At 32.6% G+C, this 144179-nt stretch overlaps 7 protein-coding genes and 1 pseudogene across 7 annotated transcripts; 5 read left to right on the forward strand and 3 right to left on the reverse strand.

Moving 5' to 3' along the window:
* The first annotated feature begins 4927 nt into the window (after positions 1-4927).
* On the forward strand, positions 4928-13494 carry LOC139527892 (metalloproteinase inhibitor 3-like). Its single transcript, XM_071323566.1, has 5 exons — positions 4928-5207; positions 7855-7964; positions 8807-8909; positions 12119-12258; positions 13250-13494. Exons 1-5 carry the CDS (start codon positions 5030-5032, stop codon positions 13379-13381), a joined length of 663 nt encoding a protein of 220 aa, XP_071179667.1. The 5' UTR covers positions 4928-5029; the 3' UTR covers positions 13382-13494.
* Positions 13495-18484: 4990 nt separating this feature from the next.
* Positions 18485-25168, forward strand: LOC139526133 (metalloproteinase inhibitor 2-like). Its single transcript, XM_071321276.1, has 5 exons — positions 18485-18619; positions 19768-19877; positions 20522-20624; positions 24194-24339; positions 24941-25168. Exons 1-5 carry the CDS (start codon positions 18541-18543, stop codon positions 25073-25075), a joined length of 573 nt encoding a protein of 190 aa, XP_071177377.1. The 5' UTR covers positions 18485-18540; the 3' UTR covers positions 25076-25168.
* A 10306-nt stretch (positions 25169-35474) lies between these two features.
* On the forward strand, positions 35475-47399 carry LOC139527895 (uncharacterized). The gene is made up of 5 exons (XM_071323570.1): positions 35475-35670; positions 37989-38098; positions 39098-39200; positions 39813-39952; positions 47203-47399. Exons 1-5 carry the CDS (start codon positions 35553-35555, stop codon positions 47326-47328), a joined length of 597 nt encoding a protein of 198 aa, XP_071179671.1. The 5' UTR covers positions 35475-35552; the 3' UTR covers positions 47329-47399.
* A 5059-nt stretch (positions 47400-52458) lies between these two features.
* LOC139527894 (metalloproteinase inhibitor 3-like) lies at positions 52459-66324 on the forward strand. The gene is made up of 6 exons (XM_071323569.1): positions 52459-52573; positions 57052-57184; positions 60385-60494; positions 61727-61829; positions 62974-63113; positions 66107-66324. Exons 2-6 carry the CDS (start codon positions 57067-57069, stop codon positions 66239-66241), a joined length of 606 nt encoding a protein of 201 aa, XP_071179670.1. The 5' UTR covers positions 52459-52573; positions 57052-57066; the 3' UTR covers positions 66242-66324.
* Positions 66325-73117: 6793 nt separating this feature from the next.
* On the forward strand, positions 73118-79213 carry LOC139527893 (metalloproteinase inhibitor 2-like; annotated as a pseudogene).
* A 1478-nt stretch (positions 79214-80691) lies between these two features.
* LOC139527896 (zinc finger MYM-type protein 2-like) lies at positions 80692-83017 on the reverse strand. The gene is made up of 2 exons (XM_071323571.1): positions 82212-83017; positions 80692-81192 (listed from the first exon to the last, which is right to left on the reverse strand). The coding sequence occupies exons 1-2, from the start codon at positions 82805-82807 to the stop codon at positions 80739-80741; spliced, it is 1050 nt and encodes a 349-aa protein (XP_071179672.1). The 5' UTR covers positions 82808-83017; the 3' UTR covers positions 80692-80738.
* A 28173-nt stretch (positions 83018-111190) lies between these two features.
* Positions 111191-114880, reverse strand: LOC139527897 (uncharacterized). Its single transcript, XM_071323572.1, has 4 exons — positions 114759-114880; positions 113088-113222; positions 111674-111911; positions 111191-111378 (listed from the first exon to the last, which is right to left on the reverse strand). Exons 2-4 carry the CDS (start codon positions 113175-113177, stop codon positions 111335-111337), a joined length of 372 nt encoding a protein of 123 aa, XP_071179673.1. The 5' UTR covers positions 113178-113222; positions 114759-114880; the 3' UTR covers positions 111191-111334.
* A 7802-nt stretch (positions 114881-122682) lies between these two features.
* On the reverse strand, positions 122683-124408 carry LOC139527898 (complement C1q tumor necrosis factor-related protein 6-like). The gene is made up of 3 exons (XM_071323573.1): positions 124307-124408; positions 124009-124062; positions 122683-123107 (listed from the first exon to the last, which is right to left on the reverse strand). Exons 1-3 carry the CDS (start codon positions 124392-124394, stop codon positions 122701-122703), a joined length of 549 nt encoding a protein of 182 aa, XP_071179674.1. The 5' UTR covers positions 124395-124408; the 3' UTR covers positions 122683-122700.
* Between the last annotated feature and the right edge of the window lie 19771 nt (positions 124409-144179).

Consider the following 144179-nt stretch of genomic DNA (forward strand, 5'->3'; position numbering starts at 1 on the left):
GTGAAGATGTTAATAATTATTACCACTTATCCTTATTTTGTTATGGTTGACCACTGACGTATCCGGATGCTCATGATTAGCTTTTGGTCATCTTCAAGTAAATTTTTGCTCATCCAATTATGGTAAGTTTTTGAATATAATATACCATTAATAAAGTGCATGCATCAAAACCGCCAAAGATGTGAAAACGTTGTCATGTTAAAAGCAACCCGACAAGATTCGGAATAACTAAAAAACTAAATGCAAATCTGTTTAAAGGGTTGAAATGTAAGTTGAAAAAAAGAAAAAAAGTGTTTATTCGTCAACGGTTAATTTTACTAATGTCTGTTTAAACTCGTGTCAATTCCTAAGCACTAAGAAATGGGATGATAATACTGTTTTAACCTCATGATTGCATGAATTGTTTATGAACAATTATCAGAACACTGAGGAAAGATCCTAAAGAGACATCCAAACTCACAAGTTGAAAGCGATCTGGACAATGACATGGATAAAGTTTAAAAAAAAAGAATCACTGAGCAGCACGAACCCTACATAAAACTCAGATGTAAAAATATGTTTTTTTAATAAAATTTGGTCTAAAATTCATCAATATTAAAAAAATAAGCACATTATAAGCGATAACAAAATATAATATTCTTTTCAGTCTTATATGGCAAAGTCATTAGACAAAATATAATGTTAGGCCCTCTTGGAGATACTGCACTAAATAGAGCCAGGAAGATATATACAATTAACTTAATATCTAAAATAAAGGTACCCTACGTACTATTTCTCAATAACAAAATGCATTGCTTTTAAATATAGGTATGATGACGTTATTCTTTTTCCGTGGACTGTTTTGAAAAAAAAACGGATTGAATTTCCGAACTGTAAGGTAAACATATTTTGTTAATGATTCATTTTCATCTATATCGATAGCTACATGTATGAAAGGTTAAAATAAATGTGTTCTCAATACAATTCAAATCGATGTGATAATGTTTATGTTTTACATGTAAGAAGAATTACAGCATACCGAGTATCCTCACGCAATTCTTTTTAAACCAGAATTTTCACAAGACGATTTAAAACATTTAGAACTGCAAATTCAACGTTCTAAAAGTCTTAACATATAACTAAGGAAGGCATCATTGTGAATTGCCATTTTTGGGGTGTTCTTTGTACTTTTCAAACAAATCATAGCTTGTGGCTCAAAATCTTCTAAAGCGTACGAAAAATATGTTAGACATCGAGAGTATCAAGAACAAGAATAATATTACAGGGATAAAGCACACCATTAAGAAATAAATGCAAGAGTCTGCATGCCTTGTACACTGAGACCATAATACTGACCATTAAGAAATTATTGCGATCACCGTTATTTCGATTTTGACATTTTAGATAAAAAGCGATTTAAATCATTGCGATATGTAGAAAAATCCTGAATATAACCCTGTCGCATTTTTCGCAATAATAAAACATCGCAATAATTTTTGACTTTACTAATCACAAACCCCACACTTGTGATCGATATTTGGAACAATAAGTAGTTCTCGCACCACCCGTAAAACACAATTTACAAGTGTTTTTGATAGCAATTTACGAAATATTTTGAAATGATTGTACAATGGTATTTTAAAACAGACACTATTACAATATAGGGATGATTGTACAATGGTATCTTAAAACAGACACTATTACAATATAGGGAGTGAGAGAACGTGTTGGTTCAGAGTTAGAAGTCGAGACTGCAAGGAATTCATCATAATTTGGAGTTAACATGCGAGTCGGAATTTCATATATTTGTATTGGTAAGCTTAGAGAGGATAACGTTTACATTAAAGCGTGTACTATTATTGGTCAATTATATACTTATAGTCACAGATATTTATATACCCTTCAGATTAAAGAAATAACCAAAATCTTGCTAACAAGCAATTGATCAACATTTCGGCATCTATATTGGAATACTCAAACTAATATAAGCATTCTGGAGCTGGTTAATAAATGAATTAACTGATTTGTTTAATAGTCTCTGTTTAATGGTACACAAAGGTGATAACAACGAATGACTTTAGCATTTCTGATGTATATTCGTCATACACAATTTAGAAACAAAAAAACAAACCATTATACCATCATTTAGGAGCCCTTTAAAGCTTGTTGTTCGGCGTGAGCCAATGTTCCGTGTTGAAGGCCGTACTTTGACATATAATGAATTACTTTTATACATTGCTATTCGGATTGAGAGTTGTCTCATTGGCCCCCACACCACATCTTCCAATATATACATATCATGATATAACGAATCATCAAAAAAAGTCTTGATTTCTTCGGCAAGGAAGGACATTTAACACTTCGTTGACGCTGTGGTAAAAAAAAACAGCTGATTATTGTCATATTTGACTTACTTAAAGGATACAAAGGAAAAGATGGAATCAGAAGGATAGGACTGTGTAATTATCGTACACAGCTCAGCAGTCTTTCTCCATACCAAACCTTTTACATGTTTACTTGTGGCACTTATTCGTATATATTCAACCGTGGAAGAGGATGTAACGTAAGCAAACGAAATGATTAGAATATGCATTTAACACGAAATATTTGATTCACATCAAACGACAATGTGGATATCTTAAATATCATCAGTAAAACAAAGATCAATGTTTTGATCAATACACATATTTTTTTAAGGAAAAAGCTTTGGAAAAAAACATGTTGAAATACTAACGATTTTCAGTATCAGCAGTGTTATATACATTTTAGTTCGATTATACAGTGTTTTTTCGTTAAATAAATTTATGTTTTATCAATTATAACTTTAGGAGACAATTCGTCTTAGGTTCATTCTCTGTAGAACTGATTTCGTTTTCATGTTTTCTTTTCGTGTGACATTTTTTAACAGCTCAAACTTTTTTTGTTAGTTAGAAACAGTCAAACCATAGCATACATTTTAGTTGAAATTGCATATTACCTCTTTACACAATTATTGTATTGAAGCTGGAAACAAACATGGCATATATTTGAATTTATATTTAATTAATCATTCAATTGTTTTGAAATATATATCATAGGAGACAGGATCCGAGTTCACACATAAATAAATAATTTTAAAGTACATTTTGACATGTTAACCACCAAATACCATCAAAATAGCTGTAATTAATTTAGGACAGTACATAAAAAAGAGCTAAATAGAATTACGAACTAAGTATGTGAATGTTTCACAAATGTTTCAACGCCACAAAAAAAAACCAAGACGTGAAAGATATCAAAATCTCGTTCGATCTCATAATTTGAAAATAAACTGACAGCGCCAGACAAACAATAGTTCACAAAACAGAAGTTACACATTTAAAGACTGAGCAACATGATTCTTTTGAAAAACCGGTGGTGATCTCAAATGATCCGGAAGGGTATGCAGATCCTGCTCGAGATATGGCATTCGTCGTTTCTTTTAACGTAAGTAAAAATTCTGATAAAAGTTATAATTGGATTAATAACGATTTCCTGTGGTTTCTTAACGCACATTATTTACCCACATTTCTAGATCATACTAAGACATCACGTTTTAGGTTTAACGTTTTTCTAAGAAAACAATCATTATACTCACTTTTGATTTCGCAATATATAAACAGGTTAGTTAGTTAATCGAGCAAAATTCATCGAAGTTTGTATAGATATATATATATATACAACATATGTATTTTTTCAACAATGTAAATATATTGTTTTTATCCTGAAATTTACATCCAACACTTAAAAGTTTCGTTGTCAAAATTGTAAATCATTGTCTCTAAGTTTTCACTGAAATCGACAGTTGTTAAACGCGGACCGCGGAGAGGACCCCAAAAATTATCTGGTTTGCAAAAAGAAAAATCCACATTACTGATAACTCCGTGCTCAACATGTAAGCGGAGTAACAGGAGACTTTATTCGTACATGTACAAATAAAGCAAAACAATTATTTGTATACCTGTTATTTGTACAATAGATGGATGGCTGATTGCAGGATAAAAGTATATATATTTATCATTAGCTTAATAAATCAAATTATAAATGGCTTCTTTGTAACATGTTATTGTTAACAAGATCGGTCAATCGTAAAAACATTTTGTTTTTTTTACACAGTCCATACAATATGTGACGAATGACAATTTAATAATTAAACAATATCAATATATGAATACTCACTAGTAAACACAACATTTTGTATCAGCAGCTTGTAAATAACATTTTGCTATTTTTTTCTAGTTCAAACAGACATGATTTAAATACTTAATCATTGTATAAAGCACAAGTCAAAAACGTTTTACCCAGGCCGGTTAAAATCACGTTTGCGTTTTCTGCATTTTCTGCCTTTGAATTAGACTATTCAATGGTGGCTCTGATTACGTTAAAATGTTTGTTATGTTTATGTTTTAATAAACAAGAACTTGTAACAGTCATTTACATGACATGACTTAAATATTTTAAAAATAATTCTTGGTTCATTTCTATTATATCATCATATTACATAAATCAATATCGAATTACTAAGCCAATGACCTTATACAGTTGTAATTCAAGCTTTTGTTAAACTATGGCAATATGTTTATTTAACAATAACATGACGAATTGAAAACATTATGTTCAGTAGGTATATGGAAATGTGAACGATTTTAAATGTTATATGTAATGTACGTATGTGTTTCCGCATTTATTATGTATATGTTATAAACAATCCTATTAATAATTCTCTTCAGTGAGCAAATCTGACACAATTGCAGACCATATTATCATATTATATTATACAGGTTCCATTAAAACATATTTAAGTATTACGAGGTCGGTGCAGGTTTTCTTTTTTTAAACGTGTGTGCCTTTTAATCACGTCTGCTTGTATTGTACAGCCGAACATCAAACTGAATCGTGCTATCAATTACTTTTTAGCAGCATCTTCTTAGAAATAAATACCATCTCTATTTGACTTTGTCATGTGTTCATTACCCCAACTATTATCCCCAGATTTTCATTGGTAAGATAACAAAAATATTGAAAGATATGTATGATATACGAATCAGCTTCTCTAATAAACTGTATATTGAAAGAGAAATTATCAGTAAGGATGGTTGAGAAAGTACTACAACTGGTAATTGCTCTAGTATGGATGACAAATAGTGTACACAGTTGCTGGTGTAATATTTTGCAGCACCCTCAAGATCAATTCTGCAAGTCTGACTATGGTAAGTTCTAGAACATGTACATCAAGGGCATTGAATAATAACTGTCTGTGTAACATTTGTCGCTCACAGCTCGTGCTATTGTTGACTTCCTAGTCAACCATAACGTAATGAATGTGATTGTTGGCATGATTTGAAGAGGAATACCGGCCTATTGTGCATATAGCAAATAATGACTTTACAGTGATTAGTGACGTCATCTAAATGATGTACAGTTAAATTTGCTGAATGTGACATTTGGTGTTACTTAAAAGTCTGATATATATTTGCTTAATATCAAAGTAGCATTTGTGATGTTATGCTTATTTGAAAGTTGCAAGCCAGGCTTTAAAAATATTGTGAAACTGCCTTTTCTAGAGGTGGCGTGATTTAGATGAGGATATACAAAAATCATTTTTTCTTTTAATTTACACACAAATTAAGACACTTACATCTTGTAACAGTACTATTACATTTGACTTCACTACACTTTACACAAGTATTCCCAATTTCAAACTAAAAGACAAACTGAAAGAGTTGGTATTTCTTTTTTTCATAACATGTGAACTCTTTTGCTATAGAAAGATGACTTTTATCAAAATTATATATTAAATACTTTTAAATAGAAGACATATACAGTGTACAATGAAATCCTTCATATCGGTATAACAACATATTGATTAAACTGTATATTGATCATAATAAGATTAAACCCCTCTCGTGATAGCCGCACATTAATATACAAAACGACATACATCATGTTCCTACTGGACTCGTATGGTTGAATACAATAGTAAATAGGTATATATTCAACTATCATTAAATTATCTGCTATTGAATTTGAAGCAATTCGCTTTTTCAGAATCTAAAGAACTATGAGTAATCTCATTATTTATATTAAACATTACATCATTGGTTGAATTTTCATTTTTTACAACGTTTTAAACCAATCACAATGTTTTGATATACGCTTTTAAAAGTATTTCCCAGAATGCATTAGATTCTGAAACGGCGAATTGTCATATTTTTTGTACATGTAAGAATAATCCTTCTATAGAAATAAGGATATCGTATAGTTATAATTATCCACTAGAGTCCAATGACCTGGATGTAAGCTATCATATTCCACCTTGCATTTTTCATATAAGGCCCTTACGTGACAGATTTGTAAACAAATTCAGAAGGAAAACAATGACCTTGATTTAGAACATATAAAACGAATCATAAAAACGACCCACACAGTCTTACACTTGTATTATTATTATTATACACATTCTTAACCGCGCAACATCAAATGAGAAATTATCCTAAGCGCTTTACGACGTATTATTAATTCACCGATACTGATAAATATAATAATGAAAAATGAAAGCAGATGATCAATATTGAATATTTGACAAATAATCCCTAATAACTTTAAAAAGAGATGAATAATAAATGGTTAAATGCATAATTTGATTTGAAATATTTAATATAAGATTATACCATATACATGGTCCTTATAAAAAAACCAAAGAAACTATTTAGACACACATAATTGATAGCAAATACAGATTTTTAGTTAAAAAGTACAGTTAGAAATTAAAAAAAAAGATTTATTTAAAAATGTTTTTTTTTAAATCACGAAAAAGCATGTCTAATGTCTGATTACAAACAGACGGCAAAATAATGTAATGGACATGAATGTTATGTTACTGTTTTATTCAAAATATCAACTGAAATCGATTATTACTTGCACATACCAAACGAGGTATTACATTATATCGAAATATGCAAGAAGATGGAAAACCGGTCTTTTAGGAGAATATACATGAATGTTCATTCGAAAGTCTCAGCGATTGCTGATGACCATTTTTCTACTCATTATTACAAGATTTCAAACTTGTACAAATCTGGATGCTATTTGTTTGTTTCTTTATCTGTGCCATACAAAATGTACGATGCCAATGGTATCGATATTAACTCACAAACTGAATAAAAGTCTGAAGAATTAATTGTAAATTAAGTTTTTGATGAGTCGATGACAAAATGTAACATCCTAATAACCCTTACAAAAATGTTTGTTATCCTTAAAATGTTTAAACCAATTAATTGCTTATTTTTAATTAACAATCTATGTACATTGGCAACTGTTAACCATCACAATTGACGTTAAGTAACTCAGGCCTTAGCCATCATATTGACTTCCGAAAGAAATCAATTAATGTTCGATAATTGCAATTGAATCTAAAGTGAAATAACACATTCCCCTAACATTTCATTGTAATGGGATATTATCTAAATATGAAGCGTACAACAATGAAATCATCTTCATCTTGGAAGTTTTCTTTCGTATTACGTCATGGTCTCCCCTTATGTGGCATGCTCATTAATGATTGATCGAGGAGTTTTAATTTATTGTCATTAGACGAAAACTAACAGTTACGTATTTGTTTTTGTTTTTCCATCTCTTTTTGCTTGAACCCTTTGATTCTTATGTAGTTGTGATACAAATGCATAATTCACAATGGAGGTTTAAAAATAATTTCAGTGACGTGGTTTGTCGAAATCTAAACCATTGAAAAAATGATAACGAAAAAATCTATTGCAAGTATTTGTAGATAAACACATCATGTAAAAGTTATGGTTTAACAAACGATGTCGTATTTTACAATATCGTACGTTATTTCAGTTTTCTATGGCAAAGTTATCAATGAGAACCTTGTAGAAGGTATGGGAAATGATGTTCACAATAATAAGGCGATTTGGGAATATACTTTTAAAGTAATTTTCACAATGAAGGTAAGTAATGTTATTTAAATGGTTTTAAAAATTCAAAATCTTTGTATTTGTATTTGCAATATGGAATTAAAAGACGTGGTATGATTTCCAATACGACAGCTCTTCGTAATGTAGAGGGAAAATTGAATTGAAGCAAAACAAAAACTTTATATTAAGGAATATAGAAGTTGATTCTGTAATTTCCTTAAATACATTTGAATATACCTGGTCTAAACACAAGACCACCCACTATCATATTTGTCAAAATATTAGTTATGTGGTTTGCTTGCGTTAGAACTCTGGACATCGTTATAAAAAAAAAATATTTACTTTTCAATTTCCATGGCTTTCAAATTTGAATTGATGTTACTGGTAAATAATCTATAACAATGATGATTCAATTACGAATTTAACTCGCAACACGAATGGTTGACATATGTTAAAAGAAAAAGATAATAATTAACAGTACAAAAACACAACATGGAGAACCAAGGACTGAGCAACATGAGTCTAATAAAAAAACTGGGATATCTGAGGTTCTTAAGATGGTAATCAAATCCTGCTTAATATATGGCATCAACCGTGTTGCACATGTTAGTACATAACTGTTGGGTAATATAATTCAGATTATGCATCATTACACACAATCAAACAACACAATGAATTTTACTTCTGACTGTAATTTACAATTTTACAAGTTAATGCATAAAATTTAGAATATGCTAAATGCTACACATGTTAATTCGAGTGAGATGTGAACCGTTGTGCTGAAAATGATATGTATGTTTTGTTTTCTTGTAAAGTTGTCTGTTCCTTGAAATTATTGAATTATGTTTATTTATATGTATACATTTACAATACAGGGGATGATTGGAGGAATTGGACAAGATGCCGTTATAGAGACAAAAGGAAATCAAGCCCTCTGTGGTGTACGCTTTACTGTCGGAAAGTCTTATATCTTAATGGGTAAATATACAGTATGGTATACTATGAATTACTATATAGACTTGAACATACTGTCCAACAACTGGGAATTTTACACTTATAATTGAAATACTTAAAACGAGACGATAAAAATAAAATACAAAGAAAACTGAGCAGTTAAAAGGTTTGAAAGTAAATATATATAAATACTATGAATAAAGGTTCATGTATATTATTGTGAAGTTTCATATTTTCAACTCGACTCCTCGACGTAGACGCAGTCATGGTCATCGTCATTATACATCACCTTCTTTGCATGATGTATCAATTAATGACTTGCTACCATTTATACAAAAGCCGTTAGGTATTCATCACATTCGCACGAAACTTTATTCATTACCCCTTTCAAAACTTCATTCTCTGTTCAATATATGTTTGAAATCCACTGTTACAATCCCTCATTCAAACCTATACAAAATTACAGCTATAATTTCGGATATTGCAAGTCACAGACTTTTCAAGCCAGTCCGCATTGGCAAAGATAAAAAAGAGAAAAGATCTTTCATTAATCTTTCCTTTGCCAACAAATGTATCGATGGCGTCAACTTAGGCAATATCCTTCATCATAAATTAGTTCAATCGAAAATACCTCCTTATTTCAAAGACCAGTCTGTACCAATCATTTCTTATACCTATACCAAACCTATTGCAACTAAAATTTTCCATGACAAACACGTTTTGCAGGATCTCGATATTGACGACTTCAAGTCTAAACCTCACGATTGCACTTGTGCTAGTTCCCAATCCACATATAATCCCGCTGGCCACGTTATTACCGGTGACCTCAACATTGTTAATAACACTTCTCTACGAAATGTGTTATCGAAAGGTCCGAAATATCGTGAGCCTAAATCCATCATTTGGAAATTCAACTTTAAAATTTTGATGGATTCAGTTGAGGATTATGCCAGGCAATGGGCTAAGCGCGAGAAGGAAGACATAGACACTCTCTCCGAATGGATTAAGGCAGTGAGGTCGTTGATACAAATCAGAATTAAGAAACTGAATGGGTCTATCAATGCCCATGCTTCGTCAATCTTTACAGACCCAAATGTTGCAAAACACCTATCCTACCTCCATGACAAATATGTTTTTGTCCCCGCAGATAAAGCCCCAAACAACATCGTTTTTGTATGTAAAACTCATTACATTATCTGCTTGATAAACTAATTAGGTATTGAAAATTCACTTGGAAACTCAACATATACCCTCACGACACTTACCAAAGAGAAAATCCTGGATAATCATAGGTCTGTTCTGTGTTCCTTTTGGAATTTCAACCAAAGATGAAGAACTGGATCTACCATCACTGTATTGGATACCTAAACTACATAAGTGTCCTTACAAACAACGGTATATTGCTGGGTCTTCCAGGTGCTCCACGAAACCTCTTTCTGAACTATTAACATCTATTTTATCAGAAATCAAAGACGGGCTTCAGAGTTATTGTGAAACTACCTATTCTAGAGGAGACGTGAATCAGAATTGGATACTTAAAAATTCCAAAGATCTTTTAGAGTGCATACAATCTAACTCTCTTTCCATTTGACTTTTCTACTCTGTACACTAGTATTCCATATTCCAAACTAAAAGACAAATTGAAAGAGTTGGTATTGCTTTGCTTCGTAAAAAAGAATGGCCAACGTAGATACAAGTATCTTGTCTTAGGGAGGGATAAATCCTACTTTGTAAAGGATCACTCTGATTCGAACAAAAACTTCTCTGAAACTGATATTATCAAGATGCTTGATTTCTTAATTGACAACATATTTGTTACGTTCGGAGAACGTGTTTTTCAACAGACTGTCGGCATTCCAATGAGAACAAACTGTGCCCCTACTTGCCGACTTGTTTCTTTATTATTATGAGGCTGACTTCATGCAGGAGATTCTTAGGAAGAAAGATAAGAAGTTAGCACTATCCTTTAACTCTACTTTTCGCTATATAGATGATGTTCTTTCACTAAACAATTCAAAATTTGGTGACTATGTGGAACGCATCTATCCAATCGAGCTAGAGACAAAGGATACTACAGATACAGTTAAGTCGGCCTCATATCTTGACTTACATCTAGAAATTGACAAGGAGGGTCGGTTGAAAACAAAACTTTACGACAAAAGAGATGATTTCAGCTTTCCAATTGTGCACTTTCCATTTCTAAGTAGCAACATTCCAGCAGCACCTGCATACGGGGTATATATCTCCCAATTGATACGATATTCCCGTGCTTGCATTTCCTATCATGATTTTCTTGATAGAAGGTTGCTGCTCACAAGGAAGCTATTAAACCAAGCGTTCCAAATGGTGAAGTTGAAATCACCCCTTCGTAAAATGTACGGACGCCATCACGAGTTGGTTGACCGTTATGGAATAACCGTATCACAAATGATATCGGATATGTTCCTTACGTCGTAACTACAATCCCCTTCCCTTTCCTGAATGTGACCTACCGAATTAGACTCTTTACTGGATTTGTTATCACATAAGCAACACGACGGGTGCCGCATGTGGTGCAGAATCTGCTTACCCTTCCGGAGCACCTGAGATCCCCCCTAGGTTTTTGGTGGGGTTCGTGTTGTTTATTCTTTAGTTTTCTATGTTGTGTCGTGTGTGCTGTTGTTTGTTTGTCTTTTTCATTTTTAGCCATGGCGTTGTCAGTTTGTTTTAGATTTATGAGTTTGACTGTCCCTTTGGTATCTTTCGTCCCTCTTTTTTCATACTAGTTTAACCTGATAGATGAGCTCGAATTCAAACTAGAACACTCACAAGCATTATTCCACAAAATTCAGTCATCAGTCACGTTGCTATGCTTAAACGATAGGGGTAATAATCATGAATAATAACGGCTAACATGGATCAACTCAAATTAAAAACATCTGGTATTGTGCATTTGCAATTGAAATTAAATACTTTTCAGGAAAACAATGTTCTAATAGCCACAAAATAAGTAATTATTAGAAATATGTTTGGTGTAATATAGATATACATAATGTCGTCAAAAGTACAACATTCGAAACAATATTCTAAAAAGTCCGTCCAAAAGATGACGTCCATCAGATGATAGAACGCCAATGTTACATGAAACTAAAGTACAATTACATGAAGTGTTGACCTTTACATGTACGTTTTGTTAACACAGTCAGTGGCATATTTTTATATTTATGAAATCAGTAAATAATTTCATCTTTTAGGAGCCAAGAAACCCGATGGAACGAAAACAATAGCATTGTGTGATTTTAGGACACAGCTCATCAATCTGACACCAGATCAAACGTTTTACCTGTTTACAAAAGGGATTTATTCATACAAAAAAAACTGTGGATTAGGATGCGTATGTATCGTAATATTAAGCTTCATGTTTTTACGTCCTGACGTGTGTTTTTGTCATTATTTGGAAACATCTATTATTGTATTTGAATTTCTTGTATTCATCTGTTGATGAATAGTACATATACAAATTAAATTCAACTTACAGGGAATTCACATCATAATTGACTGTAAAAAAAGTTAAAAAAAAAAAAATCCAGAAAATAAAGTCTATACTGTCGAGTAATAATAATTGATTTGGGGAATGATACAATTGAATGTGTATTATGAATATTTTTTTCGAAAGTTGCCATTGCTTGGATATATATATGCACATGTCTCTTTTTTTTTGTTTACTTTAACAAATCATTTGTAGAAGAATTCAAAATGTTTTATTCAGTAAAGACGACATTCGATCTTTGGTTTTAAAAATGGTTTTGTTAAACATTGATATTCAAAAACAAATTTTCTTGAACATATCAAAAATAAACGTACCTTTTATACATTTATATCTACAAATCAAAGATCACTGTTATTTAACAATTTACAACATTATTGTGATTATTCATTAATAATCTAAAACACAAATGACGTATGAAATACGCAAAAACTAAAAAGAATCTACAATTTAGTAGTTGTATTACGTAATTACGTACTTTATTAATATAATTATTAATACCATTAATTATTATAACATCTAAAAATTAAAATAAAAATAAAACTCATTGCCACATTTTTCAGTTTATAGAAAAAGGACGTATGTATCAAGGGATTTTCAAAACAAAAAAAAATGATTTTTTTTATCAAAATATATATATATACTCTCAGACACAAGAAATGGAAAGCCTGGAACACACATAATTTTCACAGTTGCTGCTTTAAACTTTCAGATTATAATTCAACGACAGAACTTACGATTTTACTCAACTTACAATTATATTGTATCTTAAATGAATAACGCTGGAGAGCAAAATAACAGTACGACTGTACACTAAAATCGCTTTCTTTCTTTACAGAAAAGTAGTCCAACATCAGTAGGTTGCAAATATCAGTCAGAAAATGATCCGGTGAACACCTGCCTTGCCAAGAAGGCACTGTGCCAAAAAGAAGGAACGCAGTGTAGCTGGGTTAATAATGGAACATGTTAACGTACTTTTGTCAACAACATACCGATCCCAATGCTGACTGAATGCACATGGAGAATTTTTAATTAAAATTCAGATCAACATGTTTGTTTATTAAAAGTGTTTGCCTTTTCAAACTGTAGTATTTTGCTAGTTTTGTATCATCACATATTTAAAAGAGATTGACAGATACTGAAGTAACATTCAAACTCTTTAATCGAAAATAAACTTGTCTCAGTACAGTTTGATGAGAAATATTTACATATCTAAATTTGAACATTAAAATTTTGTAGTTCAATCTACAAATAATGTTTTGTATTCGGTAAAATCTTTCGGCTTATATAAAAACAAGAATATATCGAACCATTCATCGTCATTGAAAAAAAAATGATATAAAAATACCAACAAACAAAAACAAACTCACACCGGACAGAAAAATAGATGCTAAAATTAATCGAAAAGTATATGCATATGGCCTTTTACATATGGTTGAATGGTTCGTTCTTTGTAATGTTTAACAAATCACGGAACGGAATATAATTTGTGTGTGCAGATCTGTCATGTATTTTGGTTCTTTCTACATTCAACATAGAAAATTTTTGTCTTTGACAAATTAGAATCTTCAATGATTCAATTATGAGACTTTAATATGTTTGGTTATAATGATATAAAAAAACAAAGCAAGCAAACAACAAACATTTACAAAGTTCTTCAGAATTAAAATCCGCAATAGAAAAACATTTATGTAAAAAAAAATCTATGCAATAAATGGATATAATCATCATTTAAAGATTGTCTGGTTGAAAAAAACCACTATAATATACAAAATGATGTCCTATGGACAATGATGGAAAACAATTATACCAAAATAAAACACGAACAGATTAAAAGCAACATACAATTCGTATCTTTTTAACCCTATATATGGTATATGATCGAGACATTTATATAATTATTTGTAAATTATCCAAAAAGAAATAAATCATTATCTACAGCATAACCTTTTTCATAACTGAATATTTTTTTCGCATGTTGTTTTACTTATGACATCCTTGACTTTGTTTTCTTTGAATCCAAATCTTTTGAGGACCACTGTAAACCAACTACGCGACTTACGCGAGTAGACAAAAAAAACGCGAAAATAAATCGTCGCAAATATGTAAATCTTTCCTAATGTAATATGAGAAAATCGCAAAATTAAATCGCCATGAAGTGGACTAGAAAGGGCTAATCGCGAAATAAGGTATCCCCGAAAATAAGCTGGTTTACAGTATTCTTCAGACCTTTAACAGAAAAGCAAGTCTCTATCATTTAAAAAAAATATACTTTTAACTTTGTCCGTGTTGAAAGCATTTGATGACTTTGAAAAAAATTCAATAAAATAAGAACGGAAATAGGGACTGTATAAAAGAGACAACAATCTTACCAAAGAGCCGAGGGAAAAAAAACATGGATTTATTATAAAATGTGTAAAGGCCTTAGTAGAACTCTTTTTGATTTAAGCTATATATATATCTGTATATTATAAAATTATATTGTTTTTTCATTACCTTTGTTTCATCGTCAATTCTAGTATGGCTGATTTCACTTGGTTCTCCTGTTTAAATGACATTTTCAAGGATCATATTTTTTTTCACAGTAAGTTTCATCCTAGGAAGTACATTTTATTGGACAATTACATCAAAAAGACATATAAACGTTTTCTTATTACATTTATAAGTAATTGGAACTAAAAAAATAATATAGGAACATAAGATGAATGATCTTCGTAAACATTGTCATTCATATTCATTTTTTAATTTGGAATTTGATACGACTGTTATACAAGTGAGAGATTAAATCCACCATTTCCTTTAGAAGAAAATGCCTGTTAGAAGTCAGGAATATTACGGTTGTTATTCATTCGTTTGAAGTGATTGAGTTTTGATTTTACCGTTTGATTAGGGACTTTCTGTTTTGATTTTTTCGACATTCAATATATTTGAGATTTTTCTTTTTCATTGAAAAAGTTGTTTTAAAATATGTGGCAAGGTAACTTTTCTTTTTCTTTTAGAAAATGTACACAGAGTTACCAGAATGCAAATTCGAGTCTGATAGAAGTGACAACTAAAATTGCTTTATTAAGCATGGATTGTGAACAAGAAATGGAAGGAAATGTGTTTGCTTCAATCGTGATAGATGTAAGCTAACTGCAAGTTGTTCATTCTCTTAGACCTAAACATCTTTTTCTTAAATAGCTGAAAACTTTTAAGTGCTTTTAAATAACATCACAAATCTGTTAAAAATGTGATATCAAAGTACTGTCTGTCTTTTGAATGTACGTTTGTTATGTTTGTGTATCGTGACAATCTGGAGTTTTTACAGATAACTGTCAATAGTTGATATATATTGCGATAGTATTGTTATATTTACTTCCGTTACATTGTACATTGTTCTAGTTTAAACATATTTTATTTGCAAAAGTAGCAAAAGGGATTGGACACAAGTTATAACAACATTAGAGACGTCCTCTCCCATTATAAATATAAACACAAAGTACATTAGATAATGACGAACAAAAAAACATAGTAGGAATGCATATAAAAAGTAAAATCACAAAAATACTGAACTTAGAGGAAGATCAATTGGGAAAGTCCATAATCACATGGCAAAATCAAATAACAAAACGCATCAAAAACGAATGGACAAGAACTGTCATATTCCTGACTTGGTACAGGCATTTTCAAATGTAGAAAATGGTGGATTAAACCTGGTTCTATAGCGCTAACCCTCTCACTTTTGTAATGACAGTCTCATCAATTTCCGATATTTTTACATTGATGCGTTAAATAAACAGACACAATAAATATAATAGTCAAAATATGGGTACACCAGTCATCATCGTTTAACAATTTTAAAAGGAACAATTTAACAGAACACAAAAACATCTACTATCTACGAACACATTTATTGAGTGTCTGACGTCAGAAAATTTTATACGTCACATAAATTTGTCGTTCAATGTGCGTACAAACAATTTTAAAATTTTCATGGGAATGTTAGCATACAGGGTTAAAAATCAAAAGTATGTAAGAATAAATTTAAGAAATAGACCGAGATTTAAACTAGTCCAAAAGTTATATATAGAATTTATAAGAATCCAAAAATAGTTAATACCACTACGCGATTGAATGATTTTGACGTTTGTGGTTCAACGTATATTGTAATTCATAATAGAAATATATCATAATGACATATAATAGAACAATATCATACTGACGGGATCTTTTAAAGTACAGAGTCACGTTATAAGAACAAAAGAAATACAAAAAGTCGCAAATACAAAACAAACCACAAAAAAATGAAAGCCAATACAAACACATTGACGAGATGTATAAGTACCGAGCCACGTGAAACGGATATCACATGAAACCATTTAACAGTAAAAGTAATATTAATAATAGAACAAATACAAATGAAAGAACTATAAAACACGTTGTTAAGATGATAAACAACATCAGTACGAAGAATCTATACATCAAGACCATCGTGTATTATTTGAGAAGTTGATACGGAATATTTATTAACAACCGATGAACTTTTTTAGAAAAAGAACGAGACGTTCTTTGACATACCCCTGTTTCATCAACTTTCTACTCAGACACTGATGACGTATTACAAAGTCTGAGTAGGAGCTGCAAGCTCTTGAATATCGAATAAGTTGGGAAATATATATCCCATATGCAGGTGAAGTTGGTATATTGCTACTAAGGTGGGGGAAATTTATGATTTCAAAATTAAAATCGTCTCGTTTGTCATAGATTCTGGTACTGAGATGACTGTGTAAGTCAAATTCGAGATATAAGTCTAAATATGAGGCGGAGGAAGCTGTGTCTGTTGTTTCTTTAATCTCTAGTTCTGGGGGATATATTAATGGAACCCAATCAGAAAAGTTCGGATTGTTTATGGAAAGAACATCATCAATATATCTGAAAGTGAAATTAAATAATCTGGCTTCTTTGATTCTCTTGTTTTTTACAAGTGTCTGGAGCTCTAACTTATGCAACTATTTTTAAAATGTTATCGTCAAAGAAGTAAAAATCCTTAATTAACGAATAATCAAGGCCGATTTAACACATCTGCGCAGCATTAATAGCTTTCGGTTTCGATTCATTATTTTTTCTTTATCTTCATGTTTCAATAAAAAAAACCACTAAGAACTCATTTGGTCAGTTACAAGACATGGTTTTAATCTGTTAGAATATAGTTTGTAAAATGTTTGTAATAACCATGAACTGTAAAACTAACAAACTATCTATAAATATGAATTCACTGCATAAATTCCCTGGTTATCCAGTGACTAATTCACAGGGATACTCGGCCAACTGCTGAAGGTCGAGTAATTTGTAACAACCGCAAAGAAAAGTGCAATAAAGATATTATTTTAGAAAAAAAAAAAAAAAGAATATATTCCTGCTACATTACAACTATATAAGCTATGAACAGAGCATGTATCTCAGCAGATCAGTATCATATTCAAAATGGAAATTAACATGGTAAAAATCAAATAGAAAATAGCAGTGAGCAACAATATATGAATTAATAAGGCTTCTGATAACTTTTCGAAAGCCTTTATAATCTTAGATCACGTTTATTGTTAAACTATGGCGATATGGTAATTCGACCACAACATGACGAATTACAAATCTTATGTTGTACGATTTTAAATGTTATTTACATGATATATGCAATGTACTTATTGTATTTCCGCATTTAATATTTATAAGTTATAAACAATTCTATTAATATTTATCTCCAGTGATCAAATCTTTTATAGTCATATTATAATATTATTTCTACATGTTCCATTACAAGATTAGGTTAGTTGTGGATTATTTTTGTAAAACGTATGTATCATTTATTCACAGATGTGAGTGCTGTATAGCCGAACTTTAAACTGAATCCTGCAATACGATTCATTTTTTATAAGCCTTTATTACGAAATAGAAAACATTTCTTAATCAGCTTTCGTTGTGTTCATTATCAATATATTATCCCCTGGTATTAATTGATAAAATAATTTCCAACAAAATATTGAACGACATGAGTCAGCTTCCTTTATATATGTTATATACAACAATTCAATAGAAAAATCCGTTATAACGGTTACAAAAGTACTACAACTGGTAATTTCCCTAGTATGGATGACAAGCAGTGTACAAACGAGTTGTTACTGTCCTGATACACAGCATCCTCAAGATCTATTTTGCTCATCAGATTATGGTAAGTTCTAAAATAAACGACCATGCGGGATATTTTTTGGTGTAAAATGTGTAACGATCAGAAATTTGTTTTATTTTAAATAAGGCTGAATCAGAGATAAGAAATGTTCATTAATGGATAACGAATGAAATGAGTTGTTTGAACTATAACACTTAAGTATAAACAAACTGTAATTTTCCCTAAAAATATCAACACAAGAACAGAAACATTTTATAAAATAACATGTTTGTTGAAAAAACTGGAATGACTAAAGCATGACAAAGTGATTATGTTTAAATGTCAAAGTTCGTAGTTTCAATATAAAGTCAAACTTTGGTGGCTGATTACACCTTACCTCTAAAGGTCAGCATGAGCACCGCTGTACGAGTTAGGCGTACAGGAATAATTAGGACAGAGGAGCATATAAATCGTGTCGTAATAGTGATTTATATAAGCTTGTTGAAAAGTATAAAAGACTCCTATCCGGAAATACAATTCATCCTCCGGCCTCACCCCCTATTGATTTTACTTACCCGTTATGGATCCGTAGGGGGTCAGTAGCGACCCATATAACTTATAATATCAGATTATGACCTTACTTATTTCATATCATATGTATAGTTAGCCCAAGATCCAACGCCTCGAGTGCTGATATTGACCGAGGGCCGATACTTTATCAAATGTAAACAATACAATGTTATGGTCGTTTTTACCATGTTTATTATTCTTGACAAAGAGACAAACATAATTTTAGATATTGATCATATTAGGTTATTCCCATGTAGAAGTTCGAAACGCGAAAGGTTTAGCGGACGAAATTTCCAATATGTAATTTATCTGATATGAAATCGTTCTATCCTTATCCTCGACAGAAGAGAAAAACGTCATAATAATATACTTCTATATTGACGATAAAAAACAACAAAATTGAAGAGTGACACCGAATTGCTATACAATAACGCTACGGAAATGCCGGTGATAATGAATGAAAGGAGTTGCGAACTGTTTATTATCAGCCTGCTAAGCACAATTTCGGAAAATATGAAATTCACGAAAATTTGGAATTCACAAACTCTTAATGTTGTTTTCATCCTGTAAAGATAAAAATATAAATCATAACATGTTTTACAAATGAATCGCATGGTTTACACTATTGTATGCTCTTTCAGTAATGTATGGCAAAGCTATCAAGGAGAAACTTATACCAGGTCTAGCAGATGAAATGTTTAATGATTCATGGACTCGGGAATATACGTTTAAAATCATTTTCAAAATGAAGGTACATAAAAGCATGTTAATTATTTTCAAAATTCAACTTCTAGAATCATGGATTTAATTTACTTACTAGTAGATGGTGAGTTGTTTAATTGGCACTCATACAACATTGTACAACATCTATTTTATTTTGTAATCTTCTAAGTTGGTAATACTGGCATACGATCCATAGTATTGATGGTATTCGCTGCACGCTCGTACAAATAATTATTGAACAGTATATGAAGCACATAGATGCATTTAAAACACTCAAATAGACGTCTTATTATAAACACGTCTGAGAGATAAAGGTTATGAAATGAAAGATCACTAAAAAGATGTGGACAAAAATTAACAAAATCGATTGGCTTCAAACATTACTTTTTGAATTTTTACACTAAACTAATAACAAACAAAAGTCTACTGTTAAGGAATATTTTAAGAAAGTTTTGATAATTTATGACTAAATTACATATATAACTATTATTAAGGGATAAACATCACCCGAACAGTTAATTAATTACTCTTTTAAATCGTTCAAATTAAACTTACCAATTTTTTAACTTACGTTAAACATGCACGTGCTCCCTTGTAACATTCATATATAGATGCATTCGCTGATTAAAAAAAAAACCCGCATATTTATATGTATATACATTTATAATACAGGGCGTGAGCCAAGGAATTGGACAAGATGTAGTCATAACGACACCAGAGAGTGTTGAGCTCTGCGGGGTACGCTTTACGATCGGACAGTCTTATATTTTAGTGGGTAAATATACTGTATGGCACAATATTAATAGCTATACACTTGTTCATATTGCCCTATAACATGTATAACGTGGCTCATGCAATATATAATACAACAAATAAAAAAGTGAAGCGATGTGAAGCAATACAAAGAATTCAAAAGAACTTTTACGGAATTATTACTCACGTCACCACAGATCTTATTATGCTCATCAGTTAGCTCGTATTATAAACGACCATAAAAATGACATACGGCTCTAAATATGTATGTCGTCCCTTTGTTGTTTTTTAATGATATTGGTTATAATTAGGCTAATATGATACATTCGGAGTTGAATATCTATGAAATTGTGCATTTTTGCAATTGAAACTCATACTTATATGGACAACAATATATATTCTTACCCATACTATGGGTATATATTACGTAACACTGTAGTTTTAATTACAATATTAAGCAATATACGAATACAACGCTTGAAAAATAAATACTAATGATAAGGAGTAATAGTACGGTGACCAAACCCAATATTTTTAAAATTTAATCGTCAAACATACTATATGGCTATATTATATATCATTGGATTCGGAAAAATGAGTACTTTTGGAATATCGATGTCGTCAAAAAGAAATGTGGTAACAATTTTGCATAAATTAAGGTCAAAGATCAACATACTGTTTTCTTTTTTTCTTTTTACATTTTCAAAATTGAAAGATATCAGCAGTATTTTGTATTAAATTTCAAATCAATTGACAATGAATTATCTCTAAAATGTAAAAAAAAAAAAAAGGATCTTATTACTTTTAATAATCGATTATTTCTGAAAATTGGCGTTTTTCAAACACTTGTTCTATGAGCCTATTATATTATACAAGATCAATAAAAAAATCCGTTGTAGTTACCTTGCCGGGTGACATTCAACCTCAGCAATAATGATAAATGTTGTATTCGATTTAAACTTCTATCCCGAACGTTTATTTTGCAAAAGCTCATGCATGTAATTCATTGCAACCAAAAACCACTTATTACCTCTCAAAAACAGTTACAATTAAAAAATCCAATCAAAATGATCCATAAAGCAGATTGTTTTCAGGAATATCTTCCGATTCGTCTGTCAAGGAATTTCTACATAATTCTGACCCTTTACAGGAGCAAAGCTCCGTACATGTAAGGTTTTAATTGTTGTGAACAAACACTTTTCACGTGGAGATTTTCCCTCACATGAACACACAAGATCCTGCAAGAATTCTGCTGAAATATGCCCTTCAAAATAAACGGTGTGTAAATAATTAATTAATTTTCGCCAACCTTATTCTAAAGATGACGGAACAGGGGGTTTTAGCAATGTGTGATGCGGTCAAAATTGCCGATTCAAAGAGAGGTAACCAGACTAAATATACAACTTTACTGGTTGCTAGCTTGACGCGAATTTTATTCATATCATGATGAAATGATTTAAAGATATTCTTCAGATCATGAATCTTCGAAACTAAATTCTTGCACAAACAAGGGCTTTATCTTTGTCAGTACTCCCAAAGCTCTGTAACTACAATAGTCGTGCGTGTCCTTCAAAGTCCTGTATACAATTTTCTCACTACCCCAAACAGAGACGAAATTGTGTCGCATCCGGTAAGAGTGTGTACAGTAGGAGTCAGTTTATAAATTTTTGGGGAAAAGCAAGCACATAGTTGGTGAAGGGGTAAAATTCTTCAACTATTCTTTACACGGCTAATGTTCCCCATCTGCACCTACAACTTGCATACATGTCTCATCTGTGTGTAGAAGTGAACACACAGAACAATCACATCCGTATCAGAGGTCCGTATGATTATTCTGTCGCTCTTTCCTGGTTCTTTTCTGTTAACTTCATGTCACTGTATAAGGCATTAGTTATTATACGAGTATTGGCCCTTGTTGAGTGCTTACCAAGTTACGACAGTTATTAACACTATTGTCTGAAATAACTTCGACAATTCCAGATTTACAACCGTTCCGGCTAAGTAAAGCTCAATATTAGGTGGCATTTTAGGGGATTTGTCATAGTTTTGAAGAAGAAAAACTACCAAAGAAATTAGGGAGAGGAATTCTTTTCCCTTCAATAATATGATACACTTTGGTGGAAGCTGAAATCTTTGTGCGGCTTTACTTTGGAGCAGACATGTACAACCTTATTGATTTTCATGTCGTAGCGGTAAAAGAATGTCTGCTACTGTGAACGCTAGAGAAAATTAGTGTGCCATATTTTTATAATAGTCAGCTGCAAGGTCACCAATTGTTTTACTTTTCTGTTATCATCAATACACTTAAGCAATGCCATACCACCTTTCAGACTGGTGTAAGTTGTGAGTGATGGGACAAAGGAAGGTAGAGAGAGTACACAAGAGACATAAGAATAGAATTGGATCACCAAATCAGGAATTTCATCAAACGACCCATACTCTTTAACATTCCATCATTAAGTCTTTCAACAGAACTTAAGAAGAAACGTTTACTCTGTACAGTAAAGGAAGTGATTCAGTACTTCTTCTCTGGAGACGATACACTTTTCAAAATTAAAACGCATGTGTTGCTTTTTTTAACTACTTGGACCTAATCGTAAGGGACTTTATAATTCAATCATTTTTCAGACAAGTACATGTCCAAATTCAGACTTGGTTCTTACTTTTTAAAATATATCAAAAAGAAAAAAAAACCATATCAAATAAACATACGAAAATAAGAAATCTTTTAAAAATACATAAAATGATACGATAACCAACACGAAATAGGACTATGAAGTAACAAAAAAGATCGAATCGAACAAATTTTGGCAACGAAAAATCGTTGTTATACGAAATATCATTTACAGATTAAAATAATAGTATCGGTCCGGTTCAATATTTTTGTACAAGTCAAATTTCTAGAAAAAAACTTGTAACCTGTATCTTCTATTGTAGTGTACATTTTGTTTCAATGCACAAGTTGAAATAATGCTTCTGAGATAAATTTTGAAATTGTTGTTTAATAAAGGTTTGACATATCATATAAATGTTGATTATTTTACATTTTGCGTAAAAATAAATGAAGAAAATGAATTGAAACGTACTCTATTAAATGCAAAATATTCGGTGTGTTCAATTTTTACAAAAAATCTTCAATAACAGATTTATTTTGCTTGACTTTGTTTGAAATTGTTAAAATAAGGTTTTACAACAATGTATATAATAACAAAAAGCATATCACGAATGTTCTTTTAGAATGTAGGCCAAAATTTTTTTGAAAGTAATTTTTTCTTTAAAGTAAGGGAACGAACTTCAAAGCCCATTTTACAAAAATTGCACCATACGAATTTTTGACGACAAGTCAAAATGTGAAGCGTAACCTTTGAACTACCAATACAGTACTGTGATTTATAGCCGTATAGTCCGAATGACGATTAAACTCCTTAAATAAGCGACTTTTCCTTACTTGGTCACCGTACTATAAGTCCCATCAATAGATCGAACTCTACAACAAGAATTAACATAGAATTACTTAAATGGTAAGTCAGTTTGTTGTTTTAAATCAAATTGCATTCTGTATATTAAGAAATAATTTTATTTTTCTTTAAGGAGCTAAAAACTCCAATGGAACAAAATGGATATACTTATGTGATTTTGATACTATAAGCCATCTCAGCTATCTGTCATCATATCAAACGTTTTACCTGTTTACGAGAGGTTCTTATTCGTACAGATATAACTGTAGAAGAGGATGTGTAAGTATCATACTATTAAGCTTAGTAGTTCATGTTTGTACTTATACGTCTTTTGTCATTTGTTTGTAAAATCTTTTATGGAACTGAGTTAAGCTGTAATTATTGTTTGTATCTTTTTATTCGCTCCATCATATCAAATGAAAATTGCATACACGAATGAAAATTCCTCATGCAGAAAAATCATCATCGTCTTTAATGACTTTAAAAAAAGGAGCAAAAACACGAATTCCAAAATATAAGTCTATACTGTCTAGGGCTAAATATAATGATATAATTGCATGTTTATTGTAAAAGAGATGTTACGATGGCTCGGATAAATATGTAAATGGCTTCACCTTTTTTTTATTTAGCAGAAGGATTTAAATTATTTATTTAGTGAAGACGATATTTTATCATTTTGTTTCATAAAATGATTTCCTACACATTGATGACCAAATACCAAATATCATGTACACACAACAAACAAGGATTCCTTTAATCGGTATGTTTAAGTATGTACTATATTTTATTTTTCTACAAAGTGAAAGGTTGTTATATTAACATTTCACACCAGTGTTGGGATTATTTTCAGTACGACAGTATATAATCTTTCTGTTTCCAGAAAATTGGTCCAGAATCAAAAGGTTGCAAATATAATTCTCAACATACTGATAACGTTTCCGACTGCCTTGTGAAGAAGGCGTTGTGCCAAAGAAAAGGAGGGCGGTGCCGCTGGGTTAATAATGACACATGTTAACGTATTTATGTCATCAACACGCAAGTTCTCAATAAAGTCAATGGCTGACTGAATGCACTTGAAATAAATAAATTAAATTAACCCTTTTTAACCGCTTGAATAGTTTGTTGAATCTACATCTGTATGTTATATCCTTGAATAATAATTTCAAATGTGAATATTAAATTTACTCCACATAACCAAAATAATTAATATTCATTTGATATTGAAAATACACCGGGTTTTTTTCTCTCACAAAACACAATATCTATTTCTGAAATGCAGTACGGACATGTTATGTATTCAGCAATCTAAATGTATTACACATGGTTCACATTTGAAAAAAATGTTTTAGATCTGATTTACTATCTTTCACAAAAGGACCTTATGTATTTTCAAATTTGGACCTCGATTATGCATTCTAAGAAACAGTACACACCAATGTTTTACAACATAATATGTCGCAAAAAAGATTTGTGTGAAACAAAACAAAAAAGATTTTGAATATCCATTTATTACAGACTTATTTTAAAAACCTACATAAATAAACTCATCATAGATACATTGTACCAGGACTAAATTTTGTATATACGCCAAACGCGCGTTTCGTCTACAAAAGACTCATCAATGACGCTCGAATCCAAAAAAAAGTTAAAAAGGTCAAATAAAATACGAAGTTGAAGAGCATTGAGGACCAAAGTTCCTAAAAGTTTTGCCAAATCCAGCTAAGGTAATCCATGCCTGAGGTAGAAAAGCCTTAGTATTTCAAAAATTCAAAATTTTGTAAACAGTTTATTTATAAACATAACCATATCAATGGTAATTCATTTCAGCACAAAAGTGCTGACTACTGGGCTGGTTATACCCTCCGGAAATAAATCTCCACCAGCAGTGGCATCGATTCATAGTTACGTTATTACTATAACAAAAACAAGGATACTTAGAGTGAAATTTCAAATTTCAAATTTCAACTAAAAGGTATTAACCTAAGAAACGGATAGACTATGTACATGTTGTATTTTATTGGAAAGTATGTCATAAATGTATGTATATCTTTATAATCAAAATTTGCATTTCACGTGTAATATTTTTATCATGCAGCATGTTGTTGTTCTAAATCTTCTAACTCAGAAACAATGTCAGTGATTGTCTTCAATCGATTATCCTCAATAAGAATGTATCATTAACGGCCATGACTGTTTTCGTGATACCCTGGTTTTTTCACATGATTCCTTTAAAAACCTGTGAGTTATGTTGTTGATTTAGTACAACCTTCTTCACACACATGCTAAATGATGAAATAATTGGGAATAAAATCTCCATTGACGCGTCGATGAAGAGTGCTTTCTTTCACGTCCGCATTTCATCAAGTATGGCATGCCAAATTAACATTTAAGATAATTTTTACGAATGGTGTAGATGGCAATATGTAACAGAACTGATATCGATTGTAGTTAATACGACATAGGGAGATACAGATGGACAGTTATAAATATTCAATTGTAGAAATGTAATGCACAGTCCGTCAAAGTTGTAGTTTAGTTAGGTATCTTTTCAATGTTTTTTTCTTTAATTTGAAATAACCACTTGTTCATGACATTTTTTTTACAAAACCCTGTCAGAAAAAAAAATTCCCAATAAAAATAATAATAAAGATAAAACAAAGCATCCGACAGTAGGATATATCTTGGGTATTATTTACTCATGTGGGATAGGGTGCATAATAATAAATATAAAAACAAGATGTAGTATGATTGCCAACTCCCTTTCGGAGACCAAAGGGTGTAGTAGTTTACGAATATAAGTCACAGTACAGCCTCCAACAACGAGCAAAACTCATATCAATGATTAAGCTATAAATTTATAAGGCCTAGATATAACAAATCACGGTAAAACAATTCAAACGAGAAATCTATAGGCTTTATTGATATACAAAACTATGGACGTAAAACAATGATATATATAGCAACAAACGAAAACCACTCAATTACAGGAACATGGAAATAGCCGATTGCATACAAGTATCAGATCCTTATTTGGTCCCTTTTGTGTGGTCTCTTAACTTTAAACTTTGGGTGAGATTGTGCAACAACCAATCAACAAAGATGTCTGCTTACTATGAATAAAAAAAAACTATGGATTATGTTTATGTTTCTATTTTTTTTTTCGGCAAAAAGCGCAGCTTCTTGTTTGAAATGCATTCTCTTAATTGCTGTCCGTTATATGTATGCATGCAGTGTTTGCAAGCAGAAAATTCATATCTCCTCTAAAATAACAATATTCTTTTAAACCTTTCAGAAGTTAGAAACACCTCTCCTATATTTTTATTCAACATGTTCAAATTTCAGCAGAAAAATACGAAAAAAACAACAAATAATTAATATCAAACACATCAGATCATATAATATCACTTCATCGTTTGTTTGTCTCACGCTGATTGATAACATTAAGAATGGAAAATACAAAAATGTCGAAGAGACAGCAACCTGACCAAAGAACATAAAACAGTTGAAGACCACCAATGCCGGGTCTTCAACGAAGCTAGAAAATCTAACACCTGGAGGCGGGATTCAGCTATCCCCTAAATAAAATTGTGTACTAGTCCACATGCTAGTCAGAAAGGTGAAGACTTCCTAGGATTCAAACTGTGGGAGTTATCCGGAATGATATGCATCTTTTATTTAAGCATATACTCCAATAAAGACAAGTTCAACTACATGTATCTCCCAAAAGAGGAAATATTAATAAAAATTAAAACCCTGACCACATGCATACCTTCCATATATGTACAATCAGACAGCCAAGTAAAAACTTTCTAGGATGTATGAGGAGTTGTGTGGAATAACTATATACCCATAATGGGACGGAAAGACAGACGGACGGAAAGATGAACGGAAAGGGGTAAAACAAAAGCCAATCCAATACAAAACAACAAGATTAACAAAGGTCAAGGGCTCCTGACTTGAGACAGGCGCAAAAATACGGTGGGGTTAAATAAGTTTTGAGAGATCCCCCCCCTCCCCCCCCCTATACCTATAGTCAATGTAGAATAAAGAACATCATAAATTACGCATAGTAAAACTCAGATTAAAAGAAGTCCGAGTCCGTTGTCAGATAAGGTAACAAATGAAACTAAGCAAAATGACAATGATACGCCAGGGGCACCCTCTCCGTGTACAAAATATACATGAAATATTTGTCACTGTACCTTGTCTGTTCTAGGAATTCTAAACCTGAGTTTCTTATCCACTACATGTCAAGAAATCCTCGCTCAAAACTCCGATGAAACTCCTATTGCACTCTTTAGTAGATAAGTATTTGATTACATTAAATAAAATAAATGTATGACCTACATGTACGTGTCGCTAAGAATACGATCATATAAAAATGGTCAATCTAAATTATCCGTGTAATTTTCTCTAATGGATGTCTGCATGTCCTTTATTGTTGATATTGACGCAATTTATACTTTATCATGTCTTACTCGGACTAACCGGAGAAGCATATAGTTGAGTGTTAAATAAATCAAACATAATATTATATTTTGTAATAATTACATTAGATGTATGTTTCATTATAAAACGTTATTCTGATTGGCTACACTGCAATCTCTCGTTATTCCTTAGTCAATTGCATTACACAATTAAATTTATCAATCATGATGACACGAGGTCCCATAATAAAGTGCACAAGTAAATTAAATTAAAACTTGATAAAAATCGTGTGTTCATGATCCTAGCTAAAAAATGTAATTATAAGTATTGAATGCTTCTTTTTGTAACTTCATAGGGTTGTAAATGCGTTGACCGTGCGCACGTTTTTCAATGAATTCTTAAGCGCTTCCAAGCTTCGTACAAAATGTACTTCGGTCAACGCTTTTACACCCCAATAAAGTTACAAAAAAAAGCATGATCGGAATTACTTCAATGACCGACACTAATAACTGAAATTCTCCCTCTTTCCAAACGGTGGTAAAGTGCTTCTTTTGAAATATCTCTAACACTCGGAAATGAGATTTTCCAGATTCTTGATAACAGGTGCTTGATGTTGTATATTACACGTCAGTTGAAAAATATGAGACACATCATTGACTCTGTCTTTTCTTACTAAATCACTAACATAAAACACTTCCAGTAGAAGATTTTCATGATAAATAATTGGAGTGGAGGTTCAAAAAGGGGGGTCTGGGGGTCTGAACCCCTTTTTATAGGACAACCAAAGCCTTTGAAAGGCGACATATGGTTGGAACAACCCTTTTAACCTGGGCACTGATGGAATCTCCCAAAGTGGCTAGACCCGCCCATGATTTGGGTCCTCGTCAAACTCATAAGTTTTGATACTAAATGAGAAAAAGTATATAATGTTTAAAAACTCCGTGTAAAGATAAAAAGCGCAAGGTCCAAGCTATCTGTGGGACGAATTTACCCATAAGAATTTACATTTACATAAACAGTGAGGTCAATGACGCTACTGAATGTGCTAATATTTGAACTTCGAAAAAAGGGAAATTAGCAAAGACTTGCTTCAAAAATTACATATGGCCTGTACATTAATGCTATGGGTACATCTATTATTTATCAAGCTGTTCTTCATAATATCTTATTGAATGATTCCGCACAATAATGTGGCCCGTCTTTACGTTTAGTCGTTGGAATCAACACTGTCACTGAGCGGTAAAATATTATTCAAACGAACAACCGCCGAAATGTGCAGTTTCGCTCTGTTATCAAATGACCATTGTATTAATGCGTCCGATCCTTTGTCCCATCTTGCCAATTTATGTTTCAACTCAACTCCTAGCAGATATATTGTGTTTCTTTCAAATATTAAAGCTCTTTCATGGTTAAAATCTCTTTCCAGGAGCTAAATATCTCTTAAACATCTCATATTTCGAGGATAAGCTCAGTTTTGCATTGGTACAGCAGCCATCTTGGATGCTTTAATCATATGATCAAAATTTAATGCACCTCAAAGAGATGGATTAAGTTTAACGAAAGTTTTAGCCATTTTAACGCAGCGTTGAACAACACACTAATCACATGATTAATTGTAATCGAATGATTAAGAAATTTTAACGACGCGTTGAACAACAGATCTCTAATGTTCAGAAGTTGTCATTTGTGGAAGTTTTTCAAAAATGTTTCGTTTCTTTTTTTTGTTTATAAAGATAAGACCTTTGGTTTTCCGTTTGAATAGGTTTATGGTGAAGTTTAAATCATCCCTTCGTAAATTTTACGGAAGCCATCGCGAGTTCACAGATGCTATCGGATATGTTCCTTTTATCGGTTATTTGTACATTTTTCCTTTGATGTGTACTCGCTGAAAATGTCAGTATCAGTGGACTGGCTGTGATATAAACATTATTGTGTTAGTACGCAAATGACATGCGCGAATGCAACGCGTAAGGATCTACTTTCACCTTTCATTCACAAAACTGCGCGTGATTTTTATCGCAAAAACGCACGAGTATTTTGGCGAATGAAACACTTGACATTGATTATAACTTTCACAAAGTTAATTTAGCCTTTTTTGTTGTGAAAATGTGAACAGAAAATCCATGAAAAAGCCGCAAACTTAAAAAAAAAATGCGTTATCTATAATTGATATATGAAGTACAACTAGCACATCGTCCATGGTGTTCCAATCCGAGTTTTTATTCATACAACCATGCAATACCAATACATGCCTGGTGCATTTCCAAGTAGTTTTCTTTTTCTGTTTCGTGAAAAGTATTTGTTTTACCTGTTCAGTCACTATAAAGTGTTACAATTCGCATTAAAACACATAAATAGTGACCAAAAAGGTACCGCTATCGCATGAGAGAAGCTAGAAAAAAATGAAATTTACGCATTTTCGACATTTTTGTGGGACTATCATATACAATTTTAAAAGATGCGGTTGCATTATCAAAAAGTAAAATCACAAAAATACTGAACTTAGAGGAAGATCAATTGGGAAAGTCCATAATCACATGGCAAAATCAAATAACAAAACGCATCAAAAACAAATGGACAAAAACTGTCATATTCCTGACTTGGTACATGCATTTTCAAATGTAGAAAATGGTGGATTAAACCTGGTTCTATAGCGCTAACCCTCTCACTTTAATGACAGTCTCATCAATTTCCGATGTTTTTACATTGATGCGTTAAATAAACAGACACAATAAATATAATAATCAAAATATAGGTACATCAGTCATCATCGTTTAACAATATTAAAAGGAACAATTTAACAGAACACAAAAACATCTACTATCTACGAACACATTTATTGAGTGTCTGACGTCAGAAAATTTTATACGTCACATAAATTTGTCGTTCAATGTGCGTACAAACAATTTTAAAATTTTCATGGGAATGTTAGCATACAGGGTTAAAAAATCAAAAGTATGTAAGAATAAATTTAAGAAATAGACCGAGATTTAAACTAGTCCAAAAGTTATATATAGAATTTATGAGAATCCAAAAATAGTTAATACCACTACGCGATTGAATGATTTTCACGTTTGTGGTTCAACGTATATTGTAATTCATAATAGAAATATATCATAATGACATATAATAGAACAATATCATACTGACGGGATCTTTTAAAGTACAGAGTCACGTTATAAGAACAAAAGAAATACAAAAAGTCGCAAATACAAAACAAACCACAAAAAAATGAAACCAATACAAACACATTGACGATGTATAAGTACCGAACCACGTGAAACGGATATCACATGAAACCATTCAACAGTAAAAGTAATATTAATAATAGAACAAAGACAAATGAAAGAACTATAAAACACGTTGTTAAGATGATAAACAACATCAGTACGAAGAATCTATACATCAAGACCATCGTGTATTATTTGAGAAGTTGATACGGAATATTTATCAACAAGGTCTTGATACCTTCCGATGAACTTTTTTAGAAAAAGAACGAGACGTTCTTTGACATACCCCTGTTTCAGCAACTTTCTACTCAGACACTGATGACGTATTACAAAGTCTGAGTAAGAGCTGCAAGCTCTTGAATATCGAATAAGTTGGGAAATATATATCCCATATGCAGGTGAAGTTGTTATATTGCTACTAAGGTGGGGGAAATTTATGATTTCAAAATTAAAATCGTCTTGTTTGTCATAGATTCTGGTACTGAGATGACTGTGTAAGTCAAATTCGAGATATAAGTCTAAAAATGAGACGGAGGAAGCCGTGTCTGTTGTTTCTTTAATCTCTAGTTCTGGGGGATATATTAATGGAACCCAATCAGAAAAGTTCGGATTGTTTATGGAAAGAACATCATCAATATACCTGAAAGTGAAATTAAATAATCTGGCTTCTTTGATTCTTTTGTTTTTTACAAGTGTCTGGAGGAACTCCGATTCATATGAAAATAAGAAGAGGTCGGCAAGAAGAGGCGCACAGTTTGTTCCCATAGGAATGCCGACAATTTAAAGACAAATATTCATAGAATAAATAACAAAAAAGTGAACTTATTCATATGCGGATCTAGGATAAATTTTTAAAAAGGGGGTAACCGGGGCACCATTAGGCATCTATTAAAATGTTTGAAATAATTATGAAGTAGACAAGAAATGAGCTTGTTCAGATAATTTACAAATTACAGTCAGTTTTAAGTAAAATATAATTATAACTTGACGCCGTTGAACTTAAAAATGATGATCGATGAAAAATCTGCTTATTCATATCGTATCATTCTAATGGTCTGACTTACTATGCTCGAGGGGGGATAGGGACTCCGGGATCGGGTGTCTTTAAGCTCGTGATTTCGGGATATCGGGATTTACTTTATTTAAATCACAGGAATTTGAAATCCTATCAATAAGGGGTTAAAAATATACCAAACTCGACTATCACAGTAGAGCTTCTCTCTTCTCTTTTGATTTTGATAGCCGACTTTGGTATATTTTTAACCCCTTATTGATAGGATTTCAAACTCCTGTGAATTAAATTCGGGACCTCGTGATTTCGTGTTTTTAAACCCGGGACTTCGGGATCAGGACCCCTCCTACCCCCCTCTCTTTCCATGTTGATACTTCGTGAAAAATAAAGAAACTTGACTTACCGGTAAGCTACCATTATATTTGCCATTGTAAGAGTCATGTCCAAAGCAGAATATTAATTAAACACATGCAATAATTCCTTTTTAATACTTTGTGCAAGAGAACGCAATGTTTACTGCACTGTGACAAAATTTCAAATGACGTAATACAGCCTGTGACGTCAAGTGTGATTCTCCGTGATTCGACGCGAAAAAGAAGTTCGTTTGTTATTTTCTCTATTATTGTAGTAACTTTTATTTTTTTTAAATTACCGATAAACAGAATAAAGGACTTTTTGTTTTTGATACTGACTTTATCACAGAAAATATCAGGCTCGCCCTTCGGGCTCACCTGATATTTTACTGTGATAAAGTCAGTATCAAAAAACTAAAAAGTACTTTATTCTATATATGTCGTTACTACAATACCATTCCCTTTTCGCAATTGTGACCTACCTGATTATACTTTTTACCTGATTTATAATTAACATAACAAACATATCGGGTGTCACATATGGAGCAGGGTCTGCTTACCCTTCCGGAGCATGTGAGATCACCCTCAGTTTTTGGTGGGGTTCGTGTTGCTTTGTCTTTATTTTTCAATGTTTTGTTTTCTGTACTATTATATTGTCTGTTTGTCAGTTTCTTTGCAATCTATCCTGTCCCTCTGGTATCTTATGACCCTCTTTAACACTAGTAATTATTGGGGCCCTTTATTGCTTGCTGTTTGGTGTGTTGAAGACTGTTCTTTGACCTGTAATAGTTTAATGTGATGAATTGTGACTTGGATGGAGAGTTGTCTCATTGGCACTGATACCACATATTTTTATATCTAGTTATCACATATTAACCATTTCTTTTTATAAAAGTGTTTTTTAAAAGATCAGGGGGGTAGCTGCCGTTAGGCACTTAAGGCAAGTGCCTGCACATAATTTTTTCAATATTTTTTTTTATTAAAAAAAAAGATAAACAACGTTATATTTGTAGATGAAAGCCGGTGAAGTTATCAAAACTCTTAATTATCGAATGTCATGTGTACACTAGTCTCTGGTCCTTAGTGAATGGAATATTAAATATTATCAGTTTTCCTGAACCCCCTACCAGGGCTCTGAGTGGCCCACAGACCCCCTGCCGATTGGTGCCTACAGTTGATAGTTTACCTAGCTACACCCCTGAAGATTGTCTTGTAAATATTATTCTGCATGGCTTCTTTTTAGAATTGTTAACAAGTTCAACAAAGGCGTGACAACACTATGTTTTTTTCAACATTACAGACAGTATTTCAAGATTGAAAATTGAATAATTCAACAATATCAATACTAAAATAATCACCAGTGCAAATAGTCTTTGAAAAAGCAGTGAATAGTATTTTACTACTGTTTTAACTCAAATCTTATACAAAAAATAAAACACACATTAACTCATATTGGAAAGATAAATACCTCAATAGCATAAAATGCAGGTGTTCAAGTGTAGGACTTAGAGTTTCATTTCTACAGTTAAATAGTTATCCACCGTTTCAGTTATTGCATATGTTTTCATATCTTAAACTAAAATAATCCATACATCTATAAAACAAATATCAGAGGAAACGAATAATGTCACTGCATTTGTTCATACTCGCTTGATACTCCTTCAATTAAAGTCAGTATCAAAAAGTATATAATTATTTGTATCATATAAAAAAAATTGTGAGATCTTCAAAACACAATGCAAGCCAGACAAACAATTTATAATGGAATGAAACATTGTGAACCATAGAATCATTGCAACATGTTCAAACCGAAAAACGAATGTTTTCGAACAATTAAGCTTATATCATAATCATATAACAAATGAGTAACTCTGTGTGACAAAAAAAGCACATATGTACAGATTTTCAAAACTAAAGCACTTAGTCATAGCCACAGTTTATGTATGTATTTGGCAATATATTAAGATGCCAAAATGACTAAATGCAAGCCTTATATATTAATAAACGTGTAGGGGTAAATGCTTTAAAATGTTATATATGCATTGTACTTTAGAGATATTTTTACATTTATCATTTATATATGATAAAAATCCTAATAGATCTTGTACTCCATTTAACAAATCTTCCACAATTATTGTAGATGATTGAATATTATTCTACATGATTTACAATATAATTGAGTGTTAAGAGGTCGGTTAAGGGTTATACATGTAAAACGTATGTGCTTTTTATTCACGTGTGCTCGTGTTGTACAGCCGAACATCAAACCGAATCGTGCAATACGATTAAATTTAAGTAGTATATGTTGAACATGTATACGATCTATTTTTTCAAGCTTCTTGATGTTCATTTCCCAAGATAGTATCCCCTGACTTTTGATATGTGACGGAAACAAATATTCAGAGATAAAGGAACCAGCTTCCCTTATGTGTGTTGTTTTTACTATCAGAAGAGAAAGAATCAGTAAGGATGGTAACGAAAGTGCTTCAACTGATAATTGTTCTAGTATGGATGACAATTAGTGTACACTGTTGTTCATGTCCTGGAATTAAGCACCCGCAAGATCAATTCTGCAAGGCTGGTCATGGTAAGTTCTATGCGAATCGTGAACATCAAAGGCCGTGATGGATATTTTTCATGTAACACGTGTGTCAAACAATCTCTTTGTAAGTTTAGTTTTAAGATGATTAAGATGAAAGATTTTTTATCAATGAATTAAAAATTAAGTGATTTGTTTGAACTATACAACGTCGTCTGTATAAAATTAAACTTTCATCAAAAGAAACACTACAACCGAAATCATTAAAGAATATGAATTTCCAAAAACTGGCCGCGACATGAAAACGTGATTATGTTTAAATGTCAATGGCTGATCTCAACTATTGATCACTCGTGTCTTTTTCAGTTTAGCATGTATACTGCTGCTCGAGAAAGTTAAACTGGAATAATTATGACGGTAGAACACGCGAGGCATGTCTTAGTCATGTAATCTTTAAGTAAAAAAATAACAATTGATTAAATGCAGCCAAAAAATTGGTTATCTAACTTAAATATGATACTTCTACCCGGAACATCGACATTGTTCGTACAATTACCATATTAACAGATTTGAACTGAAAGAATCATTTGGGGGATGAATTAAAAAGGGAAAGACGCGCACACAGTCTTCATCATGTGTCGTATATAATATAGAGAGAACTGTGCAGGAACGTATATTTGTCTTTTGATAGGATCTGTTCTGTGCGTAAAACAGTTATCTGCTTGAAAGTAAATTCATTTAAATGATATGGACTAAAATGTGGTAAATGTTGACGTTTTGTGTTATTTGAAAGTTCGATCAACTAATGGAGAAGAAGTTTGTGTAATGATATGTTTATTCTCTGTCATGTCTGTAGTGACAATGGTGTTGACATTTATTTTTTCTGGAGAGAATATTACGTATTTGTGGAACGTTAATGTGTGAAACAACATAAATATTTGAAACTTATGGTTGCATACATCTTTATGTGAATATGTGTATGTTTGGTTTTATATTCAAACATCTGTGGCTTTTGATTTGACACAATTGTAGTTTTTATTGATCATGTAAGCAGTGAATAAGTTGAAAATTACCGTATAGTAATAAAGAGATCAGGTATGATATCCAATGTGATAAATGCAAACCAGAGTCCAATGACCTGGATGTACGCAACTACATGCCAACTTGCGTTATAAACAACCTTGACGTGACTAAATGTAAACAAATTATTTATTATCATTTTTATACAATATTTTTAAAGTGCATTATTTAATGATAAATTTCTACGAGCTTTACAACGTAATCAAGAACATACTCAGCCCTCCTCCCCAATGCAAAGTAACTTATCCCTTCTAATTTTCATAGTAAATGAAATTCCTTTCTCTATAAAGTGCTTTACATAGATGACTTTTAATTGTAAATTTATTATAAAAGTGATCTGTAAACATTAGACCGTTGTTTTTAATGTTTAGCACTAGTCATTTTGGGGGCCCAATATAGCATGTATAGGTTGCTGTTCCGTGTTAGCCAAGGCTCCGTGCTAAACGTGCAAAGTACAAGTCGGCATGTACTTCGTGTAGTTGCGTACATGATGTTATTTGATCATGTTAATCTTTAATAGTTCATTTTTACAAATTGTGACTTGAATGCGGAGTTCTCTCATATCATATCTTCTTATACGTTCTTGTCAACCTCATCATTGAAGTGCTACAACCACTTGAGGCATTGGCATTCGGAAAAAAGCCTACTGATAAAAGATGAAAGAAAAAAGAATTATCAAATCATTTCAAATATTTAGATTGTTATCATCGTAAATGTTTATAACAAACAAACAAAATAATTTGGGCATTTTGATTATATGATTGCTTCCTCCAGGAGGTAACATACATGTAACAGTTTGATATATTGATCCGTTTCAGCGGTTCTCAAGTAGAATGTCAAAAAAGTGTAATGTTTACAGACTAAAGATGCCAAATATCACACATTCGATTTAAATTATTTCTATCATATTCCTCAACAGAGAACAAAAAGTATAATACATTTTCATATTGACGATAAAAAAAAATAACCAAACATATCTTTTCTGCTCTTTATATTTGGTTTGTACCCTATTTCACTGAAAATATACCATCGAAGTGTATTTTGTTCTCGTAATTACAAGAGAAAACGTTATGTAAGGCATGCGACAATATCTGGAAGCAGTTGATAAATGTTACATATCATGCAGCTTCATTGTAAGCACCAATTAAGAAAAATACCGAATTCATGTAAATTTACTTATAATATCATATTGTAAAATTATGAGTTATTTACCCTAAGCATATGACAACTTTATGTATTATGTAACAAAATCATCGCGTGTTTTACCATATCGTATGTTCTTTCAGTTTTCTATGGCAAAGTTAGCAATGAGGAACTTGTACCAGGTCAAAATAATGATGTTAACAACAATGACGCAATTTGGAAATATACATTTAAAATTATTTTTAAAATGAAGGTAAGTATCAGTCACTGTATATTAATGATTTTCAAAATCCAAACTCATTGTATTTGTACCTGAAATATGAAAATCAATTTGTAGTATGATTACCTAAGACAAAAACTCTCCACCACAGAACAAATAGCAGGGATGCTAAATTAAACTTTAGGTAAAATAGAAGTGCATTCTGTAATTATATTATATTTCTGATCGTATACAAGGACACTACTCAATATATGTTTTACCGAAAATCTTCATTCTAATTATTGATAAGAAAATTTACATTTGTTATTTTGTGTTTCGTTTGTATGTTTTTTATTTATTGTGTTTGAACTCTTATCATAATAAACAACGTAAATAACTATGAATTTGCTTTCAATTGCCTTGTCATGGTTATCAAATTTAATTTGGTGTTACTTTCATAAAATCGACTTGATCGATAGCATTAAAGGTATATGATGGAAACTTGTGCAATTTATGATATACAACAGTATAGACAATGACTGGTTGCATTTGAAAACATTGAAAAAGATAGTCTGTACTGTTAACACGTTTATATCCTTTTTTAATTTTCGGTTTTTGTGACGTTAATACATTCTTTTGACGTACAGATCATATTTTTGTAGTGTAAATGAGAGGTATTATTTCCTGTGATTTACATGTTGCAATGTTTTATTATATAATTTATTCATTTGTGTCTCTATTCTATAACTTTTGAATTATTGCACCAGTCAAATAAATACATATAGTCTTCCCAGAGGAGTATTCTAATGTGTATTATGTGTTCTAATCGAATGACAATTTTAGACTGGCGTATTTAATTATACGCCTGATACCGTTAGTAACTTTTTAACTATTATTACGGGATTATTATCACCCGAAAAGATAATACCTAACTCCTTGTAATCAATCAAATGAATCAATCATGTTTTGACTTAACACACGTGTTCCCTAGTAACTTTTAAACATAACATGTATGCATGCATTTCCTGATTTACATATACATTTATAATACAGGGAGTGAGCGAAGGAGTTGGGAAAAAAATTATTATAGAGACAGCAGGGAATAGTGCTCGTTGTGGAGTTCGTTTTACTGTTGGACAGTCGTATATCTTAATGGGTAAATATACTATATGGTACAATATCCATTGTATACACTTGTACATGCTGTCCTGTAACGTGGACTAATTCAACATATAATTACAATAACAAGATAGTTTAACGCGATATTGAACGTTTGGAGAATTAGAGTGAACACTTATAGAGTTATCACTCATAACATAACGGATCTAATTATGTTGTTCAGTTAGTTGTATAATTAGTGTTTTAAACGTCATAAACAACAAAAAAGGTTTTAAATCGGTCGGTAGTCTTGGTGCTTTTTCAAAATGATATTGGTAATTATCAGGCTAATATTAACCGTCATGAATTGAATATCTCTGGCCTAGTGCATATTTGACAAATGAAAAAGTGATACTGTTCTGGAAAACAATGTATTCATTCCCACAGTATGGGTATCTATTGAAAACAATGCTAGTGTAATTATAACATTATGTCGCAAGTTCACATTTGAACAATTATAAAAAGAATATATAAGTCTAAGGAAAAAGTTCCTTCAGTAGACCAGAAACAGGAGATTAAAGCAGAGTCACATGGAGGATAACTTTTCTTATCAAAAAGCATATTCATACATTTAGAATATCAGCAAATAACTTCTATTTTTTCCTTAAAGGTGAAAAAAAACCTGATGGAACGAAAACCATAGCTTCGTGTGATTTCATCAGTCAACTCAGCAATCTGTCACCATATCAATCATTTTACCTGTTTGCAAACGGTTCTTATTCATATAGACGTAATTGTAATCAAGGATGTGTAAGTGTCACAATATTAAGCTTACTAGTATATAAATATAAGAAGACATGGTATTAGTACCAAAAAGAGAACGACCCACCCTAGACACAATTTATAAAAAAGTAAACAAGTATATCATGTACAGGTCAAAGTATGGTCTTGTTCGTATTTATTTTCTGTTTTTGTCATTTTCACCCTGGGTTTTCTCATGACTTGGTTATAACATTTATAGTACTGAGCCTGGGAGTTCATGTATACAGTCCGAAAAAAGTTGAGCACCACTTATCTTTATTGCACCGATTTTTTTTCCAATTTCAAAAATCAACTATTCCTTGAATAAAAGAAAACATTAATGTAGCAATTTTGCTAACATATACTATAAACAAACCACAAATATAATTTTGGTTACTTATGAAGGTTTTATGTATTTATGTTTCACTGTGATTTTTTTTTTTTACAACAATTAATCACCCAATATCATTTAAATTTTCTACACATATTCTTTGGTATGTTCGGCAAATTTTATGTCATTATTTGAGTCAAAAGCATGTGTAACAAACTCTCTTCCGTTATAGTTCCATAACACGACGGCTCATACTCGGAACAAGCTTTCAAAACTTTAGTTCAGGATATATATCTTTCATTTATCAACAATTGCCACTTTTAAATCGACAAAATTGTGTGAAGGTGGATTTCTGCGATTGAGAGTCCTGCCAATGGCAGCCCAGACATGTTCGATAGGGTTTATGTATGGAGACATGGGGGCCAAAAGATAGAATAAATGAACATTTGCTCTTTGGACTCGGTTACAATCCTTGACTGTATGGTCTAGCGTTGTCGTCCATGTACAAGAGTTTTGACCATGTTGATGCAAGTGGGGGATTATCAAAATGAGGGTCTAAAATGTTTATAGGCACCAAATCTTTGTATGTCTGACGGTTTATGTTTCCCTGCAGAATATGCAAACACAGGTTACAACGGTATAGGAAGCAACCCGGCACTGTAACACCACCAGCACCGAAAGAAGTCATTAGGCAAATGTTATTTGGTCATAGACCGTTTAGTATCCCCGTGAAATTCGTATAATGACATCTACTGGTCGTAAGAGAAACCGGCTCTCCTTTGAAAAATTAGTATTTTGCCAGCTTCTCGTGTTCAAGCATCGATAGTTATTATCCCATTGAAACTTGACTGTCCAGTGCCTTACTGTTAGGGCAGGTCTCTTGACAACACGATAAGGTCTTCTATGAAGTCGATGGACCAATGTTCGATATTTTCTTAGTGTATGTTCAAGGTAATCCATAACACCAAACATAAATATTTTATTCGCAATAGTTAAAAAAATGCCGGTTATATTACGGTGGTGCTTAACTTTTGGCGGACTGTATATATACAAAAGTTCGTTTTTTTTTTCGTTTCTTATTATCTTACGTCATAAAGTCCGGCCGATGGGTGCAGAAATTGCTCACTTGATGAGGAAAGCATGAAACTTTGCATAGTAGTTTTTGGGTATATACCATTTGATTTCAGCTATGGACCCACTCTGAAAAATCCAATATGGCTGCCATTTTCAAGATGGCGGACAAACGGTATAAATATCAAGATTGTCCTAAAGATATTCTATATAATTCGGAAATTAAAGTAATGCTTCTTTAAAAATGGACTTCATGTTTTTGAATTTGTTCTCAATTAATTTTAAAATATAAAAAAAAAATATGGTTATTTCTATAACACATTCATTTGCAAATATGGCTGTAGATACTAAAACAAATAGTGAAATTCAAAATGTTAATCAATATGTTACATGTTATTGTAATTGTTCTTTAAACGCTTTCAGTTTTAATGGTTGGAATGAAATAGGTTGAAACGAGTCGATTGAACGTTAAGATAGGTCGGTTAAATGTGGTTGAATAGTAGGTAACTCATCTGAACTTTGAGGCAGTGCCGAGGGCACCTTGTCTCGTGTCCCTTCAATGCCAAGTCTTACGTCACTTATCGCGTTTTCATCTACAAGGTAAAATATTCTATGTAATCAATAGGTGTACCTTTCTTCAGGCGGATTAGACGATTGCCACCATTTCAAAGGGGTAACCATTTCCTTTCCAACTACGTGCGAAACAACTTTGCAATTATTCATCGATCATGGTCCTACAATGCACTCCTGGTCAACACTTTTATTAGTTTTAATGGTAATAGTCATTTTTGAGATTAGCGGAACTGTGATGGTTCATTTTTTTGCAAACTTGCTGAGTTGAAATCTCGTTTCCACTTTCAACAAATGCCGCATTTATCACTTTAGTGTTGATGGTAATTGTGGGAGTACTCAGGTTTATCACTGCACTCAGTGTGTCCAGAATATCTAGCCTAAGTATAACATCGTCTATTAATGGCTCTTTGCACACATCCCTTTGTATGTTTACTCTATTACTTCCCAATAACAAGCTGTTAACCCAAACCACGTAGCGTTACGTTCTCTAAATCTCCATTTTCTGCCGGTATTAATTTCTCATTCACTAATGTTATCGTTGCAGTAGTGTCCACATTCATGCTCACATTCTCGTCATGTATAGTACCTCGTACTGCTAAGCTCTTTCAAATGGTTCGTCTGATGGCAATATCGAACGAGGCCGTGGGCCTCTGTTCGATTTTGTAATGAGGTGATGTTTCATGGCCAATAGACTTTAGAATCGTGCGTTGGCCTACTGGCCCGATCCTTTGCTGTTTAAAGACTCCATTGTCGGGGTTGCACTCTGAATTGGTCCGTTTCCTGGTGAAGGTGACCGTTGTCTGAAGTAACCGGGATTTCTGCAGTTTGTCCGTGAAGATGCTAACCGTGGTCTTTATGGACTATATGATCTCTAGCTTAGTGTATGGGGGGGGGGGGGGGGTTGCGATCGATGGTCATTAAGCTAGGGTGTATTTCTATCTGGCGATCTGCCGCGATTGTATTGCTCAGAAGATCTTCCACGTGTTTATTGATCAGGTGATCTTCCATTGAACTGGTGATCTTCCATGATTATTTGATAAGAAGAACCGAGGTTATATATTAATCGGCCAATCCACGGTTATGCTGATTAGTTGAAAGCATAATATCAGCTAGTTTTGTGACAATTTGTGTCAGGTTATGCACCTCATTATCCAAATGACTGCTTATATTTCCTTTATCGGTCGGTGATACTGCGCCATCAGCAAAGTAGACTTGTCGATGGTCATAATTGGCACTTTTTGATCCATATATCGCCATCTGGTTTGCTATTGAGGTTTTCAATTGTTTGAACGCCTTGTTTAATGTTCCTGGGTTCCTGTCTATTACATGCCTTGCTTAATCTTTGTCTTTACATCTTCGACAGAATGCGTCAGTTCCAATCTGGTTTGATCGTCTTTCTTGTTGAAGCGATGCTACACACATTTTTTTCCTGTTTTCCCATTGTCAACTACCGTTTCCGTTTACAAAATTTTATTTTATCGAAAAACTAAGGATTTTCTGATCCCAGGAAAAGATTACCTTAGCCGTATTTGATACAACTTTTTGGAATTTTGGATTCTCAATGCTCTTCAACTTCGTACTTGTTTGGCTTGATACATATTTGGACATGAACATCACTGATGAATCTTATGTAGACGAAACACGCGTCTGGCGTACAAAATTACAATACTGGTACTACTAACTACTTCAACAAAGTTAATGCGGTTGATGGTTCACGCGAACTACAATAGGGAAAGACCCAAGTCATGGATTTTGTTGTGTATTTTTGGTAAACTTGCGTTGTACTGGCTAAGGTCAAATTTTGGCTTAGATGAAGTGTCCATTACAGGAAGTTTAACTTCTTTATTTCGATTGTTCACTAATTCATTTACAACCGCTGCCAGTTGTTGGAAGGTATCCTGCTGTTCAAATGCACTTTTACATTGAACTGTGTCTCTTTCTTCAGTTGTTGTCAGCTTGTCCATTTATCTCACCACAACATTGAATATCGTATTAGTCTGACCATCAATTCCGCCAGGCAATTATTATTAGCCTTGTGGTCTAACCTGTCTTCAGACTGCTAAAGTTGCTGAAATATTGCTCTCATCTGTTCGTTATTAATATTTATTGCTTCTTTCTGTTCAGCTTGAAACGCAATGAGACCAACACATATTTTATCAATTCGCACTTCGCTCTGTTTTATATTGCAGTAAATCTCAGCTGTTCTTTGAGCATTATATTTACTATCTACTAGAAATTCTTAGTATAAGTGTTTAATAGTCATTTCTGAGCTGTCTTCTGTTAAAGCGTCTTCAGCTGTGGGTTTCTCCATATCCCCAAGTGATTCAGTTTCTGCCATTTCAATGTTCTTGTCCTTGTTGTCCTCAATTCCTCTCATTTCACTGATATGTGTTTAAATGATTCTCAATTTAGTTTAATATCTCAAAATTGCAAAATATTGCGACCAAGAAATACGATAGGCACTGCATAATATCTTAAGGCAAATAAATTCCAAATCACAGCTTTAATGTGTGATCCAAGATAACACATAGTGCAACTTTTAATGAAAGCTACTACTGCAGCTTTTTATGAAAGCTACTACATTGTGCATGAAATAACAAGCAAGGCAAAATCAAAAAGGACAGAACTGGGACATATACTAAATGACACTATACATCAATAAAATGCTTATATTCAGGTCAATTCTCAATAATAAATATTTGCTTATCTTTCAAGGCGGCCATTTTGTATTTCAAAGATAGATCAAAACAAAATCTTGCTAAGAATACCAAGTCATTCAAATATGTTGATTTTTGTGCTTCCAGCATCAAATCCACTTTTGTTTGTGCAATACTGGAAAATATTTTAGAACGTACGGAAGCCATCTTGAAAAAAGCCGCCATATTGAATTTTGAGGATTGGTCCATAGCTAATATTGCTCAGTCCACAAAAATGTGCCATCATGCAAAAATTGGTGCTTTCCTCATTATTTGAGCAATTTTTTCACCGATCGGACGGACTAATATTTTAATATGTATTATTACTTATATGACTAAGATAACTTGCATGGATTTATTACCAAATTTTTAACGTTTCTAGTTAACTTATTTATAGCATTTTGTTCGTTGTGGACAAACTACCTGGAGATATTTTGCGTGCATCGAACATTAGCACACACATGAATATGTGTTAGAGACAGTGTATAAAATGATTATGTTGTATGTTTGCCAATGATACAACTCTCTACAAGAGGCAGAAAGACACTGACATCAACAACTATAGGTCACCATATGACCTTCAACAATGAGCAAAGCCCATACCATATTGTAAACTATAAAAGGCCCCGAAATGACAATGTAAAACAATTAAAACAAGAAAACTAACGGTACAATTCTTTTTTAAAATTCTTAATCATCACTGATGAATATTTCTTAAACGAAAACAAAATATCTTGACAAGAAAATCACTGACATCTCAAACTTCTGTAAAGTAATGATAAAACAGAAACACAAATTCCAACGACAAAATACTATACCGTTTAGTACGAGTCATAATAGCTGATTTATTGTTTGATATAATTGCATGTGCATTTTATAATTTTTCAAGATGTGGATAAATATGTTAATGCCGCATATGTTTGTTTCTTAAGCAGAAAAAAATCATTTACCGAAGACAATGTTTGGTTATTTTGTTTCATAAAATTTCCTGCTCTACTATGTATACACTGATGACCTAAAACAAAATATATTTTTAACATCGCAACAAAAACGTACATTAAAATGATACATCGTCTGCGTGTTTATTTTCAAACATTTTTGTTATCTACTAAACTACAGATTTTTATTTTTTACAATTCAAATCAGTGTTTTGAGGTTTTTCAAATCACGATATACATGATATAGTAATTTGCTTTGGCCAAACAAACCAACAATGATTAAAATCTTTCAAAAAAGGAAGTTGTTTTATAGTATTTGTTTGTTTTTTGAATCTTAAAGAGGCACTAGCTTTCAAATTCATGTTCACTGTGTTAACTCAAAACTCATATTTGTTTTATAACTATTTAAAACATTTATCCAAATTTTAAAAAAGCCTAAAAAAACAGTTTACGGGACATAGGCATGATAATATGTAGCTTCGTTTTGTGTGCATTTTTATTCTAGACGCCATCTAAATAATTGTCGAGTTGACCTCCCGAATACCATTGATGCCCAATAAGTGATATAAACATAAATATAGATATAAATAGATAGCGGACCTCGTGGAATTTGATTCTTCTATGTCCATCTAATTCATTGATATATTCAAAATCCTTTTAATCATGCTAATCGTCATTTTTACCTGTATCATAATGATTGTTTTAGGAACGAATTAGACAATCAAACGATTTACCTTTGTTTCTCTTTCAATGTTGACAATCTTTTCTTTTTTCAAATCGAACTCGCACACAATTCATAAGTTATCCATCTCTCTAAGGGGTGAACTGAAGTTCACATGAATACGGATCAAATGAGGTCGATTATTCACTTGCAAGTAAATAATTCATCATCAATGTTTCTAAGCTTATTATGACAAAATTGGAACTTAACAAACTCATAAATTGATCTTTATATCTGAACAAACGTTTCTAATCTTTGTCCAGTTACAATATAAATGGATACATAGTTCATTGTAATGGCATAAGGTAAGAAGCAATTGAATTGATAAATTGTACCAAGAATACAAGTTACTTTGTACGTTATTTATCATAATCTATATAAAAGGGGTGATGTGATTTTTCTATTGTTTCTAAGGCATTTTTCTTCGTGAAAAAGCCGATTATTATGAATATGAATATTTTATTGGTTTAAACGTATTTATCTAATAGAGAAAGAGAATTGCTTCAGTCTTATACACAGAGGTAAACATACATGTTTAATTGTTTTAAAAGTGTATAATTTAAAAAACAATCAAATTGGCAACATCACATGGATATTTAGTAATCTGTTGTTTTGCATTTTAATGACGGGAAATATTGACACGACACAGGTAATTAATTTACACATTGAAACACATTAAAATGGAACGTGGAATCATCCAGTTTTTTTCTACAAACCTATTATCTGTCTTTCGGAAAAGCAATTACTCCATAAAGGTATATACAGACTGAGAAACACTTCTTTTCAAAATTTGAATTATACTTGTGTATCGAAGAACATATTGTTCTGCGCAACTAGAATGTCCTTCGTATGTCTAATAGATATATCAAAAACATACTTCATCATATCTTACAGAACGTCAGCAAACTATATACGATTTCTGCTTTCAGAAAACTAGTACAAACTCAAATGATTGCAAATATGATCCTTTTGAAAGTAATGCATGTCTTAGAAAGAAAGCACTGTGCCGAAGACAAGGATGGCGGTGCCGCTGGGTTAATAATGGAACATGTTAACGGGCTTATGTCATCAACATGCTGCCTTCAATGGCTGACTGAAAGCACTTGGAATAATTAAAATGATTTAAATATTTTTGCAACCGATTTATATAGTTTGTTCTTATGTTGTAATGTTGCAGTTTTTTTCTTTCTCAGTTAAGGGAAAGATTCGTGCCGGCAAACTAGTTTACATCCGCCATATTTGTTCTGCACCCAGGTTAAGTCAAGTGCTGTGTAGGTAAGAAGGTAATTAAAAAGGCATAATAAAACACACAAAAAAATTCATATAAGGCAATTTGTGCGAGGTGGGAAAACAAACATAGGTGTTTCAAATAATTCAATATTTTATAAATTGTTGCATGGGTTAAGTTTATTGTTAAATAATCTTATTGCTTACATGCACATCGTCATTTGATTTTTACTCTTGTACTGATTGTGGAATCTAAATACTCTACATATTTGCTGGTTTTGTTGACGTGATATATAACTTGGTGCAAATGAAGGGGACATATTTCTTGTTATTACCTGATATCAATACTTGCAAAGCATGTTCTACGATAATACTGAAGTCAAATATGATAGGTTTACACAACTTTTGGATTGCGACGAGTTTGGCTAAAATGTGTGTGTTATCAACGTGACCAGCATAACGGGTACTTCATTAGGCCTTTTACTCTCACCATTCGTTTGTATAAGAACAGCATGTGGCGTGTGTCTCGATATAGTTTCACCAGAGGCGCATTTCTACAATAAAAACCATTATCTGCTATTCACTGTCAAATTACAACATGTATTTAGAAAATACAAGAACCTATAGAAAAAAAGCGATTACATCTCAGGGACAATTACATATCCTAAGTCGACAAGTCAGTCAATCGTTAAAACAGTGTAAGAAGCGACAAACTACAGTTTACATAACAATACGTACACAAAAGACTTAACGTTATATATTTTGAATGGCTAATAAACCTTTAAAAATAGTATGCGTGAAGTTAGTTTGATCCCACCTGACGGTATTTATATACTCAAAAAAGTTTGACAGGTCTATGTTGACGTTATATATGCCAATACATCTAATATATGTATATCTCGTAAATTTAATTAAGAAATATCGCAAATTCCTCAAAAAATTAAAAAATTACTTATAAGTTACACAAAATTGCTTAAGAAGCTTGTCTGTACTAAAAGAAAAAAATATACGTATGACCCATAAGGTAAAATAACGCCGAAAACTTATTACAAAAGGGATATCACATACTATTATTTACGTGAATTTGTTTATTCAATTCACATACGACCCACACAAACCTATTGATCCGTTAACATGTTTAAAACACTGTTTCTGAAAGGTTATATGAGAACTAATCAAAGTAACAAGACTCATGATTGTGTAAGGCATAACTCAAACGATCATCAGTGGCTCCGGCATATAAGACGCGAAACAGGCCATAAAGGATTCTAACTTCAGATAGGTTTTAAATGTAACACTGCGATGAATGCTGATTGATTTAAGGATTTAAGTATGCAAACGTTTCAGTTATTTGATAGATGAAATTGGCTTTTAACTCGGTTTTCGGTTATAGAAGATCTCTTAAATCTACACTTCGTGACTTTAGTCTATTGATGAGTGTTTGAAGTAGGTAATGCATTATAGTATTCTTATGTCGTTTTAAGCCTGGTTGGTTCACTTTGGTTTATGTGACATGTTTTTCTGCAATCAATTCAAGACAATTCAGAATACATGTATGTTGTATTTGGAAAAAGGTTTATAACAGCTACTGAACAGATCGTATTGACTGCAAGCAAATTGTCTGACGAGTGTTAACTTACTGAGGATCAGTCTTCGAATTTTGCACAAAAAAGACTACCAATTACGTTACTATTTATCATTCATTCTTTTAGTGCAGTTAGGTTAATATAATTCAGTAGTTTTCACTGGTCATTGTTTATTATATTATATATCTATTTGTTTATTGTTTTGAATATAAGCAGGCCAATGTCGTTCCTGACGTCTATTCGTGGCCTTTTCTAACTTATTATACGGTATTAGTTCTCCTCGTTTAACTGTTGAAGGCTTAACAGTTATTTCTAGTTGCTACATATTTTTGTATTGGTACCACATCTTCTTATTATTTACAACGCGGTTAAGGAAACTTAGATAAGTACAGTATAATAAATTTTATTTTTTGAATAGTAATTATTTCAAAACTTTTCAATTCAATTTTTAGTGCGAAATAAAAAAAAGACATAAGTAAAATTGAGAATGGAAATGGGAATGTGTCAAAGAGACAACAACCCGACCGTAGAACAGACAATAGCAGAAGATCACCAATAGGTCTTCAATGTAGCGAGAAATTCTAGCACCCGGAAGCGTCCTTCAACTGGCCCCTGAACAAATGCATATACTAGTTCAGTGATAATGAACGCCGTACTAAACTCCAAATTATACACTAGAAACTAAAATTAAAAATAATACAAGACCAGAGGCTCCTGACTTGGGACAGACGCACAAATGCGGCGGAGTTAACCATGTTTATGAAATCTCAACCCTCCCCTATACATCTTGCCAATGATGAAAAGTAAACGCATTACAATACGCGCATTAACATTCAGTTCAAGATAAGTCCTAGTCTGATTCAGAAGATGTCACTTAAGACAATAAACAAAATGTCAAAAATACATAAATAACAACAGACTTCTAGCAGTTAACTGACATACCTAGACTTCAATTCAACTGATTGAAAGATTATGTCTTCATCATATGAATATCAGGCACAATCCCTCTCGTTAAGGGTTCAGTATATTACCATCATAACATTTTATGAGAAGAACATAACCCGTGTCATACCAACAACTGTTTTTTTTAATACTTGTGTTTAGTTCCGATGCAAAGACCCTATAAGCAGATAAGTGAATCAATATTAAAGCCAAAATATGCAATCTTTAATGACTTGACAACAGTATCGTAACTTTATCCCTTCTTAATAAGTCTATTTAAAGATTTTGTTAGCTTCTCAGGTGAAAACTGACATTTATGTGCTTCATAAAGAATATTAACATAAAAGCTTGGATATGAAATACATGGGATATGATACCCTCGGAAATAACTCGTCAACCCGTTTAAGGATAATTCGGTTTTATAGATGAAGTGAATTTACTCAAATTTCTAGTTTACTTAGATACAAATTTGTGAATTTGTAAGTTAAATATAGTAGAGGTTGAACTGGTTGATCGCAAAAACAAAAACTGTTCAATCATCTATGTATGAATGCAAAAAATATTTTTACAAAGATTAACTTGCGAAAATAATTCTACATGGTTTCTTTTTTATAAAGTTGTTAACATGATCAACAAGCGTGACAACATATATTTTTACAACATCACATACAATATGTTACGTAAGAAAATTGAATAATTTAACAATATCAATAGCAAAATTATTACTTGTACAAATCGTCTTTGATATAAGCAGGTAAATAGTATTTATCATTGTTTTAACTCAAACCTTATACGAAAAACAAATCCCAACAAAACATTTACTCAACTTAAAAAGACAAATATCTCAATATCATATAATGCAGGTGTTCAAGTTACATGTAAGGCCTTTGAGTAAGCATCATTTTAAATGTTTGCTGTTATGTTTTTTTTACACCTTTGGTTTTCGTCAACATGTTTTAATAGAAATTGCAATGACATGACTTTAATGTGTAAGAACCTGTTTTAATTGACTGGCTGTGTATGATATTTATCGGCAATTTGTACATTTTCCCTTTGAAATAACTAATACAAACTCTTTAGATCTTGGACATGTTGGACAGAACCTATTACTATAATTATTACCGTTATGTATCAGTGCAGTACCGTCATGTTTCCATGTCCATGCGCGTTAATATATCAACAAATACGCGGGAATGCATTTATACATTAAGGTCAAGTAACAGTAAATGAACGCCGTCTAGCGGATTCCACGAAATATTGCGAAGTTTTGTATGAATTACGTCCCTTTGACCAGATTTTGCAATGTTAAAATTTCAACCGGCGACTTTTCAATGGGACAACGGTAAATCTGACGGAAAGTATGTATCTTCTAGGAGAATGAACTTGTTTGCTAAAATTGAAAAAATGCTACAGGATTTTAAAAATGAATATGAAAACAGTCATGAAGACGAGCTTCAAAACGAAAATCAGGTGTTTGAGTTTGGATATTTGCCGACCAGTTAAAACAAGTGTGAAAACTTGATCACTGTTGCTCACCACTATTTCTACATAATTGTGATGAGGGAAAACAGTGCGGTCTCGACAGTATATTGAACTCTGACACAAAATAGTACTTTTGATGTCATTGTTTACTTAAACTAACCAACAAATATGCAGAAATGAAACTTCTGGTGAAAGGGAAATATATTTAGACCATTTTGAGTAAAAATTCATTTGTCTATGAGTTTGCGTTAAAAATTCAGGATTAATGCGCTACATAGTACACTTAATTAAGATTTCCAGAAAACAGGGAGTTATTTTGGTAGTACCTGTGTTTTCAAGATCAGAAATTTCATATAAGACTTTAAACATTGGTTGAAAATTGGCATGTAGAAAGGTGATACATGTACAATTCAGGATATACCTGATTTCCTTGAAGGTGAACTTAAGGTAAAATATTTAGATAGCTGTGGAAATTGCAAGATTCGGTTGAACAGATAGAGATTTTTAATTGGTGGTCTGACACCTTTATTTTCGTTTTCCTCCCAAAATAACCCAAACTGAATAATCATAAGAAAAGATGACAAATGCGACTATACCTATACAGAACACAGAGGCATGATGATTAATTCATTGTAGAAGGAAAAGAAGCGACACACAAAATTAGGTGTTCTCGTTCATTTGTATAGATACTCTAACTTTTCTTTTACAGTACTTTGTATATCCCCATCCCTTTTTCACTTGAATTATTGTCAGCTTAATCGAATATCTGCATGTTTTCTGGCACGTTTGAAATAAATGCAATTCATCATATGTTTGAATGTAAATTTACACAATCATGTAATTATAAACATTTAGCATGTTTTAAAAACAGGAACAAATGTTTATAAGTGCAACACACGGTATTTTTGGACAAGAAATCAATGTTTCTTACACTTTTAAAATTCAAATGAAGTAAAACAAGAAATCAATCTGGTTGACGCAACAATGACAATCTGTTACACAGAATAATAGTGGTGCATTTCTTTCCAGTGGTCTCAATCAACACTGATTTACAGAAATCTTGGTAAGAATTTAGTCTTAGATGCCTGATTTATTATTAGTTGTTATTGGCTTTGAAGAAGCTGTCAGTAACTGCGTGTAGTGGCGGGTCCAGAGGGGGCATGAGGGCGTACGCCCAACTTTTTGCTTGGACTTTTTTTTTGTATTTTGTATTTTTTTTTTTGCCATTTCCCGTGTATTTAATTTTTATGAGACAGTTCTTTTCATATAAAGATTTTTTTTCGCCAGTATTTACTGATTATTTCAAAAGTAAAATTACAAAATACTGAACTCCGAGGAAAATTCAAAACGGAAAGTCCCTAATCAAATGGCAAAATCAAATGATAAAACACATCAAACGAATGGACAACAACTGTCATATTCCTGACTTGGTACAGGTATTTTCAAATGTAGAAAATGATAGATTGACCTTAATTTTATATGGCAATCACATCACAGTAGAGTGATTCGGTATGGTTGAGTTGACCAGTTCGTCGAAAAAACGTCACTCAGTCATTTGAAATTCAAACTACAGGAACACATTTGCAATTCTGAGCATGAAAAATCATGATACCTTCAAAGCGACAAAGGAGTGAGCAAGAATGTATTGACTTCTGTTTCACAATTCGACCATAAAGAAAGTTATACTCTAATATAATCTCAGGAAAAAAAATCCACCTTAATATTATTTACCTACGAAGTTCTGTTTAACCCCAAACGCCCGCGCCTATCTTAAAATAACATAGCTGAATAATTATCCCTAGTCAGTATAAGCTTGATTTTGAGGAGGCAGTCTGAGATCTGAGAGTCTGGCCGTATTTAGATTGAAAACAATAATCTTGTCCACTTTTTGGCTAATAAAAACGAATATTTCCAACAGAATAATACAGCATTAAATGAACATGATGAATAAAAAACGGGCCTATTTTTTGAGGGGACTGGGGTTTGCATGAACTGATATATTGAATACTTTTATCAAGATCAGACTGCAACCTGCCTGCTGGTGTGACCCTTATGTCTCCATTTGTCGACCGTCATTCATAAATTCGTTGTCATTTCAGACTCATTCGTAGCCTTTGGTTAATTTTCAATTGTGTTGGGTAAAACATATCAACCAAACATTTCTATAAAAATTGCTTGTTTGTCTTTTTTAACTCGTGTCGCTCGTATTGTTAAATTCATCGAATAGCGCGGCGTGTATCTTGTTTACAACAAGAAATCTGTGAGTTTATGCTAACTTAACATACAACAAGCGAAAATTTTCCATGAACAAAAAAAAATATTTACAAAGATGTCAGTTTGTCTGCGTGTTTTAATTGTTAACTTGCAGATGTATAAATAACCGCACGACACTCTTTCAATAATTTGTAGAATCGTTGATATAATGTTTGTTTATATATTGGATTTTAAGCAGTAGTATATGGACAGAACTCGATCTGTCGTGATATAGTACCAAAAAACGAGCTATTACATGTTCTGCTGCTAAAGTAACTGTTGTTTTCAAAAATTTGCCAAATCATATATCGGAACGTAGAGAAAATGCAAACAAATGATCTACACGATAGTCTAAGAGATTTACAAATTGGTTACCCAAAAAAAGGGACTAAATTCAACAATCTCCCATTAGAGCAAATATTAATAAAGATCACAACCCTGACCACATGCACACCTTCAATATATGTACAAACAGACAACAAAGTGAAAACGTTCTAGGATTCAAACTGTAGATGTTATGCGGATAAACTATAATAGGGGAAGTTTGTGGACAGAGGGACAGGGGTACCCCCCCAAACTTTCAGTTGCGGGGGCATAACAAATTATAGCTTTAATTACATATTTTATTGCGTCAACTTGTAGATTGTAGACAGTAAACCTGATGATTTCTATTTTTATGTTTTAACTATTTTTGCGTTCATATACTTACAATGTATTTTTGTTTGAATTAGTAATTGTTTTAGACATGTGTATTGATAATGAACAAACATGTATCATATTTTTTATAACGTATAATTTCTTTTTAAAATGTTCCATAAAAGAGGGTCTGATTGGGGTTAACGGAATACAGAATAATGGGCAAAAATTGCAGAATAAAAGGCAAAAAAAAAAAAAGAAAAAAGAAAAAGAGCATAATTGGGTGCCTAAATATAAAGAATAAAGAATATTGGAAATACAAAACAAAAATTAATGATAATTAAAAACCAATTGTTCAGAGAACAATTGAAGGTCTTTCCACCAGTAAATATCTATTTTGATATTAAAATATTAAAAATCAGTCTAAAATTTCAGTTCCTATGGCTTTCTGATGTTCAGATATGAATTTTAAGCAAAGGTCATAATCTAGAACGTCAAATTAACCTATGACCTTGACCTCAATTTCAAGGTCACTAACTGATCATCTCAAATCAAAAGACCCTAGGTCTCTAATATGTATGGTTAATAAGTTATATCACTTTACGCATAACTTTAGATATGATAGGGGCTAAAACTCCCATTTATTGTCTACGCACCCTTTCAACCAAAATTATTAAGTTACGACATGTCGCAACTAACAATTTAGTAAAAATAATTTGTCGATATCTTATAAGGTTAATGAAAATGAGTGTAAATAAGACAAATTCAAAAATTAGAATATGACCTTGACCTTTGACCTTGACCTAATTTTCATTTTTTTGGACCAAAGACCTCAAATCAAAAGATCCTAGGTCTCTATCACTTATGGTGTTCCAGTTTAAAATACATTTCAAAATTTCAAATACAAAAAGGGAAATAACTCTCATATGGAGCGTTCATATTGCTTCGGTCGAAATTGGACAAATCATGCGAAGGATAAAACGAGCAATTTTATAAAATAAATTTGTCGTAATCTTTTACGGTTGCGAAGGAGTTGTGATAACAAGGAAAACAGTGTTTGGGGAGATAACTCCTACAAAGAAAAGTATTCGGTTACGCAGGGTAAATTTCAAAAGCGCATAAACTGTTCGATATCATGTACCAAATATCTAAGCGACATATTGCGAAACAAATGTTTATCGCAAGAACAAAATTTGGCGGAAGAAAAAAAAATAATAATCAGAAGAAAAACAATAGGTCTTTCCACAGAAAAGTGGAAAGACCTAATTATCCAGATAAAAAGAATCTATCAATACGAAACACATAATAATCATGCATAATCAACACGAAGAACGTTGGAAATAATTAGCATGATAACTTGACGTTATGTAATAAAAATAACGACGTCACGAATTTTGATGGTTTTTTGGCCAAAATGTTGAGTTTGCGTCTCTCCTACAGGGAAAACGAAGTCGGTGACCATATTTTTTTTTAACATCATCTAATTCGTAAGACAACGAGGAAGAAAATGTTAATTTAAACAAAAGTTATATGGAGCGGTTTACGTGATTTATACCGGAAACCGAAAATTGTAGAAGAAAAATACAGATTTCCCCTATATATTCATTGTAATAAAAGTACCCTCTCGGACCATTTTAAAAATGAATTTTTCTCGAAAACGAAGTCGGTGACCTATACTTTTTTTTACATTTTCTGATGTATATTTTCAATATCTAATCGAGTTCTTAATTTTAAAAAAAATCTATGGACTAGTTCATTTACTGATCCTTGACCTTAAAACAGTAAATAAACTCATCATAGAAACCAGGACTTAATTTGGATATACACCAGACGATATCCAACGTTTTAGTTATTTGCATTTAGTATCATTTTCTAAAATTATCAATACAGCTACCCGATAAATAATGTCGTTTTATTTGTATCAACTCGCTTGATATCCATGCAATTAAATCAATATTGAAAAACAATATAATTATATGTACAAAATGTATCATATACTATATTTTTCGAGACCTTTAAAACAGACGCCAAACAAATAATTTCTAATAGAATGACATATTGTGAAATAAAGAATTAGTTCAATTAGGAAAATGAACATTGACGAACAAGTGATTTTAATATACATTTTAAAACTGAAGCACATATAGTCGTTGCTCTTGTACATATATGGCCATGTTTTAATAGAAAAACATCCCTGAAGGCAAAACTCTATGAAGTATTTATAAATATGTAGTGTGAAAGGGTTGGTATATATACATTGTTCGTTAAATTTATTTCCACATAAATATTAGTATATGATAATAATCCATATCAATCTTGTTCTACAGTGAGTAAATATTCCACAATTGTAGTTAATTTGATATTATTCTTATGTTAGATTACAATATAATTAAGTGTTGTTACGAGGTCGGTTAAGGTTTATTTCCGTAAAACAATTGTGCCATTTATTCGAGTTTGCTCATACTGTATAGCTGAACCTCGAATTGAAAGTACACTTTTTTTTTAGAAAGAAAATATTTCTATGTCAGGTTCTTCTGTGTACATTACCCAATCTATTTCCCTCTGTGTTTCAATGCAAAATACTTTACAAAACAAATATTAAAAGATGTAACAGTCAGCTTTCCATATATATATTATACATTATATCAATAGACAAAAACAGTTAGAATGGTTACCAAAGTGCTACCACTGATAATTTGTCTAGTATGGTTGGCAAGTGGTGTATACAGTTGTTCGTGTGCTGGTTTTCAACACCCGCAAAATCAATACTGCTCTTCTGATTATGGTAAGTTCTAGACTAAATGTGTACATCAAACGCCAAAGTCGATATGTTGTTGTTGGGCCTGTTTAAAAACAGAACTTGAATACTTTCCTGTCATTATAATAAGTTATCAAAGGTACCAGGATCATAATTTAGCACGCCAGACGCGCGTTTTGTCTACATCACACTCATCAGTGACGCTCATATCAAAATATTTATCAAGCCAAACAAGTAGGAAGGTGAAGAGCATTGAGGATCCAAAATTCGAAAAAGCTGTGCCAAATACAGCCAAGGTAATATGTTCCTGGGATAAGAAAATCCTTCGTTTTTCGTATGTAAAGCTTTTGTAAACAGGAAATTAATAAAAATGACCACATAATTGAGGCTAAAACACATGAATAAAAACCGAACTCATCAACATACAAGGCTTCCTCTGCCTTTTTTAGATTTAACCTCGAGTTTGACATGTGCGCGGTCATCTCAGTATCAGAATAACAAACATGACGATTTTAATTTTGAAATAATCAATATACCCCCACTTAAGTAGCAATACCATCAACTACTGTATACATTGCCCAACTAATTTGATATTCAAGAGCGTGCAGCTGCTACTCAGACGTTGTAAATCTTCAACAGTATCTGCAAAGAAAGTTGTTGAACCAGGGTTTTTTAAATCGCGTCTCGTCCCTTTTCTATAAAAAAGGTGATTAGAACATATCAAGACTTTGTTGATAAATACTTCTGATCAACTTCGCAAATAATACACGATGGTCTTAAAGAACAAATTATATGTACTGACGTTGTATTCAACCTTACTAATGTGTTAAAGTGTTCTTATATTTGTTTTTTTGTTTATTTTTAATATTCCGTTTACTGCTTTGTTTAATTTTTGATAATATCCATTTGACATGGCCTAAACATACCACCATTATGCTATAGTAATTTTTCTATTTCTTATCTTTCAATTTTGCTAAATAAATGTGTTTTGTCTATTTTCCTTTATAGGATTCTGAGTTGACATATTTGTTTGTTTTATAGTAATAGAGACCAGAACATAGTTTAGACTGCTGCACCCCTCTTTTTTTTTACTTGTTTACCTGTTATGTCTGTTTATTTTGTTTACACATAGTTGTCAATATCATTTTATGTTTCTATACTAGAAAAGTATGGATACTTACAACATTATGCAAATATGAACATACCAGGTTACAAGTATATAAAATAACTCACTAAAGTCAATAATCAACATTTAATATATGACAACTAATCAATTCCGACTAGATGAAACAAGAATTGTGATAATGTATGAAAATTTGATATTGAATATTTTTATGATAGATTATGCTAAAGGATAAACCAACAAAATGTTTGAATAAGGCATGGCGAATTGGAGCAAAGAAACCTGTACCATGAGACAGCTACAAATGTTACAAATATGAAAAATAAAAAACAAAAGAATTATTAAATCGAAAATGTGTATAAATAAATACATGAAGTTTCAGGTTCTTTCTGAAAAACCGTTTTAACATGAATGTTTTGCAGTTCAATTGACGAAAATTTCCACGGAACGATGGCAGATTTATTGTATCTGTTGTCGTGCGTTTTAGCTCGTACAGTTGGCGTCGTTAAAGGCAAATCATTTTTAGATATCAATGCCATGATCGGTTTGTAGTTTTTTTGTAAGAAGTGCCTTCTCAAAGAAAGCCTCGAACATATAAACACACAATTATGTATTGACTTCGATAAGTAACAGGCAGCCTATGAATACTTGATAATTTGAAATGTCTCAGCTGGCAGCAACCAATTTGTTCAACTTTGGATGATTATTGTGGTATTTGTCTGTGATGTAAGATTGCGATGTTATCTTCATCCACTATTTTGTTTTCCTCTTATGTAGAGATATGGCGATCTTTTACAATTGGTTTTTAAATAAGAAAATGACTGTACCAACTTAAGAATATGACAGCTGTTATCCATTCGTTTGATGTGTTTGAGCCTTAGATTTTGCCATTTGATTGGGGTCTTTTTATATTGAGATTTCCTCGGAGTTCAGTATGTTTGTGATTTTACTTTTTTGTTAACACGCAGCTCCAGTTGTAGAAATATATAGCAATTATGTTCAATTTATTATTTGGACGGAACCAATATTCTATGCCATCGATTCGTTTTTTAACTATCCAACGGTTATAATATCACAGAATAAATCTTGTGCGACGAGAAATACGCATGTATCGAAAACGTTAGAGGGAAACACTATCAAACAGTTGGAACAATATCTCTAATGCGCCTCGAAATGAGGAACTCAAAAGTCACGTGTAAAGAAAAAATCTCTGTGTAGTGATATTGGACATGTTTCTATTTTTTACAAATGACTGAACTTAACCATTTGTGGTGATTAGGAAAGTAGAGGAACATAGAATAAATGTGTAAAAACTATGGAGCTATTAAATGTGTTCAAAGAATTAAATTTTCAAAGTACTTATTGTGTTAAAAAGGGCATATTTTACCACAAGGAGCTGCATCACAAAAGGATGTTCGGGTATGCTAATTTACGGAAAAAGTAATCCCACTTCGTACCCCGAAAATTTAACTACATATGTGAAAATGTCACAGATTCGAAACGAGCTATCATACATATCCAAGTTTACGATATGGACTGAGCTACAGGAAAAACGTTACCATTACCGCCTATGTACAAAATATAAAGATTTTGACCCAGTTAAGTTAACTGTTTTGTTCATAAATGAACATAATGAAGAATATCTTGACACTTCAGTGGAAAAAAATTCATTGTGCTGTTTATAAACTGTTTTGTTCATAAATGAACATAATGAAGAATATCTTGACACTTCGGTATAAAAAACCATCAAAATCACACTATATATTTGACATAAGCCATATTGAGATAAAATGCTCAAAACCCATGAGTTGTTATTTAACAACATTCAATGATTATTATAGATTATATACACTTTGTGATTTCCGGAAATAATGAACTATAAACAGTCCTTTGTGTATCATCTCTATGTTTACTGTCTAATACATTGCATTATTTGTTTTACAAATGCTGTTTGGGATTTACATACGTCAGGAATATGACAGTTCGTTTGAAGTGTTTGAGCTGTTAGATGTTGTAATTTGATTAGATAACTTATGATTTGACAACTGACGTGTCCCTCGAAATTTTTGTTTTTTTTCATTTGCAATAACTTATGATTTTTCAGTATTTTATGGCAAAGTAACAAATGAACAGTTTATATCAGGCCCAGCAGATGATACTGCAAACAATTTTGCGACTTGGAAATATACGTTTAATATTATTTTCAATATGAAGGTAAGTATCAGTATAAAATGAATTTCAAAATTCAAACTGATTGAATTTTACATTTTAAACAAAACAATACAATACAGTAAAAAAGATGTGGTATGATTGCCAACAGGACCATGAGGACAAATTTCAGCCAGAGATCAAATGACATAGAAGATTTGTTTAAATAAAAAATGTATTACTGGTCTCAAATACAGGAACCACTCCAAATACATATTTTGACGAAAATAGTTATCACAACATAGGCTAGAGTTATAGGCAATTAACGTAGTTTGTTTTTGCTTGCCTTCGATGTTTGTTTATATATTTTTTTTGTGTTGCGTTAACACAGCTTGCAAATTTAAGTTGGTGCTACCTGTATATGTATCATCCATCGCATTGGTGGTATCTTACAAAAGGTGGTTAAATTTGGAATTTCAACAGTATAGACAACGAATGATTGCATTTGAAAACATTGAACAGAAAAGTATATATCATAAACACGTCTACCAGAAAAAAAACAATTATGATTATTGGATTGCACAAAAACGATTTGGAAGAAAATAGAGCAAAACAGTTAAATAAGCAAACAATAACACTTTTTTAATGTATTCACTAACTAATTGAAATAAAAAAAGCATTCCTCAAGGAATATTTAAAGGCAAGTTTTTTAAATGTTTTAATGTGATCGCGCAAAGAAATGTGGATCGAAATATAGCACAGAGACCAGTTATGCAATTTGCTATGTTAAAATGTATGACCTTGGAGCCTGTGTTTAAAGTCAAGTGCAAACGTAAAGCGTGCACATTGAACGATTATACGACGGAAAACTTATCTGTTACTTGTTTGTTTGGGAAAATCTCCAGGGAGGAATAGCGTTTACAAATAAACTTAAATCTAACGTATACCTTTAATTGTATTGCAATAATAACTAAGGATAGTTAAACAAGAAAGGAATATTTTTTTAAAAATTCAATTGAATGATTAAAAAAATATATTATTTGTGTTGCTTAAAGATGTTGCATCATTACAAACAACACAATGAAATTCAATTCTCACCACAAACGTACAGTTTATAATTGATAGTAACTAAATGCTTAACATTACAGTCATGTCATTATAGTGCAGTGTGAACCAATGTGCTTAAAATGAAATGGACTTTTTTTTTAATTTTTAAAACAGTCTGGCCTTTTAAATTCAAATATCGAAGAATTTATGATTTATTAATAGTTATATAATGCGACACGTTTACAATACAGGGAGTGACAGAAGGAGTTGGACAAGATGTTGTCATAGAGACAGCAGGGAATGGTGCTATCTGTGGAGTACGTTTAACAGTCGGAAAGTCTTTAATCTTAATGGGTAAGTTCACTGTAAGATGCAAAATGAACTTATATATTAAGCAGCAAATGAATAAAAATAATAGACAAGGAATATAATTGGGGAGTCTGATACTTGTTTATTCAAGATACTGATGAAAGAATGCAAACTAGGTGTTCCGACAAATGTGAGAATTTGAATTTTCCGATAGTTAAACCTTCAATTGTATAGCAGCATCATAACCTCTGTCCCTATATATTGTGTTTAAATTGTTAATGTATCCATCAATACATACGATAGTACATGCCACATGAATCTGCTGAAAAAGAGTTCTGACAACCGATTGAATTTGACACTTTTAAAGTTTAGGTCATCGGCATGAATTTATTACATGTTAGATCTTTTGATACAAGACTTTTTTCAATCTATACTTTTGCAAACTATGTTTTTCTCCAAACAAATGTATTAGTTTTTGTACGAAAACGAACGAAATATTACAGTAATTACCTCAATATCTGGATGCATTGTTAATAGGAAATAACAACCTTGTCGACGCATTTGGTCTCGTTCCGTTCAGGGTACATCCGATTTTTCTGAGCTTTTATTTTGCCTTGATAGATATTTTCCTAATTGATTGATGAAATTTAAATATTGGTAACAAACGGTTGCATACATAAATATTGGCACCATCGATCGTAATTACACATATGAGGACTCTGAGGTTAAGTCGACAAAACTCTGATAGGGTAACCATTCATGACACAAAAGATTTATTACAGTTAGTTTGGGTTTTTTTTGGGGGGGGGACGTTTAACGTCCCACGCAATAGCTTTAATCTATACATTCTGCTTAATCACTATTTTGGTTTTTTATGATATAAGAATTAAATGTAATAAGACTCATTAGTTGAACATCACTGGTTTTGTGTACATTTGCAAATGAATTATGGGTACATGTTTATATATGAAACACTTTTGGTAAAACTGCAATGTCCTATTTAATCATAAGTTCAACATTTAAAAAGAATTAAAACAAAAGATAAGAATGGGACGAAATATCTCATTAGACTGAACGCTATGCAATATAGAAAATTACTTGAATGGTTAGCCGTGTCTTTAAAAATATAAAAATGGCATATTTTCAATATTAAAAAAAATCAACAAACAATTACATATTTGTCTTTTAGGAACAAAACAGGCTGATGGAACTAAAAGGATAGGATTGTGTGATTTTGTAAGTCAACTCGACAATTTGACCCCGTATCAAACGTTTTACCTGTTTACCAGATGTTCTTATTCGTACCATAGAAACTGCAGAATGAGCTGCGTAAGTATCATAGAACCAGCTTACCTTCTTTAAACTAGGAATGTCAGTGGTTAAAAGCGACATCATGAAGACCATGTATAGCTAAATTAAATGTCCTAGCACACATGTAAAATTGAGAAAGGAAATGGGGAATGTGTCAAAGCGACAACAACCCGAACTTAGAGCAGACAACAGCCGAAGGCCACCCATGGGTCTTCAATGTAGCGAGAAACTCCCGCATCCGTAAGTGTCCTTCATCTAGCCCCTTTAAAAATATGTATACTAGTACAGTGAAAATGCACGTCATACTAAACTCCGAATTATACACAAGAAACTAAAATTATAAATCATACAAGACTAACAAAGGCCAGAGTCTTCTGACTTGGGACAGACGCAAAAGTGCGGCGGGGTTAAACATGTTTATGAGATCTCAACCCTCCCCCTATACCTCTAGCCACATTAATAACCCACATTAAAGTTCAGTTCAAGAGAAGTCCGAATCCGATGTCGGAAGATGTAACAAAAGAAAATAAATAAAATGACAATAATACATAAATAACAACAGACTACTAGCAATTAACTGACATACCAGCTCCAGACCTCAACAAAACTGATTGAAAGATTATGTCTTCATCATTTGAATATCAGGTACAATCCCTTACGTTAGGAGCTTAGTACCATAATATCATAAAATATATGAGAAGAACATAACCCGTGTCATGCCAACAACTGTTTTCAAATAAATGTGCTTAGTTCCGATGTAGAGACCCTATAAGTGAATCAATATTAAAGCCAAAATATGCAATCTTTAATGACCTGACAACAGTATCGTAACTATATCCCTTCTCAATAAGTCTGTTTAAAGGTTTTGTAAGCTTTTGAGGAGAAAACTGACATTTTTGTGCTTTGTAAAGATTTAGAGTTATATTTACGAATTATTTCCTTATACCGATGATAACATTTAGTCAATGTTTTGACTAGTTTGTGATATCGAAAACCCTGGTGTAATAATTTTTCAGTAATTCATAAATTTCTCTCGCTAAAATCTAATACGTTGTTACATACACGATCGAATCGTACACGTTGAGATATATAAACACCATAAGATGGTGACTACCTAACGTCACCTTCTAAAAATGGATAATTAACGATAGGAAATGAAAAATCATCTCTTTTATCATAGATTTTTGTATTAATCTTCCCGTTAATGAGATAGATATCAAGATCGAGGAAAGGGCAGTGGTCATTGTTAGTATTAGCTTTATTTAAAGTAAGTTCAACAGGATAAATTTCTTTAGTATACATACTGAAGTCGTCATTGTTGAGAGCCAATATATCATCCAAATATCTAAAAGTATTGTTAAACTTTTGTATCAAATGTTGTTTCGATGGGTCTTTGCTAATTTTAGTCATGAATTGTAACTAATAACAATACAAAAACAGGTCCTCAATAAGTGGTGCACAGTTAGTTCCCATTGGAATTTCAATAACTTGACGATATACGGAATGTCCAAAGCGAACAAAGATGTTATCAAGTAAAAATTCAAGCGCATATACAGTAATAAAGCATGTCCAAATGACATAGTTCTTTTGTTTATTGCTACTAAAAAATTATTAAAAGAGTTTGAACATTCTGACTTTTTTTTAATTTGGGATGAGATTTTTTTCTTACTAAGAATATGAGGCAAAGTGGTATATAGGGTAGAAAAATCAAAACTTTGAACAGATTCAAAATCATCAATATATGCTTGCAATTTATCAAGTACTTCCAACGCGTTTTTGACACTCCAAAAGTAATTAATTCCACTATTTTTAAAGGCTTTATTTGAACAATCTATTTTCAGTTTTTTTTATTGTACCAAGTGTACTAGTAAGTAGAATAGACAATAAAGTAATGGAACAATGGCTTGAAGATGAAATAAATCTATATTTGTTTTTTGTGTAGCTTCGGAAGCCAGTTCATAGTTGGGACTTTCATTGTATTTGGTTCTGCTTGTAAAGAAGTAGCTAAAAGTTTGTGTTTGTTACAGATGTCGTTTTCTAGAATGAAGTCAGTTGGAATGTTGGTGAATTCGTGATTTCCTTTTGTAGAACCTCAATATAAAATTTACGACAAACAATAATGATATTATTAGCTGCTTTATCAGCCGGGACAAAACAAATTCCTTGGCTAGTTTTTTTAGTTTATGTTTGATACGTGAAATAGGGTTTTTAAGATTTTTGAAAGCTTTTTCCCGTTTCACCTATTTTAAACAGTATTTACGGAGTGAGTCGTGAATGATATTCAGACAATCATTCCAATTGATAATTTACGTGGGACGATATTTATGTCTTTTACTGAGGAATGTAGTATGTTTCAACTACTTCCGTTTTAAAGCTCAATAACCTTTCGTAACTAGTGCATACAGAAACATTTTCATCGTATTAAATGACCCTAAAAAATGCATCGTACAATTTTGCTGACAGTAATTATTTTTGCACCTGAATTATTCAATAATTGCTAAAATCCATTTTAGTGTATTAAACATAGGAGGCAAGTATCAAGGGATTATGTATAACAACGCCCGACAGCTCATATTTAATGTGTAATAAAACTCATTGATTTATATAGCTTCATATTTAAACATAACAAACCTTTGTCCAGTTACAATATAAATGGACAATATAGAAATGCATGAATAAACAATGTTTACACCAACACATGGATTAAATATATTTAGTAATCTGTAGTTATGTATGTTAATGAGGGAAAAGAATATGCAGGTCATTATTGTATACCTTGAAACTCATTTCATTGAAACATGATATCGTACATGTTGTTTCATCAAAAGTTACAATAATTCTGGGATACACTCTCTTTTAACAATTGTTGTAAACACACATTGTATACGTAACTCGCAGAATATATTGTTTTGCACAACAAGCATATCCATCGTATCTCCAATAGGTAATATTATACTAAATTGGAGCATATCGTACACCACCACAGTTAACTATAAACTTTCTGTTTTCAGAAAATTGGTCCAAACTCAAGAGATTGCAAATATGACCCTTTCAATACAAATGATGGTACCATCTGCCTTGCCAAGAAGGCACTATGCCGAAGAGAAGGACAGCGCTGCCGCTGGGTTAATAATGAAACATGTTAACGACCTTATGTCATCAACATGCGAACCTCAATGGTTGACTGAAAGCACTTCAAATAATTAAATTGAGATAAGCCTATTTGCAACCGATTTATATTGTTTGTTCTTATGTTGCATTATTACACCTCTTTTCAAATTTAAGGAAGGACTTGGCCAACAAACAAGTTTACTCCCGCCACATTCTGTTTTACCTGTCCCCAGTCAGGCGTCTGTAATTTGGTAGTAATCGTTTGTGCTATTTAGGTATGAAGACGATTAAAAAGGCCTTATAAAACAAGAATTCTAAACAAAATGTGTCAGCAAAGGCAATCTAAGCGAGGTAAGAAGAAAACTTGGATGTTTCAAATATCCAACATATAATACAAAATTGTGTATTTACTTCCAATGAACCTATCAATAACTTTTCATGTGAAAACAATATAGTTGTGACTACTTGGCTGATGATACACCCAGGGACAAAATATCCACCATCTACATAATGGTTGTAAGAACATGTAGAACTTATTAAATATACCGGGATAGTTCTAGTAATTAAAAGTAACGCAACGTAATGAAATTCAATCAAATGAATTGAAAAGTTTACAAAATTCAAAGCTAAAGAGCATTGAATAACATAATTCCAAAATGATGTGCTACATAACTCAGGCTGTCAGTTTTCTTTTTCAAGTGACATGTCGTGAATTTAAAATCTTTATTTAAAGTATGGGTTAAGCTGGGGTCACACATTCACGATTTTTACTGCCGTCCTTGACAGGACCATTCCCGATTAAAATTTATCAAAAGTCTGATCAAGATCCTATGAATCGTGGATGTAAATTCAAACTTTAAAATTTAAAATCACGACAACAATCAGATATTGTTCCGGAAACGTCGATATTCAACCGTTTCCAAGCGAATTTATCCCGATAATCCCGTTCTAAATCCGCTTCTAATCCGATTTGTATCTTTCGCCAGGTAAAATTCGACCGAGTCTGTCACGACTGCGTCCCGATTCTACCGAATGTAATCCGACAGAGATCAGATAGTGACAAGATAGTGAACCGACGCTGACGGAAGTTATCCGTTCGAACAAATTTCTCCAGATCATTCCCGTTCCACAGGACACCGTCCCGAATACACAGAACATTGTTAGGAATTCGATCCAATACAGCAGAGTCTGTTACGATTGTAATACGAGTAGACAAAATCGGCTGAGTTTCCCCGAATGTTACGGGACGCACCTAAGTGTCGGGGTGCTTTGACGAACTATTCGGACCCTTCCCGACCAGTAGGAATCTGTTACGAACTAAAACGACTGCGTTCAGACAATAATAGGACATTCCAGATAATTTAGGATACTAATCCGACTTTTTTACTTTTCGTGTCGTATCGCTGTCTGATCTCAAACGGGAGTAATAATCGGCAATGTGTGAACCCCGCATTAAGCCAATCGTTGAAATATTTAATTGGGTACACTGTTGTCATCTGATTTCTACCTTTGCTCTGTTTGTGGAATCTGTTTATTTGACATTACTGGCTGGATTTGTTTACATGATATAACACTTGCATTGATGCAAATGAAGGAGCATCGTTCTTGCAACAACGTTATAGTGTGTTTTAGTTTGTAACCCGTATTTGTTTTCTCTCAATCGATTATGACTTTTTGAACAGCGATACACTACTGTTGCCTTTAATTAAATCATTACACGCAAAAAAAATTCTACAATAATACTGAGTTCAAATAAGGTAGATTACTCAATTGTGGAGTTTTGCTAAAAGAGGGACGAGAGATACCAGAGGGACAATCAAACTCATAAATCGAAAATAAACTGACAACGCCATTGCTAAAAATGAAAAAGACAAACAGACAAACAATATTACACATGACACAACATAGAAAACAAAAGAATAAGCAACACGAACCCCGCCAAAAACTAGGGGTGATCTCAGGTGCTCCGGAAGGGTAAGCAGATCATGCTTCACATATGGCATTCGTCGTGTTGCTTATGTGATAAAAATTCCGGTTATTAATCTGATTCGATAGGTCACATTCATGAAAGGGATTGGGATTGTAGTTACGACGTAAGGGACATATCCGATAACATTTGTGAAACGGTTATTCCATAACGGTCAACCAGCTCGTAATGGCGTCCGTAAAATTTACACCATTTGGAACTCTTGGTTTAATGACTTCCTTGTTAGCAGCAACCCTCAATCAAGAATGTCTTCGTGAATGGAACGTGACCAGCATTACAGGAGCGTTATAAATCATGTTATTCTCAACATTCACATGTACAATGTATATCAACAGAATATAGTGTTTGTCTCGTTACTTGTGACTATTTTGTCATGTTATATCAATAGTGTAGATACGACTTCACTAGATATAATATTCAAGGTAAAATTCCAACATGTGCAGTTTTTGAAAAAAAAAAGCGAGATATATTTGAGTGACAATCAAAATTCCTGATTCGAAAAGGAAATCGCGACAAACTAAAGTCGACACAACATTAACCGGAAAACAAAAGAATAAGCTATAAATTCAAATATAATAAGTAAATGTGATTTCCGTTTGGTCCCATCTGACGATGTTTATGTTTTATACGATGTTTGATATGCCTATGTCTGACTTATCTGATGACAATCAACATAATGAGTGTATCACCCGTCAATTTAAAGTAGGGAATACCGTAACTGATAATCACTTTAACACTTATTTAATCAAAACAGATTACTAGACACAAAAAAGGTAATTTTGTTTGCACTAGAAGAAGTTATTTTTACAAACGGGGTATGACATACTTGAAGTCACGGTAAGTTGTTTTATCAATTCAGATACGATCCAAGTAATCTTATTTGTCCTTTCAAACTCTCTGAAAGGCTATATAAGATCTCGTCAAAGTTGAAATGTTTGTAATTTTTCAGCAGTCATACGTGTTTTGACTCAATAGGTCACCAGTAGCTCCTGTATAAAGAAGCGAAACAGGTCAAATAATTATACAAATTAAAAGATCAGAATATGATTTATTCATTAGTATTGACATTGATTCCGTAATAAATATATTGAAACATATAGACATATTAATAGCTATCCATAACACAAACAGATTGGTTGGTTCAGTCCTAACCTGTACAAAAGTTAACTTGGATTAGACTTGTTGACTGCTTTACAAATTATCTTAAGAAATTATCAGCAGAAACGCAAGTTAACTTCGTCTTTGGTAGACTAGAACTTAGTGGTTGTTTTTATTAGGACTGCTGAAGACCTATTGAAAAGTATGCTCCAGACCGAACTTATGGACAATATTGACTATATTAAACTGCGTAGTTTATGTTTATTCCTGAGGGCTTACATCATAAGGCAGGGACACTTTAATCATTTATTTGATTGTTTTAAGTTTTCAATTGGGACTTACCAAATTATAGATATTGCCGTATTAACCATTTTGATTTCTATATGTATGTATATAAACTATTTAAAGCTAGGATGAACATGTAACGCATCTTTTACAATTTATTTATATTGTAGTCCTGTGGTGTAAAGTTGTCATTTTAATGTTATACTTCACATGGCTATATAAGAGGGAGGTTTGGCATGCCACAAAACCAGGTTCTACCCACCATTTTGTCCTTTAAAAATGTCCTGTACCAAGTCAGGAATATGGCCATTGTTATATTATAGTTCGTTTTCTGTGTGTGTTACATTTTAACGTTGCGTCTTTTGTTTTCTCTTATTTTTTAGTGTAAATTCACATTGCGATAAGACGTGTCACGGTACTTGTTTATCCCAAATTCATGTATTTGGTTTTGATGTTATATTTATTATTCTCGTGGGATTTTGTCTGATGCTTGGTCCGTTTCTGTGTGTGTTACATTGTAGTGTTGTGTCGTTGTTCTCCTCTTATATTTAATGCGTGTCCCTCAGTTTTAGTTTGTTATCCCGATTTTGTTTTTTGTCCATGGATTCATGAGTTTGAATAGCGATACACTATTGTTGCCTTTATTTACAGATATGGAAAAACAAAAATATTCTTAAATATTTCAATATTGACTAGATTAGATATTGACTGTACATTGTACCGAGTGGTCTATATATTAGACGTTCAAATGTCTTAATAAATAGCACTTCACATACCATGCATATGGGGTTCATGATTGAGGCAAAAGTATTACTAGTATCACTCGATGTCATCCATATTTTCACCGGATCTGCATCTGTATTAGTTGATCCCGAAAGAAAAGAAAAATGTATAAAGTGTAACAACACCTTTCACAAACACACACAAGATACACATACGCAAAAACACAAAACCTACATAACACATTTTATCTTTTCTTAATAAGATTATAAACATGAGAAAAAAGACATATCAACTCTCCATAATGATAGAATTAACCAAAGTAATCTTACATTGATCACAGCGACGGGCTCACAAACAATTTGTATTCATAACCTAGATCAATCTAGTACGTTAACTAACATTCAAACAATATTCCGCTTACGATGAATGTTACTTTAATCAAATATAAGGATTTTGTAAGCTAAATCTTCTAATTCTATTTGATATTATGATTTTTCACGACAAATGATAAACATGCTACTATAAAACGGATATTGAGAAAATGTTTATACATCTATTATTAGACGAACTAAGATTAATATCATGCGGCTAATATATCATACACTATAACAAGATTGCATCATATACTATATTCGTTTTATGGGATATTTTACAAAATTCAGTTGCGTCTGGCATACTTACAGTTTGTTAGAATAACAACCAACTAAATTGTTCGACATATATGCTGTCAATCAAAAAGTGTTACATTGTATGACAGAAAATGAAGTAGTATATGGTCAATCCATAGCTTCTCTATGAGTAATCTCAGGTACTTTATATAGCCTTTGTTTATCACCACCGATTTATGAATTCAGAACAGTGGTATCATATCGTTGCCTTTATTAACAACCAGTCATAGTTCACGGTTGTAATTCGTGCATTTGATCATGAGCATACAAATCCTGCAATTTTTCTTAAAAACAATGGCGGCATTGTGGTTACGACAATTGGAACATATACTCATCTGTAATATTTCATTACATGTATGTAAAAAACAAATAAAACATAACGATCAACCAAATGTCGATTGTATCCATACAATTTTGCTATTCAAAACTTCAACTTAACAAGTTTTGACATTCTGTGTTTTAACGCTATTTTGTTTCGTAGCGGCCATTTTTCATTGGTGGGTGAAACCAGGGTGCCCAAAGGAAAACTGACACTCCTAGTCAATTAAGATTGAAGTCGAGTGCAACCGTACGTGCAGCGTTCTAATTCACAACCGTAGTGTTGATTGGCTATTGGTTAAATAAGTTAATACTTTGACCTTGAATCTAGTAAATATAACTTTGTAAGAAAAGGATGGCGAGGTGGGACTCTCGTAAAACTCATTCCCAAGTAATACTTTTTCAAAATATTAGCATTCATTTGCAAGTTCAAAACATCATACTAATTTATTCAATATATAGGTTAAATCGTCATTAAAGTCTCATTTTCCCCTTTATCTTTAAGTTTTCTTGGCAATCTAATCATTATCTTTGACCCCAAAAAGACATCAACAACATTTTTCGTATACCTATGAAGACATATAAAATATGTTTTAGTCTAGATTACTAGTTCAACAATAATCATAAAATATTTCGTCATTTTTGGGGGGGAGGGGAGGGGGGCATTGATTCACTTTAATATTGGTGTGAAACTAATATAAAACTCTCCACAAGAGACGAAAATGACACAGAAAAAAACAACTATAGATTACCTTACAGCCATTAACAATGAGAAAGCCTTTATCGCATAATCAGCTATATATTAAAGGTCCCGATATGACAAATTAAACAATTCAAACGAGAAATTTATTGCATAATTGACGTACAAAGTAATGAACAAAACACATATGTAACACAGTGTAGCAGGAACAATTCTGCTGAAAATTTGAAGATGCAGATCACAGCTTCTTATTGTTCGTGAGCTAATTTAAATAGAGACGTTGAATGCCAAACGAAAAAGCGGTATCTAAATATAAAAGTAATGAAAAACAAAAAAAAACATTGCAATCAACATATTATTTAATCAACAAGTACATCTTTTATCATGTAGACCAAAAGTCGAGAAATAGAGTTTTAAAAAATTACTTCAAAATTTACCCTTATTAAGTGACATATAAGCTAAAGTTAATATTTATTTCATCTACAAGAACTTAGTTTGTCATTGACATGTATTAAATTGGCATGTGTCTAAATGTATATATATTTTTTTTAAAACAAGAAAAACGAAAAAGTTTGATTTGAATGAAAAATCAAGAATCACATTATCAGTATAAAATTATGATGGCAAATTTCATTGTCAAAAAATATCCTACAGAAAATAACAAATGCACAGCTCTGTATGGAAAAAAAAGTAATTATGTCAAAGCCAAAGTGCATATACCTTTATGTGATAAACAATCCTATAATTAATATTGCTCCTGCATGATCACAGCTTATACCATTGAATTTGATATTTTATTATTCTATATGTTACATTGCAATATGATTAAGTGGTATAGGGTTCGAGAAGGGTTGTTTCCGCAAAACATGTCTGTCATTAATGCATGCTTGCTCGTTCTGTATGGCCAAATGTTTCATAAGTATTGCATCGTGCAAGTGAAGCATAAACGTGCAGGGCCTATTTGTAAATAGATCACATTGATATGACATGTTATCCTTTACAAGTAACCCCATCTACTACCCCCTGATACCCATTGGCAAAGGTATTTGCAATTTACATATTAAAAGACGTAAGGATTCGGTTTTCCATATGCTATATTTTGAATCAGTTCGAAAAAATACAAGCAGTTAGAATGGTTACGAATATATTGCCAATTATTATTGTTCTAGTATGGATGACAAATAGTGCACAGTTGTTCGTGTCGTGGTTATCGTCACCCGCAAAATGAATTCTGCTCTGCTGATTATGGTAAGTTTTAGAATTAACTATACATTAAGGGTTATGACTTAATTGTTTCCAAAACAATCCGAATTTGGAGTTTTTCTTTGGTCTTTTAGTTAACGCAGTATGAATGTTCTCAAAACCTTTGCAATTAGTGATTGCGACAAAAAAGAAATGTCAATTAAATTTCTATTTTCAATAGTTTGATTCAAAATCCAATTGTCCTCTTACATGTTAGTATGTTTAAAGTTTCATAGAAAGGCGTAAAAGAATAACGAATCTTGGTGTATGCGTGTAATCGACGATGTAAATTTTAACGACCTTGACTGGCAATTCAGCCCTTACACGGTCGAAATCCGTTTAATCGAAAAGATAGAGGAGACACCTAACATTTTAATTAAAAAAATACTATATCGTTTTTTTCTTATTTGCAACGCTGAGCCGAGACTATAAACAGATATATACTCGAAACGTTGCCATTGTTTGTTGTCTGTCAGTGAATAAGAAATGCTGTTGTCAGACTTAAAGGTGCTCAATTATTCACGTCTTCCCGACTATCATGTCTATTGCAACCAGCGATTCAGTATAACTTTTGATCGTTAAGGTTTTGATCTAATTTGGACCACTTTATCCGAGAAGAGTACCAAAAAAACACCGTCATGTGTCCATGGTTTCTAACGAAATCGACAAAAACAGTTCGAAACTATTCTGTGAAAAACCGCTTACGCGCCAGATGTCTTTACTTTTGATGAAGTACTGAGATGTCGTTTGTCATCTCAATGTCACAGTAAGGCTTCAACATAGAACAAACATTAACCCAGCTAAATGCTTAAGACGGCACCTAGAACCTGCTATACTTTACAAAATATGTTGAATACACTTTGTAAATATGTTTGGTTTAGCGATGAATCAAAATACATTTTTTAGTGACGAAATTTTTGTACAAATGTTACAATGAACTGCGTCCTTATGGTCATTGCGGTCTGAAATTTTAGCTCAGGAAGTATGATGATGCATCACCCAAGACCTTAAACACCGCTTGATTTATAAATGACCATGTTTTGCCCGTAATTGACTTCTATAGTGACTCTTTCCACTCCCGGTCACACTCAGTTTGTGTTACTGTTAAATTACTTTCCAGCCAACGATAACGGAACAGTGTCCTCCTGCGGCCTAATTCAACATATCTAAAATCCGAATAGTTATCAAAGGTACCAGGATTATAATTTAATACGTCAGACGCGCGTTTCGTCTACATAAGACTCATCAGAGACGCTCAGATCAAAATAGTTATAAAGCCAAACAAGTAAAAAGTTTCAAAGCATTGAGGACCAAAAATTCCAAAAGGTTGTGCCAAATACATCTAAGGTAATCTATTCCTGGGATAAGAAAATCCTTAGTTTTTCAAAAAAATCAAACTTTTGTAGCAGTAAATTTATTAAAATTACCATATAATTGATATTCATGTCAACACTGAAGTGCTGACTACTGGGCTGGTGATACCCTCGGGGCGCAACGTCCAATGGCATCGACACAGTGGTGTTAATAGTTATCAAAGGCACCAGGATTATATGCTGATACGCAAGGCTGTAAAGAAGCAAAAAAGCAGATACATCGACTGAGTGGTTGTTAAGAAGAAACAAAAGGTTCCAAATAGTTATTCAAACTAAGTCGACAACATTATTGACAATGTCATGGCAAAGAAATGATGAAAAGACAACCTAGATTACTCCGAACAAAACATTGAAAACTAAAGACAAACAGACAAAACAATAGTACACACTGCACAACGTAGAAAACTAAAGACTTAGCAAAACGAACCCCCCAAAAAACTAAAGGTGATCAAAGGTGCTCCGGAAAGGTAAGCAGACCCTGCTCTACATGTTGCACCCGTAATGTGCTCCGTAATGGTGAGATTACTGAAAAAGTGTAGTACTGAACATGCTGAAGGCAAATCCTGTTATAGTTCATCCGAGATTTAAAAATTCATTGTTGAATACTGAATGGTTACCTTTATTTGTTAATGTATTTGGTCTCTGGTTGCGTTTTTATTTATATCATTATGTTGATATGATGTATTGCTTTACAAATGTATAGTTTTACAAAAGCACTATAGTGTCAACATATCGTTTGCCTTTTCAGTATTATATGGCAAAGTTACCAAGGAAACGTTAATACCAGGTCCACCTGATGATGTAAACAATAATTTAGCCACTTGGGAATATACATTTAAAATTATTTTCAAAATGAAGGTAAGAAGCAGTATCTAAATCGATCAAAACATGCACACTCATTGCATTTCGAAATAGAAGTAAAACTGTTCGCTCTGTATTCTCGAAAACGTTTTTAGATATGGCATTTGCATACACCAAGAGCTACTTCTGTATATTGATTATTGTGTTTTGTGGGATAAAAATTGGAGACGTTAAAAGACAATTAACGTAGCTTCGCGTTCTTCATAAACTAATGAACTACTATTCAACTGTATTCTAGTTTTTAAATTGCTTAGTGAGAACTGCGACTTAAAACTAAAGATCAACAAAGTGACAATATTATGGTAAAGAAAAAACAGATACCAATAGAGAAATAAAAAGATACAAAACACAACACAGAAAACTAAAGACTGAGCAACAAGAACATAATCCAAAACAAAAATACATTAGGATTTGAACCATATTACTATATCACCTTTTTATACACCAACAACATGACTATTCGGTCACAGTTTTAGCAACGACAGTACCCCTACCGGATGAAAAAATTGTGTAAGGAATTAATTTTTTTCTCAATACTAACACTTTAAGGTGCTGATAGGTTGACTCTCGGGCTCTCATATTCGCGAAATCGTCTTGACTTAAAAATAAAAATGAATACGCTATTTAAGACACACACACTTAAATTACAAATAATATGAGACGATTTGCATAATAAATTATATAACATATTTAATGTTATAATTTCTTTTTAAAGAACTGATTCCCCATTTCTATAAGCACTTTTAAAGATAATGTATTTCAATAACACGAATAAGATTACTTTGTTGGATACGAGCAAGGCAAGCTATAGTTTGCCTCTTTTCATTACGTGAATCGTGAAACATCATTTGATTTAGAACTGAATACAAGAGGGACGAAAGATACCAAAGGGACAGTCAAACTCATAAATCTAAAACAAACTGACAACGCCATGGCTAAAAATAAAAAAGACAAACAGAAAAACAATAGTACACACGACACAACATAGAAAACTAAAGAATAAAAATATTGGATAATTAATAAATTACAAAAATATTTAATAAAAAGTAAAATCACAAAAATACTGAACTCAGAGGAAAATAAATTCGGAAAGTCCATAATCACATGGCAAAATCAAATAACAAAACGCATCAAAAACGAATGGACAAGAACTGTCATATTCCTGACTTGGTACAGGCATTTTCAAAAATTTTAAGAAAATTATTCGCACTATTTGTAGAAATAAAAATAAATATGGCGTATCAATACTCAATTTTACAATACCAGCTTATTAATAAATATATTTGCAACATCTAGGTTTACATAATGTGTAATACAATATAGTTTTAGATACAAGGACATTTGAACATAATAAGCATGCCGATTGCAATGCATATTCATAAACAGATCATGCCTGCTAATGTATTGTCAGATACCATAAGGTAGTGTGGTCTTCGATGAGGTGAATCGTATGAGTATGGTTCCTGTCGATTTGAAGTAAAGTACTGAACGTAATTTTTTTAAAAGCTATGAATATATAATAATAGCATATACTGTTTTTACGTATAATTAAGCGATAAACATTATTAAATCAATTGACTAAAAGGGAGTTTAAATAGAATTTTAGAAATAATATTTTTTTCTCAAATTGGTCATAATATCGTATATAACCATGATTACATTGTAAATTCATTAGAAATAAAACGAAAGACAACTCATCAAAGATTCAAGGTTTTTAATATTTTACGTCAATAGTTTTTTTTCGCCTAAAGAAAATCAACAGTGACTCTCGAATCGTACAAGTTGAAAACTTCACTAATTTCAAAGTTGTAGAGCATAGAGTACCAACACATGTCCAACGATTTACCAAATACCCCAATGTGAACAGGTTGTAAGGTTCAATTTGAACATTGTGAAAAGCATGCATGAAGCAGTTGAAAAACTTACTTGTAAATTTACGCTCTATAAATGTAAGGCATTTTCACTTTAAAAATACTCTATCCTTTCATATACAAAATATTCAAATACAGGGAGTGACACAAGGAGTTGGTCAAGATGTTGTTATAGAGACAAGAGGAAATGGTGCTCTCTGTGGAGTACGCTTTGATGTCGGCCAATCTTATATTTTAATGGGTCAACCTACTTTATTTAACTTAATTGTAAACTGACCATTTTACGAGATTTATTAGTTAATATCTCTTTAGTAGCGTTTGCCTTTAGAAATGATCTAAAGTTGACAATTACTGATATTGAACACAAATGGAAAGTTTAATCAATCTTTAGTTAAGGAGTTAGACCTAGGTTAAGGGAATAAACTCTTAAAATCGTCATTACGTTTTTTGTCAACCATTTTTATAAATATATTTCAAGCTTTTAGGATACATAGTTTATTTCCAATCCGTTTCAGGTAAATACTTGAAATTCATTGATGTAACTTGGCTTTTACAAACGCATATCTGATTTGAATAGGTATCTCCCTGAACCAAGGTCTAACCCCTTAAATTTACTTTTAACTCCTTTGGTGTAATAACAAAATACCAACTTTACAATATTTAAAAAAAATATTGAATAGATAACTATATCAAGGAGAGATTGTAAAGGAATTCCTTAAAGGGTATGCCGTTCCTTTTGATAACAAAATGAATATTTAATACATAAAAAAAATCAGCAAAATGTTTTAATTTTTTTCTTTTAAAAGGAGGAAAAAAACCTGATGGAACGAAAACAATATATCTGTGTAGTTTTAGGAGTACACTCGGTACTCTATCTCCATTTCAAACGTTTTATCTGTTTACAAGACGTTCTGATTCGTACAATTTCAACTGTAGAAGAAGATGCGTAAGTAACGTAATGTTAATTGATTTTACACATGTTTGTCTTTGTTATTTGTTTATTGATCGTCTAATATTCTGATTCTTATAAAAAAAAAAGATGCGTCACGATTGCCAAAGAGACAATATATAATAGATTAAACAACACAGAAGTTAACAACTATATGTCACCATACACCCTTCAACAATGACCAAAGTCAATACCGCATTGTCAGCTATAAAAGTCACCGAAATGAAAAATGTAAAACAGTTCAAACAAAAAACGGCCAAATAAAAAAAAACCGAAAATCATATACATCATAATACATAACTCAACAACAAACGGCAATTTTTTTTATTAGCAATGGATTAGTGTCCAACGGATTATTTTGTCATCGTCAGAGTGATTTCCATTACGACAAACATACATTTAACAATAGATTCAATCAAACACAAAGACATATAAAGGTTAGATAAACGGATTAACAAATTGTCACTTTAGCACTTAAAATATATTGTCTCAATTTAATTTATTTCTAATCGCAAATAGTCCAAATCTTCCTGGTTATATATGTGTTTGAGTTTCAAGAACACTGCTTAAAACCAAACCACCTTTTCAAGAGTCTTCGAGTCTATTTAAAACATTTTTACAACTGGTTTGTAGTGATATCAGAAAGAACAACAGTAAACCATATACTTTTAATTTTCAGAAAATTGGTCCAAAATCAATAGGCTGTAAATATCAATCGGAAAATCCAAATGATAAGACTACTAGATGTCTTGCTCAGAACGCACTTTGCAAAAGAGAAAGAAGACGATGTCGCTGGGTTAATAATGAAACATGTTAGCTAGCTATTTTCATTAACACGCTGGACCTCAATGGGGTATTGACTACGAATGGAAATTATTGAGCAGACTTTTTGATTGCAATGTAAACTGTTTTCATTAAAAGTTGTTACCTGTTTCAAACTATGTCATGTATGTAGTTGTGATCCGTTTTGGAATTATAAGTTAAGACATTAAACTTGAATATTTATTTCTATAATTATATGGCAATCAATTGTATTATAAAAATAATCAACGTGTGGTTGTCCATGTTGTCGGTGATCTTAAAAGATAATGTCATGAGTGTAAGGGTCATCACCTTTGTCAACTCACTGGACGAATCAAAATATTTTCACAGGTGTATAATGGAATAGACAATTTAGTGAAATGTGGGAGGCACTCGAAGGGGATTTTGTTTAACATAAAATGCAATTATTTTAATCATAAGAGAAACATATGCTGACATAGTTACTCGTGGATTATCAGATTCATCCAATGTTCATAGTCAAATTTTACGTTTTAAAGTACTCGCCGTAGATCGGACTTTGAAATTCATAATTTAACAATCTCGATAAATCCGATAATCCACTGGTATCAAAGTACGAATATGTATATAACAAAGACCACTACTGATTTTTGTAGTCATCTTATTTAAGTTATTGATACATTAAGTTTTAGTCTCTAGTTTAAACGAAAGAGTTCTGTCAAAATCCAGTAGACCTCTACATGTTAGCATGTTTAAAATTTCATAGAAAGGCGTAAAAGAATAATGAATATTGGTGTATGCGTGTAATCGACGATGGAAATTTTTCTTATACACAATACGAAAATTTCTACATTTTAAAATTTAAACAATCGAATTGATTTTATCTACATGCATTGGTAAAACCGTATTATGTTGAAAATTCGAAGAAATATATTATCAAACTAAAGCCTTCTTTATCATAACTAACCAAGGATGTATGCACGTTTTATTTTTTTGGCTGATATTGAACGATTTTATTTCCTGATGTCTCTTCGTTGTAAGAGGATTACGTCTTTCAAAATGCACTGTGCTATGTGTCTTTGTTGTTATTATGGGGATGTATACATATTGTTTCAGTCTGTGATTTTTCACACACTTTTCCGTTTGAATCGTTCTGACAAGTTAGGTCCTTTTCATCTTAATTTTATAGTTTCATCTTTTGTGGTACAGTCACCCCGCTGTCAAATATTATTTGGAAGGTTTGAATCTAGCAAATTAGTTCACCTCCTCCACATTCTCTATAGCAACAAATGTATTTACTGTTCTAAGCAAATAGCCTGTAAGTAAAGGGTTATCTTGTACGTTTGTTTAAAACATTGTTGTGACGTAATTCTATTGTTCTACGTGTTCTTTATTTCAGTGATTGGACTATCATTTACCTGTAAGAAACCAATATGTTACCTTAAACTGTCCAATATTTTTAAGAATAGATCTCTCTTTTCTTAAAAATATTGGACAGTTTAAGGTAACATAATAGTTTCTTACAAGTAAATGATTGTCCACTCACTAAACATTAAACATCTGTCTCCTGTAAATTTACATCGAAAGAAAACATGACGGCAATTTGACAAACACATTTTTATTTTTATTTTTGTTATTAAGGTAACTTTCCCAATCAGTTATTTTGTGGACAGTTTTTTAGAACTTCAAATTTATTTTAACACTTCCAGCGTCAATGCTTATTTCACGGCCATTCTCATTTTTCGGGTCGTCTCCCTTGACGTCGACTTTGTCGACAATGCTCTTTGTAAGTGTGGAGTCTTGCGTCTTGTGAACTTTTGCGTTAACAACGCTGTCGACCATTATAAGCTGATCTTCACATGTCCTTTTATACCCACGCACTGCCGATGAACGATGACCAGTTTTTTCTGAAATTAGCTGCTCATCTACACCTCCCGCGTATAGCCTTGTCGCTGCCGTCGCACGTAGAGAATGATTTGTGAAGTTACCAGAAAATTGAGCACCTTTACACAAATCCGACACCGTTTTTTGCAGCTGGTGGACCCCGATTGGACAATCGTCGTACCATTCATCACTTGTTGGATATTTCTTTGATCTCAAGTAAAACGCCTGACATTTTCCCTCATTTGGTCTGAAATGAAATGCAAATATCAAAATTAAACTCTACATAGCACCTCATTTTGAAAAAAGTGTAAAGTTAAATAATGAAACGACCAATCAACCTAAAGAGAGGAGTTGGGGGAGGGATATCTTTTTTTTTAATTTAAGGCATGCTCCAAAAATCTGTGTAAAACGTCATCCGGGTATTGATGCTCCGCAATCTAACCATTTGACAATTGTTGAACAATCAAAGTGAAAAAAAGATGAATTGTGTCGTCAAATATTATTTTCAGCGCAAGAATAGTTTACATGTATTGCACAAAACTGTTAACAAATGTTTATTGCATCAAATCTATTTCAAAATTTGTATTGTCACAATGATATGCGTTTAAAAAAAAAGAAAGAAAAAAAATGTTTTTTTTTCTCATTGTTAAAGGCTGAACGGTTGTTCATAATTGCGAGTATCAACTTCATTTAAACTTTGTTGGATAATCGTCTCATTGTCAATCGTATCACATCTACACATTTTATATTATTTTGATACTGTTTACATGTAAACTAAAATGGGGACAAATCATTAACAAAGAAAAGCGAAAGTATGAGCTTAAGGATGTACTCGGATGAAAAAATCTAAAATATAGAATCGATACTACAAGTCAGAAGAGCACTGTTCCAGCAAAGAAATGAGTTACAAGTATTGATAGGTTAAAGATAGTAAAACTGAAGTTTGAAAAAAACGGCGGTAAAAGGCTGTCTTGGACTTCTTTTTTTTTGCATTGGATTTTTTTAATGTTTCTAATCGAAAGAAAAGAAATATTCAGTCTGCTTAAATGTTTGGTAAGAACCTTTTATGAGCTATTGGAGTCTTATATAAAAGAAGAATTAATTTTATAAAGCAAAATATTTTACCCTGTATTATAGGGAGAAAAAAAGAGTCCAATCAATTGACAAAATTTCTAAACCTTATCATCTAAGTACATCCTTAATGGTTGCCGAGATAGTTAATAATTTATACCAATATTATTCTTATATAAAGTAATCAATATTTACCTCAGTGACATGTACTTTTGGTACATATTTATAATGCATCTTTCAGGACAGTCAGTATTCTGGTATGCCCTCACTACTTTTGATTGGATTTTTCGATGCTCTAAGCCCCCGCAATTCGTTTTTGAAACATCCTCTGTATATTCTAAATACTTTCTTCCATCAGTAGGAGATATTTTCAAAGATATTTGTGAATTAGTACCAACACGTAGATTTCTGTGTTCTTGTCCGGCACGCAAGGCAAAGTTTAACCCGATACAGTACAATAAGGTGTCACAGAGTTTTTTTGGCGTATCAGTTCCTAAAATATTGTTACTCCACATGTATGTTTCCTGGTCAGCGCTTATCACATCCGCCTTCTTTGTTTTAAGACCAATTCCGTTTCTACTTAGTTCTTTCATTTTAGAATCTAGAACACTGCGCAAGGCACTAAAATCTCTGTCATCTAAAATACGTATGGACCGGTCATTTTGTCTTAAAAAACGCTGGATGCAAATTATTAGTTCATACAGGGTATTTGGATAGTATTCAAGTCCTTTCTTATTGCGCAATTCAGTAATAAAATACCCAAGAACTGTGTTGAGTTGATCATTTGTCATGGTAACTAATCTACCTTCAATTTTAGAAATCTCATTATCAGTTTTCGCTATTTCATTTCTATGCTCTAGCCAATTTTCGAACAGTTTCACAGCCCACTCAGTTTTGTTTTTCGTGCTTTTGGGGATTTCTTTTTGCACAAGCTGTTTTATGTCGTCATCGGTCTTCGGATATACAAATCTTCCGCTTTTGTTGTTGTTAATCTCTTTCTGTTGACCATTATTTTCAGCTACAATAAAAAAAAATGAAAACAATTAACGCTTTATAGACAATGACACAATTCGATTGATTGATTGTTGGTTGCTTAACATCCAGTGGCAAATATGTCATGCATATTCAGGACGAGAACAAGTTCACAATAAATACAATTGGTAGGTTGATACGATAGAGGCCATCTGGGATGACGGTCGGAGAAATTTGGACTGCCACTGAAAAATGAGGGTATCTTGGATAGGGACAGAAATTCGAAGACCTTCAGTAAAATATTTTGGTTAAAATTAAGAGAAATTTGCTCATTTGATGTGCACCTCCTACTGTGTACAAAATGCAAATCGGACACTTGCTTAATCAATCAAGGACATCATTTTTTTTTTAATTCACAGATTTGGGCATTTGTTTTCAAGTTTGTTTTTATCTAAATATCGGATAGTATTGCCTGTATTGGAATATGACAAACTTAAAAATAAATAACCTTTGCAGCAGTTTAAAGAGATCAAAAAGTTTTTGATTCGCACGTTGTTCCAAGTGACTGTTTAAAAACGGATATATCTTAAAGTATAGTCATTTTATTTTGACAAATTTAATCATATTATGTTTGTAAAATCAAATTCTAAGCAGTTTGCAATTGTGTTATATAATTAAGTCAAAAATTAAAACCGTTTCTGCATTTTATTGATTAAAAAAGGGGGGTCTTAATGAATGCATTTTATTTAAAAACGCCATACTATGATCAATAAATGTTTCGTTGAAATGTAACAACAGTTTCAAACAGTCTTCACCTAAAAGGTCATATTGAGTGTATACAATGTATATTACGAAAACACAAGAAGGATACAATATCTTCTTTTTTTATATGTAAACAAAAATGTTTTGTTTTGTTTTTTTGTCATTTGCCAAGTGGGATCAAGGGACGAAATATTTCGGTAAACACTGAAAAGAGTAACACAAACATAATCGGATAAAAAGAGCCACACAAACCTTGTATAAAAATCGAAAAGTGAATGTGTGCGAGTTTTTTTTTATGTTTTGTTCGTTTGTTTGTTGTTGTATTTTTTTCTTTTTTGCCTTTTCTTTTGGGTCAGATCTTTTGCAACAACAACAATCGATTTTTCTATGACAAGTTTGAAATAAAAGAAAATTTATTTCAGTATATGTACACTATGGCATGTCTCTATTATTCAGTATTTCTGATGTAATATGTTTGCACAGTACAAAATTCGTACAGCAAAGACTTACAGAAGGACTCATAAATTTTTACTTGATTGGTATGATATAATACTAGTATGCAGAAACTTAGAAGATAAGAACATCTAAATAATTCAAATTGCTTGCATGCATATTATCTCTTTTACTTTTGCTTTTTATTATATTCTACATGTATATATGGTGTTGCATTGTAAATAAAATTGAACGCGGTGCATTTGATATAATTGAACCTTTTTCTTCAACTTGAACCCGGCCGTCTTTAAACGTATAATGTTATTCAAAGGCGGACCAAGGGGGACCTTGGGCCATCCTCTAATTAGTCGAGGAAAATTTCAATTAATATTTTTGGGGAATCACTGAAGCATGACTGGATCGACCTCTTCTTATGTCAGTCAGCGGAAACCCTTACAAAAATACATGAATCCGCCACTGCGTTTTAAAAGGAACTGAGGAATCAGTTAATAATAGGATTACATTTTGAGCATTGGTGTATCCAGGTGTGGGGGGTGGGGTCCGGAACCCCCTTTTTATTGGCCGATCAATACATTTGAATGGTGAAAAGTTGTTGGAATACTCCCCTTTTTTTACTCTGGTGTGGGACCCCATTTTTTTAAATTACTGGATTCCGCCCATGTTAAGATAAATTAAAAACTTGCCATTATTAGCTGCCATTACTAATTCTTCGTCGTTGTCCGCACTGGATATCTCAGAATAAAGATCCGATTTTAACACAAAGTTGGAAACAATATCATCCCTATCGTCAACGTCGCTTTCTTCTTGTTGGAAAGTATTCTGCGTTATAAAAATACTTTCATCGTCGTCTATATCCATTTCCAAACATTAAATGCATTGAAAGTACTAACGGGGAGTTTATATGTAGGCCTAGAGCACGTAAAATTCGTGATACGCATGCACTGTTTTTGCATGTACCTTTACATGTAGTTTACCTTCAACTGTACATTCTTTTTTTCTCTCTATTGTTTGAGTTTGAGCTAGTGTTTAAAGGGGCCAAGATATAGGATAGTACTAATAAAGTTTTTGCAAAACTATTTAAACACTTGATGTGAAAAAATTTGCAAAAACACTATTTTTGTATGCTTTTTTATGGTCCATAACAAGTAAAACAATGTTTTAAGTAAGATATAAGCCTCTAACAGTCCATTCTGTAAAATATTGGACAGGTCTTCGGTCCAATATTTTACAGAATGGACTGTTATCGGCTTATATCCCTTACTTCAGGGTCAATTGTTGCCTTGTATAACTTGTTATTCGATATTCAGCGGAGACTCAGTGTAAAAGACAGTACTTTGACCTATAATGGTTTATTTTAACGAATTGTGACTTGGATGGAGAGTTATTTCATTGGCACTCATACCACATCTTCCTCTTTATATTTCTAACTGTTTATCATATTATTAAGGTCTTTCCTTTTACAAAAGGGAAAGACCTTACGGTATTTCTTCTGTTTATTATTATTATTCTTCCGCCAAACTTTGACAAATTTATCCTTGTTAACCGTAAGTCGTGTCGCTTTCATGTTCACAATTTGTATCGGTCTCATGAATACATATCCTGAACTCACCCTGTTAGTCGAAATATTTTGTCGGTTCGGAGTAATCCCTCCGAAACCCAAAAACCTTGTTATCGTTCTAACACCGTCACCATAATAGGTAGAAATAAAACGAAGGGTGAAATATGTGCAGGACCAGACCCTGGTTCTTCGTTACATTTAGATCGAAAAGATTCAACGACTCATTGGTAGGGTTATGCCCCTATCAAAATTAACCGGTGTCGGTTGGCCACCAAAACTCAGAAACCGGAAGTCGTAGACACCTAGGATCTTCACCATTCATCATCAATTCATGTATCTTTGAAAAATACCTCAAGGTCAAATTTCTATGTTGACCTTGACCTTTGACCTAACACCTTGTTATGGGATAATCTCAGAAACCATTATACTTACAGAAGTTTTAAATAGTGGAAAATGTTTGGGTCATTACGGCGCAACTTTGTTACATTTTCACCAAAGAGATTTGATCTTTTTATAAGGGGCATAACCCAAGTTTTAAGTTTCCGAAAAGACAAAATCAGCTTTTACTATATAAGCAAAGGTCCTAGACCCATGGGGTCTTCAGCAATGACATTGGGGACTAATGACCTTGACAAAGGTCAAAAGGTCAAAGGTCAATGTCATGTCCCATATAGCGAATTATGTGTTTTTAACCTAATTTAAAGGATTTTCAGTGTGTTTTAAACATTTTCAGTGTTTTAAAGCTTTTTATGGTTGACCTTGACCTTTGACCTTACAACTTTTTAGTCGATATCTCAAAAACGATTGTACTTACAGAAATAGTAAATAGTGAAACACGTTGAGGTGAATTAGGCGCAACTTTTGACATTTGACCGAAGAGATTTGACTTTTACTATATGACCAAAGGTCCTAGACCCATGGGGTCTTCACCAATGACATTGGGAACTAATGACCTTGACAAAGGTCAAAAGGTCAAAGGTCAAGGTCATGTCCCATGTTAAGTTTTTTGTGTGTAAGAACTTTTCAATACATTCTACGTCTATTGAAACATGTATTTTACATTACAAAAGGAAAGACCTCTCAATTGTTCAAAAACAATTGACATTCTAATTTTGTTTTTCATTGCTTTGAACATTTATCAGACTATTAGTCCTATTATCATTTATTTAAGAAATAGTTTGTACAACCCATCATTTCTTTCAAATGTTCACGAGGACTGGATCGAATAGTATGCAATCGCTAGACTTTGTTATATTTGTGGAAGCGCATATGGTACACCCCTTGTAAAATTATTTTGTTGCTTATAAAGTCGGAATTATTAGTTATGTTGTGTGTTATAAGCTGGAATCTAAACATCATGAGGAGTCATATTGTTGGGATAATGATGAAATAATTGCATTACAATGTCGACTTGCTACTATAAATGTCATGACATAGTAATAAGAAGTCGACATGATGAATTCAACTTGGTAATTGATTAAGTCGACAACTTGTTTATTTGAAGATGAGGTAGAACCACGTGACTACTTTGGAAATACAAAGGTCTATTTTTAAATCGATTTCCATATTTCGTTTGTTTAATGTGCTTCGGTTGTGTGAGTTATTTTGTATGGCAGTCAAATATCAGAAAAAAGAGCTAAAAAAATAACAATATTTCGGACATAAGGGTGATATACCCCCACCATTTAGTCAGGCCGTTTATTTTTTCTTAGTTCTCAAATGGAATCAGTATAATGATAAATTCGTGAAGTATTCTACGGAACCTTCTGTTGTATGAGATTGCTGCTGTCAGTGTACAATTGTAATGTTGACTATAAAAAGTCAATTTTTCTGAACATACAAGAATTTTATTTCTTTTTTTTCTGCTTTTTTTTTTTTTGTATCTATTAAATCAAAGCATCTACAATTTTTTTTTAATCTTGTATGATCTTAAATATTAACTCCTATACCACTTCATGGCCTGGGGATTTACAAAACAGTTTTACTTACTGCAAAAAAATATTGTCGACCTGTTACCTAGTATATATGTAGAATCGCAGTGAATTATATCGAAGGAAGTGCACGTGGAGGGATGCGCCACCTAAATAAAAATAAGAAGATCAGCAAAACCTTTACCGCATAGTAAGCTATGAAAGAATCCGAAATGACATGTAAAACTACACAGACGAGAAACCTAACAATCCAAATGACGAAGACGACGACGCCACTTCTCAATAAAGTTGTGAGATGTGGTGTGATTGCCAATGAGACAACTACAATGTAGCTACAGACCTTCTAAAATTCAAACTGACCATTATTCCGTGCGTTCATCGTGTATCGTGCGTGTTGCGTGCGTGCATCGTGCGTGTATCGTGCGTGTGCCAATCGTGCGTTCATCATTCATCGTTCCGTGTATTTTCCGTGTAACGTGCGTGCATCGTGTATTCTTAATCGTGTATCGTGCGTGTATCGTGCGTGTATCGTGCGCTCATCAATCATTCATTCTTAACCGTGTATCGTGCGTGTATCGTGCGTTCATCAATCATTCATTCTTAACCGTGTATCGTGCGTTCGTCAATCGTGTATAATTGTGTATATCAGATAATGTGCATTTGTCAAACGTTCATCTCTAATTCTGTAACGTTCATACATTGCGGTTTTTATATGATAGTCGGTTATAAAGCTCACCAAAGCTTATATTTTTTCTCACGGTTAAAGTATATACATGTATATATAAACGAGTCTAAATTGAAAACTACGTTCAAACCTATGATTGCGTTGGATAAAAACCTGAATTTTATACGTGTGCTTGTAAAACAAATTTCGTTGTAGATGGGTCTAAAAACAGCACAAACAACATTTTCCAAAAGACCACAAAAGTGAAAAAGTATATTTAAACAAAACGCATTTGACCATCGGCGATTGCCAAATAAAATTGATCACAAGATGTAATAAATGGATCTTAATATAAATTTAATACTAAACAGAAAAAAATAACTTGTGGCCACGATGTTATGCCACTAACATACGGTGTCAATATTTTTTTATTACACCAGATCCTGATTTCGACAATAAATGTCTCTTCAGTGATGTTAGGGATCGAAACGGTATTTGGAAGGCCATATAAAAAGTACCCTCTTTTTTTGAAAAAGTATCCTCATTTTTTAGATAGACTCTTGAATTTTAAGAGTCAATGTAGGATGAACGGATCATATAAACCGAGGGGAAAATGTGATACAAGCCCAAACGAAAAAATATAAACGAGTCTAAATTGAAAACTACGTTCAAACCTATGATTGCGTGGATAGAAACCGCAATTTGTATACGTGTGCATGTAAAACAAATTTCGTTGTAGAAGGGTCTTAAAACAGCAACATGTATATACAGGTTCCAGCCCGGTTCCGGGGAGGAAGTTACGAATCAAATCTGCTCTTACATCGTTAGGTTGATTTTCTAGGCACTTTATATATATAGTGTGTATGTGTATGTTCCGACTTAAATAAAATTTACAGTCATACTTACTTTCTTGTGAACACTTAAAATTAACTTCAACGTACATAACGTTCATACAGATTTATGACTTTTGTGTAAATATTTTATCATCTGTACATATGTAAATATTTCGTGGTTATTCAGTGAATCTTGGCTGGGACTGACACTTCTTGATATAATGATACATGTTGTACGTACAAACAATAACATGATATTGACATTTCTACGACATTAAAATTGGAATTTCTGTTCAACTGAGCGAAAATGGACTTAAAAATATACTGTTGGCCAACTGTTATTTGTTAAAAATATTCTGTCAATTAAAAACAAATGTGCTTTTGCAAAATTTAAATGTGGGGAAGCTCCACTAAAAAAATCGAAACTGGAAAGTATGAAAGACAAGAAGTCCACGAGATGACATGTGTTGTAGCTCTACTATTGAAGATGAACTTCATGTCATTCTAAAATGCCCATTATATGTAGTTTTAAGAGAAATATTATACATTTTAATGAACATTTTAACCTATAATTATCAGATAGCGAAAATTTTATATTTTTATTTAATAACGGCAATGTTGCTGCTATAGTCGCCAAAAACACCAACTATATTTTATTGAAAAGAACCTATACAAATCCTTGGTTGAACTAGGCTAGATTATAATTCTTCGCTTATTTGGCAAATTTATATGCTACTAAGATATTTTCAAATATTTGATAAATACCATTATAAATATCATTTTTGTCTTAGTTTCTGATGGTCACATGCACGTTATGTTATTCCATTGAGAAAATACAATATACAAGATTGTCGGGTAAATGTGGATTGCGGATTAAAATGTTAAATGTCAAACTTGAATTAACAAATTAAACTGAGGCGAATTAACACGAATATGTATATTCTCTTCAACAGTGTTTGAATTCTCTCTTCTGAATTTCATTTAAACTAAGCTAAAATGTTTTGTGGAAAATTGAATAAAAATAAACATTATATGTATTTGAAGGCATTATTTTAATTAAACAAATATAAGATCAGGCAAATATATCATGTATTATTTTAACTTGAGGAACCTTTAAAAACTTGAAATTGAATTTACAAGTTTAAGATATAATCTTGGTTTTTTTTATACATAAAAATAGTTAAATATATGGTTTTATCATAACAAGTCTTTATTTGAATTGAATAAACATGGAACACTTTAACGGATTCATTTTTCATTGTGTTCATGGTTGCCTATCAATGACACCGTTTTTAATGTACTAGTATGTTTAAAAGATTTTTATCCGCAAAAATAATTCACAATAGTACGTTGTTACTGACTAGGTTGGTCCCCTCTGTAAAACATTTAGTATGCCTTCGGAATATAAAAATATTAAGGTATTGTCAAGAATTTCAATAACGGCCGGGAAACAGACTACATGTAGTTGTTAACCGTCTATGATTATTAAAGAATGGCGGATGTTTTTTTTTCGGTACGTCTAAACACTGCTAAGGATTCCTTGGTGCACTAAGGCCTTGACTATACAATTCCACTAAGGACTAGAATGAGTCACGGCTGTTATATGTATTATGTTTATAAATCATGTTAGAGATTGATATTTAATGCATAAATTTCAAATTTTACAGAAAATAATCATAAATAAACGAGATATTCAACACTATTGAGACACGTGCCGTTTTTTCTTTGACATGTGCCAAATAACATAGCAACTGATTAAACAATCACGATCTTTTTTTATTTCAAGTAATTTAAAACAATTGTATCGAAAATATTTATGCTTCAAATATTTATAATTAAATGTGTTGTTCTTATTCAAAATGATAAAAAGGACAAATAATTTTGCTGTTGTTTTATTTCCTTCCAAACAAAATTGTTTGCCATAGGAGCACGACTTTTATGTGCGCTAACATATATATTTATAAGTGTTTCGTTTTTATTTTAATTCTGACAAAGATACGTGTATATACAAATGGTTTCACTAAAAATATGAGTAAATTCCGAAAACCATCATAAGAAACAACTATATGTTAAGTTTCATGAAATGGATAAGCGGTTCTCAAGTTACAGTGCGACATGCGGACGCCGGACATTTGTATACCATAAAACGTCAAATGTTGACGGGCGTATAAAAAAAGCGTAGTGCGCCCGTATGTCAGAAGGAAATCTGATTTGTATGTTTTTTGACGAGTCTTAGACTTTAGTCGAAAAGGCGAGACTAAGCGATCCTACATTCCGTCGGCGTCGGCGGCGTCTACAAATATTCACTCTGTGGTTAAGGTTTTTGAAATTTTAATAACCGTTTCTTAAACTATCCTGGATTTCTATTAAACTTGGACAGAAGCTTTTTTATAATCATAAGACAGAATCAAGAATTTTTAAAATATTTATTAGATTCATAAACTGTCCTGGGTTTTTACCAAACTTGGACAGAAGCTTTTTTCAATCAAAAGATAGTATCACCAGGAATATTTTCTTGATTTATTTTCTCGTTTTTGTTGAGCATACGATTAACAGAAAGAATAGGCGAGACACTGGGTTCCGCAGAACCTTTACGAATGTTTTTAACAAAGTGTCTGTTTAACATATTGTATGAGATAATCTATGAAATAAATTTAATGACTGTGGTATGTTCATTACTCACTGTTGAAGGCCGTGGGGTGACTTATGGTGAAAACTTCTGTGTAATTTTATTTCTTGCGATGACTTGTCTCATCCCCAATCATACCACATCTTTTTCTTGTTATCAAAACTTCAACACGTATTTTCAAAAACTTAAAGAACGGTTGTACGAATATGTATTGAAACCTCGTAACCAGCTTCAACATGTTCATTTGTGGACAAGAATCATTTGCGAATCTACAAAACACGTATTCAAAATGGCGATTAACTGGAAACAACAAAGTATACCAGAATTTGTTAAAACGCTCCACGAACAAGTCAAGCTGACGACGGACGACGACGAAGTGATACCAAAATACGAACGCAGAATTTGTATGCGGTCTTTTAAAAACCGACATTAGATGTATTGCTCTGTTGAAAAATTTATTATTTACTTGAAATATTTACAAAATACACTTGAAAAAATACTTCTTCGTTCTGAATTTTTTTTCAACAACTATTCATTTATCAGTATCCATCTTTACCGATCTTGTCGATTAAACGTTAACACAACAGATAGGAGGATTCCCGTGTAATCAGTTATGTAATTTGACACGTGTAAGACGGTTAATTGATTTACAATCCCATCATGAACAAAAAATGGATAAAAATACCGATTTTTCTATGAAACTTTAGACGCACCCGTGTTTTTTTTTTTTATAATGGGTTTTTTTTTGGTTCTGTAACTGAGGACATTTTTTGTCCTTTATGAATCCATATGACAAAGACTCCAATAAGGATAAATTTTGTTTCATAGAAAAATCGGTAGTTTTTATCCATTTTTTGTTCATTTTTATCGGATATAATAGATTGCATAATACAAACAATTAATTGAAGTTTCGTATGCATCTATCAAGACCAGGCCATGCACTTTTTGACTAGTATAAAGGGTTGCCTTGGTTTTATAGCTCAAAACGGTATTATTCGTTTTGTTTTACATTGGGTCGAATAATGAAATAATAGCTCAGCACACTTCGGCGCAGACCAGCAGACTTTGGCGCAATGGTGTGCGATGGTTTATATAACGCGGGATACATCAATTAAAGTCTATATATAGCTACATATGTGCAATTATTATGAGCAGTATAATTGTTTCAATGTCAGTATATAAAGCATTTACTATAGTGTTATTGCCTATGGATGTTATAGTTCAATTTGCTGCGTTCTTATTGAGAGATCGTCCTATTTGATGTTTTGAATGTGGAAATCATTCTTGCTTCTACATTTATCTTTACTTAATTTGTTCCTCTAATGAGATTCTCATTTACCATTATATATTCATAAGAAAAGTTTGTGGACCCGTATGTATTTAGGGAATGATACTCAATCGTACGTATAAAAACAAATCTTTCGTGTATTTCTCGTTTCACAGTCCTACATGTATATTGAATTTTACTCACAACTCAGTAAGTTGATACCAGCGCGGGGTACATGTATGCTTAAACCTCTTATTCTAGATGTCAGGTAACTTTCTTATGTTTATATTCATATGTTGGATTGATGTCTGATTGACGAATACTCGTCATTTTATATATATAGATTTTTTTAAATTTGTTTTTTAGGGTTGCACCTTCTCATTTAAGATATATTTCCGTGGCGTAACCTCGAAAGATTAGTCACATCACTAAAAACAATAAGGGAAATGAAACTTCTTCTCGCATGTTGAACTTTGGGTAATAGTCCTCTTCAACAAAATACTGCCTTGAACTCAATTTTGGTATAAATATAAAGAAGCCACAATTTGTTTTTGTAAACACCAAAAGCTAGGTAGAGCATATCCCTTATTTGATATAGGCTCTTAAATTCTGCAATGTTGAGAGACCATGCTAGGGCTGTTAGCAAGTCAAAATCGCTAAACTCTCATTATCCGTTGAGAGATTTTCTGAAAATACCGAATGGCTTTTGCCTTATTCGAAACTAAAACATTAGCAAATATAACTGGTGGCCTTCGGCTGTCAATTGTTCTTTTCGGGTTGTTGTCTCTTTGACATATTCCTGATTTTCATTCTTAGTTTTAAAATAACTAAAAATATTATTAACAATTGTTAGTTCAAAATACATTTAACAAGTCAGAGTGCGTTGATACATGTTATATTCTACTGAATCTACTATATCCGTTATTATTACGTAATATATATATATCATAAGTCCTGTGTCCAGGTGGAAATAACGGGCGGTAATAACAATATGTGATTTGTATGTCAGGTGAAAGTGACAACGGGTGGTATGTATACTACAATGTTTATCGTCTTCCATTATACATGAGGGTAAGGATGGGGGTTTATAGAAGGAAATTATAGACAAAAAAATACAGAATACAGAAAATAACCAGACAAATATATAGAAAAGAAAATGATGAGGTACTAGAATATATGGAATAAAGAATGATCGGCAAAAGGTAAAACGAATTATAAAACAAATTGCCTAAAATAGAATACAGAAATAATGAATCCCCATTCAGACCCTCATGATCTGACATTTAAAGCTTTAGGACAATTATGGGCTTGCGATACAGTTTTAGACCGACAGTGATTTTTTTTACAAAATCAATTTGTACATGTGTGTATATGTGCTAAAAATTATATCTTCATGTGCTAAATTTAAAAGACAAATGGGTTTGAATTATTCGACATTTACTTAATATTTCGGTTTCTTGGACATTTCTGTCCTTTGCGCAGACACCCTTAACATTTTATGTTTCAAAATATAAAGATATGCAGATTAAGGATTATCTTCATTACAAAATTGGGTTGTTACTACATTTGTGTAACAATTCTTTGTTAACAATTGATTTTTGTTAAAAGAAATTGATTTAAGAAAAAACGGTATTTTTGTTAAATATTTATCTAGTTAAAAAAAGTCGTTAGTTTTTTCATAACAGTTGGAACAAAAATCTCCATACGGTATCAAACCAAATTTCTAAAAAGAGGAGACATATGCTCTTAAGCTAAATAAAAATGGTTAAATCTCGAAAAAAAAATGTTAAAATGCTAAAAGAAACAGTTTAATGTCTGCTTTTTTAGATTAATTCTGCGAATTGTTTTTGTCCGCACAAAACATCAAACAGAGAGATAAAGATACTAATACTAATAGATACTTTATTCTCTAAAAACTAAATACAACTAATTGAATAAAATGGAGGATTGAAATGGAGAATGTGTCAAAGAGACAACAATCTAACCAAAGAGCAGAAAATGGTGCGTCTAAACACGGCTAAGGACTCCAAAGTGCACTAATGAGTTATAATATGCTACTAAGGACTAAAAGAGTGATGTACAATGTAAACACATTTCTTATCTAGATAGAGATTGATAATTAATGCATATATTTAAATTTAATCATTAAAGATCACAAATAATAATTGAACAATGCCTGTGCCGGTTTTCGTTATTTTTTCTGAAAATCACTGAACTATAAGACACGTGTCAAATTACAGTACTGATATCAATATTACCTTAAAAAATGAAAAAAATAATTATTTGAAGAAGAAAATTACCCTGACATTTAGATATATTTACCATAAAAATATTTTTAAACATTTTTTAAAAATCATTTAATATGCATCGGTTTATGATTTAATGAAAAAATACAGAAAATTGTTAAGCTGTTTTTATTAGGAAGGAAACTAATGTTTGCATCGAGAAAAATAGCCCCTCCCCTATAAATGATCATTAATTTACCTTATTGGGGGGCTTATTTGGACACCGATCGCGAGACCTGACTGCCATAAACAACATATTACGAACAGCAAACAATTGATATGTATGAAAGACAACAACGGACACAAAATGATTGCACTGAATAATTTCAACTACCATTCGGATCGATTTTTCAAATCTCATCAAATTAGACATGCATTGGAAAAGAAACTTGGGATATCTATTACCGTTTGGTTTCAAATTGTAATTAAAAAAAAAAAGTTTTAGGTAAAATCCCGTGAATCTCACCTCCTAGAAATTTGAAGTGTCAGGATGTTTGAATATATGTCTGAATTTTTTACATTTATTTATTGCAATCAATTATACCAAACATGTAGTTGAAATAATTTCTAGAACCAGTCACTGTCTGTAGATATAATGCGTCGGACATTGTATGCATAAAAATAAAATTAAGATTTTTAACTGTATGAAATAAAATTAGTAAGGGTTTCGCGGAACACAATGTCTCGCCTTCGTTTGCCGTAAACGTGAACTCTCAGGCTGAACAAAATCAAGACACTATATTTTGATTGTTAGGAGCTTCTGTCCAAGTTCACAAACATTTCCGGTGCCTATAAATAGCCGACTTTAATTAAGTTATTTGAATCTGAGCTGGTAAAATAGCATATTATCTATTATGCTGGTATCAGCAAAACAGCTACAAGTAGTGCCTTTAATTAAAATGCATATTGATTTTAAATACTATTCTAAATAAAATAGCTTTGAGAATCGTGTAAAAAGCGTTCGTTGTTCATTCGTCAATGAATCATTCAACGTGCGTGTATCGTGCGTGCGTGTATCGTGTATTTATCATTCATCGTGCATCGTGCGTGTATCGTGCGTTCATCATTCATCATTCATTTTGCGTTCATCCTCCGTGTAACGCTCATCGCTCATCGTGCGTGTATCGTGTATCGTGCGTGTACCGTGCGTGTATCGTGCATTCACCGTGCGTGTATCGTGCGTGCGTGTATCGTGCGTGTGGTCAGTTTGAATTTTAGAAGGTCTGTACCTGAGTGTAAATGAAGAGGATATCAGCAATCTTAGGCATTCGTACGGAAAACGTGGAAATGTGAAACAAATCAAACGAAAAATGTTTCAGCCTTATTTATAACATAACAATGTACAACAAAAATATGAAACACATGAACCAACGGCAACCATTGAACTACAGGCTCTTGACTTGTGACAGGCATATGAAGAATGTGGCGGAGTCAAACATGTCTGTGAGCGCTCAACACTAACCCACCCTTGGAACCGCCTTGTCACAGCACAACAAAAACCATAAAAAATCAGTTGAAGCTGGATAACTCAATAGATCGGTATTACTGGCCAATGTAAATTCATCAATTGAAGAGTGAGCTGATCCTGCTCAATGTGAGTCACCTGTCGTGTAATTTCTGAAATTACAAACCCAGTGACTTGGTCGAATGCGGTAGGTCATCCTCTGATAATTGGAACATATATTATCCGTTGTTTCCCTGTAATTGAGTGTGAGATGATTAAAAGTGTTCCATTTTTTGACAATAAAGTATTAGTCATTTGATTTTTGTCGAGCCTGCGACATTAATGTCGCGGAAGCGAGACAAAGCAAATCTTTATTCAGTCGTCGGTATTAATTGCGTCTTCGTCTTCGTTTTTTAGATTGTTTTGTTTTTCATTTTTTTCTCTCACATTTATAAAATTCCGAGATCTTTCATAGCTTACTATGTGGATGGGGTTTTGCTCATTGTTAATGACATATAGCTGTTTGCTTCTCAGTGATTTAGTATGTTTTGGAGACTGAGATTCTTATTGGCTATCATACCACATCTTCTTATTTTTATATAAGTATAAAAAAAGAAGACGTGGTATAATAGCCAATGAGACAACTCTCCATAAGAGATTAAATGACACAGAAATCTACAATTATATGTTACCGTGTGGCCTTCAACAATGAGCAAATCCCATACTGGCTAGTCCACTATAAAAGACCGTGAAATGATAAATGTAAAACAATTCAAACGAGAAAATTAACGAACTTATTATTAAACAAAAAGCAAACGAAAAATAAATATGTAACACATCAAACGACAACCACTGAATAACAGGCTCCTGACAGTGGGTAGGCACATATATATATAGAATGTGGCGGGGTTAAACATGTTAGCGGGATCCTCATCCTCCTCTAACCTGGGACAGTGGTGTAAATTTACAACATAAGTATGAAATATAAAAATCAATTAAAATAGACTTAACTCATTAGATGGATACAAATAGAAATAATACACAGAGTGGACATGGCCGGGAACTTGTATATCCCAACATCAAAAAGACACGAAGTACAATTCTGGGAGTTTTATTTTTGCAGTTCACAAAACTTTTTTGTCCTGATAAATTTATAAATCTCCATTTATGTTATAAACCGTGTATCGTTGTATAGGAGTTAATCTTTTAGATCTAGATAAAGCATCTACAGAAAATAATCTATTTTTATTATGTTGCAGAAAAAAATGTTGAGAGTCTACAGCAATCTCAGGCGATACAGAGGGTTCCGTGGAATCCTTCACGAGTTTAGTATAATACTGATTCCATTTGAGAACTAAGGAAAATAAACGGCCTGACTAAACGGTGGGGGTTTATCCTCCTTATGTCCGAAATATTGTTATTTTTTTTAGTACTTTTTTCTGATATTTGACTGCCTTTCATACAAAATAACTCACACAATAGAAGCACATTAAATGAACGAAATATCTTCTTACGATCTGACTACGCTCATACTACGACCATCATTCTCATTGTCATTTTCAAATAAAATATATTAAATCTCTCCAGGTTTTGTTTGTCTGTATGTAATTAGGACTTCTTGTCCATTTTCTCTAACGGCTCAACCATGCTTCTCGTTTTTATATAGATTAGACTGTTGGTTTTCTGTTTGAATGGTTTTACACTAGAAAATTTTTATAGCTTGCTTTTCAGTGTGAGCCAAGGCTCCGTATGGAAGGCCGTACCTTGGCCTATAATGGTTTACTTTTATAAATTGTTACTTGGATGGAGAGTTGTCTCATTGTCACTCATACCACATCTTCCTATATCTATTGACACATATGTGTCATCTCTGCTATCGTTCACTAAAATATCGTCATTTGAGCTTTATGGACCAGCAATAGGTTATAATTTAGGTTGGATTTGTCGGTCCGATATCTGTGGTTGATCAAGATTCGTAACTATCAGAGCTCCCTCTGCATCTACATCAACCCCTATCACCACGCCCACGTTTTCTAGTAAATTTTGGTGTCATGACTGTATTGTTTCCAAGAAATCTACGAATTAATCAGAAATAGAAGGAATGGAACTGTATTGATATTGAAGACGATGTTGACGTTATTGCTGAGAACGTACAGTGGAGATCAGTTCTAACCTCTCATAAATTCTGTCAGAATCTGTCAGGAGAACTGTTCTAGAACAGTATGTAGAACTGTCAGCCTGACACCTTTTAGTCAGTTCTAGGTTAGAACTGTTCTAGCTAGAACTGATTTGGTCAGTTCTACCTAGAACTGATTTGGACAGTTCTACCTAGAACTGATCCTGACAGTTCTACACTAGAACAGTTTTAGACAGTTCTACCTAGAACTGACCAAATCTTTGGTCAGTTCTACTTCTAGAACAGTTCTGCGGTAAGAATTGATTACAAATTCTACGGCCAGAATTGATTTATAAATTCTACGGCTAGAATTGATTTATAAATTCTACGGCTAGAATTGATTTATAAATCCTACAGCTAAAATTGATTTATAAATTCTACGGCTAGAATTGATTTGGTTTAAATTTAAGAACTCTTTGTCTAAATATAAAGGCTTCGGCAAAATAGCGATTAATATTATAAAGAGTTTTGCTATTTTGCCGGTTTTAACCCCGCCATATTCTGCATGTATGTGACTGTTCCAAGTCAGGTGAGGAGCCTGTTATTCAGTGATTTTCTTTTGTTGATGTGTTACATAAATTATTTGCTTCTCTTTCATTTTTTGAACATAAATTAAGCCGTTAATATTTGGGGGGGGGGGGGGGGGGCATTATTATTTCATTTATTTTACATTTGTCATTCGGGGAGTCAGGATGACTCGTTTTGCATAACAAAATTATCTACCCTTAATGTAATACGTTATTCCGGCCCAAACCACCAGGGTCGGATCCAGCAGTTAAAAAAAAAGGGGGGGGGGGTCCAACTAAAATGTATTGTCCTCATTCAAATGCATTGGTCGTCCATAAAAAGGGTGCTGTACAGTAATTCAGTTATAATTTTAGGTCAAGAGGGACTGTAATATATACAAGTTATAGCAATATTGGAAAACAATGACCTCAAAATTTTGTTCGCATGAATTTATAGTGCCAGCATATCCTCTTTTTATTCAAAGTATTGAATCGTAAACAAATATCAGTAGTTTTTATACTTCAGACTGTCGTGTAATAAAATCTTTTGACCACATCAATCTAAACTGACCTTATTTGCTCTTTCTTTCTGCAAATCTATATAGCTGTACAGTAATTCAGTTATAATTTTAGGTCAAGAGGGACTGTAATATATACAAGTTATAGCAATATTGGAAAACAATGACCTCAAAATTTTGTTCGCATGACTTTATAGTGCCAGCATATCCTCTTTTTATTCAAAGTATTGAATCGTAAACAAATATCAGTAGTTTTCATACTTCAGACTGAGTCGTGTAATACAATCTTTTGACCGCATCAATCTAAACTGACTGTATTTGCTCTTTCTTTCTGCAAATCTATATAGCTGTACAGCAATTCAGTTATAATTTTAGGTCAAGAGGGACTGTAATATACAAGTTACAGCAATATTGGAAAACAATGACCTAAAAATTTTGTTCGCATGAATTTATAGTGCCAGCATGTCCTCTTTTTATTTAAAGTATTGAATCGTAAACAAATATCAGTAGTTTTCATACTTCAGACTGAGTCGTGTAATAAAATCTTTTGACCGCATCAATCAAAACTGACCTTATTTGCTCTTTCTGTCTGAAAATCTATATAGCTGTACAGTAATTCAGTTATAATTTTATGTCAAGAGGGACTGTAATATATACAAGTTATAGCAATATTGGAAAACAATGACCTCAAAATTTTGTTTGCATGAATTTATAGTGCCAGCATATCCTCTTTTTATTCAAAGTATTGAATCGTAAACAAATATCAGTAGTTTTCATACTTCAGACTGAGTCGTGTAATAAAATCTTTTGACCGCATCAATCTAAACTGACCTTATTTGCTCTTTCTTTCTGCAAATCTATATAGCTGTACAGTAATTCAGTTATAATTTTAGGTCAAGAGGGACTGTAATATACAAGTTACAGCAACATTGGAAAACAATGACCTAAAAATTTTGTTCGCATGAATTTATAGTGCCAGCATGTCCTCTTTTTATTCAAAGTATTGAATCGTAAACAAATATCAGTAGTTTTCATACTTCAGACTGAGTTGTATAATAAAATCTTTTGACCGCATCAACCAAAACTGACCATATTTGCTTTTTTTTTTATGTGAGTCTATATAGTTGCACAGTATACTTCAGTTATATTTTTTTTTACTGTAGTATATATAAATAACTGCAATATTGGAAATTGAACAAACATCAGTAGTTTTCATACCTCAGACTGACTCATGTAACAAAAATATGTGTCTGCATCAATCAAAACTGACCATATTTGACAGCATCAACCAAATCTGACCATATACATGTATGACTGCATCAGCCAAAACTGATCATTTTGCTTTTTTTAATGTAAAAATGCGCGAAGCGGGTTTTTTAATAGTGTGCACCACATTTTTTATGTTATTTCGAATAGACAGAAAAAAATGATAAGTCATTTCTTATAATTTAATTCTAAATTCCATTTTAAACCTTGCCAAACCATGAAAAAACGTTGATGACATTACGGTCACATGACTAACTTATGTCCATGGGCGCTGATAACACAATAACGACAGAAGACCCGTTACATCCAAACTTAAATTATTAAATAATGAACCGTCACAAAAAGTGACTTTTTAAGTCAGTAGTTCATGATGGGTTTTTTTTAAACAAAACTATTTAACGGCATCATCCAACACTCACATCACTGATTCATATACTTTATTTTAAAATGAAAAGTACATGTATGAGAAGTTCTCTTCTTGGAAAGGTATACTGACTATACTGTTAATATAATTTGAAGAAGGAAAATGATTGGTTTTGTTTGTAGCCTTACGTCCAGTGGCAAATATTTCATTCATGTTCAGATCGAGTATATTTTTCTGACGTTCCAGACTCCCAGATATTATTCATTATCGTTATGGATAAGTCTGGCAACGAGATAATGCAAATCTGAGACCTCAGTGCAAATGTACATAGTTTTCTTGCGTTTAACAACACTGTGTTCATTACTATGATATCCCATAATTCATCCACTGTACAATTTTTGTTTGAACATTTGTCAAAACAAAATCTTAAATCATGAATGTAAATCCAGGCAAACAAGGTAAATTAAGATTAAATTTACTTGAATTAAATGCAGAGTTATATTTACGAAGAGACTGTTAAAAACGGGGAACGAAGAAACGTAAACAATGATGTTTCCTTTGCAATCTCATAAAAATATTTCTCCGATGAGTTGGATAACCTCCTATCCACTTCGATATTTGTACATGTAACTTTTGATCAGTAAAAAATATAGAAACATCTGCTATTATATATAGTAAAGTAATTGGAACTGATTTTTTTCTTCTAAATTCTAAATTGCCCTTTCTGCAGTGACGTCATTTAGAACTGTTCTACCAGAGACATATATGTGTATATATGTCTCTGGTTCTACAGTCCTGACTGATTTAGTCAGTTCTGCTGACAGTTCTACGGTTAGAACTGATTTGGTCAGTTCTACCTAGAACAGTTTTAGACAGTTCTACCCTAGAACTGATCCTGACAGTTCTACCTAGAACTGATTTAGTCAGTTCTACCTAGAACTGATCCTGACAGTTCTACCTAGAACAGTTCTAGGGTAGAACTGTTCTAGCTAGAACTGTTCTAGGACAGGTTAGAACAGTTCTATGACAGAATATTCTGACAGTTCTAATGAGAGGTTAGAAGTGATCTCCACTGTAGTTAGATCGCGGTATGAACGTAGTATAATCGTGGTAAGAATGTGCTATAATCGCACTAGAAGCGTGGTAAAATCGTGTTGCAATCGAATAACTAGTGGTATGGTCGTAGTGAGAACGTGATGAGCGTAGAAAAATCTTGATAAGCGTAATGAGGTCGCAGAATGAGCGCGGTAAGAACGTGGTATAATCGTAGCGGGATCGTGGTAGAAGCCTAATGAGAACGTAGAAGCATCGTGAAAGCAACGAAAATTTACATTTTCATGCCGCCCATACCGCGACCTCACTACGATCTGAATTTATTTTAAATCGCGGTGAGCGTAGTGCGATCGTGGTCTAGTGGGACTGGGGCTTAATACCGCAGTCCCACTAGGCCACGATCGCACTACGATCTGTGAAAAAAATGCAAATTTTTATGATCGTAGTACGATCGTGTAGATCGCAGTAAGGTCGTATCACGGTCGTGGTGAGGTCTTCAAGATAGTGAAGAGCGTGGCCAACTTTGAACATGTTCAAAACAATCGTGGTGCGATCGTGGCGAAATAATGTCGTAGAAGAAGCGTAGTGAGAGCGCACTAAGCTCGTAGTAAGATCGCAAAGGTCGCTGTACAATCGTAGTGAGAGCGTAGCGAAAGCATGATAGTCTTCGGAGAGACTGCACTACGATCTCACAGCGACGTTATTACGACCTCACTACGACCATCACGTTCTCCCCGCGACCCAACTACGCTTCCACAACGACTGTGCCACGCTGTTCACGACCATAGTACGATTCTAGCACGCCCTTGCCGTCCTCATCACGCTCTTCTTACGACCTGACTGCGTTCACACTACGACCATCATTCTCATTGTCATTTTCACATAAAATATATTCTGTAAAAAAAACTACCAGATTTTGTTTGTCTGAATGTTATTATCCATTTGCTCTAACGACTCAACCATGCTTCTCGTTTTTATATAGATTAGACCGTTGATTTTCCCGGCCCGTTTAAATGGTTTTACACCTAGTATTTTTTTGGCCCTTTAAAGTGTGCTGTTCGGTGTGAGCCAAGGCTCCGTGTTGAAGGCCGTATCTTGGCCTATAATGGTTTACTTTTATAAATTTGTTACTTGGATGAAGAATTGTCTTATTGGCACTCATACCACATCTTCCTATATCTGTGTCATCTCTACTATCGTTCACTAAAATATCGTCATTTGAGCTTTATGGACCAGTAATAGGTTGTAATTTAGATTGTATTGGTCGGTCCGGCATCTCTGCTTGATCAGGATTCGTTACTTTTCTCCCTTTGCCTCTACATCAACCCCTACCACCAAACCCTCGTGTTGTAGAAGATTTTGGTGGCATGACTGTATTGTTTCTGAGAAATCTACGTATTAATCAGAAATAGAAAGAATGGAACTGTATTGATATGGATCACGATGTTGACGTTACTGCTGAGAACGTAGTAAGATCGCGGTATGAACGTAGTATAATCGTGGAAAGAACGTGCTATAATCGCATTAGAAGCGTGTTGCAATCGGACAACTCGTGGTATGGTCGTAGTGACAACGTGAAGAGCGTAGAAAGATATTGATAAGCGTAGTGAGGTCGCAGAATAAGCGCGGTGAGAACGTGGTATAATCGTAGCGGGATCGTTGAAGAAGCGTAACGAGGACGTAGTAGCATCGTGAAAGCAACGAAAATTTACATTTTCATGCCGCTCATACCACAACCTCACCACGATCTTTATTTATTTTAGATCGCGGTGAGCGTGGTTGATCGTGGTCTAGTGGGACTGGGGCTTATACAGCAGTCCCACTAGGCCACGATCGCACTACGATCTGTGAAAAAAATGCAAATTTTAATGATCGTAATACGGTCGTGTAGATCGTAGTAAGGTCGTATCACGGTCGTGGTGAGGTCTTCAAGATCGTGATGAGCGTAGCGAAAGTGTGATTCTATTCGGAGAGATTGCGCTACGATCTCACAGCGATTTTATTACGACCTCACTTCGACAATCACGTTCTCACCGCGACCCACCTACGCTTCCACTACGACTATACCACCCTGTTCACGACCATAGTACGATTCTATCACGCCCTTACCGTCCTCATCACGCTCTTCTTACAACCTGACTACGTTCACACTACGACCATCATTCTCATTGTCATTTTCATATAAGTTTGTATAAAAAAGCTCCCTACATTTTGTTTGTCTGTATGTAATTATACATTTGCTCTAACGGCTCAACCATGCTCTCGTTTTTATATAGATTAGACTATTGGTTTTCCCGTTTAAATGGTTTTACACTAGTAGTTTTGTAGGCCCTTTATAACTTGCTGTTCGGTGTGAGCCTAGGCTCCGTGTTGAAGCCCTTACCTTGGCCTATAATGGTTTACTTTTATAAATTGTTACTTGGATGGAGAGTTGTCACATTGAAACTCATACCACATCTTTCTATATCTATTGACACATCTGTGTCATCTCTGCTATCGTTCACTAAAATATCGTCATTTGAGCTTTATGGACCAGCAATAGGTTGTTATTTAGGTTGGATTGGTCGGTCCGACATCTCTGCTTGATCAGGATTCGAAACTTAGTTCCCTTTGCCTCTACATCAACCCCTACCACCACGCCCACGTCTTTTAATAGATTTTAATGGTATGACTGTATTGTTTCCGAGAAATCTACGTATTAATCAGAAAAAGAAGGAATGGAACTGTATTGATATGTGTTTTCAATCCTCTAAACATGACTCTCAGTGGTTATCTGTATCAATGTGTATATTTAGCTATACTACTATTAAGCTACAACAAGTCTTAACTATATTTTTATAAGAATAAGCTTTACAAAATATATTGCCACACTATTGCCCAGTATTAACCATTTCAGGGAGTATTGCCAAGCCCGGGAATTCCCGGGGTTTTCCCGCCCGGGAATTCCCGGGGTTTTCCCACCTGAGTATTAATACTTTGCAAACCCTGTGTATTATGTTTCTTTTTTAAGTTGAGATATTCTCACTTATGTGGGTACGAAGTGAGATTCTCTTTCCGAAATTCTCTTTCCGAAATTTAGCAAACCCCGAAAATCCCTTTCAGATGCGGCTCCACCCGATAACAGATCCACACACTCAGACAATTATTGACGGTCCGACTTGACTTTGAAAATTTAGTTCTGTGTATAATTAAATTACTCCAAAGTTTTAACACCTTTATTTTACAACCATCCTATGGTCCTCTGCTTTTCAAACCAGCACATTTTAACATGTCCACTATCACTGCACAGATAATATTTTATTTACATAGTATAGAGATATATACCCAGCTATGACATGAAGCTGCCTATAGACAAAAGTTTAAATGAATCAATCAATTAACTAGAAGAAAATAAAATAGAACCGTCAAATATTACTATGGTGTCTAGATTTAAAACAGAATTCTTTTTTTTTTCTAATGTGCACGGTGATATTCTAATTTGCATTCCGTATTATCGATCTATTTTCCTTTGGACTTTTTCATCCATTTTTCTCTTGGTTCTTATTATTCTTGGCACTACTTATAAATTCACGAAAGGCAGAGACAGTACACGGCACTGCACACATATAGATGACACTTTATATATATGATGGGGTACCGTTCTTATATCCCAAGCTTATCTTAATATCTAGGAAAGCGTGCCACTTTCATAATGCAGTTTGGGAAGGACGGGGTAAAAACGTTTGAGATTTACTCCGTTCTCAAGAATTTAAATTATTAAAACGGAACCCGAGAAGCTTGAACGTAGTCGAAGGACAAAAAAGATATACACAAACAATTGCATGTACAACAGGAAAGCAAATAGTTCAGGTCTCGTTAAAAGTTTTTTTGTAACTCATTCGCCTCAATTTTAAGCAAATTTATGATTTTTTATTTGTTTAAGTCGTACATGTACATGTAGGTCGTTTTAGATGAGCTGCAGAGTCCTAATTAAGGTGGCAAGTCAGATTCTGTCGGGAGTTTCTTGCATTGGTGGCCTTCGGCTATTTTCTGCTCTATGGTCGGGTTGTTGTAACCTCGACACATTCCTTACTTTCCTTTCTATGTGCGTATGATTACACTGGAACAAAATTCCAATTTGATCTGTAACTTGTCATGAATCAAAGAGCAGATTGCTCTGAGAGATACGATTGCCAAATGTACGTTGATAGTGGGTCTTCCAATGGATGTAAGCTGGATAATATTATTTTCAAAACTAATTCAACTGCACATGAAAAATAGTTACAAAATAGCCAATCCCGGATAAAAGTGTATGAACAATGTAATTAGGCCTATTGTGTTTTATTTTTTTACTATCAATTCCAAGTTTACTTTCCACAGCAGTCACTGAGACTCAGAGTGAGAGAAAGTATTTCACTTCGTATCTTATCACCTATTTTCCTACGTTAATTCTAGGAGGAACCCCATTCCTAACTCTTTAAATATTTAATTTCCTTTGGGTCAGTGATCATGACTCCTTTCCGTACACATTTATCGGTTTAAAATTGCGATCGTTTTTAATATAATACACTTTATTGACAGAAAGAGCTAATACTCGACGTGTTGTTTTGATTCAGAATTCACGGAAGTTACTTCTGGAAGGGAGACAACTCGAAACGATAATATGGAAGACTCCATTTCGCCTGAATGGGTGTTCTACGATGTGGACTATATTCATTTTAATTTAAATGATGCATATGATTTAAAGTTATGCAACAACAATAACCTTCAATAGCAGACATACATAGAAAAGATCCCATGAGTTAACCAGATGCTCCGCAGGGCGCAGCTTTATACGACCGCAGAGGTTGAACCCTGAACGGTTGGGGCAAGTATGGACACACCATTCAAGCTGGATTCAGCTCTAAATTTGGATTGTGATTAAATAGTTGACACAGCATAGCTTTCTGACACAGAATGAATGTGGTCTAATGAACTTAAAAAAATTTTTTTGCCTTTGAGCAATTCACTATGCTGTTGAATATTAATCCTCTCAAAAAAATGTTTGAAGAAATTTTCTTTTTATTTATGAAATCTGAAATGAAAAAAATTGACCCCCCAATTTTTTTTTCACATCCCCCTTTCCCTTATTTCAAAACTGATCTCAATTCAAATTTCTAATGAAATTTGCAACAATAACTACTCATTTAAATACATCATAAAATATTAAAATGTAAAAAAGTGCTTGTTATCACTGAATGGTAAAGATTGTTTTAATCTATCAGTTGGTAGTAAAAGTGAATATACATTGTATATTGTATTTCACAATGATTTAAGTTGATTCAACTACTATTCTGGACAAAGAAAGATAACTCCAATTGAAATCCAATTGGAATTTCTTGCTATTGCACAATATTGTGCAATTAGATATTTCTTGCTATTGTGCAATACTGTGCAATTGAAAATATTTGCTATTGCACAATACTGTGCAATTGAAGATTTCTTGCTATTGCACAATACTGTGCAATTGAAGATTGCTTGCTATTGCTGAATACTGTGCAATTGAAAATTTCTTGCTATTGCACAATACTTAATATAATAATTTTGGATCCTGATTTGGACCAACTTGAAAACTGGGCCCCTAATCAAAAATCTAAGTACATGTTTAGATTCAGCATATCAAAGAGGCCCAAGAATTCAATTTTTGTTAAAATCAAACTTAGTTTAATTTTGGACCCTTTGGACTTTAATGTAGACCAATTTTAAAACAGGACCAAAAATTAAGAATCTACATACACAGTTAGATTTGGCATATCAAAGAACCTCAATTATTCAATTTTTGATGAAATCAAACAAAGTTTAATTTTGTACCCCGATTTGGACCAACTTGAAAACTGGGCCAATAATATAAAATCTAAGTACATTTTTAGATTCAGCATATCAAAGAACCCCAAGGATTCAATTTTTGTTAAAATCAAACTAAGTTTAATTTTGGACCCTTTGGACCTTAATGTAGACCAATTTGAAAACGGGACCAAAAATTAATAATCTACATACACAGTTAGATTCGGCATATCAAAGAACCCCAATTATTCAATTTTTGATGAAATCAAACAAAGTTTAATTTTGGACCCTTTGGGTTCTTTATTCCTACATGTAAACTGTTGGGACCAAAACTCCCAAAATCTATACCAACCTTCCTTTTATGGTCATAAACCTTGTGTTTAAATTTCATAGATTTCTATTTACTTATACTAAAGTTATGGTGCAAAACCAAGAAAAATGCTTATTTGGGTCCCTTTTTGGCCCCTAATTCCTAAACTGTTGGGACCTAAACTCCCAAAATCAATACCAACCTTCCTTTTGTAGTCATAAACATTGTGTTTAAATTTCATTGATTTCTACTTACCTAACTAAAGTTATTGTGCGAAAACCAAGAATAATGCTTATTTGGGCCCTTTTTGGCCCCTAATTCCTAAAATGTTGGGACCAAAACTCCCAAAATCAATCCCAACCTTCCTTTTGTGGTCTTAAACGTTGTGTTAAAATTTCATAGATTTCTATTCACTTTTACTAAAGTTAGAGTGCGAAAACTAAAAGTATTCGGACGACGACGACGACGACGACGCAGACGACGACGCCAACGTGATAGCAATATACGACGAAAATTTTTTCAAATTTTGAGGTCGTATAAAAATTAATTAATTGAGTGGGGAATCAAGAGCAACCATTCAATCGAAAACCCCTTGAAGTCATGAAAACTATACACATGCGCATAATTTCCTAAACAAACCCTGGAGCAAGAACGTACATTAAATGTTTATTAAACGACCTAGATGTTTCTCTATTTCTTTATGAAAGTAAAATCTCAAATATCAGTTTCATAACGGTAAAATATAAGAAAAACTCCACTTCAGTTCTTATATGACAGAAATAGATTTATCGGATTTCAGAGAACTCTCGCATTTTATCAAAACTGGGAATTCCCTCTGACGTGTTTCTAAATTTATAAAAGCACTAAATATAAATACTGCTTAATTCTGATTTTCCGATTTTCCGTGTTGTTAAAAACACACATATAAGTCAAGGGAATTATCAAACATGAAGATTATGAAAAGAACGTTATAGGAAAGTTGTTAAAGTTCAATCCCTTTGTTTGTTTTTACCTTTTAAAGCAAGACAATCATAAGAATCTGATATGTTCCTTAATGTTTAGAATAAAACGATTGACGTGAGGGCAATGCTCTGAGCCACCGGTATAAGTCTACAGATTGCTTGAAAGCAATCGTATCCCAAAAACTGTATACCAATTATCAAATGAACAAGTCTAAATTGAAAAAAAAACAAGTCAAATCTCTGATTGCGTTGGATAAAAACTGCGTGTGCATACACAACAAATTCTTGGTAGAGGGGTCTAAATACAGCACAAAGTACATTTTCTAAACCAAATTGAAAGGGTAAATTTTAACAAAACGTATTTGACTAGTAGGCGAGCCGACTGCCATTGGCTATTGCCAAATAAACGGAACACCAGATGTAAAAAAATGGATCTTATTATCTTTGTGTATTAACAAACAGATAACAAAAAACTTGTAGAAAAAATTGTGAAAACACAAAAATATGGTGCAAACATTTGTAAACAATAACCGAATTACGACACTTAATGTACTTTAGTGATGTTAGTAATATAAACGGGATTTGGAAAGCCATATCATTAACCTCAACTTAGGATGGACTCTTGAATTTTTACTCAACTTAGGAAGGAGAAAAAGTCGAAATAGGATGAAAGAATCATATAATGTATAACCCAAAAGCAAACATAATACAAGCCCAAACTATATAAACAAGTCTAAATTAAAAACTATGACGAAAAAAGGTGAGGAAAACTGATTATTCTTAGTCAAAGGACCATTACTTTAGACAAAATGTTAAGACCGGAATAAAATTTAAACTTGATCTGCAACTAATGTAATGATATGACTACATACCAATCATCTAATCAATATATTTAAGCATGATGAGTAAAAAGTGTGGAAACTGATTATTTGAGTAAATTTCAAGGACCATGATAACTCTGAACAAAATCATCAGACCGGAACAAGATTTTAACTTAATCTGCAACTTGTCAGGATAAAACTATGTACCACATATCAAATCAATATCTTAAAGCACGAAGAAAACAGATGCGGAGAACTGATTAGCTGGACTGACAGATAGACAGACACAGACGGACGAACGAACGGAATGCAAACCTTAAGTCTTATTCAACTTCGTCTGTAGGGGACTAAAAAGATATCCAACCACTAAATTCATACTCAAGCTGTTGTCTGGCATAAGGAAACCAAATGTCGTAGCACGATGACGACCACATGGACATCGCCATACTTTTATACGGCCGTATATTTTTGCGGTAATATAAAAAGTCTATGAAAATTAATTTAAGGCAATCTATAGTTGTGAACTTGTTTGTCATTTAGTCTCGTGAAAAAAATGTCTCATTAGCAAGCATACCTTTATATAATAATGTAACTAAGATTTTTTTATACATAGGAATCTTTTATTAATATGAAGTTACAGAAGGAGAAATTCTTTAAAGATTTTAAGACAATGTAATTATCAGTTTGGTTATTATTGAAGTTGTACAGTTTCAGTCTTCACATGTTGATACATTTTATCGTTCTATTTTCCCATTCCCATTCCCATTCTCATAAGTCCAGCATATTCTGAAGAAGACAAAAAGTAATTTCATAAAACACACAAGATAATATTATGCACGTATAATTGTACATAACTGGAAAATGATAGCTTGGCGTTAAAGACATTTGAATATCACTTTAAGTCATACAAAAATCAGCCAAAATTATACCATTGTTTAAATTTGAATTCATGCGTAATATGAAATATGCTATTTAGTTTAATGCAATTATATGTTTTAAACCATCCATAAAACAATAAACCAAATATATATTGCTAAGCCTGGAAGCCACTTAAAACTCGTCAGTAAAAATGCATACATACCATTTAATTCAATAGTACCATTTTCATTAAGGTCATATGTGGGATTCCCAAACACCATATTGAAGCCTCGTCTTGTTGTCTGATCAATAGATAACCCAGTGGTTTTCTTTACAAATTGTATCAATTCATCCACTGTAATATGCCCATCGTGGTTTTTGTCTGTCATGCTAAATGCCATCCTTACCGAATCCTCCATGCTTGGTTTTAAAGACCTTTTACTGCGATTCTGATGCATCATCTAAAATTGATTGTTATATATAATTTTAACATTCGGAACATCTGAGTTCACCCTCAGTATTTTGGTGTGGTTCAAGTTAATCAGTCTTTAGTTTTCTACGTTGTGTTTGTGTACTATTTTTTCTGTTGGTCTTTTTCTTTTTTAGCTATGATGTTGTCAGTTTATTTTCTATTAAGAGCTTGAAATTTCCTTTGGTACCTTTCGCTTTTCGTATACATTTGCTTAAGATTATAAGAAGTAAGTATAGATTATAACATGTCCCGAGACTCCCATATGGGCCTCGAGGCTTTAGCCGAGGGCTAATATGGGTCGAAGGATGATACAAGGACATATGGAAAAGACATGATGTAATAAATCTATCATATATTTAAGTTCTGCAGAAAGAGGGAAAAAATCAATTATAACAATTTAATGAAACGTAACAGGAAAATCTTAAACATTTGATCACAAAAGTGTCGTTAAGGATGCAATGACGTTCCGTCACCTGGAACCAGGGCACAATAACCAATAACCTCTTTTTTTGCCCTGGGCAGTTTTGAGGTTATTACATATTATGCAATAACTGACGTATTCGTAACAAATATGTGATAAACCGTGTTTAAATCGCTACAATAAAAGGCAATAGGTTCTCCGTTCATCGGACTATATTTGAAATATGTCAAAAATTTTCTTTGAGGATGAGAGCAAATTCCTATCATACTAGGAGCTTACGAAAGCTATTTAAACATCAAAGGAGAACACATTCATTGATAAGCAATGCGCTACAGAACACATTGTCACTACCAGCACCGTGCTACCAGTTACATATTAATCAATTACATTTTAGAAAGAAAAGAAAACAAATGACAGCATTTAAATTGCAACACATATTCTAATGGAATAAAAAAACATAGTTGAAATTAATATCCGGTTTTAAAAAATAAAGAATATTTCAATATTTACACGATCATGATCTTGTGCGTATTAATTTTCTTATGAGGTTTATGTTACATTTTCGTATTTACTGTTTACAAAATCTGCGCTAAAAATGTAAAAGATTTTTCTCAACTATTACCTATTCATTTTGCTATTCTATCTAGACCTGTTTAAAAGAATAATATTTTGTATATACATCATAACAACACAAAGAGCAAATGACTTTGATAATACTCATAACCAAGACAGATATTTGCCTACCTTTACTGACTGCACTATGAGGCTTGGTACTAAATCATCAGCCAAAACCATTCCAATCAGCACAATACAGGCTATCAGTGTAAGTTTCATTTTGATTGTCGCTTACGAAGTTTCAAATAAAGGTAATATATTCGACTGAAATAAAGATATTCATGTAAATATAAAAAAAAAAAAAAAAAAAAAGAAGATGCGTTATGATTGCAAATCCACAAGAGACCAAAATGACACAGAAATTAAAATGTCTTTCAACAATGAGCAGCAATACGTATTGAGTATACATGTACAATGTGCTTGAAATCGCTTTTTACATTTTCTCAAATAATGCTGGTCACATGATTTTAAATAAGTATATACTACATGTATCCCGAAAAAAACAAATGTTGTTTAAAATGAACATTTTTAGTTTACTACAAAGAAGCTGCTGCCTTGTTTCGCTTCGGGTAATTTACTTGTGGTTTGAAAACTGCCAAAATGTTATATTTTGCTTGAATGTTTTATGAATAACATAAACGGTACCAATTTTCTGCACAAGATGTGCATTTCAACAATAAATGTCTCGCCAGTGACGATCGAGCCGAAAATAATTGAAAATTCCAAGCGTTTTAAAACAAACGACGAGCTTATAAATCAAATTGGACAAAAATATAGCGAAAATCGGTCGAGGAATCATTCATTGCATGTGAGAGATACATTCCTTAATTTCAAATCATTTGTAAAATTTTGTAACCACAAATTCGTCCGCTATTTACGAAGTCATAGCTAAAATGCCGATGGAAAAGGTCACTTTTTAAAGCGTGGAAATTTGTGAATAGGTCTGGAAAACTATCAAAAATATATGATAAGGTGAATAATATAGCGAAAATCGTTCTAGGAATCAGAGCTTTTCATGGCGAAGAAATATTCTTTACTTTCAAATAATTTTTAACATATTCGTCCGGTAGCATGTGTTTCACTGTGTTAGTATGATTTGAAATATAAAAAAAAATATGTAATGAATTATTTTATTGAACTAAACATACGGTAGGTATAACCTCGGGAGCCACTTCCTATGTACAAGATGATAGCCAAGACATGCCACATAAGTCACTTTTTAAAGCTTTAAAATTTGTGAATAGGTCGGGAAAACTATCAGTAATATATGTTAAGGTTAATAAAGTTCCTATAACGTCTTCGTCTGTCATCTTTGTTGGTGTTTCCCGTTGTGTTTATAGTATCAACTATTTTGATTTCTTTTAATAATTTTGTATTCCACACTTACATTACACAACACAAAAACAAAGAAATATGGGAAAAGGTGACATTTTTGTGGACGCAATATAAGAAAGGTATAGATTACCAAAATCTAAATTATATGAAATTAAAAATGATTGCATCCCTATCAATTAAGTATTGAAGCCCCCCCCCCCCCCCCCCCCCCCCCCCTTTTCCCCCTCTTCCACTGAGGATATAAAAATTATATATGGATCTTTCTCATACGATTATATTATTTATATAATGAGGCGGCACTTTGTTTTGGTACAACTCCTTTTTGCTTTAATAAAATAAAATAAAATGAAAATAAGAGAATTCTAACATTGAATATTTGAACAATTTTTACATTTGCTTTAATATCCTTTCATTTAGATTATTGTATACTTGTTATATATACTTTAAATATGTTATAATTCTTACCTTGTTCGTCTCTGAAGTTCGTATTACCAGAATAAAAACTACCGAAATTCCCTTCAATTTATACCATCTCTCTTGTTGGAATTCCATAACCATTAAAAATAAAGATTACAAGTCTAAACTTGATTCTGTCATCACTTTTCACTTGGGATTTCCTATCTCATTTCCTGCTGCATCAGTATTTTGAAGTACTTTGGGGTCATGGTATACTTTAATGATTAGTTTACCATGTTTACAGTAATAAGATTATTTTTACACGTTACAGAATAAATGTATAAATAGAATGATGATCATTGACCTGCATTGCCTTTGAATTTTTACTGTCACGTTTTCTTACAAATAAGAAAACAAAAAGCGTATAGATGAACCTAATTATAACTGTTTAGTTGTAGTAATAATTTAATACAACTTGCTTTTATGTTTGAATGTGCCTCGGTATGTGCCTGTCCCAAGTCAAGATCAGTCAAGAGCCTGAAATTCAGTTGTTGTCGTTTTTCGTTCAACAATTGTATATAAACAAGTGTGGACACAAATAAGTGTAGATAGTATGTTTGGATGCTTGATAGTTTTTTCTGACATAAATAGGTTTCTGGTTTTCTCCTATAGGGTTCTATGTTCAACTGTACACGAGGTGCACATGCAGTGACAGCAAAACTGTACCAAACACTAAAATAGCAGTGTCTTTCAATTCATGTTCAAGACTGTCATGGAGGAGACATAATTTAAATCATCGCCTACCGTTCATAGATTTGATAGTGTTTCCTGACATAAAGAGGTCTTTAGTTTCTTCTTAAAGGGTTCTCTGTTTAACGTTACTGTGGTGCACCGTGACAGCAATATACTTCACCAAAAACTTAAATAGCAGTGTATTTTATTCAATGTTCAAAACGCCATAGAAGAGACACTAATTTAAAATCTAACTTTGGTATAACCTCTTTTTGAATATATTCATATTTGAAAAACCGATCCGTTCATGGAGCACAGCTAGCTGATAGTGCTCCAAACCCGGAGAGATTTACTTGAAGAAGAAAAAGATTGCAAATATTTCCGAATGGTTCCGATAAAATCTGTTCCACAATTTTGATTTTGGATAGCAGCAAAAACTCAAATAAGAGGATAATCACATAAGGTGACGTTCTGCATGATTTGATTCTTATATGCGAGATGGTGTCCACTCAGGGTGTCCAATGACCTGCAAAGATTTGGTATTTATATATAGGAAGAGGTGGTGCGAGTTCCAATAAGACAACTCTTCATCCAAATAACAAGTATATATAAAAGTAAACCATTATAGGTCAATGTACGGCCTTTAAAATGGAGCATTGGCTCACACCGAACAACAAGCTATCAAGGGCCCAAAAAATACTAGCGTAAAACCATTTGTATATACATGTAGTTCTATTTATGTTCCTTTGAGTTGTAAACTTTATTTGGGTTTGTCCACTTATTTTTTTTTTTTTACTTTTTAAGGATCTTCATTTTATCGCTAGTTAAAGATTTTCGCAATTGTTTCTATGAATACTTATCATTGTTCTAAGTAACAATAATATACGAATTATATATAAAAAAAAAGAAGATGTGGTATGATTGCCAATGAAACAACTATCCACAAAAGACCAAAATGACACAGACATTAACAACTATAGGTCACCGTACGGCCTTCAACAATGAGCAAAGCCCATACCGCATATTCAGCTATAATAGGCCCCGATAAGATAATGTAAAACAATTCAAACGAGAAAACTAACGGCCTTATTTATGTAAAAAATGAACGAAAAACAAATATGTAACACATAAACAAACGACAACCACTGAATTACAGGCTCCTGACTTGGGACAGGCACATACATAAATAATGTGGCGGGGTTAAACATGTTAGCGGGATCCCAACCCTTCCCCTAACCTGGGACAGTGGTATAACAGCACAACATAAGAACGAACTATAAAAATTAGTTGAAAAAGGCTTACAACTCATCAGATGGACAAAAATACAAGTGGACGTGGCCGGGTACTTATGCATCCCGACACCAAAAGACACAATGAACAGATCTGAGAGTACTCGCAGTTATCTGACAACTAGTTCAAAGCCACTAACAACTAATAAAAAAAATCATGCATCTATGTATAGTTTTTGTCATAAAAGTGAGAGAAAAAAACGAAAGGGAGCTCACGTCAAATGATATTTATAAACTTACAAATCACCAAAGTTTCATGCGTATTGGTTAAGTATTTTTGAGTTAATGTCCGACATGTTGACGACGAACAGACAGATGGTCAATCTATTATGGTATACCATAATACGTCCCGTGGGGAATTTTTGATAAATTATAGAAGGGGGATGTTAGGGTCACCCTATCTCAACTTTAAACCTCAATCAAAAATATTCCGTCACTTGATCCACCTGAGTCCCTGGGTCAAGGTCTCCTTAACCAATTGACTATTAATTGTACTTAGTGTGGACAAAAGCTTTTCCTAAGTGGATTTTTATGAATTTAAGAAGGGGGGTTTAGGGTAACGTACCTACCCGAACTTTGCACCTCAATCAAAAAAAAAATCCTTAACCTTTCCCACATGGGTCTATAGGTCCAAGCCATCTTAACCAGTTGCCTATCACTTGCCTATCAGTTGCCTATCACGTGTATTTAATGTGAATTAAAGCTGTGCCGTTGTGAATTTGTCAAAACTGTAACGTTAAAATAATGTAGGTTCAATTTTCATTCAAATGATTTGTATCTGTTTCGCACGACAAAAATGTTGAATAGAATAAAAAAAATATAAGCTTGATGAAACGATCGAAAAACAAACATTAATCACATAAAAGGTCTTTGTATTTAAATAGATAAAGATGTAGGTCTTTTTAGTATGTTAATTGTTTCAAATCTTTCATTATGATAATGTATGCCTGTGCATAAGAACGATATTAAAAAAAAAGTGACGTCATAAATAACGTTTCAAATGAACACGTGGAATGTGTTAATATGACAACAACCCGACAACACATCACAAGGCCACCAACGAGCCATCAACACAACGTAAAAATGCCACAGCCGGAGGTTTATAAACAAAAATGTATATTAGTTCAGCTGAAATGGAGGTCAGACTTAACGAAATAGCAGAATTTTGTGAGATATTTAAAAAGAAGAGGGATGTTTTGGTCACCCTACCCAAACTTTGGACAAAAAAAAAATCGTAACTTTACCCACCTAGTTCTTTGGGTCCCGGCAACCTTTAAAAGGCATTTACCTATCATTTGTACCTAGTGTGGACAAAAGCTTTGCAATAGGTTTTTTTATGATTTGAAGTTTGGAGGTAATGGGGTCACCCTACCCCTTTGGATTTCCATAAAACAAAATCGCTAATTCTACCCACCTGGGTCCAGGCAACATAAGGCAATTGCCTATCATGTGTTTCTTGTGTGGACATAAACTTTGCCGTAGGGACTTTTATAATGAATTAAATTTTGGAGGTGGTTGGGTCACTCTACCCCAAGTTTATGCTTCAATTAAAAAAAATCGTAACTTTACCCAACTGGGTTTTTGGGTCCAGACAAACTTAGATAACTGCCTGTCAATTGTACCTAGTGTGGACAAAAGCTTTTCCGTAGGGACTTTTTTTATGAATTAAAGTTGGGAGGCGTTGGTGTCACCCTGTCCCAACTTTGGATTTCAATTTCCTTAACCTTACCCACCTTGGCCTGTTGGTGCAGTTAACCTTAGACTTATGATTAACTAGAAGCTTTAAATCAATTCATATTTCGTTCTATTTATGTGTCACCCTTACACAAATACCTATTCCTATCGAAATTTTATAAAAGATTTACTGGTTTTTCTTGACATAATTTTGAATTAAAAAAAATTAAAAAAAGTAGATAATAGTAAGAAAGCTGAGTGTCGATATAAGCTTTAACTTCAATATGATAAATCATATGAGAACAAAATGCTGTATTTGACGTTCTGTTTTATTTTATTTCATTGTATCTTTATGTATATTAATTGTTTCATTATTATAGAGACTGCAAACCCATCTTATAAGAGATACCCGGCTGTCAAAAAAATTGTTTTAGATAAATGAATAACTACTCAAGTTTGTATTTGGGAGAATAAATAGCATTTCGCCTTCCTCCTGAAAACGTGTGTAATCTTGAGTCATTATTTTTTTTAAAGTTTGTCTGATGTTTAGTTAAGAGTTATAAAGTGCTACTTTTCAACGAAACTGTTGGTCTAACCGAGGTAAAGGTTGCAGGAAATCTAAAAAAAGAACTGTTCAATTAATACAGTGACCCCTGTAATTAAGGGGATGAACATGGGATGACTCCCACTTCCCTTCCATGCCTTTTTTTTGGGGGGGGGGGGGGATGAGGCATAAATTATCCTTTGTTCACTACCCTCGTCACCTGGTTCCCGTCCGACTCTCTATTTTCTCAAACCTACCTCCCACTCATTCTCATGCTTCGATTCAAAAATCGTGTCCACCAAGTGGCATATCTAATTCTTGGGGAGGGAGGTTTAGTGGTTGGAATCCCCCTTTTTTAGACGATCAATTAATTTGGACGAAACATATGATTGGAATTCTTCCCCCTTTCTCCTGCCCCTGCATCCCTTCGTATTTGTATCATACATTGCACCATTAAATATCTTATCTGTATGTTTTATAAGAATTACTGCGACTTTTTTGAAGCCAAATGCCAAACATAAAAAATGAATGAAATATATGCAACGCCGTAGCTGCCTTATGTGTACTTGCTTTTAGATACGCTTATACTTTTCAATATATGCACATAGTTTTTCTATATATGCACATACTTTTTCTCTATATGCACATACTTTTTCTCTATATGCACATAGTTTACTTTATATGCACATAGTTTGCTTTATATGCACATAGTTTTTCTATATATGCACATACTTTTTCTCTATACGCACATACTTGTTCTCTATATGCACATAGTTTACTTTATATGCACATAGTTTTTCTCTATATGCACATCTGTTACTTATTCGTTTTTAATGCGCGGAGTATACGGTTGCACTTTGAATTAAATCGTTTTTCAATTGTGTTCATGTCTCTGGTGGTAACACTGTGTTCTTACAGATGAAATGACCCTATAAGCGCGATTGCAACCGTTCCAGTGCTCGGTTAATACCCTGTTACTTATTCACTTATAATACGTTTGTTGTACGTTGCACCTTTTAAAAAAATCAATTGTGCCCATGTCTCTTGGTGTAACAATGTGTTCTTAGAGATGAAATGACCCTATTAGCGCGCATGTACCCGTTCCAGCGCTCGGTTGACACCCTGTTATCTATTCGTTACCTATTCACTTATAATACGTTTGTTGTACGTTGCACCTTTCAGAAAAGGATTTTCAATTGTGTTCATGTCTCTGGTGGTAACAATGTGATCTTAGAGATTGAATGACCCTATTAGCGCGTATGTACCCGTTCCAGCGCTCGGTTAATACCCTGTTACCTATTCGTTACTTATTCGCTTATAATACGTTTGCAATACTTTTTATGTGTAGTGTAGTATGTTCAGACTTATTTTTGTTTGTACGTTTTGGATGATTTTGTTTAAATATTCCATGTGTAATGGCAGTGTAAACATTCAGAGTTTGAATTTATTAGAATAGTAAATTTAACATTTAAGAGAAAGATGTACTTGTCACGAAGCTGCCACCAAAAAATAGGGACATTGCTTTAATCTACAATTTTCTATGACAATGATAAATGTTCATTAAGAAGAGCAAATTTTTATCTTTTATTCATCATATTTGATTTTCAACCATATTTGTCAGGGTTCTCCAAGGAAAATATGTGCAAAAGCAGAAACATGTAAATACTTTAATTTTATATAACAGGTAACAGGTTATTTACCGAGCGCTGGAACGGGTACATGCGTGCTAATAGGGTAATTTCATCTCTAAGAACACATTGTTACCACAAGAGACATGGACAAAATTGAAAATCCTTTTCTAAAAGGGGCAACGTACAACAAACGTATTAAAAGTGAATAAGTAACATGGTATTAACAGAGCGCTGGAACTGGTGCATGCGCGCTAATAGGGTCATTTCATCTCTTAGAAAACATTATTACCACCAGAGATATGAACTTAATTGAAAATCCTTTTCTAAAAGGTTCTACGTACAACAAACGTATTATAAGTGAATAGGTAACAGGGTATTAACCGAGCGCTGGAACGGGTACATGCGCGCTAATAGGGTAATTTCATTTTTTAAATCACATTGTTACCATCAAAGACACGGACACAATTGAAAATCCTTTTCTAAAAGGTGCAACGTACAACAAACGCATTATCAGTGAATAGGTAACGAACAGGTAACAGGTTAATTACCGAGCGCTGGAACGGGTACATGCGCGCTAATAGGGTCATTTCATCTCTAAGAACACATTGTTACACCAAGAGACATGGGCACAATTGAATTTTTTTTAAAAGGTGCAACGTACAACAAACGTATTATAAGTGAATAAGTAACAGGGTATTAACCGAGCACTGGAACGGTTGCAATCGCGCGTATAGGGTCATTTCATCTGTAAGAACACATTGTTACCACCAGAGACATGAACACAATTGAAAAACGATTTAATTCAAAGTGCAATCGTATACTCCGCGCATTAAAAACGAATAAGTAACAGATGTGCATATAGAGAAAAACTATGTGCATATAAAGTAAACTATGTGCATATAGAGAACAAGTATGTGCGTATAGAGAAAAAGTATGTGCATATATAGTAAAACTATGTGCATATATAGAAAGAAAAACTATGTGCATATATTGAAAAGTATAAGCGTATCTAAAAACAAGTACACATAAGGCAGCTACGGCGTTCCATAGAAATAGATACAACATCGAAGGTACTACAGAATCTAAGTGAATTCTTCAGATGCCGAATAAAAAAATAACGAATGAAATATAAAGGAAATCTTGATTATTAATTAGACATTTGTATATTTATTTATAACCACTAACAAAGCTAACATTTATGTAGACTGAACTGAGGTGTTATACCTTCAATCGGGCAGATTGTCTCAAAAGGAGTAGGTTCGGTAAGGACAGATTTTGGCCTCTAATTTCAGGTTCATCTGACGAAAAATTTTGACCACTTTTTAAACACTTAAGTGTCTATTTCATTTAAATAAATCAGTTTATGTGAAAGATTTTAACTGATTTAGTCATTAAAAACGATCCGATTCAAGCTCGAATATGAAAAATCTACCAAAATATGCCGAAAAATGTCACTTTTCAGATGTTTTTTTGTCAAAAATGAAAGTGGCCGCATCCGTGTTCATCTTCAACCTTTATATATATGTTATGTGTTCACATCAAATACAACTTACATTTCAATATTAAGGATGAACACGAATGCGGCCACTTTCGTTTAACACGAAAACCGTCTAAAATTTAACTAAAATGCTAGAATTTCATTAATTTAGCGTGACTTAATGGTGCTAGTACCCGATATATGTACAATGTATTGTCAAAAACAGCCCATATTTATGTAACAGAAGCATTTTACTGTCCAATAAATAACTGAACGTCGTTTACAATTTATCAATTTTGTAAAACTGCTTTATTTTGGGGCCAAAAAGGGGTCTTACTGGACCTACTCATTTTGGTATTTCGAGGCCTTATACAGTTTACTTTACCGCTTATTATTTAATTGTCACAAGTGGAAAGACTTTATAAGTCGTCTTTTTATTGAACGTATCAAATCTATCATCTGGTTTACTTTAAACAGGAAACAAAAGAATAAATGTTCCACATGTTTAATATGTACTCAAGACAACAACAAAAATAACACAACCAAACAAATAAAAACCCAGAAAAAATTGAGTCAATCAGGTTTTTCTATTGTATTATTATAAGTAAATATCTACCTCATAAGGGCAAAGAAAATAGAAAATATATGTAGTTATAAACTCATTTTATTTTGAAATAAGATATCCAGAAAACATACTGGAGTCTGTTCCTGGTTCATTGTAAACAATTTCTGATTGAGAATTACCATGTCTGATATACACCCGGTCGCCTTCCTTCAGATCTAATACCATGTTTAGAGTAGCTGAATTGAAGTTAGCAAGGTTAGGGTACAGGCCTACAGTTTTCTGCTCATTTTTCCACAGATGAACACGAAGTGTTTTCCCTGAGGCACCCACAACTGTACAAGAGATTTGATAAAGTCCACCAGTGGGCACAGTAAACACTCCAGTTTGAGTGCTGTATCCATTCCCCACATTAGTCCACACTTTATCAAATAAAACGTTTGTATTAGAACCCAAGTTCTGCGATTTACTCAATGATGCTGAAAAAGCCGGTATATCGCCGTTATAACCTGAAAATTTACATAATCGTTCATAAATTTGAATTCAGGCAAAACATACTTTATTTTAACATCAATTAACAAGACAATAAATTCGACAATTTTAAAATAAAAGATTAAACATATGAAGTAAATATAGTATTCCCTGCTGACAATATACCCACAATAGTAATTAATACAAATATGCATTGAGAAATTTGCCCCACTGTTTTGATCGGTAAGAGCTCCATAAACAGTGCTGGTCATATCATGGTCGTCTTGGACTTAGAATAATGCTTTCGGTTAGAGAATATTAGGGCCGATACCACAAATATAGTCCCTAGTGTTGACAGTGGGTTACTTGCCATTAATTTTTATACCCCTTCCAAATTTATTTCTCCATGTTTTATGCCTCAAATTGCAAGTAGAGGGGTGAAATTACATTGTAAAAAAGTTTGGGTCCAGAATTTTAAAGGAAAGTAGTGATTTGGTCCAGGTAAAAAAGGTTGAAAAATAGCACTTCGGAAGATGTCAAAAGATTTCAAGACGCCCTAAAGATAAAATTGTCCATATTTTGAGTTTGAGGCGATGAGGTTTTCTATAATTTTGATATAATTTGTCCCAAACGTAGTACAACACACTGTTAAAGTTTCTCTGAAAAAGCGCAAGTGGGATTTTTTTTTATTTTCATTTATGTTCTAAACGAAATCACTACGAAATAGTTGTGGTCTCGGACCTAAGAAGGTGTTAAACAATCATTCACCATGTCCCACTAGTAGCATCTATCGTGATCTCATGGCAAGAAAACCAATTGTATGATAAGTAGCTTTTGGTAACGTTAAATAAGATCTTTCAAGATTTGATATATTAAAATATTTTACAGACCTTTTAATTAATCCTCTTTTGAGTAAGTTATCATACTGATGATTCTTACCTGAACCTCTGATTTTCTTCATCATACCAATCAAGTCTTTAAAGAGATCATGTTCTGTAAAAACATACAATAAATATGAAATAATTTAAAATAAATACCAAACAAATACGTCTAAGTGACGCACAGCAATTAACAAACTATAATGTTAACATAATGGCCTAGAATTTTGTTAGGTTTTAAGAAGTTTTTTGTTTCGTTATCTTATTTCTGTATTTTTGTTTTGTTTTAGAAGTGTGTTTTATGTTTTAGAAGTGTGTGTCTTCTATCATTCATTTAATTAAAGTATTTAAAATCTTACCTATTTTAGGACTACAGTTTGCATGAACAAATGTGGTGCTCACAGTTAAACATATAGCCGCACACACAATATTGCAGATGACAGTCATCGTTGAAAGCAATTTTTGACATATGCTGCTATATATTGTTTGTGTTATAAATACTTTAGAAACTTTAAATTTCGTGACAAACTTTAAATTTCGTGACAAATGTTATTACTGTTATTTAATACCTGTTACATGATATGTTGTTTTTGATCAGGAAGTTAATTAGATTTATATTTTTCAAAAATTTCCAAGAGTAATTAACATACATTTTTTTGTTTGCGCCTGTCCCAAGTCAGGAGCCTCTGGCCTTTGTTAGTCTTGTATTATTTTTAATTTTAGTTTCTTGTGTACAATTTGGAAATTAGTATGGCGTTCATTATCACTGAACTAGCATATATTTGTTTAGGGGCCAACTGAAGGACGCCTCCGGGTGCGGGAATTTCTCGCTACATTGAAGACCTGTTGGTGACCTTCTGCTGTTGTTTTTTTCTATGGTCGGGTTGTTGTCTCTTTGGCATATTCCCCATTTCCATTCTCAATTTTATAATGGCCTAGAATTTTGTTAAGTTTTAAGAAGTTTTTTGTTTCGTTATCTTATTTCTGTTTTTTTTTCAATTTTGATTTCGTCATGATTATGTAAAAAGAATCGCCAGTTATTTAATATGTACAAATGTGCATTTCTTTTCCTTTTATAATCAACAATTAAAAAAAGGAGACGGGTAGTTTAATAGATTTAATAGGTAATTTCCGACATAAAGATTGATAATGTAAGTCATTATTTTACATTGTACAATTGACGTGGAAATGTTTGAAAAAATGTCACAAGATAGCATACATTTGTAACATGATTTTGATGTGAAGAAGTTTGGTTTGACCTCCATTTTTATTAATTTAGTACATATGGAAGTGCAGTAAAAATTGTTAAAAACTAAACTAAACGAAATTGTCTCAATATAAACCACAATCTTACTTATAAATAATTCCCCGGGACTACCTCTCAATTTGTTTCCTTGAAATGAGACGATGCGTACTCGATACAAAAAAGATTCACGTTAACGTGTTCTTTTCGGCGGTGGTCTTTTGCAAAGTCGTATGTTATTACAGACTCGACCCAAGGTATCTTGTCCCGAATTTATACACATTATTCCAAAAAAGGAAAAACAAAATTAAAAATTTTTAGAACTTTTTTTGCTTTATTTCATGATGTGAATCAACCAAGGGGACAATTGCCAAACGCCTGTTTATCGTGTGTGCCGAGTGCATATGTTTTCACTATGTAAGGTGTTGATTTAAATCGATAAAACACACGCAGCCTTGATATAAAGAAAAAAGATACAATTTGAATCTGACACGGCCGACACTCGGCTAACCGAGAGATTGGTCGGTTAATTTATATTGAGTATGCGGCTATATGGGCGATTGGTCTGTTATTCGGGTTGGTTATACGTCTGTTAAGAGTAAAACGCTTAATTTAATGTTAAACTCTATTAAATATACAGATTTTTGGCATGTTATAAGAACCAAATCAAAATAAGAAAAGTGTCTGACAAAATGATGTCTATCATAGAACATTTTGCACTTGTAAAAACATTTCTTAGTCTGCGCAGTTTTCAGTAAAACTAAAAGGCGTCGCGCAAGTATGTAGTATTTATGCTTATACGCATAGCATTTTTTTTTTTAATAAAAGACGAAACAAACAAATTTAAATATCATTTAAAGGACAAGAAATAGTACTGTGGTTCTAAAAAATAAATTGACATTAGTAAATATTTCATAATTGTAAAATAACGTGAATAATACCATGTTGTAGTGAAAATTATGGGAATAAAGTCTGTTAATGGGTTGGACAATTGAAATTGTGTCAGTTAAGAGTTATTTAGCCACGACAATAATTTTGCTACCTTTATATTTTCCCCTTGAAAAATTTAAGAATGAGACGGTTCCTGAGTAAACAAAAATGACAATACGGTGCCACAGTATCCTAGAAAGAGCATTTTTATTTTGACTTTCTATGCATTGTATTGAAGGGTGAGTCACTTCAATGTAGCGTGATATGGATTGACCTCTGGAATATGCATGAAATTTTTATTGACGTTTTCAATCAGCCTTAATTTTTGTGTCTGTTCGAAGTAGCACGTTCTCAATTCCGACTGAAAGTGTCTTTCGAATACAACACAGGGTACATATAACGTGTTCTCGTTCACATATGAACATGATATTTGTCACTGGACGTTAAGCCTTAATTCGTCAGCATCATCCAGTTGGTTCTTTTCTTCTATTACTTAATCATATGTTGTTTACAAATGACTCTGAAGAAGTAAACGGAAAAGAGCGAATGCAGCTACATTTGGTTATTTTAAGTTTCAATTCATTTTAATCCGTTTAGTTCCTTTCTACATAAGTACAGATTTAGAGGAGAACTACAGTTGTCTATGGTGGCCGGTGAAGTCAATTTCGCGTTTTCGCGATTTCGCCTTTGATATTCTATAGGGCGAAAAGGCGAAATCGCGTTTTCGACTTCGCAATTTCGCTTTTTCGCCATAAAGAATATGTAAGGCGAAAATGCTGAAGCGCTAAAACGCAAAATGGCATTAACCTGCCACCATAGTTTTCCGCATGTAAACTTTTAGAATTTGTCACCATTATAAGTACATCGCAATCCGTTACTGTTTCAACAGCCAACGGTGTTTCATGTGTGTATTCTTAAACAAGTATTATTTTTCTCTCGTTTTTGGCAATGTATCACTCTCTACTGTCCTTATATATTATTTTATATTCTGCGTTTCCATCAAGATTCTCGTGTATACGGTCCGGATTGGGGGTATTGTTTATTTCTGTATTCTTTAAATTGTTATGTCATTTTTTTCTACATTTTATTTATCTAACTCATTATTCTTTCTTTATTTTTCATATTTTGTCATCCCAATATATTTTACTTACTGATGTTTAGTAACATTACGACGTTTATCTTGGTATCGTTAATCTTATTACTACCACTGAGTCGATGCCTCTGCAGGTGGACTATAAGTCCCCGAGGGTATTACAAGCCCAGTAGCCAGTACTTCGGTACTGGCATGAAAAAACGGATGTTTGTGTTATTAAAATTTTCTGTTACAAAATGATAGAAATTATTATAAATTAAGGAATGTATCTCCCCCCTGCAAAGCTCTGATTCCTTTCACGGATTTGGCTATACTTTTTGGACCTTTTGGATTATAGCTCTTCATCTTATACATAAGCTTTGGATTTCAAATATTTTGGCCACGATCATCACTGAAGAGACATGTATTGTCGAAATGCGCATCTAGTGCAAGAAAATTGGTACCGTTAATTTTATTATCTCTGATTTATATACTGGTTACCAATGTAGATGACAAATTTGTGTCATTCATGACAATTAAACAGAATCAACATGATGTATGCGATATTTCTTGGATGAAATTAATATTACTTTAATATTCAACTTTTTGAAACCATTTTTATCAATTTTCAATTTCATGTGTTGTTTCCGTATATGTTGTGTTTCATTGCTCATGTGTTGTTTTCGTATATTTTAGCCGCTTGTCGTAAGCCTAATCATTTGATCCGATAACATCCCATATAGCAATAAAATTATATTTTTATTGCCATTCATAACTCTTAACAGACCAATTAACAGACCGGGTTTTATACATCCGACCCATTAACAGACCAGGTTTTAAATGAAGATTGATTTATGTCACCAAAATACAGATTTTCGTGTAGATTTTTCACACTATGGTACTAATATGGTTAACAAACATAATGCCTTTCTTTTTTCGATGTTTTAAATATTAAATGCAAGTAAATTTAACCAATGTGTCATTTTGTGTACATTTTATGTGTGTAAAATATGTATAAATTTATTGATGAGTAACCCGCCTTTTCATTTTATAGATCGTACATCGAAGCTAGAAAAATAATAATTACACCACTGAATTCAGTACATTGAACTGTTTTGTTAGACATGAATACTTTTTATGATGAAAATATATGAAGAAAGTTATACAATGAAACATGCTGAACTTTCAATGATTTTCTCGATAACACCTGATTACAGTTGTAACAGACTTTAGCCAACCCGATTAACAGACCAACCGCCGATATAGCCGCATACTCAATATAGATTAACCGACCAATCTCTCGGTTAGCCGAGTGTCGGCCGTGTCTGAATGATGACAAAATTCTACAAATGAAAACTTTGATCATCTATCGAAGTTTTTTTGCTTTAGTTGGGGTTTCTTGCCGTAACAGCTGAATACGGATATTTTCAGCTCTTTCTCCGATTTCGATCCGATACTACTATTTTGACGAGAGTTTTTTTTAATTGCTGTGCACCTCCGCTAATCTGAGCCAATAATTTCTTTCATATTCGAAAAACCCCGTTTGTATGCCATCTTTATCACTAATTATTACTGTGGCTCACGATGGCGGAGGTCTTTCGAAAAGAAGGATTGCAGTCCACAAATGAACATTTTTCTATCTTTTGACGATATCAACACACTTTAGCCAACCCAAAATCAGGTTTCTGCCATAGTAGAAGACAAATTAGGCATGTGGGAGAACAGATATACTTAGATATTTTATGATGTTCAGTTCATTTATAAGATGAAAATGTTTTTTGACAAAATAGGGGGCCAAATACGGCCCTTAGTGTACCTTGTCCTTTAGTATTCAGTCTGAAATACAGTTTAAATATTTTGTTATTCTGATAATATTTCCCAAAAAGATTTTTATTGAATTTGATAAATAAAAAAGTCGGATCATCAAATTATGATTGCTCCGTAATGGTAAGAGTTCATCTGTTATGCTCGTCAAATTAATTTCCTGAAAATGTAGCGTACAGGAAAAAAATGTATTCCTTTCGGTCACAATTTAGACGACTTTATTTATATGGAAAAAAAACATATAAAGAAAAATATACTCCCAAACTCAGTAACATATGTGGATAGAATCCAAGGTTTTCTGGAAGATTTTGAACAAATTTAGTATTCAGTCCGAAATATTATAGTTTAAATATTTTGTTATTCTGATATATTTCCCAAAAAGATTTTTATTGAATTTGATAAATAAAAAAGTCGGATCATGAGTATAATGATCATCAAAGCAATGTAGTTTAACATTTGATTCACTGAGAGCTAACGTAAATTTAACGTATCTTTGTAGACGATCCATCATCCAAGACGGCCGCCGGCGGGGGACTAACTTTAACATAGGACTCGATGGGAAATATATAAAAATGTCTTCTTTTAGAGAACTACTGAATGAAATGAAACCAAACATAGCATGAATGTTCTTATGAGGTGCTGACTAAGGCCTTGTTCACATTAACCTAATCTTGGTGTTGTGTTAGTGTAATTCACACGTAAACGAAACGCAAATTTACTTTCCATTGATAAAACTCAATGTTTACATGTAGTTTAAATCATGTTTTGTCTACATGCAGTCGATAGTCATACAATGTAGGCCTTGTGTGGGTTAAGTGAACACAAAACTATGTATATATAGAACATGAATGTTGCCATGGAAGAAACGATTTTGGAATAAAATTGATATTCATAACAATTATTAATAAAGTTTTTTACAGAAATGTTTGTCTAAACTTGATATAATTATTTGTAATAAAAAACGTTAAGAAGCTTTTTTCCTTTGCAAGAACCAAAGCATCATCAAGCCGAAATCAAAGTTCATTTGAAAAGGTCTTCCCGAATCGACTGGGCGTACACAGAAATATTTGCCACTGGTCTTTACTAAAACCATTACTTAAAAAAAGTGTGCGATAAATTGTATTTTGTTTGTCTAGTATCTCAGTTCGTTAAAATACACTTAGAAATGAAAAAAATACCCTTCTACACCCCCCCCCCTCCCCGTTTCTTGCCAAATACCTCTTGAAGAAGAAATACATTTGAAAGATAGAAAGTAGGCGATCCTTAACAGCTCAATACGTTTTCTTCGTCTGTAAGCTCGCTGCTGCTGCCTACGTTTTTTATGCGTTATCGGGACATATTTAATACAAATGTCAACTTTTTTGAGAACCACTTAATCGAATGCAATATTAAATTAATTTGGCCTCAATCATTTTTCAAGTATCTGTTATGATTTTTTTAGTTTGATTTTAAAAACCCAAGTAGAGTGAAGTGAGCAACACAGGCTCTTGAGAACCTCTGTCTAGTTTCTTTTTATTTTAGATAACAACTGCGCAGACAACTTTTTTTCAAAGTTTTAAATATCACACTGCTTTATAAAAACAAACATACACACATACATATGCATACACACGCATGACAAATTTGTTTACAATGTCAGTTTTCAATACTAAACACAAGCTTGTCTTTTCGTTTTCATAACAACTTTTAATTGTCTAAACTGGTTGAATTTCTCTCTAAAACCATTATATGGTGAACGGAAGAAATATTGCTGAATGAAGTAGGAAGCATGTGACTTCTTGGTGGAATGTTGATGCATATCTGGTCCATCTGTCCATTACAGTGTATTGTTCTAATAAACTCGATACCATCATCAATTGTGGTTTCAATGTCAGTATTGTCTGCCTAAATAATAAAAAACAGTCTTAGTTGTCTCATTGGCACTCATACCACATCTTCCTATAACTATTAATGTTTGTTATTGAATACAATTGTACAATTTGAACTCTAATTGCAATCACAATAATCATAAAACATAATGATAAATTTAAGTAAAGTTTGACAATGTACATGCATGTACCAACATTTAATCATTTAAGGTCTTGCAACAAAATATTGTTGATAGATGTTGTAGTATACGATATAACGAAAATAGGAGGAATCAACCATTATATTCGATGTACAATGATTGTCCATGTTCTAATCACGTTATTTAGTAAACTTAACCTTTCATAAGATATTGTAATACCGATTTGTGTGGAGTTATTTTTCCTAATGTTCTGTTCTCGTGCAATCCGAAGAGCTTTGTAGCAATTCTTTTAGTTTTGTTTTTTTTTGGTTTTGTTCCGCATATTTGTCGGTTAAAATATACATAATGCGATTGAACATCAGCCCAACAATGTTAGATCTGTAAATTTGTTTTCGCAAATTTTGTGTTCTTCCCTCGCCGGAATTCGAACTCATACTACTGAGATATCGTAGCACCAAATCGCCATGCACTGTATCCGACGCGCTAGGCTATTCGACCACCTAGCTATAGGCTTCACAAAAATAAAGCTATCGGTGGCCGGGTGTTACCTTTCCTCGTCAATTTTAATCCAGCGTCATAATACAGTACATGGTATACACGGTTTTTAGAAGGAAATGTTACAGATCAGCTGAATTTTCTATTGTAAAGAATCCTACAAATTAATGCAAGATGCAGTCACAGAAATAATTATGTTATAGGTAAGTCTAGATCTGAACCAGTGACAACTCTAGAACGGATTGTATCCATCGGATCACCAGCAGTGATGGTGTTACAAGGCTGCCAATACATTCTGTATATATAATTCGTCTTAACATCAGCCCAACCATGTTAGATCTGTAAATTTGCTTTTGCAATTTTTTTGTTCTTCTCTCGCCGGGAATCGAGCTCATACATTTTTGTTATACTGTTTTGTACTATTTAGATGTCGTGACACCAAATCGCCTTGCACTGTGTCCGACGCGCTAGACCGCTCTATCACCTAGGCTTCACAACAATAAAGATTTCGGTGTCGGGGTGTAACCTTTCCACGTCAGTTTTAATCTAGCGTCGTAATACAGTACATGATATATAAGGTATGAAGATGGAATTATTACAGAATAGCTGAATTATCTATTGTTAATAAGATATTGACCTGCTTAATTCTACTAGTTGTGTTTAAGTACTTTCTCAGTGCTGCGAAAGCTGTTATAAGCGTTATTGATGATACTATTCCACTGATTATAACTGCTATATATGTGTAAGATGAGTCTAATTGTAATGAAAATTTAAAAAAAAATTAGTTAAGTTCCATTTCAAAATTGGATTCAACACAATAATCTATTTAGATCCCAATAATCGATTTATCTATACACATGGAAAATAGTATTGCAACACCTAGATTTTTTCAAATTTGGAAAAATCAGCCTCTTATTTTGGATGGAATATGATAAAATATTTGTAAAATAATATTGAAAAGTAGTTAATGATAACATTGGCATTACAAGGAACAAAACATGTATGAAAAAAAATGTTTTATCCAACCAAAATTTTTATAACAAAATTAAGTGTTTTTTGTACCAAAAAATGCATTTTACAACTTTTACTGTAGTCGAATTTTACAATGTCAGACATTTCAAAATTAATCTTTAGATGGTTGTTCACATCATGGTTGGTCGTTAAACGCCAAAGTATTAGTACTTCCAGCCTCCATTCAAACGGATAACCGCATCTTAACGTCTTCTGATTCCTGCCATAAATCGACTAATTTGTTGCGAAGGTAGCAGCAACCATTCCTGACAAAGGGTGTTGTTTATTTCATGACGTGTTTGAACTGGAGTGTCATTTCGTGCACTTTACGCTCAATAGTGTCCCATATATGCTCAGTATGATTCAAATCGGCGCTACGATCGGGCAAAGGAAGATAAACCGAATTCCATTGGAACAATGGATCTTCCTCTACAATGCTAATTTCCACCTTTGGCGAGCTCTGCACCATATTGGATACGGGAAACTGTGTGTCTGTTTGTAGGCAAAGGTCCCCGAAATTGTCTTATCGCACGATAGCCAGTAGCGATGAGCCGATCTCGAACAGTTCTTGTGTAAAGGCTCCCGTATGGTCATCACCCTCTTTTAAGAATTGTATTGTTTGCAATGGGTTTTCTTCTGATTAACGTTCATTTTGCTTGATTTTCCATAGCAGATATTATAGGGGGTCTTCTTGATCTCGGAAGGTCTTTAACATCGTTTGTTGCCTGATTTTTATTCCCAAACGACTTATAGTGAAATGGTGATGACCAACAATACGTGCAATTGTCACAGCGACATACCTGCTTCTCTCATGCAGGTGATTATCTGCCATCTTGCTGCATTTATGAGTTGTGGATAACCAATTGCAAGGTGTCAATCACATAACTTTGTAAACTTGATTATTTAAAGTGTTGAAAACAATGAGTATAAAAACATCTGTTTTACTGTTTACGAGTACAGTAGCTGCATAAGCAGATAAGAACTCATCGAGTCGATATTTATTGATTAAATTCAGGTGATATTTAAATAATGTTTAACTTGTTCTATTTCAACAAATAATATCACAAAAAAATAAAGAGTGTTTTTTTAATTTGAATTTTAATTTGGTGCTGCAATACTTTTTTCCATGTGTATATATTGGTATGAATGAAGTGTTTTTCAGTTTTCAAATTTGGTACATAAATAAAATACGTAAAACGATTTTATTGTTCGTTTGTTTTACCTAAATACAGTTTTATCGATACCACCTCTTAAAATTAGAGCAAGTAAAGTTGAATGCGTATAATTTGATATTTCTCTGAATTTCTTATTTTTAATCATTAATTTATTGATATTTGTTTAAAATTGAGTGGCAAATACTTCATGCATGATCATTACGACTAAATCATGTATATAACTTTATCAATGGGAATCAAGCAGGGTAAATGTATTGTACGCTATTATTGATTGAGTTTTGCAACTGCTGCATTTCAAAGGGGGTAAAGATAAATATGTTATTATGATAAAAAATATTCACTGTATCAAGCGTACATGTTATTAATAAAGGTGTAGTTGAGTGTACATATTTGTTATTTATTGTTTACAGTGATATTCTGATGGCAATGTTTTCTTCTTTATAAATATGCACATTTTTCAGTTGTTGCTTTGCTGATACATTACTGATTTCCCATCTTCAATCACTTATACATATATGTATAAATTTAAAATATGGTTAGTGTGACTTGCCATTGGTCTTGGTCTTATGCTGGACTTTGTCAATGGTTAATTCCACCACTGGGGTTGTGTCAATGGTTAATTCCACCACTGGGGTTGTCTCAATGGTTGATTCCATCACTGGGGTTGTTTCAGTCGTTAAATCCGTAGACATGATGGAGGATGATTTCATCGAAATGGACTCTTCGCAATTACAGAAAGACTCTTTTTGTATATTTGTAACTGATAAACGTGATCCGTCGTCTATAAAAATATGTCAGATTTGTTATAATTAGAGAATTACATATATGTATCAAAACGATATGATTAACACTTTCTCTTATCTTATATTTCTCTAAACTTATTCTTCGTCGTTTTCTCAATGTGTCATCCTCAAGTGGTAAAAATACGCATATGCTCAACCGTATTCTTGATATGCAGAGCACCTCCATAGTCTTTCTGAATTCCTTTTGTGTCGTATAGTTTCAGTCGCAGGTTTGATGCTTTGTCGCCTAGTGTGCTCCTCTTCTTTTCGTCACATGATATCTCCCAATATGTGTTTAGATTTACTTTTGAATTAGTCTAATGATACATTGTATATGCATGTGTAGTGGTATGAATAGTATTCGTGTTGCGCATGTTTATATTTTTAGGTTTTATTACTTTAATAGATTGTAAAGTACAGCTTTCCATTGATAAGCTGCTTCTTTAATCGATAATTTAGTCTTGCTCACGGAGATAAGTACACATATTACTTCATCAATCATTAGTTCTAAACATATCACTTGCCATATAAAGCCATCTATCTACAGTTACTTCTTAGACATCTTCGAAAAGTTATTTCTTCATATGTTTTTTTGTGAATTACTTTTGCACTTGTTAATAAAACACTTCTAAGTAACAGTTTGGATTTTAAGTTTCACTGTCCTATTCCTTGTATTCCTGATGAGATAATTGTTTTGCCATGACATAAAAAACATAAATATAATCTACAAATATAACATTATATGTGGACGAAAGAAAATACGATATGGATACTATGAATGGCCAACAAACATAGAGTACAGCACTTTATTCATGGATGGACGACACAAATACTTCAATATATAACACGTAAATGAATACAAATATTGCACTATCTATGAACGGCAAGGAAAACAAAAACAATATTTTGCCTTGAAAGAGTACCCAAAACGGCGGACGTCAATAAATCAATAAAATCAATTTAATCTACGATAAAAGAAAGAGAAATACTTACTGGATGGTGTTCATACTTTGTGATATGTCTACGAAAACGTAAAAGACTTAAAGAACTGTATATGTTATGCAAAGGGATGTTGCTCTGAATGTAAAACAGACGCCTTTCCAATTTCATTTGCTTTCCTTTTTAAATTATACTTTGAATACATTCAACGTATTATGAAAATGTAAATGTAAACACACTGTTGAAATCAAGGTAGTGTGTTTATACCGTCTCCACTGATTTGAACGCAAAAATAAATAACAATGTGCATTGTTTCATTGATTGATTTATAAAGTGTTGGAGCTATAACAGACGACAAGAGACGATCGACAAGCACAGAAATGAAGAATTATTGCTCACTGTTTATATTGTTTTCACGGGTGTAATGATCACCTGTAAAGTAAGAATAACATCTCAACACATCATTGATGCACAAAAAGTAGTGCACAAAGCATGAAAAAGACAACAACAACACCAAAACAACACTCATAGCGTAATCTTCCTATGACCGTTGCAAAACGTACACTTAATTTGTTTTTCAAGTATTATTTTGTATTGCAACTAGAGCCGACTAATTTTCTAACTTTATCAGATATGATTTTGCTAAATGCGGATATCTTAAACATGTTAAAGGTTGCACTTTGTAAATACAGCTGTTTCTTAAACCACGCCTCTTTTGGAGAGATTTAGAATATTCATAGAACATTAATTTTGATTACATACTGGCTCCCAATTATGCTCTCTATGTTCCATCTCATAGAGAAATAACTTTGGAATGTTACCAGTAAAAATATATGTGCATATTGTTTACATTGAAATGTGTGGTAGCCCTTCCTTCGAGGTAGGGGTAATTAAGAAAATTAGTGTTAGTTTAAACTCTGAAAATTTCAGAGCATATAAACGTTGAAAATATGCCACACAGGCATATATTTTGACCTTTAAAAAAAATTGTAGTGCATATGAACTTTCAATTCTAGGATAAGATTTTTTTCAAAACTTCATAGTTAAAGAGGTACAGTTTTAGCCGTAAAAGGAGTTCCTATGGGAAATTGCATTCTCACTATTTACAGAAATGCAACCTTGGGTTTTTCTCTGCTACAAAATGTTTTTCATCATTTACTAAGAAAATTGTTCTTGTGTTTTAAATAATATTCCTCTTCAAACAAATGATGTATGGAGATGTAGTTTACACATCACACCCTGTCCTAACGTTAGATCGTATTGACATATCTTTCAAAGTTTGTTTATACTCACGGGAGAACCATGACTTTCACTGCCACACTTCAAGTTAAGTTTAGCTTCTTCCGCCGCTCTCGAAACTTTTGAAACTGTTGAAGAAATGTCTTGATTGATGTACAAATAATTCCGGTCGCTTCATCAAACTTGTATCTTGAAAATCCATCATTTTCAAATTGAAAAAGATTTCTTTTTACTCATTGATTAGTTAATTCGTTGAGATATCATGTTGCCAAGCAAACCGTTTTTGTTTCCTCCAGAGAATATTTAAAACATATGTGTACCCTAGCTTAAGGTCATTTTGGTATCATAACGAAATGAGGACTAATTCTAATTTTACAAAAAGTGACAAAGAAGAAATTTATTCATAAAAAGATTCATTGAGAGTGATGTAGTCCCCATTTTGTGGACTCATTCATCGCAAAGTATTGTACAAAATTATATTTAAAAAAGTCAGAGATCCCGTATATCTTTACATTAATAATATAAACAGTATAAAAAGTAATCAATTACAACAACAAAGCTAACATGATAAGATAACACAACGAAAACAACTAGCCTGAACAATTTACGACTGTGCTATGGAAAGCTACTCCATCCCGGCAAGTGAATTGGTAAAACACACGTTTCACCGATTTTGTTATCCATTGATAGGCTGAAGCAGACATACAGCCACAGTCAAAACATTCCTTGCAATCTCTTACAAATATAAGGGATATAATATGTGAATATGTAATGCTGCAGTTGATATTTTTTACTGGTTAACTTACATATTAATGACTACTAGTATTTAAGTAGCTCTATGACAGGATATTACATTCCTCAAATCGTACTGATAAATACTAACTACGAATAATCTGAACAGAGAGTTAAAAGGTTACATTTGACTGACATCAACTTGTCTGAATAGAAGTTAAAGCGTTCTGAGATGAACATGATAAACATAAACGTTGTAAATCAAGGAATTCACGAGACACATGTCAACATCGTGTGACTACATGTCCTGATGTCATGATTGAAATCTGGTTTTCGATTTTTATTGAAGGCATTGTGTACTGAAATTTGACAGAGCAAATCGACATACTTCTTGTCATTTTAATGCGAGAATCATGAATCCTGCTAAAGGTTTCTGTGTTTTTCATAGATGAAGAGATGAATCTTCATTTAAAGAATTTAATAACAAAATGACATAAGTGTTTTCACAAACAACTGTGCAATGTAATCCTTTAGGTATCTTGTCTTAACGAACATGTCAGTATTTTATATAGATGCATTTTCAAACTGAATTTTCGTATTATTAACTTGGAATTTGTCGAACAAACAATGTCGTTGGAATACATACAATTAAATGTATGCGCCCCATTTCTATTATTTAATTTGTTTCAGAGAGCGAATATGCTCAAAATTGAAAACAGTAAAGACCAAGACAACATGGACAACGCTTATTCATTAGATTAGGAAAACAATATTTTTAATTGGTAAATACAATCCTATCAACAAACACATTGATATGATCGAATGCATGTTCTACTTACATTCTTTCCAATGCTTCATTGTTTCTAAAAACATCATCAGGTAAAGTTGTTAAATTGTTGTATGATAAATCCCTACATCAAATAAAACGAACTAGTTAAACTAATTATCTTAGATTTTGTTAATTACAGAAAACAGAGCAAGAACTTATATGAAAATAATTTGTATATATACAAACACATAAAATGTACACATAGTTAAGGCTTAACTACTTAAAACTAATAAAGAAAATAACAGAATTTCAAATAATACACCTGCATCTAACGTACTAATAATAATAGCAACATATTGCCGGATTTACATTCGCGAGTGCATTCTTAGTGAATAAAATGCAGTTGCATATTATCTAACGATGTTTTGTTTCATACAATATTTCAAATTAACAAACTAAACTTAAAATTGACAACATCGGTTGTCTGTTAACAGATGTTGAATGTATAATGTTTTCTCAAAATTTCTATGCTACTTCAGAAAGTGTTAACATTGGCTCTGCATGTTAGATGTTTTGTTTTTTAAATTGGACCAAAAAATGACGAATTTCACATAGACATAATGGTAATAATACTATCAAGACAAAAATATAAAAATATTTGGACAACTTTCTTTAAAGTTCATTATGCTTTAACCACTGAAATATACATTATTTGTACTTTACATGTAGGTCAATTTTGGTAAATTTTATTCATAATTAAGTCTCCAAAACAAAGTTTGGAGACTTATTGTTTTTGCTCAGTTCTTATTATTTTTATTTTAATTGTTTTTGTCATAATAAATCTTGGCCGCTATCCACGATCGAAATAGTTCTAAAATTATTGACTGCTATATCAAAATTTGAATCTTTTGGTTACAAAACATTTTGAATCGTAGGTGGCGGCCAAGTTTTTCCTAAAACTTTTAAGTTTGAAAACTGAACAAAATTATCACAATAGGCAACATGTCCAAAATGTACATACTATGGTGAATATAATTTTCTTTTATGAAAAAAACTGATTTATCTAACATACTTGGTTTTGAAATAGACCGTGAACGAACCAAGTTTTGACCTTTTCGATGTTTTGCGATAAAGTTAATATATTAGGCTGATTTTGTGCCATAAGTGAACTGTCCTTTATGATATTGGCAGGTATTTGAATTTTTTGTTTCCTTTCTTCATAACGTCAATATTTTTTAGTGCATTTTAAAAACATCTGACATTTTTCAAGACTATGTTTCCTTTATAAAACGTTTTATTTATAAGTGTGTGTTTGTTCTCTGAGGTGTTCAAAATACAATTTTTTTGTCATTTGAATCACTTACTGTGAACTAATAAGTTATAAATATCTTTCAAAATAGAAAATAAAGAAATGGCTTTTTGATGCAATTCTATTACGCCATTTGGGAACTCATGGTCTCGATATATATGGCAGTACTATACTATATTTTTCAACAGTGTTCAAAAACTAAAAAAAAAATAATTGCTGATATATTGTTAACTTCATGAATTGGCTTTTATAACAAGTATGGCAATACACTGCATCAACCACTTCTTTGAAGGTGTCTATGTTAAATTCAAATGACATGTACGTTTTTTCTGAAATGTTTTGTATCAATTTTTGACCTTGTTTTTCTTTGAAACATTAGATGGAAGTTATATGTTTAATTTTATTCGTTTTCCATGTTTTCATCATACTAAGAAATTATCAAACAATGATACTAGTATTTAAACTCAAAACAACACATCAGACGATGCAATATATGTTCAAATACTTATATCAAATATATAATTATTAATTCGTATATTTTAACTAATTTGATTCGTTCAGGGATAGTCACATGTTAAAATATATTTTCAAAGGTAGGGAGAAATCGGCGGATAGCGAAAAAAAACATATTGCACAGCAAAAAGCATGTTGCACGGTTATTTTTTAGAATATTATTAATTCGTATATTTTTAACAAATTTGATTCGTTAAGGGATAGTCACATGTTTAACAATACTTTCGAAGGTAAAGAGAAAACGGCGGATAGCAAAAAGCATATTGCACAGCAAAAAGCATATTGCACGGTTACTTTTAAGATATCTAAAAACCAATATACTTTGTGACGTCACGTAATGCATTTTAGGATATTGTTAACGTTTTGAAACAAATGATATCTGTGATCCATTATTTGACGAAAAAATCATCAAATACAATGTACATAAGATGCAAAACAAACAAAAAAAGTAAATGAAATAACAACTAATATTTTGTTATTGTCAAGGAAACAAATTATATGCATGATATCTATAAAATTCCAACAAAATCAAATTACGATTCTGATACATATATGGTCGGAAATTAATAATATAACAAATATAGCCTTTGTATGAGGTCAATACAGGATATATCGACCCAAAGAAGTATATCGACCTCGGACTTCGTCCTCAGTCAATATACTTCTTTCGGGTCAATATATCCTTGTATCGACCTCATACAAAGGTTGTATTTGTATAATATCTTAAAACCGATATACGTTGTGACGTCATTAAATGAATTTCATGATTTTGTTAAAAGTTGTATGATACAATAATTATGATCTATTATTTGAAGAAAACAAAACCTTCAGATATATAAGATGTAAAAAAAAGGAAATGCAATAACTACTAATATCATGTTGTTATTGTCAAGGAAACAAAATGATATCTATTAATTTCCAACACAATTTAATGACGATTTTGGTACACTAGAGGATATATCGACCCAAAGAAGTATATCGACCTCGGACTTCGTCCTCAGCCAATATACTTTTTTCAGGTCAATATATCATTGTATCGACCTCATACAAAGGCTATAATTGTACAGTACTACTACTTAACATTTTAAATGTGTAACTTCTACGTTGATCATCTTGTGATTTATCAGTAAAATTAAGCTGTTTATTCAGAAAAAGAACATAGATTTATTTTTTATAGGATTTCTTATTGTCAAAATTGAAAGTAATATTTGTACAAATATGACAATTATTAAAACGGCAAACGGTTAGCAATAACTTCAAATTTGTAAACTAGATTGAGGTTCGGTGAGCGAGTGGTCTATGAAGTTAACCTCTACATACAATTGATAGCAATTTTTTTTTTACTTACACAAATGCCAAGTCCAAATTGGTCCTGAAAATACCATCTGGTACGCCAGTTAGATGGTTGGTCGATAACTTCCTACATTAAATAAACAAACTTGTTCTTTTAATCCAAATTACAGCAAACAGTAGAAGTACTTATAGGTGATTAATTATTTTGTATATATACTCACAAACTTAACACAAAGGTCCCCGGTTTGCATATCTTAACCGTTAGGAATTTGTTTTAATCGTTATAAATTTTAAGCAAAATATTCGCAATTTTTAATTAACATTTTTTGTGTAATGGCTTCTGTGGAAACTAAATGTGAGTTTTTTACGTGTTCTGATTCATATACATGCTTGTATACATAATGTTTTTAATCAGCCTAATTCAAAACATCTATGATCATCATGCTCACTAATTATTTTATGAATATTTCTAACTTTTTGTTCTTGCCTTTTCCATACAACATATTCATTTTTATAATATATTTCTTTATATCTTGGTCCCTGTGTTTCCCCGTTTTTTTTTAATACAATATCAATTTTTTGCATATTATTAACATTGAATGTTTGTCACTATAGTATGAGCGTTGGATATTTGTATCTATATAATTTTTCTTAAAATGTCCTGTAACAAGTCAGGAAAAACGGCAGTTATTATGTAACAGTTCGTTGATATGTATGTTGCATTGTCGTTTGCTTTTGTTGCACTTTGGTGTTTCTGCTGATTCGTTGTTTACTTCGTATAGTTGATGTATTTCCTTCGGGTTTAGTCTGTAACCCGGGTTTGTTTTCCCTCAATCGATTTATGACTTTATACAGCAGTATAGTAATGTTGCCTTTATCTAACGAGTTACATTATTTAAATGTATACGTTTTTAGATAGTTGACTTTTAAAATTTTCATGGTATATTTTTCCTATTTTCGTTGTGGTGTTATGTTTTTTTTTATCAACTCATGTATTTTGATTGTCCCTTGTATATCGCCCACCTCCATATAATAGTCACCTTTCCATTTGATTTGTTTGAAAAACAGTACTTATAAATTCTTGCTTGCCATGCTTTTAATTTGTGCTTATTGTATTTTAACGATTGTGAGCGAAGTAAAAAAGTTGACAAATATAATCCCCAGCAATGTTAAAATGAGATTAAACAATGGCAAGAAATATTTTTTTAGCTTCCTATAGGAATATTAAGAACTGTATTATACTTCGAAGTCGACCATTTCAATTTAATGAATCCAAAACGTAATAGAAAAAATCAACAGTAAAAACAAATAAACTTGTATATACATTAACTTACTTTTATGATTTATTTAATTTCCGAGAGAGGATACCAACAAAACTGTCCTTTACGACCTCTGACATTGTTTAATATACAACGTTTAAATTTGAATGGTGACGTCAATCAAGCGAGAGCAATGCTAAATTTGTAATGAGACCATGGCTTAAGAGGGACGGCATATTAGAACATTAATAATAAATAATAATAATATCAGAAAAAATCGTTTATAAAATATAGATACACATATCAAAAGATAAAAGTATACACTTTTATAAATCCGAACCGATGGAATATTTGTGCATATTAGTAGTCAAACAAACCAAAAAAAGGGAATCCGTGTTCATCCTTCACAACTTTATAAGATATCTTTTCTATCTGACTTTAGATACACTGCTTCTGAATAATATTTTAATTCATGGAAATTTAATGTTTCATTTTATTTTAACATTGATAGAAATTAAAGTTACCAGAAGACATGGTAATATGAAAATACAAATCCTAAAAACTTACAACATATGTACTGTAACAATATCGTATATTGTAAAGGCTGATAAACTCTTTGAATTAGAAAATCACAATACAATAATAAAAAAAAATTAAGAATGAGCAACTTAAACCATAATACGAAAAAAAAGACCCGGAATATCGTAAATCGAGTTAGAGACCCCATATGCGCGCTACTTGAATATTGCGTTGTATTTATATGAGCAACGCAATGGGTGCCACATATTGAGTAGGACGTTTTTACATTTCAGAGCACCTTAGACAAACCCCAGTTTTGATAGGGTTCTCGTTGCTTAGTCTTTAGATTCCTACATGTATGTTGTTTTTGTTTACAATCACTACAAAAGTCAAAACGTCTGTGAAGACCCATTTTTTTTTTATGAATGAGCATAAATTTTTACTCGACATTCTTTCTTGGTCTATATTTTGTTTAAGAATTCTTAAAATAGTATGATTTTGTCTTATAAATTTCTTGATTTTTCTTGACACATGTCTTGACAGTATTATCATTGTCTAAAAAAATCTCGAGACTTTCTGAAAAGTGTCTTGATTAGCCTCAACCAATTTAGACTGTCTAAAATTTAAATCGGCCAGTCTTGACATATTCTTGATATTCTTATTAATGTCTGAATATGTGTTGACATATTTTTAAAGAGAAATAAAGATAAAGTTATTTGTACGACTTTGCCCCCGCAGAGCTATAGAAAAACAGTTCATTAACAGGTGTTACACGGACTCTTTTTAGACGATACACGGACTCATTTAAGTTGTTACACGGACACTTTTTATGAATAGAATCACTCATGCATGATCAGTGAGTTCATTGGCACTTTAACTTTCAATTAGATTTGAACTTTTTGGTTCACCGACTTATTTCCTGTCTTTTTATTGAACAAAATTTTTACGTTAGCATCAATATCTTTTTTCAAACATGTCCAGTTAAATACTACGCATATCAGTACACTAAGGGATTAGACACCTAACTTCAAATGGGGGGGGGGGGGGGGGAGGGGGGTACGGTTTTCTTCTTAAATAGATATTTTGATCCCAAATTTTATGAGAAAAAGAATACGACAAA

The sequence above is a fragment of the Mytilus edulis genome, chromosome 6 (assembly GCF_963676685.1).
Source record: "Mytilus edulis chromosome 6, xbMytEdul2.2, whole genome shotgun sequence".
Classification (NCBI taxonomy): Eukaryota; Metazoa; Mollusca; class Bivalvia; order Mytilida; family Mytilidae; genus Mytilus; species Mytilus edulis.

Excerpts from the sequence above, each read along its gene's own strand:
- LOC139527897 (XM_071323572.1), bottom strand. The coding sequence starts at position 113,177 with ATGAAACTTACACTGATAGCCTGTATTGTGCTGATTGGAATGGTTTTG. Across the intron at positions 111,912-113,087 it reads TCATAGTGCAGTCAGTAAAG|ATGATGCATCAGAATCGCAG; the intron begins GTAGGCAAATAT and ends AATCAATTTTAG. Across the intron at positions 111,379-111,673 it reads TGGTACTATTGAATTAAATG|AATATGCTGGACTTATGAGA; the intron begins GTATGTATGCAT and ends TGTCTTCTTCAG.
- LOC139527898 (XM_071323573.1), bottom strand. The coding sequence starts at position 124,394 with ATGACTGTCATCTGCAATATTGTGTGTGCGGCTATATGTTTAACTGTG. Across the intron at positions 124,063-124,306 it reads AAACTGTAGTCCTAAAATAG|AACATGATCTCTTTAAAGAC; the intron begins GTAAGATTTTAA and ends ATGTTTTTACAG. Across the intron at positions 123,108-124,008 it reads GAAGAAAATCAGAGGTTCAG|GTTATAACGGCGATATACCG; the intron begins GTAAGAATCATC and ends GTAAATTTTCAG.
- LOC139527894 (XM_071323569.1), top strand. The coding sequence starts at position 57,067 with ATGGTTACCAAAGTGCTACCACTGATAATTTGTCTAGTATGGTTGGCA. Across the intron at positions 60,495-61,726 it reads ATATTATTTTCAATATGAAG|GGAGTGACAGAAGGAGTTGG; the intron begins GTAAGTATCAGT and ends TTTACAATACAG. Across the intron at positions 63,114-66,106 it reads GAAACTGCAGAATGAGCTGC|AAAATTGGTCCAAACTCAAG; the intron begins GTAAGTATCATA and ends TTCTGTTTTCAG.
- LOC139527892 (XM_071323566.1), top strand. The coding sequence starts at position 5,030 with ATGATATACGAATCAGCTTCTCTAATAAACTGTATATTGAAAGAGAAA. Across the intron at positions 8,910-12,118 it reads AAAGTCTTATATCTTAATGG|GAGCCAAGAAACCCGATGGA; the intron begins GTAAATATACAG and ends TTCATCTTTTAG. Across the intron at positions 12,259-13,249 it reads AAAACTGTGGATTAGGATGC|AAAAGTAGTCCAACATCAGT; the intron begins GTATGTATCGTA and ends CTTTCTTTACAG.
- LOC139527895 (XM_071323570.1), top strand. The coding sequence starts at position 35,553 with ATGGTAACGAAAGTGCTTCAACTGATAATTGTTCTAGTATGGATGACA. Across the intron at positions 35,671-37,988 it reads ATTCTGCAAGGCTGGTCATG|TTTTCTATGGCAAAGTTAGC; the intron begins GTAAGTTCTATG and ends ATGTTCTTTCAG. Across the intron at positions 39,953-47,202 it reads GTAATTGTAATCAAGGATGT|AAAACTAGTACAAACTCAAA; the intron begins GTAAGTGTCACA and ends TTCTGCTTTCAG.
- LOC139526133 (XM_071321276.1), top strand. The coding sequence starts at position 18,541 with ATGACAAGCAGTGTACAAACGAGTTGTTACTGTCCTGATACACAGCAT. Across the intron at positions 18,620-19,767 it reads ATTTTGCTCATCAGATTATG|TAATGTATGGCAAAGCTATC; the intron begins GTAAGTTCTAAA and ends ATGCTCTTTCAG. Across the intron at positions 24,340-24,940 it reads ATAACTGTAGAAGAGGATGT|AAAATTGGTCCAGAATCAAA; the intron begins GTAAGTATCATA and ends TTCTGTTTCCAG.
- LOC139527896 (XM_071323571.1), bottom strand. The coding sequence starts at position 82,807 with ATGACAAATGATCAACTCAACACAGTTCTTGGGTATTTTATTACTGAA. Across the intron at positions 81,193-82,211 it reads CAAAAGTACATGTCACTGAG|ACCAAATGAGGGAAAATGTC; the intron begins GTAAATATTGAT and ends ATTTCATTTCAG.